Here is a 143,331-nt window from a genome sequence, read left to right as displayed (position 1 = left end):
TGGGTGATTAAATTAAATGAGACACATGCAGTGGGTCTAGGATAATGCCTGTAAGCACCCAATGCATGTTAAGTATTATAATTAGTGCTCTCGTGGGGAAGAGATGGTAAGGAAAGGCTTCAGAGTGAAGGTGGTATCTGAGCAGGGCTTTGAAGGATGAATAGGAGTTTGCTGTGTACCCTAGTAAACACAATTCACGTGGCGGGAACAACTTAGGCAAAGTGAAAGAAGGCTTGAGACAATGATATATTCAGGGAAACCATGAGTAATCTGGCGTTGCTGAGGCTCTGAGGGCAAGGAAGAGTGGCCGAGGATATGCTTGAGGGGCGGCAGGCTAACAGGAGCCAAAGCAGCATCTTGTGGGCCTGACTGACAAGTCCGGGTTTTGTCTTGAGGGTGTCAGGGAGCCATGGAAGGTTTCAAGCAGGGGAGTGACATAGCCGGGGTTGTCAGAAAGATTATTCTGGCACCATTGTAGGGGATGGGTTGGCAGGGTAAAAGCTGACGCTGGGGACCAGTGAGAAGGCCATTATAGAAAGAGATGAAGAGGGTCTGACCTAAGTGGGTAGCCGCGAGGATGAAGGGAACCAGAAGGATGCAGAGCCACTTAAGCCATAACATGAGCTGGATTAGGGGTAACTGGAGGTAGGAGGAGAGGGAGCGGCCCAGTGGGGGCGGGTCTGTGGCAGGAGGGTCAGGCTGGATGTGGGTGGGTAACATTGACCTTGCACCTGAGCAGGGCCAGGGGAACAAGGCCAACACGCAGTCTCCCCAGTCAGGCCTGATGTTGCTGCTGCCTCTCTGGAGGATGCCTTCAGCTCACCTCTGAATCCTTCCAGATTGACTCTGGCCATATGGCTTGGGGTCCAGCTGGTTGTGGAGGTGAGGGAGAAAGAGGAGTCGAGGATACCCCCTCTTGAGAGCAAGGGCAGTATCTTATCCCTCCTGTGTCCAAAGTTTGGGAAGCCTTTCCTGAGAACAAGGGGTCTCTCTTCTTAGAGCCTTGCCCCAGGCTGAGTTCCAGAGTGTCGGTGACCTTGGCTGGGTGTGGCTCAGGCTCAGAATGGCAAAATTCCAGAGTATTGGAAAGGGAGAGTCCTGGGAGGAAGCCCCAAGTCTGGCACTAGACAGGACTGGGCTTTAGTTGTGACTCTACTTCTTCTTGGCTGTGTGCGCAGGGCACTGTGTAGGATGGAGGCCATGCCCTCACCTTCCCCACAGGATTGATAAGGGGCCTAAATGGGACTGCAGATGGGAACAGTGAGGGGGGAAAAAATATATATATATTGCTGACCCTTGAACAACATGGGTTTGAACTGTGGGTCCACTTATATGAGGATTTTTTTCAATAAATGCAGTACAGTGCTGCAAATTTATTTTCTTTTTCTTGCAATTTTCTTAACATTTTCTTTTCTCTCATTTACTTTGTTGTAAGAATAGAGTATATAATACATACACAAAATATGTGTTAATTATTTGTTTATGTTCTCAGTAAGGCTTCCAGTCCACAGCAGGCTATTAGTAGTTAAATTTTGGGGAGTCCAAGGTTATGCATGGATTCTCAACTGCATGGGGAGAAGGGGTCAGTGTCCCTAACTCCTGAGTGATTCAAGGGTCAGCTGTAAATATGTATATATGTGTGTACATCTATATCTATATATCTATAGCTATTTATCTATTTTATTATAAGGACTTGGCTCACACTGTTACAGAGGCTGAGAAGTCCAAGATCTGCTGGTGGCAAACTGAAGATCTGGGAGTCAACAGTGTAAGCTCTAGACCAATGTTCAAGCTCAACAGTCAGGCAGAGAGAGTGAATTCTTCCTTACCCTGCCTTTGGTTCGATTCAAGCCTGCAACAGATTGGATGAGGCCCACACACACTAGGGAGGGCAAGCTGCTTTACTCACTCTGTTGATTCAATTTTTAATCTCGTCCAGAAATACCCATGCAGACAACACCCAGGATAATGTTTAACCAAATATCTGGGCACCCCGTGGCCCTATCAAGCTGACATACAAAATTAGCCCTCCCAGAAGAGATTGCTAAGGGTTATGCTACAAACTTGTGGCAGGCCTAGAGCAGGATCTGATCCAGGCAGAGATGGGGGTGGGGGGGCAGAAAGCAGAGATTTTTGCCAGTATCTCTACCCCATGGCAAGAGGACAGAAGTGGCCTTCTCCCCAGAGAGTGCTGCATCTGCAGCCAGTTGGCCTGGGTTCTAGTTCTGGCTCTGCTGCTTTCTAGCTGAGTGGCCCCGGACAGTCACGTCTTGGGCCCTGGTTTCCTCCTTTGTGTAGAGAAGGTGTGTTGTGAATCTATGACTCATTGGACGGCCATGTCACATGTGACAGCATGATGAGGGAATTTGGGGCAGGAGACTAACATTTAGCAGAGAGTGTAGAAGAGGGCTCAAGATGCTGCTGGAGCCCGCCTTCCAGAGCCACCAACTCTGTGTCCTTGCAGGAGATACTTACTCTCCCTGCACTTGAGTTTCCTTATCAGCAAATGGGGATCCAGTGAGATAATGCATTCTAAGTGCACAGTGTGGTGTGGAGCTCATGCAGACCTTCCAAGAATATTAGTCATTAGGATTTGTTGAGAGCCTTCCATGTGCCATGCATTTTATTTATTTTATTTACATAAAATCCTCAGCTCATCAGATCATCCCAGTAGCCCAAGAGGTGGTGTGGCGGAGGCAAGACTATGTGCTCCACCATTTCCTTTTCCTCCAAACAAGCAGTGGACTACACTTCCCAGCCTGCCCAGCAGTGGGGCCATGTGACCTCTAGCTGGCCAATGGAATGTGGGCAATGTAATGCGCTCCGCTGCTTCCTGGCTGGCTCCCTCAAACTGCGGGTGTGAGATGCCTTGTGTTCTCTCTTTCCTCCTCAGTTGGTTAGCTGTGGAGGGTCTAAAGCAGTGGTTCTCAAACAAGGCGATTTTGCTCCCTCTTCCGCTGGGGATGTCCATTTGGCAATATCTGGAGACATTTTTGGTTGTCAAAAGTTGGGGAAATGCTACTGGTATCTAGTGGGTAGAGGCCAGGGGTGTTGCTAAACATTTCAGGATGCATAGCACAGCCCCCACTACAAAGAATTATCCAGCCCGATGCCAGTAGCACTGAGATTGAGAAACCCTGGTCTGGAGGTCCCAAGGCCCTGGGGTAGTCTAAAAAGAAGAACCTGGTTCTTGAATGACTGTACAGAGCACAGCTCTCCTTCCCCCAAGGTGTAGACTGCAAGTAAGAAATAGGTCTTTAAACCACAGAGATCTGAGGGATTATTTGTTAGAACAGTTGGCCTACCTTGACTAATGCAGGTGGCTACTGCTATGCCCATTTCACTGATGAGCCAACTGAGACCGAAGGTCATAGAACTTGTAAGTGACAAAGTATGGGTTTGAACCCAGGTTTGCCCTGCTCTAAAACCCATGCTTGCCTCAGTGTTCATGTGGCCTCTTTTCAGCTCCTGGTTTTAGGGAGAAGCCTCATCATTTCTGTCCCCTCTGTCACCTCCTCCATGGGATTTAGGTGCAAGCAGCCATAGAACAAATCACTAAATTGCTGCCAGCACTCTTCTGCTCTGAGGCCTCCTGCTTTTGAGTGGAGCGCGCTCTCCAGGACAAGCTGGCTGTGCCCTCCTATCTCATCCCAGGCAGCCCATGTTGGTTATCTGTGACACTGGATACTCCCCTAAAAAGGGCTGGTGCCCACCCCCTGCATGTGTCCACTGTCCAGTGCATGGAGCCCCCTCCCATCACAGGCTTTGCCTTCTGAGCCAGCCCCCACCTGCTCCAGGTTTGAATTTCCGGGCAGGTGTCTGGAGGCGTCTTGGCTCCCTGTTAATTTCCTGACTTGGCTTCCTGAAAGGCAGAGGGCTCGGAGCGATGAGGAGATAGAAATGTCTGCTCTGGCTTCCTGCCTGTCTGTGGGGGCACCACTGCCCATCAGCCCACCTGAGGGCCCCTCCCCTCGCAGTCCGGCCACACAGAGGGAGTTGAGGGTGGGGGCTGGTGAGTCTAGCTGTGGGTGGGCTGCAGAGCCTCATCAGGGAGAAACACATGTGTTTAAGCCTCCAAGAAATGTGTGTGGGGTGTGTGTGTGTGTGTGGTGGCGTGTTTACCTACACCTATGCCCCTAAGGGTTTACCTACACCTGTATTTACCTACACCTTACATTCAGAGTTGTAGAAGCCGCCAATAGGTCATTTGGTGCAGAGGGCTTTTCTGTGTCCACACAAGTTTGCACCGTTCCAATGCTTTTTAGGAAAGGAGCCCCCTCCTTTACTTACATAACTCACAAGGGTGAACTCAAGCCTGTATCAGTTCTCTGATGGGTGGGAAGTCCTTCCTCCAGTCTGCTCCAACTTCCTCTTGTTGCAGTCTGCGTCCATTGTCTTTATTTTGTGGAAATAGATGACATCTTTTTGCCTCCCTGATGTTGGCCCTGCAAGTACCTGAAAGCAGAAATTGAGCTCCTCCTTCAAAATACTTCCCAGATTCTCTTTTGCAGACCTAGCAAACCCACCTCCCCTTGCCTTTTTCACAGATAAGGATGACTTTTGGGGACATGCACAGTAGGAAAAGTGTGTCTGCAAGTTTCCCTTCCTTTTTGAAATTCTTCTCTCCTTTAAAAGTCCCCCTGGCTGCCAAAAAAGCATAGACGTTGGGAGCCAGGCAGACATGCATAACAACTCCTGCATGCTCATTTACGGGCTGGGCAACCTCCGCAAAGTTTTCTAACCTTTCTGAGCAAGGCTCCATTCCTGCACTTTGCACTGAGCAAGTCCCAGAGCGTATGCTCGATAAATGTTTATTTCTTCCCCCTACCTTCCTCCTCACCTTCTCTCCCCACCAACCCTGGGAATCAGGTGCCCATGCTCTCCACCCCACCTCTCTCCTACTTTCTCTCTGGCCCTCAGCTGCTACTGCTGAAAAAGGATCAGATGTGCTCATGCCTCATGCCAAACGTGATCGGCTGGGTGCGGGTTTAGCATGGGCCAAGTGCGTTAGGGAAACTAAGCAGTCACGGTAGACATCCCAGGCACCAGCCATGGGGTGGGTGAAAGGAAAGAGAGCTTTCCACCCTCGAGTCACTCTCCTGGTACCTTCTCTGTGGGCTTTTGTTGGCCCTGACACCTCCTCTCTTAAAGCTGTGGCCACAGTCCCGCCTGTCATCAAGATGTGCTATGATCTGGGGTCACTTGATTCCCCTACAGCAGGATGCCCCGGGTTTTCTTAGAAACTTAGAGTATTGTAGCCGTTTTCCAGATAGGAAACAGACTCAGAACAGGACCAAGATCTGCTCAACGCTTCCTTGGGTGGGGTGAGACCCAGGTATCCCGACTCTGAATTCTGTGCTGTGTCCAGTGTGCTAGTTAGAGGTGGAGACCAACTGTGACTCTTACTCCCTGGGAACCAGGAGGAACAAAGGTCCCTGAACACAGCAGGGGCTTGAGGATGCCTGACTCTTGATTTTGGCTCAGGTCATGATCTCAGGGTCCGGGGATGGAGCTGCGTTGGGCTCCCCTCTCAGCGAGGAGTCTGCTTCTCCCTCTCCCTCTGCTGCTTCCCCTGCTTGTGCTCCCTCTCTCTCTCAAATTAATAAATAAATAAAAATCTAAAAAAAAAAAAAGTGTTGCCTCTCTCCTTTTCAGGAGGAGAGAGGAGAAGGTCCTGGCATCCCTGAGCAAAGGGGCTCTCAGGAGGACCACAGCTCATTTTCCTGAAGCCTAAGGTAGCATTAAGTTCTTATATCTGCGAGCAGCCTTTCAGATTGGCTACTGCTACTGCTGTCTGTGTTACATAAATCCTCACAGAGACAAGAAGCAACTAGGGAGCGGGCGGGAAGAGAGAGAGCAAGCACAGAGATTCAAGGAGGGGGGACAGAGAAAGTGAGAGCTAGAAAGGGGGAGATGGTAAGACACAGAGAGAAACACATTCAGATACAGAGACACAGAGGCAGGTCACAGGACAGATGGGGAAACAATAGACTGAGGAGAAGAGAGAGGAGAGACAAAGCAGGAGACACATGGAAAGCAAGTGTAAGACAGAGGGACACACAGACAGATGTACAGAGTGAGGCAGAGAAAGTAGGAAACAGGGAGCACACGGATGGACAGGCAGGCAGACAGCCAGCCACACACACAGAGACAACAATAGAAGCCAAAGGAGAGAGAAAAAGACATCGAATTAATTAGAGACACAAAGATATAAAGCAAGCAAAGGGATCCAGAGAGATGAGTTTTCTTTTCTTTTTAATAGATTCTTTATTTGACACAGAGAGAGAGAGAGAGTGAGAGAGCACAAGCAGGGGGAGCAGCAGAGGGAAAAGCAGGCTCCCTGCTGAGCAGGGAGCCCCATGCAAGACTCGATCCAAGGACCCTGGGACCATGACCTGAGCCGAAGGCAGACGCTTAACAACTGAGCCACCCAGGCACCCCAAGATGAGTTTTCTTTTTGCAAAATCTGGAGTTTTAAACTGGTTTGCACGTGAAGGGGAAGAGGAAGTGTTTGTTCTTAGAATCATGAAGAAACTGGTTTGGGTGGAGGAGAGTTCAGGGACCAGAGGAACACCTGCATGGAAGTTTCCATGTTCACTCACACTTGGGCTTTGCAGGAGCCCTGTGAGGTCGGCAGACAGGGATCGCTGTCTCCCACATTTGGAAGGTGGGAGGCCGCGGAAGGGCAGGGAGTTCCCAAGGCCCTGGCCAGTAAAAGCCAGTGGTGTTTGCACCTGCAAGGGCCACACTAAAAACTTGCCAGGCATCTCTGGGAGCGCTCCCAGGGAGGCTGATGGGTTACGGAGCTGTTCTGGATTCTGTGCCTCATGCATCTTCTCACAGGTGGGGGTGAAGGGCACTGCAGAATGAGGGCGAATTTGTGATCCATACCAGTCTTTTCCGTGGGGGTCGCCCGTGGTTGGAAATTTGCCTTCCCCCTCCTGGAGGTCAGAATTCTCTCCCTCTGGGTAGGGTAGTTTCGAGCATTAGGTGCGCCGAATGAACTGTGTGCTTCCTGTCCACCTAAAATCCCAGCCTTGATTTGACACCCGCCTTTGTCTGAGATGAGATGTCCAGTGCCTCTGATGGCAACCAGGGACTTTGAGAAGAAACTTTCCTTCTTCCTGCCTCCGCCCCCATTCATTTCCCAAATGTTCTGTATGTGCCAGGCAACTGTTGGTTGTAGGTACTGAAGGATTCAGAATGAACAAAACCAGTAAAAAATAATATAAAATAAAAAGATAAAAAAGACACTTTGCCTTGCCCCCAAGGAATTTACATTTTAGAGGGGGTGACAAAAACAAACAAAATCAATTTTTAAAATGGCATTATTAATGATGACTCATGTTATGCAGGAAAAAAGTAAAGCACAGAGTGGAGAGTGGGGGTGTTGGTGGTACAGTTCGTTGATGGCAGCTGGGAAGGCAGATGACATCCGAGTAAGGATCTGGAAGCGGGGACGGGCATGTGAATATCTGTGTACGTGCAAAGGCCCTGAGGCAGGTAAGGAGTAGCAAGGAAGCCAGTGTTTCTGGAGCTGAAAGGACGCAGGGGAGAGTGGTAGGTGATTAGAGCAGAAGATCGTGAGGACTAGGCCACGCGGGGCTCTGTAGGTCATGGTCGTGACTGGCTTTTACCCTGAGTGAGACGGAACCATTGGAAGGTTCTGAGCAGAGCAGTGCCCTGACCTGACTTCGATTTTAATGGGATTGCTCTGATGGCTGGGTTGGGCCTCGTGTGAGGAGGGCAAGAGCTAAAGCAGGGAGACAAATTTTTCCACATTAGCAAGGCTCCGTGAGGCCACAAGATGAAAAAGCACCATTTCCGCTCTCAGAGTGAGTTGTACTTGGTAGAAGGTGTGGGGTTCATGGGGACAGGTGACCTTCACCTCTATGCTGTATGCCTCAGAGGGAGGAAAGGGCTGGACGTGCACTGCAAGCTTCTGAGTTAGGTGTAGGAGGAGAAAGCAATTGTGTTAAGTAGACAGTAGGTATTGAGCACTGTTCCTACCAATACAATTTAATTTAAATCATCACACCAGCTTGTGAGGTATTTTCTCCTCTCTCTAGACAAGGCTCCTGAGGAGTAGTCAAGGAGCTTGCCTGGGCTTCAGCAGAAAGGTGGGAGCTTCACTATAGAGTCAGCCCACCTGGAAAGGCCCGATTTATGCCTCTGGGCCTGATGCCTCACCTGGGTACACTTGCCCTCGGCCCCACGGCACAGAAGCCCCAGGAACTGTTGGTTCCTCCCAGCTGCCTTGGCTCCCTGTCTCCCTTCAGGGGAGGCTCTGCGTTGTCCTTGAGTGAGTTGAGCTTTTCCCTCCTTGGGAGCCTCGCACAAGCTGTTTTCTCTGCCCGGAACACTTCTTTCCAACCCTCTTTTGCAGACAAACCCCACCCCCCCGTCAGGTCTCAGATACCAACTTACCTTCTGGGGGAGAGGGGCTTCTTCGGATCCCTGCGTGCATCAGCCTCCCCATCCTGTGCCTTACGTAGCACCTGGGATTTTTCCTTCAGTGTTCATCCCTGGGCAAAGGCAGGAATGGGGAGAAGGGGGAGGGGTGCTCTCAGGGGAGAAGTGGGATGTGAGGCATCGGGGGCCTGGCAGGGTCAGGAATGGTCTGCTACTAGTGATGGGGAAGGCTGGGTCCAAGGACATGCCGGCCTGGTGGGGTCACATGCGCAGCGTGCTTTGGGCAGATGTCTGATACCTCTTGGCGTACTCAAGCAGGGGGCGTGGGGGAGCTGGGGACGTGGGGCCTGAGAAAGTGAGAGGCTGAACTTGGGCAGAACCCACCCCATCTCCCAACTGGACCCCTCCCTGTGAGCCACAGCCCTTTCCCATAGGTAGGGCAGAGCATTAAGGACCCCTCTTTGCTTGCCTTGCTCACACTCTTCCCAGCAACTGGAGAAATGGAGGGACCCACTCAGCCTGGGCTCTGTCGGCTGCCATGCAAGGGAACTGGGCTTGTCTCTTCCCTTATTGCCCCCTGCACTCACTGTCCTTCCCACAGCGGCCCCACAGCTCCCAGCTCTTCCTACTGGACTCTGGTGGGGCTGTTGCTGGCAGAGGCGGAGGGTGATGGTGACAGTGAGTGACTTTGGAGCAGTCAGGGCTGCCCCACCTCTCCTCTGGGGAATCTCAGAAAACAGCATTGGAAATGGAATGTGACCTTGGTTGCAAGGCATAAGAGAAATAAGACCTCAGGCCAAATGAAATCAGGGAGCAAGCTCGAAAGAAGTCAAATTCCCTTTTCTTCCTTTTTAGTCTCCTACGTTTGGTGCCCATGGGACCCTGAGCTCTGAAAGCACCTGCCGGCTCTCACTTAATCCTAGCAAGTGGGAGTGTCCTGGGGGCCAGGGCAGGGAGACAATGCTTGTAGGTAGTGAGGAAGGTCAGTGTTGGTGAAAGACAGTTTTTCCTGGTCTGGTCTCAGGCACTTTGGTTTTGTTTTTGTTTTGTCGAGAGAAGAGCTGCTCTAACATTGTGCTTATTATTTCTGTTTCTTCTTTACTGGAGATAATTGCAGTTGGGACTGGTTTCTTGTAGCAAGACATCAGAGAAGGGTACAGTGGAAAGGCTGGGCCAGGCAGTAGGAGATTGCACTTTGCCCTAAACGCTGTGTGATCTCAGGTCATTTGTCCTCTCTGGTCCCTGTGTCCATGGGGCTAGGTTTGATCTGTGGACCTCAGGCCCCTGGACTGTGACAGGTCCGTACGGCAGAGGATGTGGCCAGACCTTCTGGAAAGTAACTCTGGATTCTTTGGGAGGCAAGGCCTCCTGTGGCCACCAGATCCTGCATGTCTGGTGTCCTCTCCTGCTGAGAAACTCCAGGCTGGTCTCCCCTTGCCAGGCTCATTCCCCTCGCCCGGGCATCCTCAGTGAGGCCCTGACCTCCATCTGTTCCTCACTGCCTGCTGGGAATTTCCTTCCAACAGTGGTGGCCTCCGTGAATCTCAGCTCCTCCAGGGCTGGGAACACTTCATTTGGCAGACTGGAGGCTCCTGATCCCTGCTTCTTTCTTCCTGACCCCCTGGCCAAGGATAAGTGTGGGAACAGATGGAAATGTCAGATTTGAAGAAGGATGCTTCTCTCTGAGGCCTGGATATCTCTGCTTCGTGGTGGTGGAGGGGGGATGGGCTCCCTTGGGAGAAACTGGTTCAGAGGGATGCTGTCTCTGGGGTTGGTAGTAGGAACGAGCACCAGGGGCTAGAAGACAGGGTGCCGGTCCTGGCTTAGGTTATAACTCATTCTGAGCATCTCTCCTCTTTCTGGGCCTCAGTCTCCCTATCTGTAAAATGAGGGGATTGGACGATGTCCGTATGCTTAAATGATCATTCCTGGGTGGCTTGTTAAAAATGCAGAGGACCGGTGCTTTCTGTAGACCTTCAGCATCAAAGCTTCTGGGTGAGCGCCTGGGAATCTGTGTTTTAATAAATCCCACCCGATGATTCTGACGCACGTGAAGTTTGACCCTGGCTGGAGCAGATGACTCCAAAGGGCCCTCTGACATTGCCGTTCTCCCAGCCCACCTGCCTCGTGCTCTGGCGTGTGATGGAGTGTTCAGTGCCATGTACAAATGTTGCGCCACATGATGTCCTGTAGGAGGATCTAGGGAGGCCTCTCTCTCTCTCTCTTTTTTAAAAAAAATAAGGGCACAGGGGTACCTGGGTGCCTCAGTCCTTAAGTGTCTGCCTTCGGCTCAGGTCATGATCCCAGGGTCCTGGGATTGAGCCCTGCGTCGGGCTCCGGGAAGCCTGCTTCTCCCTCTCCCAATCCCCCTGCTTGTGTTCCCTCTTCCACTGTGTCTCTCTCTGTCAAATAAATAAAAAATAAAAATCTTAAAAAAAAAAAGAAGATTTAAAAAATAAGGGCACAGCGCTTTTTATTTTCTTTCATCCGAAAAAGAAGCCCTGCATTTCTGGGAGGGAGATGCTAGGTGAGGACCAGATGCCTCACCTAGAGAAGAGATCACGGAGAAGGAAATAGTCACATCTCCAGGAGATGCTGTGGGGGACAAATTGGCCTTGTCCTGCGTGACCCTGGGGGCAGATGCAGGGCTGTATGGGCAAGTGGGGAAGGAGGGAAGTGCTCCCTAGCCATGAGAGCTGCAGGCCGCCTTCTGTGGTGGTGAGTGCCGGATCAGGGCCAAGGGTGGGTTGACGTGTGCTCTCTTGGGGGAAATATGGTGGAAGAGGCTCAAGCAGCAGATGGCTTTGAAGACATTTATGATTCCATAAAAGTCAAGCGAGCTTTGCCTGCCTAGGATTTAAAGCAATGCGCGCACACCCTTGCACACACGCGTTCAAAGAGACACTCATGTGTGCAAACCTCCAGACACACGTGTACGTGTACTGACAAGTGCACGTTTGCCTACGTGTGGCAGAGGCATGTTCCCACATGCAGTGAGTGCACACGAGAATGAATACATGTGCAACCACACATGGACAGGCGTGTGTTTCACACGCGGTACACATCCGTCTCAGCTTCTCTCCTCTGGCTGTTTGTTTCCCTCCCCACCAGAACCCAGGGCCTCCCTGTGCAGCTTCCAGGCTGGTCTCTGGAGTCAGAGCCTTGTTTAATCTCCATTAGCTCTCTTATTTCCGGCATCAAATTAAAAGTGTGACCAAAAGTTAATTATTCTAATTCAGTTTGGCCCTAATGCGGTGCATGCGTGTTGGGAGGCCCTGGGTGGAGGTGAGGCTGGGTGTGGGCAGAGGGAGGAGACCTCAGGATTTAATACGCCTTAATGATTCTTACAGGAAAATGCCCCAAAGCCTTTTTTCCCTCTGCATCTTTCCCTGCCACTCCCCCAGTCTAGATTTCTTAGAAATCTCAGGGTGCTCTTGGGAGCTTGGCTCTGGGAAATATTTGAGGAGATAGCAGTCCTTTCTCCGGAGGCCAGAGCAGAGGTGGAAAGGGGTGTGTGTGTGTGTGTGTGCGTGTGCACGCGCACACCCAACGTGTGTGTGCGTGTGCACGCGCACACCCAACGTGTGTGTGCTGGTGGAGAACACAGTCCAGACTCTCATGTCAAAAAGCCTCTGGAGAGCTGAGCCAGAGCTTCTCATGAGAATACACTATTGAAGCCCCTGCTGAGCCTTCCCCTTGGATAAAGCTGAGAGAAATGAAGATTACTGTCTTTGCTGGACACTTGGGAGCAGCCAGCCCTCTTTTCCTCCAGCTCAAATTGCTTTTCAGATCAGTTTCCGGCTCCTGCTTCCACTACCCAGTCAGACTTGCCTGTTCATTCCCCTCCTTCTCCCGCTCAGGAATAGAGATTTTGGGCTCAAATCCAGCTTTCCCTAGTAACCAGGTGTTCCCCAAACACTGAGTCTTCCCCCACATGTGAACATGGGGCCCTTGATGGGTGCTAGGGCTGGGAGGAGCTGGGGTGGAGTTGGAAGGAGACTTAGGATTCATGCCCCGGGGGCTTTCTGTCTCACTTGAGAATCAAGCTGGGGCCTTGGGGAGATCCTGGACTGATGGAGGAGGCAGCGTCTTCGTTGGGAAAGACAGATAATAAAATCACAGAATCTAAGTTCTTGAACATAGCTTCAAAATAGGAAGCTGGTGTCAAGCCGCTAGCTGATGCTCGAGTAGCTTCTACAGCTTTCCTACCTCTTTGCACACCCCCGGTGATGGGAGCTCACTATCTCCTCAGGTCTCCCTGTGTCCACATCTTCCTGCCCTGTGTCCAGCTGTGATCTGCATCCTTGTCATTTTTCCCCCTGTTGGTCCTACAACTGCTTTCTGGGGTCACACAGGACAACTCTGCGCCCTGACAGTGCATAAAGTATTTGAGGATAATGTATAATGTTCTCTGCTAAACGTCCTCTTCTCCAGGGCAGCAGTTCCTCAGCTGTCCCCCCATGATGGGGCTAAGAGTCCAACTGGGGTCGTCAGGTTAGGCTAACTGCTGTGACACACCATGTCCCAATCTCAGGGGCTTCACTGACATACAGGAGTCGACGTCCCATTCAAGTAACTACCGTTCAGTGCTGGTATTCAGCAGGCAGCCTTCCGTGTAGTAATTCCACCTCCCTGTTTCCTTCCTCCTTGGGTTCTGCCCTCCTGCCCTTCTTCATTTAGCCAGGGAGCGGGTCATGTCCGGAAATGATGCACATCACTCTTGCCCACCTTCCTGTTGGCTGGAACCCAGTCACATGGCTGACCCTAAGGGCCAAGCAGGCTGGGAAATATGGGCTGGTGGCACATCCACGAAGAAATGGAAAATGGTTTGGTGAGCTAGCCAGTCTCTTACATATCATCCTTAGGTCACCCTTCTCCAAACATGCTCCAGCACAGGCAGGGGAGAGGGTGGGAGCAGGGGCCAGGAATGCTGGGCCAAAGTGGGGTGCTGGCCCTCTAGACACTACGCACTGGCATCCCAGAGCTCCTGCACAGCAGGTGCTGGGGTGTAATCATTAGGAGCACTGATCTGTAGCATGCATTAAGAGGAAAAGAAGGGAAACTAAATTTTGTTTTTAATCCAATTAAGGAAAAATACCAGGGATGGCAGGTTTGTGTGTTTGTTACTCACCGGCTCATTCAGCCATTCACCTAAGCATTCTGGTTCAGCGGCACCACTATAGGGAAGCAAGTGGCGTAGGAATGAGTTGGTAGCCTGTGGGGGCTGATGGATGAATCTGGAAGGAGAGTGAGGGGTGCCTGGCAGGGGTGCATATCTGGGATGAATGAGAGGTGTCCTGAACTTCACTTTTCACTAGGGGACCCTAACACTGGCCTGTGGGCTAGACAGTAGGTTTCTAGATCCCAGCCAACAGGATGGAATTTGGCAGAGTTTTTCCCTGCCCTTGATGGTTGGGCTGGATTTATGATTTCTGGTCATCCTTTCTCCTGCTTCCTTTTCTCACTCTTCCTTCTTTTCCTTCTCTTCTTTATTCTCTGGAATTATGAAGATGGTGAGGAGTGGAGAGGAGTTCCCAGCAAGGGATTCAGCATGAGTAAAATCAGGGAGAGGCAGAAGGCAAGAGGATGGACCATCCTAGCTGGAGGAGGATTGGGTGGGAGAACACCAGGGGGTGGGACTGCACCAATTGTGAAGGACCCTGGGTGTCAGACTATGAAGTCCTTCAAGTGTCTTGTTCACTGTTGCATCTCTAGTACCTGGCACTGTGCCCAGCACATAGTAGGTATTCAGTAAATATTTTCTGAGTAAGTGAATGACATTGTTCTGTAGCCAATGTAAAGCCTGACCTTTAGCCAGCTGAAGCTGGCTGAGGGGTAGAGTGGCATAATCCAGACATGTATTAAGTGCCCACAAGTTTTACAGCAGAAAAGGAATGGGAGTTTGGGAGTTTGCCCTGGAGGAGCTCACTGTCCAGTTGGACAGCTAATCCACTCATGCATGAAGGATTCTAAGACAGCTTATATGAGAAATAGCACAGACATGCTGAGGGCCACCAAAGTAAGGAGCATATAGTTGTGAAATACATTAGGGGAGGATTCTTGGAGAAAGTCGGACGGTGATTTGGATTGGTGGAAGGGTGCTGGGAGAGCACTCCTGGTAAGGAACAGCCGGAGCAAAGGCAGGGGGCCGTAGATGTTTGTTGGGAGGGGACAGTGAAGAGACTGACCCATCATGTTTAAGATCCTAGAACCCAAAACCCTTCATTTTTTTCAGAGCAGCAAACTGAGGCTTAGAAAGGGTAAATAAGAAGCCCGGGGTCACACGGCAAATGCTAGGAGGACCAACCTTCGGGCCCTCAGTCCCATGCTCTTTCTTCTACACCATGCCACCAGCTACCCTTTCAGGCAGAACACGGAGTAGAAATTTAACAAACCTAGTCACAATGTGTCAAGGAAGGAGAAGAAAATCCCCAAACTTTGGTGCCCTTTCTGGGCATGTGTATCATGTAAGACATTTAGTCTTATATCTTCAAAATGTTTTCCTTTGGAGATACTAAAAAGATCTTGGGCATTAGGGGGTAAGGAGAGAGAGAGAGAGATGGAGAGATGGTGTAGTTGGGGGCAGAGCTCCGTCTCAGTTTGCCATATGGTAACCTGGGCACCTGTCTGCTTGACTTTGACCTTGACCGTGGAGGTAGGTAGTTATGCACAGTGCAGGCTCACTTGCTCCCACCCTGGGATTTAGGAACTTGGGTTAGAGCTCTTTATTTGAGCTGTTAATCCTTTATTCTTTTGTGGTCGAAGTCTTCCCCATTATGATGACTTTGGGGTAAGTTTTGCTTTTCCTTCAACTGACTCCCTACTGGCTCAGACTTTGCAGTATGCGCATCATATTTCTAGCTTTGTTTCTGGGACCTCTGCTGTTTTTTTTTTTGTTTTTTTTGTTTTTTAAAGAACAAAGCTGTTCTTTTACTTCCAGGGAGTGAGTACAATTTGCCAGTATCTCCAGAAAGATAGTGCTATGAGGAGTGGTAAGGAATAGGCTATGGGGGCACTTCTCATTTTCCTTGATACTTGTAAGAAAAATATCAGAGTCAGAGCCTGCCACCAATTGTCTGTGTGACCCCCTTCTCTGAGCCTCAATTTTATTCCTGGGAATATGAGAGAATTGGACCAGATTTTCTCTAAAGTGCATTTTAGTTTTAGCCATTTAGAATTCCATAATTATGCCTCAATTTCTCCCTTGGTCAGAGATATTTATTGAAAATTTCTTCTGTATAAAATACCCTGCCTATTTTCCCTCTCCACCTCCATACATGGAATGACTGAAAACACAGTTGCAAAGTAATGTATCTCATTACACATCTCATTACATAAGCAATGAGAGGGAATGTTAGCATTAGCATCTTGGTTAAGGGCATGGGCTCTGGAGGCAGACCTCTCTAGTTAGAATCCTGACTCTACTACTTATTAGTTTGTGACCTTGGGCTAGTTCTATAATCTGCGTAGATGTCAGTTTCCTCATCTTTAAAGATAAGGATATTAATAATACTCATCTTAGTGGGTGGAGAGTACCTGAGGTTATCTAGGTAAAATGCTTAGCACAAGTCTTGGCACATAGGAAGTAGTCAATAATTGTTAGTAATTCGTGTAATTATAATGACTGCTTTGCTATATATCACAGCACTCTCCTGCCTAAAATTCCTCATCCCCTCCCTCTCTGTCACCCATACCTACAGTCCAGACCACTTAGTGTGGCTCACAGTGTTCCCTCAGACATGAGCTCTGAGTATATTTTGAGTTCCCCATCCCTCTCGCCTCCAAAAAGCCATGAAAATTTTATGCTCTAATAATACTCAATGGCTAACAATTCTCTGAAATTATGACACCGATTCCTCATCAAATGTCTTTGTATAAGTGATTACCTTTGCCAGGAATGTCTGTCCTCACCTTTTTCAACACCTGGTCCAGATACCCCCTCATCTGTGATTTCTCTAACCCTTCAAGCAGGGACCACCACTTTCACTGGGGGAAATGATGGGCCCAGAACACACTTGTCATCAGATGGATTCCCCTGGAGCTGACAGTATTTACTAATTTACCTTCTTTTCTGTGAGCTACCTGAGAGTGGAGACAACTTCATTTTTATTTCTATCCCTGGTGGTAAATACAGTGCCTGATTTCACTCTACTCCCAACCAAGCCATCTTTCTATTGCACATAGAGCTTAGAGTTGGTGCTTAATGAAATTTTCTGAGCTTTGTATGAAACACTGAAAATGGATGTTGGATATGTGAAGAGCAAGGGACAAGTTGAATGGTGTTGGGGGTGGAGATGCAGGAATAATCCAAGAAGGTTTACTGAAAAGATGAGTCTTGAGCTGGTTTTGGAAGCTGGTTCAAGATCTCCTTCATGGGAGCAGGTGCCTTTGGGGGCTTGTACCAGGTATCTAGGTCCCTACTTAGAAACAAAGGAATAGATTATTTGCTCACCTAATCTTCATGCTCAGTCTAGGTCCCATCACTAATCCTTTCTTTGTTCATACCTAGAACCTGGGCATTACTTAGATTGCTCTTTCTCTCTCAACCCCTTTATTCTTCCCCACTCCAAATACCAAGCCATAGGTTTAACCTCCAAATACTTCTCCAACTCATTCACTTTTCTCTCTTTCCACTGCCACCACCCCAGTCCAACCTGCCATTATTACTCTTTGCCTGGATTCTTTCAATAATTTTACAGTGGATGTATGTGCATGCACTCTAGAGCCCTCTTTCAGTTAGAATTAGTTTAGAGTATGAGTAACAGAGACCCAAAAGTCTGCAGGTAAGCAGTTCAGGGCTACTGTGGTGGCTCTGCTCCACAGCATTGTCAGGCACTGAAGCTCCTTTTTATTTTAGTGCTCTGTCATTTTTACTTTGTGACCTCATGAACCAATATGGATGCTTTAGCTCCAGCTATTATATCTGCAGTCCAGCCAACAGGGAGGAGGACAGTCCCTTTAAAGATACTTCTTGGATAGTGCTTCCAGCACTTCCATTCACATCCCATTGGCCAAAACTGAGTCATATGGCCACACCTAGATGCAAGGGGGACTTGGGCTGGAGTCATGTGCCAATTGGCAGACAAGAAGCATTGAGGAAGGAGATGAGTGGTAGCACTGGGGGATAATTAGTGGCTTCTACCACAAAGCTCTACAACAAATTCATCATCATTTCACTTTCCTGCTTAAAACCCTCCAATGGCTTTCAGATTCTTTTAGGGTAAAATTTAAAATCTTAACACAGCGTACAAGATTATGATCAGATCCTACCTTTTTGGCCTCAAGTCCTTCCCCAAACCCTTTGTGTTCTAACCATCTTCTCTCTCACCTTTGGGGGCATCAATGGGGACCAGGAGTCAGTGAACAAATGTGCCCACCCTCTGTCCTTAGAGAAACAATTATAAAGTGCATCCCACATGGTTCTTCAGAGGATCCCAGCAGGGCTGAGCCTAGTTGCCCGCAGTGTAACCAACTCAACCATGTACCTTTATTGGTTTTTCTCCTTCCTTGTCTCACTGTCCCTACTCTGGTTTGCTGGGATCATCTTCTAAGTAAACCATCTCCCAAGACCTTGTCTCAGGTTCCACTTTTAGGGGAACCTCAAGTAAGACAGTTAATACTTGAAGTGGTCCTAGAAAGTACATCCTCCACATGGGATTCTGGAACACCCCTTACCAGTGAGCTGGCAATAAGGACTCCATTATAGGTAGCTAGTGGGGGGTGTGAAAAGCTCTGATGTACTGAAGTATCCTAATTACTGAAGCTTTCACTTAGTAGATTGTGTTGGGTACAGTTAGAGGTCAGACAGTGCAGAAGCCCAGGCCCAGGAGTTAATGATAAGAGAGGCAGAACAGCAAAGGAGACTGAATGTGCAATCTCCAGTCCTCCTAGGCTCAAGTCAGGTCTGTGATAGAGAAGGAATGAGACCCCAAGAATGGATAGGGACATTGGGTGATGCATCTGAGAACATTGAATTCCCAGATTCCCCTGAACCCTCTTGGCTGATAACAGTAGTCCCCTCCCCTTTGTTAGACTATGTCAGCATCTCTTTGTCTGAAGACCATGCAGAAACCTCTTCTGAGGTGGCTAAGTTGATGCTTGTCCAACCTCAAGATCTGTCCTTCATTTCCTACCCAGATCAGTAATTAGAGTCAGGTCTTAGCCTAGCTCAAGGGAAATATAATCTCTATTGTGGGAGGAAATGGCTTTTTCACTGAAAGAGTTGCAAAAGGACCTGGCTAATATAAGTATGAACTGGGAAATCTGTATGGGAGTGGAATTTGGGGGTCAGTCTTGGCATGGGGTGGAATATAGGCTGGAAACAGATTTACTGACATAGGGACACTCCCTCATGACTCAGGATTTAATGTTCTAGAGAGGACTCCTGGAACCAGTCCTAATCTGCTGCCGGGATGGCTCCTTGAAGATGTCAGAATAGCCTTGGCAGCGCACTGAGGAAGGGGTCAGAAGGTTCAGAGAAGTGGGTGTATTAGAATGGATTTATTACATGAAACCAGGAAACCACCACCTAATCTATGTGCCCTGGGAAGGCCAATAGAACACTCACCATTAAATTGATAAGGAATGCACTAGTGAGGGAGGCTCTAGCACCATTGGACTGCTCAGTGGTGGCTATCTTCTGGAGGCCAGGGCTGTAGTGGGAGATGTAGCCATAGAACTGGTTCCCTGTACAATGGGGATGAGAAGGTTCTGGACTAGCAGAGGTCTGGTGGTGGCATTCATCATCAGAGGCAAGGTGGACATAATGATCATAGTGGGAAGCAGGACCAGAATGGCCACCAGGGTGTCTTGACACATAGGGAGCTGTGGTAATGGCTAACACACTACAGTGTTCCTAGGGACTAGGTAGGTAGGTGGCCAGTTAGGGTATTCCACGACTTGTATAACCAGGAAAAATTAAAAAAAACTGGTTATCTGATGGTCAATATCAGCCACTGCAATAGAAAAATATGATTTCTCACCCATACTCCAAATATAAGCTAATTCTCAAACCTAGTGTTCATCAGACTGATGGAAAGACCAGGTCCTCTTGAGGAGGAACTCACAATGCCACCACAAGTATATACAATAAATATTCCCTTAATTCTTTCCCAAAGGAGCCCATGACCATTCACCAAAGAAAGAGGAATGCCCAGACCTTTTGAGGAGTATTGGATACAGGGTCTGAACTATCAGTGATGTGAGGGGACCTGGAATACCATCAAAGTTCCCCAGTTAGACTGGGGGTATGTGAAGGCCAGGTGATAATGGAGTCCTGCCTACGCTCACCTTACAGTATATCTCACAGGTCCATAGACTGTACTTGTGGTCATTTCTCTAACCCTTGGGTGCATTATCGGGATGGATATACTTATTCATTGTCAGAATCCTTACGTTGGTGCCTTCACCTGTGGAGTAAGAGTTTTTATGGTAAGAAGAGCCAAACAGAATGTCCTGTAACATCCCCCTATCTAGCCAAGACAGAAAGGGAAAAACTGTCCAAGTGGAATTGCAGAGATTAGTGCCACCCTCAAAGATCTGAAAGATGCAGGTTGGTGGTCTTCATTTAACCCTATTCAGTTCACCTGTTTGGCCTTTATCCTCATTAGATTTGATTTGTTGTTCCTGTTTACGGTGCTTCCATTAGTATTATTTTCTGAGGACTAAAGTGTGCCCGACTTATCCACATGGGATTCTGGAACACCCCCTACCAGTGAGCTGGCAATAAGGACTCCATTATAGGTAGCTAGTGGGGGGTGTGAAAAGCTCTGATGTACTGAAGTATCCTAATTACTGAAGCTTTAAAACATCATCTCAGACCAAGAGACTCATTTCATGGTGAAGGAGGTCAACATGATCATGAGACATGTTGGTGCTGTGCCTCCAATAGCTAGAATACACATGTCTGGGAAACAAGGGATGGAAGTAGGGTTGGGTCTAGCATTTCTAATAACCTTTGTGGAGAATGTGTGCTTTCTGTTGCCACAAGTCTAGGCTCTGGCTCCTGTGGGAGATCACTTCCACTAGGAGATAACGAAGGGGTCCACTGTGAGTGACACTATGAGTATGCCTGGGTCACTTCGGGCTCTTCATATAAGTGGAATAGCAGGGAAGGAAGAGGTTGGGGTAATTCACTACGATTTTCATAAAGCTGGGTCTGGTCTTATCTAATGAGGGGAAGGAGGACTGTCTGGAGCTCAGGGATTCACTGGGACATCTTTTGATGTTTTCATGCCTGATGATAATAGTGAATGGACTATTGTAGCAACCATAGCATGATTAGGGCAAGGCAACCAAGGGCTTATACCCCACAGGGAGCAAACAATCCAGAGCAGCTGAAGTCTGACTGAGGGTGAAGGAAATACAGGGTAAGTGGTAAAGGAATGAATATCGATGGTAACTTTAGGACCTGCTACAGCAGTTGGTACTGTACCTTGATCCACTAACCTTCCTGCTTAAAGACTTTTTTTTTTTTTTTTTTAAGATTAAGGCCAGCTATATCTTGAAAATTCAGTGACAAGGTACACTTATTTTGGGTCATGAGCAGATCTGAGCACAAGGGGTGGACTGTAGCAGACACTTCTTGTGCCCCATGCCACATTCCCTCAATTGACCTGATTTCAGTGCAACTCCAGTTCTGGGCATGCTGCCAGCATCTTATCTCAAGCCTGCAAAGTGGTGTCTCTGCTTTTTTGATTCAGGGCTTTCTCTGAAGCCAGAGAAGACTGTTCCACCTGCACATGTGCAGTGTGGAAATGCAGGAAAATGAATACGTCTGGGGGTCACTCTGAAACAACGGGGACAGGAGTCAGAGGTGAATGTCCCAGCCTCTTCTCTTCAAAAGGATAATTCTGAGATTCATTTTGCATGGTTATTCAGAGGGTCCTGAGTTTTCTCTATAAGTAACTAGTTCAGTAATCTGTGCTTTATTGCTTTTTTCCTTCTCTGTCTCACTCCCCTTACTCCCTTGCTCTGGTTTCCCAAGATCATCTCTCAAGTGAATTACCTGCCCCCGAGGACCTTGTTTCAGGCTCTGTTTTGAGAGGAACCCAAACTAAGAACCCAAACTCATTTTCTCCTTTGAGCTTATATAATTCCTATTCAGATTTTCACCTGTGTCACTTCTTCCCAAATTCTTCCCCAACCACCAGGTCTTGTTAAGATGCCCCTCTTATTATGACTACACTCCCAGCACCTAATAGAGCAACTGGTCTATAAAAGGCTCTCAGTAAATATTTGTTGAACAAATGGCTCCCCCAGTGGACTCCTCCCAGCAGGAGAAGAGTCCCTGAAGACAATTCTGAGTCTTGCCACCCTTTGATACAATGCTGCAGTCCCCAAAAACACCAGTGCTGGCTCCCTGTATGGGACAGAAGTCCATTATCTGCTCATATCAGGCTCTAATACTCCTCAGCAAGGGGCCTTGGTAACTAGGCTGGATAAGTGCTGCACAGAACACCGTCTCCCCCCCTCCTGTCCTCCGCCTCTGCTCCCTTCCTCTCAGCCAGCCACATTAAGTGAGTAAGTAATGAGAATGGCTAGAAATTGAATTTTATGAAAAAGTAATCTGCGGCTTAGAGAACAAGCAGGGAGGAAGGGGGAGAGATTTGATGAGATGGGGGAGATGATTTTAAGGGCCGTCAGAGGGAATGAAGGAACATGGGAGCCGACAAGGAGAGTCAGATAGGAGAGTCATTCAATTAGGGAGGCTGAGACAGTGGTGGAATTTTGTCCCCTTCTTCTGTTCTTTTCTTTTTTTCTCCATCCTTTTCATTGTATCTATGGGTATTTTGTTTCCGTGTTCTTGGGGTGGAGGACTAAGACAGAGACGGGCAGTAGGTGGAGGGCAGAAGATGCTCAGACTGTGGGATAAATTACCCTGCCTGCAACTCAGAGAATACTGGCATTTGGGGCATCAGGAATGAAAAAGGGGAGGAGGCAAGGAGCTGAGGACATACAGGGATGGATGAGGACATGGAATGCTAGCATGGCCGTGACTCACCCCATCCCAATTTGGCCTCCCTCCCAGATGGCCTCCCTGGTAGTCCTGGGCCAGTCATGATGGGTGAGCCACACTGTGGGACAAGTTGTGGTCAAAGTAGGGAGCAAGCAAGGCTACGTACTTACAAGGAGAAGAGCATATTTGTCATGCATCCTATGATGTGTGAACCCCTCACTGGGTGTGTCTATGAGTGATCACGTTATATCCTGACAACAACTTTACAAGGTTTCCACTTTCAAGATGAGTAAAGTGAGGCCTGCAGAGGTTAGCTGAATTCCCAGACACTCACAGTTGGTGAGATAATCAATCCACTCATGGAAGACTGAGAGCTGCCTGGATATACCACTGGAATTGTGCCAAAGCCCATGCTGACCAATGTCTATGCTTGTGATTAGAAGGTGGTCACTTTAGGGATGTGATTGTGATCATGGCAGACCTGAACCCTTGCTGTATTGTTCACAGTTAACCAACCTTCCTCACATGCCTACACACACCTCACCTGCCTTGCCAGCAGTCCCCCTACCTTTGTGTCTTCTTACAAGCCCCCCAGACCCCCTCTCTGGGCTTCAAGCCTCTCACTCACACACCCACGTGCCTCCCACTCCCCACTGCCATTTGCAAACAGCTAAGTGGAGCACAGCTTGAATTTGATGCTTGGTGATGATGAGTTTCCCAGCAGGGGAAGGGTTTGCTTTGCAGAGACAAAGACCAAAGCAGCAACATTAAATCTTCCTGCTCATCCACGCTCAGAGCTGCAAGGAGGCCCAGACAGCCTTCTTTGGGAAAGCAGCAATGGGGTAGAGCCAGAGCAAACAGAAACCCCAGGGGGTTAAATGCAGCAAAGCAGGGCTGATGGGATAATGGAGGTGGGTATATGCATAGCCATTAACTGGTGGATGAAAGGACAGAACCACAGAGGGAAAAGGCCACAGAGAGAGGAGAGACTGGGAAATAGGGGGCTGGCTTCTAGCTCTGGCTCTGCCACCTAATCATGGAATGATTTTATGCTTCAGAATTTTAATTCCACTCTTTTTTTTTTTTTTATGGGAGGGGAGGATTGGATTACTTTTAACTCCAAGGAAACTGGAGTTTAACTAGCCAAAAAAGCCATGAACTGTTCTAGGAAAGGGACTATATTTTAGCACAGTTACTATGGACAGAAGGGACCCAATGATTTATTCATTCATCTACTGTATAACCAGGCCTTATGCTAGGGCCTGGATGCACAGTGGTGAGCAACACTCGTTTGCACCTTGCCTCCTAGAAATCCTATTCTAGTGGGGAAGGAGACATTAGTTAATAATGACACAAACAGCTATCTCCTTATAACCACAATTTGTGCTCTGAAGGAGAGGGGTGAAGTGCTATGGGACAGCATTATTTGGAGATTTAATTTGGACTCCGAGTTTGGGGCAGCCCTCCCTCCGAAAGTGATGTTGAAGCTGAGCTCTGAAGAATGAGCAGGAATTGGCCCTGTAAAAAGTAGGAGCACATAACTTCCTGGGGATGGAGCCAGAAGCGAGCTTGTCTGGTTTGAGTAGTGGACACAAGGTGCATGTGGCTGGAGCACGGGGAATGAGGGGCCACTGCTGAGGAGGAGGCTGGGGTGGTAGGTGGCACCTGGAGTGGCTAGGCCCGGTTGGCTAGGGGTGGAACTGTCCGAGGTGCTGATTGAGAAAGGGTGCTAAGGCACCAGGGAGACCTTGGGGATAGTCAGAGGGAAACCTTGTGGCTTCAGAGTAGGTGGGCAGTGGGCCCCCTCCCTACAAATCCCCCAGATCACTCTTTTTCTGACCTTTGTGCAATGTGACATTTCAGCGTCCTTGATACTTGTCAGTATTTGGAATATTTTATAAACTCACCTCCTATCACCATCCTCTGAGGGAGCTGGGACAGGAAAGATATTCCCTGTTGTAGGAAGGCAGAAAAATGAAAAACTTAGTGATTTTTTCATAAAGAAAGTGAGGGGTTTGGGACACATTAGCCAACCATCTCCTCCAACTGTTTACACATTTATGTGCAGGATTCAGAATCATAGGACATAGGGAGACTGTGGCCAGTTTATGAGAGAGAAACCTAAAGGTGCACAGGAAGGTACCAGAAAAGAGTGAAGTGGGTCAGGCATAAGAAAACTGAGGGATACAGTAGGGAGTGGTGAGGTCTGGGCGAATTGGAGAGTGCACATCCTGTCTAAAGGAGCAGTGGTTATGCAGCACCACGTGGCAGTTGCCATGAAGGGATGTGGGCCCACTGTTGTCCCATCTTCTATTTTTATTTATTTTTTATTTTTTTAATTTAAAAAAATATTTTATTTATTCATCTGACAGAGAGATACAGCGAGAGAGGGAACACAAGCAAGGGGAGTGGGAGACGGAGAAGCAGGCTTCCCGCAGAGCAGGGAGCCCGATGCGGGGCTCGATCCCAAGACCCTGGGATCATGACCTGAGCTGAAGGCAGATGCTTCATGACTAAGACACCCAGATGCCCCCCCTACTTCTATTTTTAAAGAGGCACTAGAAATTTGGATTTTTAGATGAAATTTCCTATTGTCTAAATATCACCAAATAATTGAATTTAAAAAAATTTCCCTAGTCTTGTGAGTCACACAGAAAACGTCTGTGAGGCCAGTGGGCCTCCAGTTTGCAACCCCTGTTGTGGTCTACTCCCTCTCTTTGATAGATGAATATATGGCTCTAGAGAGAGGATGCAACTTGCCCAAGGTGTCAGGGAGTACATGTTATCAGGGACTAGAATGTACCTTCTCCAACTTGGAGTGTCTACTACATGCTAGGTCCAGTGGACACAAAGATGTGTTCAAAAGACATAGTCCCAGGCCTGGAAGGGCTCATGGTCTGGTGAGGAGCAGGCCCACCCCCTCCAGGACACAGTATAATAGTTGTTAGAGGTTGGCACTAAGGAGGCACAGAAAAGTCACATGCATACTGATAGGGTGGAGCTATTCCAAGAGATTTACAGTTTCCTGCAGCCCAAATAGGCCAAAGGTCCAGGTGCCCAGCTTCCAGGGTGTGTCTCTGTGCCGGCAGGCGAGTGCTGAGGGCGAGGATCACCACTCCTCGCGGTAGAGCCTGGGATGCAGGAGTGCAGGGGGGAGTGTCTCTGCTGTGCCTGGCAGAGGCATGGCTGTGCCCGCAATTTACAGCTGCTCTCTGCTGCCTAATTGCACCATCAGCGCTTGGTGTCGCAGGGCCATGATGAGGATGGATGGGCTGCAGTTATGGGCCTAATGGCCACAGTAAAGTGTGGTGTTTACAGTGTTAAATAGTCCAGCCCACCCATGCTTGAGGGCCACCCTCCAGCTCCATTTTGGGGCCAGGAGCTTGGTGCATCTGGGCTGGGTTTTGAGAGAGGCTTGAGAAGGGGCTCCCCACTCTGTCCCCTGCATCTTCTCCCTAATGTAGGCAGCAGAGCTCTGTGTTGGAAATACAGGCCTGGCACTGGTCTCTTCCCCTTCTCTCTCTGGGTCTCTGAGCCAACTGGCAGCTCTCCATGGGTAGGACTGTGCCTTTACCAAAAGGCTGGGGCTCCCCCGAGGCAAGGGCTATGTCTCCTTGACAAACTGGGGGACTCCCACCAGGTAAGACTTTATACCCATTATCCTATTGGGAGCTATATCTCTCTCATCAGACTTGGGGCTCCCTGAACTTGGGGCATATCCATCCTCCATCAGACTGACTTCTCTAAGAGGATGTGCTCTGTCTCCCACCAGAGTCCCTGGGGGTGAGGACTCTATGCTTTCGTTCTTTGTCCCTTTAAGCTTTCAGCTTGCTCATCTATGAAGTGGACTCCCAATGCTCTTTGGCAGGTTTTGTTTGTGTTTTGTTTTACTTTTAGAGTGGGCATTCAGCGCTGCTCCTCAAAGCATGGTTTGCATGGTCTGCTGACCAGCAGCCCGGGCCTCACCTGGGAGCTTGTTAGAAATGCAGTGTCAGGCCCTACCTCAGACCTGTAGAATCAGGGTCTGATCTGAACACCATCCCAGGTGACCGTCATGCACACTGAAGTCTGAGAGGTATTGATTTACAAAACTCGTAAGACAGTGCCTGACATATAGTGGGCTCAATACTATTTGTTTCTCCTTCACCCTTTCTGGTTTCCTGGCGTCTGTGTAGAGGCATTGTAGTGGCCACCAGGGGGTGGAGATGGGGAGCCAATCTCGGGGGCTGGGCCACAGTACATGCTCAATAAATACTTGTTGGAAGCAAGAAGAGACCATTGCATCTGAGCTCTCCAAATCATCCACCATGCTCACTAGACTTTGGCCCCTGCCTTGTTGCTCTTTCTCTCCTAGTACTTCCCCTCTTGCTGGCTAGAGGAAGGATTTAAAATCTAAGGGCCAGCAAAACTTCCTTGTCACACTGGATGGTGCCTGCTCAGGCCACATCCCTGGGGATCTGGCAGAGGAAGGGTAGTGGACAGGCATTGTGCTGCCCTCAGAGAAGGGACTCTAAGCCCCTGGACACGGCCTCAATCCACTCTGGGGAAAGGGAGACAAGCCCCTCTAAAATATGTGGGCTCAGAGACTGTGCCTCCTGACCTCACACTCAGTTCAAGAGTCTCCTTTGCAGGGCCCCTGATGAAGCAATGCCAGTCTCTGCTTGAGCATTCCCAGTGCTGGGGAGTTCCCTACTTACAGGGCAACCTCTCCACATGTGGAATGCCCTCATGGCTACCAGGTACCTGTACGACATCCCCCCTGTATTTCAGTTCAATGCGACTCAAACAAAATCAGGGCACGGGGCGAGGCTCTGGGAAGAGACATTGTCCCTGCTTTCAGGAAGGGTTTGATAGAGATATCAATGGGTTTGATAGAGATATCAATGGTCTGGGGACACGGAGCAAAGAAACCGTTATTGTTGTGGGTATGGAGGAAATCAGGGAAGCTGCATGGAGGAAAGGGTATTTGAATTGGACTTTGAAGATTGGGTAAGATTTCAGTGGATGTGTCTGTCCTTCTTGGATGTCTCTCAAATCCTCTCCTCGTCACCATGCTCACTGCCCCTGCCTTGGTTCTAGCCTCAGCCCCTCTCACCTGGACTAGTCCAGTGGCCTCTTAACAGTGGCCCACCACTCTGTCTCTTGTCCCACCCCCTGGAGCCATCCTTCACTCAGCCCCCAGGGCAAGTGTGTGCTCACAGCCGTCAGTGGCCCTGTGGCACGCCCCTGGCACCGTGAGGCCCTGCTGTTCCTTGTCTCACCACTACTCCCCTACTCTTCACCATCCAGCAACTACAAACTGCTCCAAGCTTCTCCAACGTGTGTGTTCTTTATGACTCTGAACCATTGCGCATGCTTTTCTCTTTGCTCGACACACCCTTCCCCCAGCCGTCTTACCCAGCTGCTAAATCTCTCTTTGCCCTTCAGGATCCAACCCTATACTGCAGGCGTCCTTGGTAGCTCTCTCTCTACCGTCACGGCCACCACACTATTTTTTAAATTACTTTTTGGGGAGATGGTCTTCTGCTATATCAGGCAGGGACTTGTTAATCTCATGTTATTCAGTGTTTTATTAGTAATGCCAACAGTAGGTGCTTACTGCATGTTGAAGGCACAGATGACTAAGTGAGTGGCATTCCAGGCAGAGAACACAATCTAGGCATAGGTGCGCGGAGGAGGGACAATGCGGTGAGCTGCTCGCTGTGGCTGGAATGGGAGGTGAGGGAGGACGTGGGCTTACAGGCAGAGGCTGCAGCCCTCTGGATCCTTATCCTGCCCTCTGGGAGGGCCCTTCAAGCCCTGGGTCCTCCCCTGGAATGGGTGGGATCCACCAGCCTCTTCAGCCTCTGCCTTCCTCACTGAGATCCCTCCCCAGAGACAAGGGGGAGGGAGATGACTCCGGGGTGGCAGTTCTCAGATGCATCCTTCCGCAGCACAGGGCGCACGCTGCTGCCCGTATATCAGGGGCTGTGTCGGCTTGTTGCTTGCTGGAAGGGGAAGTGGGGAAGATAATTGTGTCTCCTAGGGAAGAAATATGGGCTTAGGCAGCAGCATCTTTCTTCCAGCTTTGGGAGAAGAGATGTCTACTCAGCATCCTTCCCCAGAGTGGGCTGGGGTAGGGAGGAGTGTTTAACTCTTTCCCTTTAAATGCCCTTTGCAAAATCAATTCTCAAAGGTGCATTGTGCCTAAGGAATCTGGAATCATCCAAAGAGGTGGTTGGGGGAGAGTTCTTGCCTTGGGGAGGGCTGATGGCGGGCGGCGGGGGAATCACAGTTGTCCAAGGGGGCAGTGGGCAACGGGAGCAATATCAGTTGAGAGAGTGGTCATGGTGTTCATTTTAGTCTTCCACGTTTATCCCACTGTTATCCTTGTAGATTCTCCTGTTTCACCCAGCCCGGGGCACCTACTTCCTGTTTCACCCCTGAGGAATCTGAGCCCTGCTCCAAAGCCGGAGGCTGGCTCAGAAGGTACAGGAGGGGCTCTTGCTTCAGGCCAGGCAGCCCTCCTTCTCCATCACTCAATTAATTTGATTTCCAAATGAGTTTATTCATGCCATTCTCCTTCACGGCCCCAATCTGCAATTTCCATTAATTAATGATTGTAAATTGCTAAGTAACGAACCACTTGGTTGTGCTGCTATTATTAATGGCTGGGAGTGGACCTAGATCAGAATGGGGTGGGGGAGAAGGTTCATTAGCCTTGTGTGGAGGGAATGGGGAGGGCAGAGTGAGGGCATGACAACCCTCGGGTCCCATCTTCTCACCAGCTTGGGAGGTAGGAAGCCTTGGGACCATGGGATACCCCCTGGTGGTGGCCCCAAGATCCTGGGTGTCAGGGTTGGGGACTGAGGGAGGTGGGAGTCAAAGCTATCCCTGGAAATGGCAGGTTGGGAGATTGCATAGGGCCTGGGCAGCCAGAGCAGTGAAGTGATCCAGCAAGATTGCTGGTGAGGGCTGGGGGTCGGGGCAAGGCTGGGCCCCCAGCACCTGCTGAGAATGGACTCCAGGCACTCAGAGTTGACCCAGCCATTCATGAAACATCCATAGAGTAGCCGGGTTGCAAGGCAGCTCACATTACATGCTTAACAGGGACATGGCTCTAGGGCCACTGGAGGTTGAGGGAATAGTTTATTCTGCCTGGAAGAAGCTTGGAGGTCTCATGGAGAAAGCACTATTTGAACAGGAGCTCTGAGGGTGGGAAAGACCTAACTGATGGGGAGTGAGGGAAGGGCATTTCTGGAGGAGCTTCAGCAGAGCACATGCTAGCATATTCTCGCAGCAGCAAGGGATCCAACGTCGCCAGGGTGTATGTGCACATGTGTGCACATGTTTGCAGGCACGTGTGGGGCAAGTGAAGAGCAGTGAGGCGTGAGAAGGTAAGCTTGGTGAAGTGGGCAGTGGCCAGCTTGGAGCACAGCCTGGCATGGTGGTTAAGGGTGTAGGCTCCATATGGTTTTCAATCCCAGCCCTGCCACTCATGGGTTGTGCTCTGGGCCCGTGGCTTAACTTCCCTGAGCCTCATTTGTAAAATAGGGATAACAGCAGTAGCCACCTTACAATAAAAGTTGCTGTGCGGATCAAATGAATTAATACACATGAAGTGCTTAGGATGGTGCCTGTCATAGAGAAGGTGCTCTACGAGGTCAACTATTATTATTTATTTATTTATTTATTTATTTATTTATTTATTTATTTATTTATTTATATTATGTTATGTTAATCACCATACATTACATCATTAGTTTTTGATGTAGTGTTCCATGATTCATTGTTTGCGTATAACACCCAGTGCTCCATGCAGAACATGCCCTCTTTAATACCCATCACCAGGCTAACCCATCCTCCCACCCCCTCCCCTCTAGAACCCTCAGTTTGTTTCTCAGAGTCCATCGTCTCTCATGGTTCGTCTCCCCCTCCTATTACCCCCCCTTCTTCTTCCCCTCCCGCTATCTTCTTTTTTTTTTTTAACATATAATGTATTATTTGTTTCAGAGGTACAGATCTGTGATTCATCAGTCTTACACAATTCACAGTGCTCACCATAGCACATACCCTCCCCAATGTCTATCACCCAGCCACCCCATCCCTCCCACCCCCCACCACTCCAGCAACCCTCAGTTTGTTTCCTGAGATTAAGAATTCCTCATATCAGTGAGGTCATATGATACATGTCTTTCTCTGATTGACTTATTTCGCTCAGCATAATACCCTCCAGTTCCATCCACGTCGTTGCAAATGGCAAGATTTCATTCTTTTTGATGGCTGCATAATATTCCATTGTATATATATACCAAATCTTCTTTATCCATTCATCTGTCGATGGACATCTTAGCTCTTTCCACAGTTTGGCTATTGTGGACACTGCTGCTATAAACATCGGGGTGCACGTACCCTTTCGGGTCCCTACATTTGTATCTTTGGGGTAAATACCCAGTGGTGCAATTGAGGTCAGCTATTATTATTATAATTATTCTGTAAGAAACACAGTGCCACCGCAAGATTTTCCAAGGACGACAGACACGGTCAGAGGAACTGGGATCAGAGGGCCCAGAAGGGCATCCAGAAATGGGGTGTTTTGGGTTCTCACAATGACTGGGGGCCACTAATTAATGAGGATATTAATTAGGATGGGCCAGGGGTGCTAAATATCTTGTAATGTGCAGGACATCCCAATCAATGAAGAACCAGATCCCCCTATGTGTCAGTGGTGCTCCTGTGGGAAACTCAGCTTGGATGACTAGCTTTGGCTCTGGGTGCAGTGGGCTTGGAGAGGGTGGAGGTCAACTTCAGCCCTTGGTGCTTGTGACCACGTGCTGCGCTGGTGGTCTAGCAACACAAACTTGCAGATGTCACTCCTTCATCCTTCTTTTCTTTCTTTTCCTCTTTTTTTCCTCCTGCCACCCTCCCTCCTCCATTCCCTCCCTCCCCCACTCCTTCCTTCCTCCCTCCCTGCCTCCCTCTCTTCCTTCCTTCCTCTCCCTTTCTCTTTCTTTCTCTCTCTCTCCCTCCCTTCCTTCCTTCCTCCCTCCCTCCCACCCACCCTCCCTTTCTCTCTCTCCTTTTCCTTTCCTTTCCTTTCCTTTCCTTTCCTTTCCTTTCCTTTCCTTTCCTTTCCTTTCCTTCTCTTCCCTTCCCTTCCCTTCCCTTCCCTTCCCTTCCCTTCCCTTCCCTTCCCTTCCCTTCCCTTCCCTTCCCTTCCCTTCCCTTTCCTTTCCTTTCCTTTCCTTTCTTAAATACTGTCAAATTCCAGGGATACAATGGCAAACAGGTCAGCATCTCATGGAGCTTTGTTCTAGAGGGAGAGACAGACAAACAGGCTGTGATGGGGAAGTGCAGCATGGGAATATTTAAAAGTGAATCTAACCCAGTTCTGGGGTCTGTGCTCAGACCTTTGGACTTCAAGGAACAGAGACTTTCACTCAAGTTTTTCAACAAATGGAACTTATTATAAGACTACAGTCACAGTCTGATAGGAATCCTATGGGAAGTACCGGATTCAGGCATCCCAGTCATTGGATCCGGCGAAAAAAGTCCGGGTCCATGGCAACTATCGGATCTAGTTTTCTTGTTTCCCCAGCAGCATCGAGCATTGCTGGGGTGTCCCTCTGCCGAGACATCATCAATATGGCTCAGCTGTGCCCCACATGGGGGCTTCTGTCTGGCTCTAGCAGCTTCTCCTGCTTTCAATAGCTTTCTTTTCCTTTTCTCAACATCGGAATGCCTCACGGTTTCTACTGAACTCGTAACCTTAAGTCATTCCAGGCAGCCTCATGGCCTTAGCAACTTTGTGTATCTTCCAGTTCAAATTCTGTGAAGAGAATCTGACTAGCTGAGCCCAGCCCTTTTAGGGAAGGCCTTTCCCAAGTTGGCCACCTCTGAGGAGCCCATGTGCGGTCCAGGTGGCTGTGACCTGGCCACGCGCTATGTGCCCGGCTCAGCACGGCAGGCTTCACTGTCTTGTCCAAGATATTGGGCCGTGTGTTTCAGATCCACACAGCCTTCTTGTCAAACAGTCAGTCCCAAAGCAGCCTAACAGGATCCTACAACCACACGCATGGTGGCAAGGGCGTTGTCTTTCCTTCCGAGAATGGTGATGACCCAAGTTGTAACTGTAACCAGAGGTGAGATCAGACAGCCCCTCTAAGAGCTCCCCTCTGAAAGCTCTGTTCCCCCAAACTTGTCTAATTCCTGCTGCCCTGATGGTGAAACTCCAGATTTTTGTTCTGGCCATGTTTAGTCTTGAGTCCACTGGCACGAAGGCCTGAAGAAGTGGGACATAGCACAATTTTCCAGGGACTTATCCCTGGCAGGGCCCTTTCCTTTCCTGGAATGTGGTCTGGTAGAAAACACAAACTTTGGGATTAGGTGGTGGCTTCATCCCTTATCTGGCTTCCTTAGTCTCAGTTTCTTCCCTTGTAAAATGGAGATCCCAGTACTGACATCAGAGGTTCCTCTTGAGTGGCTGGCCCGTGATGCTGCTCGTATGCTCTGCTTAAGGCCCTGCGTCCTCATCGGTTCGACATGGAGGTGTGGGTGGGAGAGGGGGAGGGACAATATGATCCCACCAGGCTCACAGCCATGAACCTTGGACTGATGAAACTGGGAGGAAGGAGTGGAGGGAGCTGAAGGGGACGGGCCCTTCTCACCCACAGAGCTAATCACTGTCCTTTCCTGCAGTTCTGTTGTGCTCTCCACTCAGCTCGACCCAGTGCCTGTCGCCCACCCTTCTGATTCGGTGGCAAATGCGGTGCCTCTTCTCGGCTCTGCAGGCTGCCTATCTCAGCGTGCACCAGCTCCCTCTGCACGGGAGGATTTTCATCATTCCTCCTGGGCCTGGAACCAACAACTCTGCTTATTTTCCCCAGATGTGCTCCAAGGAAGCTTGATATTCACTGTCTCCTTCCCTGTGTCTGTCTCACTTTTTCTTCGTTTCTCTGTGTGGTTCCCTCTACTTCTGTCTTTGGCTATGTTTTTGTGAGGACTCACAGCTGAGATGCCGCCACAGACCCTGTTCTCACTTCTGCCAAAGTCTCAGGGAACTGGGTAGAGAAGTGGAAGAACTTCCTGACATCACATGTCGCCAGGGCAGTTTGTTGACCATCCTTCCAAGAAGGTGGTTTGCGGGAGACAGACGCTGAGCTGCACGCATGTCTCAGGGGAGCCGGTGGGGGGCAGGCATGGAAGGGCAGCTCAGCGGGATTTAGGACACTCTGCTCCAGGGATTTGAATGCAGCCTTGTTCTCCATTCATTCTCCTCCATTACCGTTGGATAACTTAAAAATCTCAAAATTTTGACATTAAACGACTCTTGGCGAAAAAAACCCCACCCCATCCCCATTGAACAATAAGGATATTTTCATCTCTCCTCATCTCCTGCAGCCTTTGTTAATGCACACATTTGTTTTGCTTGGTGGTAACCAACGTGTGAAGACACTGTCTGCCTTTTCTGCTTATCACTATTTTACCTGAATGTTCCTCTGTATCCGCTTAGTCTACAGAGCTGTCTTTTTAAATAACTACAGCACATCAATATGACCACTGTTTGCTTACCACTGTAGTTGAGCATTTGAGTGCCGACCAAATTTCCAGTCTTGCAAACAGTGTTGCCTCGAACATCTTTGTCAAACCGCTTCCCCCTACCCCCTTTCCTTTGGCTTATTTCCCAAGGGTTGATTCCCAGAAGGAGAATTACCAGGTCAAAGGGTACAAATAGTTTTGTAGCTTCTTTTCCATATTGCAGATTTTTCCCCCTGTGGATAGACTTGAGTGGTAACACTACCACCAGCATCCACGGGGATGGAACAGTGGGGACAAGGGCTTCCGTTTCTTGGGACTAGAGTCTGCTCCCAACTTGGTGTGTGATCTTGGGCAAGTCGGTTCCCCTCTCTGGACCTAGGTTTTCTTGTCTGTAAAATGAAGGAGCTGGGTGAGATGATCTGTAACGAGGGACACTGGACTGCAGGATGATTTGAATGGTAGACACTGGAGCATCAAGCTCCTTGGGATTTGCGTTCCTTTCCTCAGCAGTGAAGACAAAGCTGGGGTGATTTGTTGTTTGTGTTTCAGATGGATTGTGTCGTGCATGTGTGTGTGGGATTGGGGTTGTGCTGGGTGCTGGGGAGATGTAGCATGGCTATCTTGGGGCCCAGTCACCTAGCATCTCTTCCGGTTGGTCAACGCCCATGCCATGTTGCTGGTTAAGTATTTTGAATTTTATCCCTGGGCATTCAGGAAATGTTTGGGAGTCAGAACCAGGTTTGAATCGTACCTTGACACTTGTCGGCTTTGTGGGATTTGAGCAGATGACTTAGTACCTTAGTTCCTCATCTGTAAAGTGGGAATAGAAATACCCACCTCACAGATTGTTCCAGAGAGTAAAATTAGACAATTCATGTAAAACACTATGGCAGTGACTGTCCCGCTGGAGCCAGACCAGATTAGTAATATTTTCCAAGGACCTTGTGCCCTTCCCATTCTGGTGTCATACTTGTCAAGCAGGATGCCCATGACCCACATTATTGCTGCCTCCTCTCCTGAGGAGGACTGAATGGGCAAGGATCCGGCAAGGTGCCCGGGAAGGGTCTTTAACTTCCTTGGGGGGTAGCCCAACCCTGGCCTTTTCTGGATTTGGTTCATGAGGAGCCCTGAGCTGGGCTGGCTGTCTGGCTACTCTCCTTCCCTCTGCACTCACCAACTCCTTACAGAGCTTCTGGGCCGCCACGGCAATTGGAGGGGTCAGAGACTCACGGGGCCCAGCCAACATGGCGGCAGCCTGTGCTGGCTTTTCTCCATCTCCAACTCCCAGTCCCAGCCTTTGCCCTGTGTTCCATCCATACCTCTGCCTTGTCCTGGAGCCTTTCCCATAACTGTGGGCTTTCAGAATTGGGAACCCCTGGAACAGTGTCCAGCTTCCTGGAGAGCCCTGAGCCCATCCTCAGAGCCAAGCCCCTGCCACTTGTGACTTACTCCTTTTTCTGCCTTGGCTACAGGCCTGCAGTCAGGCTCTGCTGGGTCCAGCTGCTCGGGCTCTCCCCCTCATCCATCATGGTCTGTAGGTTTTCCCAGAACGCTTGCCTTGCCAGTGCCTCTCTCCCTCCCCACACCTGCCAAGGGATTGTCTGCTTGAGGAGAGAAGCTGGTGGAAGGGCCTCCAAGGGACGGCCCATCCACTGGGAGATGAAGCCAGAGCCCCAGGCCAAGAATCTTCCAGGCCAGCAGGTTTGACAAGGGTGGTAGCCTGACTCTGGACAGTAAGTCATGGAAGGTATTGAGGGAGGAGCAGAGGGACTTCTGGATTGGGGCCCAATGAGGACTTTCCTGATTGCACAGGTAGTCCCCCCTCCCCCCACCACCTGCTGTTCTAATGCCCGGACCATATCACAAGAACTGTGCTAAGTCCACGGACAGACACTGAGGACAAGATGAGAGGCCCCCATAGAGCTTATAGGCTAAGATTCAAGTCCTCACCCTCCTTCCCACACAGTCACTATCAAGCCCTTGTGTCCCGCTTGGCTCACAGAACCAGCCTCTGTAAGTGCCCACCTGTGCCAGGGACAGGAGGACTGAGAAGAGGCAGGGTCCTGCTGCTGCCCGTGGGGGATTTTCTCCATACCGGGGGTTGGAAACCTCTGGCCTGTGGGCAAATCTGGTTCACCATCTGCTTTTGTACATCCACTTCTCTTAGAACACAGCCACGCCCATTGCGTCCACACTGTCCATGGCTCTGTTCCCTCTGCGATGGCAGAGGTGAGTGAGTGGGTGTGACAGAAACTCAATGGCCAGTAAAGCTTGAAATATTTACTGCTGGCTCTTTAGTGTCTCCTGAATGTTCAGGGAGCAAGTCGAGCCCCCTGGAAATTCAGGGACTTGCTGTATACTGGCTGTGAGGGGACGGTCTGAGGGCTGCCTGGGCCCAGGAGGGCCAGGCTGGAGCTAGCAGCCCAAGTGCAGACGCCCAAACCCCTCTGCTCACCTGGGCCCCCTAGTGAGCTGGGCAGCCCCCCACAAAAGGGAGGTATTCCTCACACTCCACTGGAGCCTCGGGCCTCCCCTAACCTCTTTGCACACACTTCCTCCTTCATGAGTGGAGGGAACTTTGGGGAAGAATCTGCCCTGGTCCTGCCCTTGTCCCTGCCACCCTGCTCATTGGGTTTCTTGCAGACAGGAGCACTGTGGAAAGACGCCCATGCTGCTGAATCGTTGTGTCCTCTCTGGTCTCAGTTGGTCCAACTGTAACATGGAGACAAGAAGATTGCTGGGTTCTTGGCTCTCCCAGAGGAAAGTGCACCTCATTCTGTAGTCAGGATGGCTGTCAGTGGAGTTCTTTTATTGGGGAGGAGAGGGAGCAGGGTCTCTTCAACCAGAGACCCATGGTTTTTCCTATAGTGAGCCCAAGGCAGTAGGCTCCCATTCCTAAAAAGTGTCTTTCCAAGTAACGGAAACAATGTAATTAGCAGCCTCTTTGTTCAGGGTGTTAATTAACTTGTTTTTTCTGAATACACCTTTTTCCAGGTACAGCCCATCATCTCTAGGGTGCTGGCAGGGGGAAGGCAATTAGATCCTCGTTACCATGCAATTAATTATGGCTTGGAAACAGCTCAAGGAGGCTGGGGGGAATTCCTTGACAGCATCAACCCCAGGAAGGGGTCTGGCTTAGGAGTAGGTGCTGAGCTGAGCCTCGTTTGTGGGATTGGAGAAAAGGCTGTGGAGCTCAGTTCAGGGCATTGCCGAAAGGCAGATCTGAGCACCTCACTCCCCGGCTCAAGAACTTTCAATGGCTCCCTAGTCCCTATCAAGCTAGACTCAGCTTCCTTCCTGAACATTGAAGGCCATCTATTACCTGGCCTAAATCCATCTTTCCAGAGTTACCTGCCATCACAGCTTCCCATAGTCCATTTTCCAGGCAAACAAGGACTCAAATACTTGAATGCGCTTTCCATGTCTTTGCCCACACTCTTTCCCCACCTGGGGAAAGCTCTCTGTCTTTTAGATTGAACGGCATGATCATCCTTGAAAATACCTACTCCTTCCTGGAGGTTTTCCTAAAGGGCAGGAGGGGTCTTAGAAAGAGTAAGGGCTTTGGACTTAGAGAAACTTGGACTCAAGTAATTAACCTCCTAGAGCTTCAGTGCCTGACCCTCCAGTGCTCTTGGTGCAAAGAGGACCCTGGGACTGGCCTCACAGACTGCGTGGGACAAGTTCCTAGCTTGGATGAGTCTCCTTTGTGTGCCCCCCCCACCCCCCACACATGCTCACGTTGTGGCTGTTAGCATTGCCTCTGTGGGAATGTTCACACCTCACTGGATCACAGGCTCTGCTTTTTTCAAACCAGTTTCCATCTTTTGTCCCCCCTGTCCTTCACGTCAGTCTGCTGAGGTGGGCAGCTGCACTCGGGACACCCTGTCAGAGAGAGGGTCCAAGGTGGTTTTTCCCAGTGACAGCACTGCTGCCCCCTAGGGGTATTTGGGACCGCTACCATAGTCGGAGGGGGCGGGGCAACCCGCAAGGCTAGAGAGGCTCCCTGTCCTGCCAGATGTCATGCCCGTGAAACATGGAGTGTGTATTTGTCTGGGGCTAGAACTGAACTCTGTGTTACTTATGTTTCCACTATTTTGGGGCATGAGTTTATATATATATATATATATATATATGTATATATATATATATATAAAATTTCCCAGGAATGTAACAACCAAGTACAATCAAAGGAAGGTTGGACTTTGTTATGATGAGTATTTTACTAAGAATTGTTCATCAGTTGGAAAACCACATTGTGGATGGCAAGATTGCTCATGGAGTCTCAGTCCGCAAAAGAAGCTACAGAATCTGTCAGCATTTGTAGGTTTTGTGTTCATGAGGCATTCAGATGCAAGTGTTTGACTCCTTCCTGGGTCTCCATGGGGGCTAGTGCTCAAGCATGCGCATACTGAAATACGTATTGTTTTATTATAGTCCCTCCCCACTTATTTCTCCTTTATAATACAATTAGGGCATTTAAAAATTATGTATGGAAGCAGGTTGTATTCTCTATGAATTCCATTTCATTTCAAGAGGGCATTCCCAAATGTTTGTTATAAAAAGGGATGATGATAAGCCTGGAAAAATTCCTGGTTGGGCCCCATCCCTGTTTTGTGAGGACCAGGGACCAGGTGGCACATGGAGGGGGGTGGTGCAAGTGGCTTCAGACCCCTCCTGCACCTCCACTGCTCTGTGTGTGTGCACATGTGCGCGCGCGTGTGCGGACATGACTGCCACGTGTGGATGTTTTGCAGGGTGTGCCCGAAGCTGAGCCAGGCTGACCATACTCCGGAGTGGCAGGAGTGTGTGTGCATGGCAAGGCGGGCTCTGGGAAGACACACACGGTCCCTGGGGCACACCTGCTTCTGGGTGCCCCTGTGGGAGCCGGGAGCCAGGCTGGTCCCACTTGGAGCCTTTCTTTCTTTCTTTTCTTTTTTTTTAAAGATTTATTTATTTACAGAGAGAGACAGAGACAGAGAGAGACAGAGAGAGACAGTGAGAGAGGGAACACAAGCAGGGGGAGTGAGAGAGGGAGAAGCAGGCTTTCCGCCGAGCAGGGAGTCCGATGCGGGGCTCGATCCCAGGACCCTGGGATCATGACCTGAGAGGAAAGGCAGACGCTTAACCGCTTAACCTAACCTACTGAGGCACCCAGGTGCCCCGCATATCAGGTTTCAATCTCCAAACAGTGAGGTGTTTGTCTTGGCACTTGGGAGGGCAGGGAGCTGGGCAGTGCTGGGAAGTGCTGGGAATATTAGTACCTGTGTGCTGTGTGTGTGTGTGTGTGTGTGTGTCTGCGCTCGCACGCATGTGCACACATGCACCTGCTCATATGCATGTGTTTAGGGATGGGCTATGTATGGGATGGAAGGGATTTACACAATTGTCTGTGGATGATGATCTTGAACTCCTTCTCAGGCCTGGGCCTGAAGTAGGTCAAGGTCCTGCCTTGTGGCCCATCATTTCGGGTTGGACCAGCCAAGGCAGAAGCCCCTCAGGGTATTGCCAGTTACAGGTCCTTCCACTCTGTAACCTGGCAGCCTTGTCCTAATCATCTGATCTCATACCTACCTCTTTCTCCCTGAAGAGTGGGGAGTCCTGCTTTGCTGCTGAGGGCTGTGGGGCAGGGGCTGGTGGTTTGGGGGGCCGTGGAGTGGTCTGAGGTGATTGTCACTAGGGGCTGGTGCTAGAGACTGCTGGAAGCTGATGCCTTGATCCTCCTTCACAGATGATCCCCGTGTGTCTCCGTCGGAAATAGCCCTCCTGTTTCCCTCTCAGAGTCAGCAGGAGAAACTTTCAGGGGAAGGCCCCTCCTGCGTTCAGAAGCCCAGAGGCTGGAAGAGCCTTTCATCAAATTGTTGGGCCCATGTCAAATGACACATACTTCTACCAAAAAAATTATTTGTTGTTGAAATTCCAAATTAACTGGGTATCCTGTTTTATTTTTGAAATCTGACAAACATGGAAGGGCACCTGGTCCACCAAAAATGGGCAGTGTGATATGTTTTGCTCTTGAGTGTGGCCAACTGGGCTTCTGAGCCTTCTCATCTGTAAATGGTACCATGATGACCATGATGACCCCCAAGGTGGGAGGCTGAGGAAGACCGTGGGTTTTAATACTTGGGTCTGACAGCCTCCCAGGCTCCTCTTTTGCTCCTGGTGTATCCCAGAGGCTCTGGGAAGGCCAGGGCTGAAGAGGACTTTAGAGTTCACACAGCTTCCCAAGCTCGGCCGATCCCCATTCCTGGAAGGACTGATTTCCCGAGCCGGGGTTTAGGCACCTGCATGATTGACAAGCTATGAGGTGACTCCAAGGCTCACCTGGGACAGGGAAGGGCAGACCCAGGCCAGTGTCCCCACTGCACCAAGGAGGACACGGAGGCAAGACCACACCGTGAGCTCTGGCTGAGCCAGCTCTCCAGCTCAGCTCTCCTGCTTCCAAGCTGGAGTTATAAGTCCTTGTTCTTGCTGCCTCATCCCGAGCAGGAGCCACAGGGAGAGGCAAGGCATCGTGCAGAATAGAGCATGGAGGCGCTGGAGAGACAAGGCCTCTGTGAACCTAGGGCTATGCAAGGAGCTCAAACCCTTCATCTTGCCGGTGCCCCTGCCTCTCCCCAGCCTGGATTCTCTCACACCAGCCCCCTCCTCACTGCCTTGCATGCCTCGCTCCCACCACCAGATTCTGTTCCTCTCACTGCCCCCTGTCTTCCTTTCTGCCTCCTCATCTTGAAATCCTCCTGGACATACATGTCAGAACTCAGCCATGCATCCCCAATGCCCAGTGCACTGCATATAGTAGGTGCTCAATAAGTAGCTGCTGAACGGATAGATGGATGGACGAAAGGACCCTGGAGTTAGAGTCAGGAGACCTGGATTCTTACTTCAGCTTGACCCGTGATGGGCTGTGGGTCAAGGACAGCTCATTGAACCTCTCTGGGCCTCCACTGTCTACTCCCCAAAGCTGTTAACACAGAGTCAATGAGGAAACACAGGTGACTTGTTATTTCCTTATTAATGGGGTCTCCTTGACCCTAAATTGTCAGGACATTTTCTTCCTTGTGCTTAACTGCCTGTAACCACAGGACAACTTGCAGTCTCATCTTGTGTGTGCCTCATCTTCCAAAAAAGGCAGGCTCCAGAGACTCTGCCACCTGTCCCAAGTGAGCACCTGTCCCCTCAAGTCCCCAATCTGAACCTCCAGTTCTGCCTTCTCTCCTAAGCTGTCCTGAGGCCAGCCACCCATTACCTGAAACTCAACAGGACAGAATCTAAGCTCAGCATCCTCTTCTCCAGACCTGCTTTCTGCCCCTCGGTGCTCCTTCTCCTTGTGGAATGGCTCCATCATCTACCCAATTATCCCAGTGGAAACCCAGGAGGCAGATTTTCCTGTTGGTCTCCACCACACCCAGCCACCGAGTCCTGCTGACTCAACTTCGTACTCTGCTCCATCACACAGACCTCGGCCACAGCCTCCAGGATTCACGGCTAACCCCTTGAGGCCTACTTCTGAAATGCTTATCTGATCCCAGCACTTCCTCATCTCCAGTCCTTCAGTGTCTCCCTGTGTTCCTTATGGTCCAGTCCAAACCCTCTCAGGGTGCCTTACCTGTAGCCCGGCATGTTCTGGCCCCTTCCACCACTCCAGCCTCAGCTTTCAACACTCCCCTGCCCCCTGACTTCAGACTCCTGACTCCACTGTTCTGAACCAACTGCCTGCAGGCACCTGAATTTGCTGTCCACTCTCCCTCTTGCTGGACCTTTGCATGTGCTCTTCCCTGCCTCTTTACCTGGCTAACCTCAATTCAAACTTCAGGTCTCTGGTTCCTGGAAACTTGCCCTGACCGAAGCCCCCAACCCCAAGGCTCAGTTAGGTGCTCCTTCTATACAATTCTACAGCACCAGGCTCTTATCACATCTTAGCACATCTTACCTTACCGATGTGCACCCCAGTGTGTTGTCAGGTCCCGTGTATCTTCCCCAACAAACCATGGGCTCCTTGAAGGGACTGTGTCTGGTTCATCTTTGTGTCCTCAGTGTGTAGCTCTGTGCCAGACACCGGGTGGGTGGAGGCAGTAGTACACAGTGGTTAAGAATCCAGACTTTGGCCCAGCGCCATCCAACATGGCAGCTGCTTGCTGCATGTGGCCAAGGAGCACTTGGTGATGTCGAGAGTCCACACTGGGAATTGCGGTGACTATAAAATGCACTCTGGATTTTGATAGCTTAGAATGAAAACAAGAATGTAGAGTATCTCATTAATACTTTGTTTTATATTGATTATATGTTGAAAGGATAAAATTTTGGATATGATGGATCAAGTAAAATATCTTATCAAAATTAGTGGCACCAACTCATTTTTACTTTTTAGAATGGGATTCTTAGAAATTTTAAAGTTACACACACAGCTCATGTTATACTTGGATTGGACAGTGTTGCCCTGAGCTCCATCCCCCGCCAGGTTCAAATACCCACTCCATTACTCATGGGTCACATGCCTTGGGCAAGATGCTTAGACAGTCTGTACCTCAGTTTTCACATCTGTAAAATGAGGATAGTATTCGAATCCTCTGCATAGGATTGTTATTAATATTAAATGAGTTAACTTGTGCTCTGCAGATAGGAAACCCAATATAAATATTAACCGCCACCATGGTGATTACTCAATTAACATTTGTTGACTAAAGCATTGAATTCCTGAATCCTAACCTCCTTGCCTTCACCCTATCCCTGCAGCTACCACTTATCTGTCATTCAACATTTGTTCAGCAAATATTTATTGAGAAACTACAATGAGTCAGGCATTGTGATCGACACTGCAGGCAAAGAGGAACACTTAATCGATCGATTAATTAATTCAGTGAATCTTCGGGTAGCATATCTTTTGTGCCAGGTGCTGGCTGGGTTCTGGGATACACAGAGGCTGAATGATGCCCTCCGGGCACACGGAAGAGACAGATCTCAGCAAGGTCACGGCTGGTACTCTCGGCTGTGCATGGGGACAGTGTGTCGCATGGGGTGATGGAGACAGAAAGGATGGACCAAACCCAGTCCGAGAGAGGAGGGCGTCAGAAACGCTCCCTGGAGGGGGTGACTGCTGCGTGAGGAGGGTCCAGCCGGGCAGGGGGTCCGCGCCCTGGAGAGGAGAGACATTTCCTCCACCATCCATCAGATGCTGAGCAGAGAGAAGCAGGGTCACACAACTTAACCTGAGCCGCGCAGCACACATCAATATCAGTCGAGGCGGCTGTTTGTTCCTAAGTGGACAAGCCAGCTGGTTGATTGAATTTTTCACTCATCATTAGGATGTTGAATGGAATCTAGAAAACACAGCCCTGCGGCCAGAAGCCCGGGCGTCCCTGGGCTTAAGCTTGGGCCCCCAGACGGCAGTACCCCTCGAGCTCCCCCAAACCCTTAGAGCCAGGCTCCTCTGCCGTTTAGCACACATCTGGGAAGTTAAAAGCAGTTTAGCGATAATTCCACCTCCGCACGGAAGACTTCCAGTGACTGTTAATGAATTTAAATGCTGGGGATTTTCTCTGATGCCTCATTGCATATGCTCCTCACATTAAGATGCTAATGAGGGATCTGTTGGACAGAGGCTCTGGAGCCAGACCAGGGACGGTGGCGGGGGTCGGGCTGCCGGCTGGTCAGGCCTTTTCTCTTTTCTTATTGGTGCCTCATCAGTGAACTCAGGTGAACTGGCCGGGGCCTCCATGGGGACTGAAATTCCGTCAGCTGGGGCCGACTTGGGTTGGCTCACAGAGGGCTTCTCTTCAAACCAGAAGGCTGCCGGGCACAGGCCTTAGTAAGCGAACAGGGGAGTTGCTGTAAGACTCCAAGGCCTGGGACCCCATCAGAGAGGCTGTGCCTTCGTCAGGGACCGAGCTGGCCCGTGGGGAGGGCGTGGGCCACAAGTCCATGTTCTCAGCAGGCTCCCGTCTTGAAGGGCCGCACGGGTTCTCATCGGTTCCATCTCTTGGGATGGAAGTGGCCTGAGAGATGGTAGGGGTGGGAGGAGGACAGGAAGGTGTGCAAGAGGCGTTGACCCTGGCCCTGAGTGGCAGAGGTGCTTTGAGGCTGGGGGACAGCCAGACCACAGTAGGTGCTATTCCTGAAGACAGCATGGGAGGTAGTTGGCCCCCAGGCCCAGGGGGTGGGGGAAGGTGCCTGGGCTTCCCTGGTCTCTCTCCTTTCTGACAGAAGCCAAAAGGAAGAGAAAGAGAGAGGCAGGAGACAGAGGGGAGGTAGAAGAGGAGAGAGGTTAAGGGTGTTGACTTCTGGGGCCAGGGAGCCTGGCTCGGGTCCTGGCCTGTCTCTACCACATGTGACCTTGGGCCATAAGTGACTTAAGCTCTCTGTGCCTCAGTTTTCCCATTCATGAAATGGGGATAATAAGAGCACCTGACTCATTTATGAAGATGATATGATCAGTTTTATTTGTCAGTTATACCTGAATAAAGCTGAAAGAAATTTAAAAAAAGAGAGAGAGAAAATGAGTTAATGTATGTTCGGTGTCCAGCATGCTGGAAACACTCAGTTTCTTAAAATTATTTTTATTAGTGGCTGAAGTCATCCCTGACCAATGTTGGGGTTCTGTTCCCTAAAGAAGAGACTGGGGCAGTGCAGAGAAGCAGGGGCCCCGCCAGGAGGTGCTGGGAAGGGGCTGTGAGGCCCCAGCCTCCTCCCTCCCTGACCGCTCCCCCCACAGCGGCTGCCGGCTCCCCCAGAAGCCACTTCCCTTGGCTTCCTGCAAATCCACTGACAATTTTGTAAATTTGCTTAAGGATTAAATTAATAAGCTGCTTCTTCTTGGCTCCCACAACTGTACAGGCTGGTACTTCTGTGCTCCGGGAAATGCCTTCTGAGGCAGCGTCTGGAGGAAGTAAAGCCACTTTCAAGCTTACCTCCTCCTCAGGGGTGGCCCCAGGATTGACCTCGGTCCTTCCTTCTACATTTATGCTCCTGTTCTCAGCACCCACATCTGCCAGTGGGCTAGAGGGCAGGGGACCTTCTCGCTGTGTGAGCCTTTGGGAGTCCGTCTCTGGGTGTTTGTCTTCCTCCCTCAGACTGGGTTGTTGATCTCAGAACTCTGTCTCCCCCATCAGATTGGGAGCTTTTGCAGGGTAGCGTCTCTGTCTCCTCCATCAGACTGCTCTTCTCAGACCGGAGCCTCCCACACCTCCCAACAGGGAAGTTTAGGGCCCAGAACCCCTGCTACCCCCAAGTACTTCTGAAAGAAGGAGGCAGAGGGAGGGGGGCTGGCAGGGCTCCTAGACCACCCTGTTCTGGACATTCCCTTACATGGCACAATCCCAGTTAAATACCAAAGGTGGGAAGGATCTTGGGGGTTGAGTGTGGGGGTGTTCTATCCATGCCACCTTCCTCCACGTTTAGGGCTGGCGGCTCCCAGGGCAAACACAGGGTGATGTGGACAGGAGGCTCCCCACAATCTCAAGATGGCGCCCGTGTACCACCCCCAACTGCAGCATGAGGCTGTGCTTAGGGAGCAGTGATGCTATGGCCTCAATGGCCCTCTTCCCCACTAATACCAGGGCCAGGCCTCGCTCAGCCAGGCTGGGGGGCCTCCCAGGTGGCTGAAGCTCTGGTTCCCTAGGACCATTCCCTGTCCTCCGTCTTGGTCTCTGCTCCTTCTACCTCTTGCCACACATGAACTTGCTGTCGAGTAACTGGAGCTGGAGAAAGGGCTGCATTCATCCAGCCACTGTGCTCTGAGCCTTTGATTAAGGGTCAGGGGGTTAACTTGTTGCCATTCAACATGCGGGTGGGGCTGGGGGCCTCCTGACCTCTCCTCTCCCAGCCAGTAGCTCTGCTGGGGCCGGGCACAGGGCAGATGAGATGAGGACATCTTGTGGCTCTGGGAAGGTCAGGGAAGACAGAAAGTGGGGAGCAGGGCCCCTCCATTAGTTACCAAGCTTCCCGTACCCCAGCTCTGTCCCTGTACCTGAGGGGCACTCAGCCAGGGCAGCCCAGCCCTTCCCAGGGAACCTCAAGCTCCAAGAGACTGCGCAGGAACCAGGTCTGACCTTTCTACAGAAGTTCCGGTGGTGAGCGTCCAGCCTGTGCTTACATGCTTATAGGGATGGGGAACTTACTACCTCCTCGTACAGCCCATTCATTTCAGAGTGGGACAATTCTGTCCCTTAGAAAGTTCTTTCTTGTGGCGCCTGGGTGGCTCATCAGTTAAACGTCTGCCTTCGGCTCAGGTCATGATACCAGGGTCCTGGGATCAAGCCCCGCATCAGGCTCCCTGCTCAGTGGGGGGCCTACTTCTCCCTCTACCCTTCCTCCCCTGCCCATGCTCTCTGTTTCTCACTGTCTCTCTCAGATAAATAAATAAAATCTTAAAAAAAAAAAAAAAATTCTTCCTTATCTCAAACTGGAATCTGTCTCCTGATAACACTTATTCTCCGGCCTGGTGCTGGCCTTTGGAGACATGTAGAATAGGACATGTCCCTTCTGTGACTGGTCTTCAAGTGTTTCTTCCTTTCACGAAAGCATTCTCTCTTCTCTGCTGTCTAGACACTTCTGCCTCTCGCCCTCCTCCTAGACACCCCCCATGGACTTTGGAGTCCAAAGACTGTGGTCCCTGCTCCTCCACGAAGCAACTTTGTGCTTTTGGGTACAGCATTTCACGCCTTTGACGCTCAGCTTCCGGATCTATAAAATGGGGACAGATTGGATGAAAATGGGCAGGAAGTGTCTTGCACAGTGTCTGATGCAGAGTAGGTCTTCGAGACTCGATGGTCCCTTCCTCTGTCTTCTACAGAAAGCGACCCCCCCCCCCCAATTCGAAGCCTCACTCAGACACACACCATCGCTGGAGGGCCATTTCACCTTCATCCTGTCTCTGTCCCAGCCAGGCTTCCCCCCGTCTCTTCTCCGCCATCCACGGGCAAAGGAGACACTCTGGGCTGTGGTCTGACAGTGGCCCCTGGGGTTGAGAGGGGTTCTTGCTGACACTGAACTCCTCCAGCTGCTGCACTTGGGTGTTCTTTTGGTAATGCTGGCTTCCTCCTCCTCCTCCACCTTCTCCTCCGGCATGAGGAGCCCCGGCGGCCACCCTGGGTTCGGCAGGTGCAAGGGCATACGGTGTACTGTTTTCAGAGGATGTTTTAATTACCCCTGGAGGCAAGCCTGAGTTATAGAGCCCCACGGGCATGTGACACACGCTGTTTATGTTCTGCCTTAAGTCATTGTATCTTTGGTGAATTATGCAGTCTTGTGGAAAAATACAAGTTTGGTGGTGGTACTAGAGATGCTAAGGAGGTCTCGCCCGCCTCCTGGCCTGTGTGTCCACCAGCTACACCCCCGAGGTGGCACCGGCAGCTTGGGGCGTGCGCTGGTGTTTCCAGAGGGCTCCTCATCGTCATCCATCTGCCACTCTGTCACACCGGTAGATCTCCTCCGTGTGCCCATTTTATCACTTGATCCAGCTGATGCCTTCATTTGGGACTCTCCCCCTTCCCAGCAGACCCCAAGCGGAGGATTGTTTAATGCACACAAATCCCTCCCATCCCTGTACACGCACCCCTTTACCACAACTCCCACCCATAGAAGAGTCTGTTTTCCCAACCCCGGCGTGGCCTGTGACTTGCCTTGACCTACAGAATGCAGCAGAAAGGGTGTTGTTTGTGATCTGGGGCCCAGGCCTCAGGAAGCTTGCAGCTTTGTCTGGAGGGATCATGCAAGGGAGCCAGTCTAGCTACTGCAGAATGAGAAATCAGGAGGAGGAGAAGGAAGTCTCCCTGGCCGACAGCCAACACTGCCTGCTTGATATGTGGGTAGGGTCAGCTTTGACCTCCCAGCAGAATGGACCCTCCAGCTGAATGTAGCCACATGAGCAAGACTCTGGAAAACCTTAGAGGAACTGCCCCCAGCCTCATCCCCACCCAGCATCAGGGGAAATAAGAAATCACTGCTACTTCAAGCCATTTGGGTGTACCCAGCTTCTTCTAGGTTCTGGGAAGAACACATTCATCTGCCCTCTGGTGGCTCACAGTTGGGTGAAAGAGACAGACATTCTCCACGGGGACAGCACCAGCCTTTAGGGAGAGTTTTGGGAACAAGTAGGGGCATTTTCGATGGTCACCGTTACTGTAGGAGATGCTCCTGGCATTTACCGGGAAGGGCAAAGGCTGCTACAAGCCCCACAACAATGGGATAGCCCTGCACAATCAAGAATCGCCCGGCATCCTGCGTGACTTTCGAATACCCGGGTTGACATTCATGGAAGGGAAAAACCTGTTTATAATTATTGGAGCCTGGAACCTAACTTTGTCTTGTCTATAAACACAAAGCATTTGTGTCACGAATTTAATATACACTGAATTTCCCAGGAATACAACTACTGTGTAAATTGAAGGGAGATTGTACTTTGTTCTGTTGGAAGCATTACCAGGAGTTACTCATCATTTTTGGAAAATCACATTTCCGATGACAACGCTCGTTGTGATATTTGTGTTCCAGACACAACCCCTGAGTGTCAGGCTGTATTTGAGACTGAGGCCCTCCCGGTGATCCAGCATGTGGGGACAAGGCTCTGATTCTTCACTATGTCTCACAGTGTAGTCGAACCTGAGCATTTACATATTGAAATACATGTTATTATAAATGATCTTCATTTTACTTTTCTATTACAGTTAGGACATTATATTGATTTATTTTCAAATGATGTGTCTAGGTAGGTTATACTATCCATGAATTTCATTTCAGTATTGTGGATGAGCCATTACAAAGTATTTGATATAAAAGTTGGGGGGGCTGGATTTGATAGGGCCGAGAGCTAAAACAGCATTTCAAGCCAACGACACTACCATGAGGTGTGAACATGAGGCTTGGGGGACCTGAGAGAGGATAGACTTTTAGTCGGGGTGGGGAACGCTGGGGAGGTCAAGGATCAGGGAGGACTTCACAGGGGAGGTGACATGTCAGCCGGTCCCACAGGATGAATCCACGGAGCTCGTTATCCCCCAAACAGTTCTGAAGAGCGGACAGGCAGGGATCAGTGAGCTCTTGGTAACTGTTGGTGCACGAATGAACATTTATGCTGTTTCACAAATGAGCAAATTGCAGACTGAAGCTCAGACAGGTTAAATGACTCGCCAAGATCATACAGTTCTGAAGTCCCTGAGCTTATCACATATTTCCCCGGCGAACAGTTTTGGCCTGCCTACGACATGGTGAGGACATATGGGCACTGCCAGCCAACATACACTCCCTGCGCATCTACGTGGTGGCAGTACGGTGGGTCTAAGGGAGAACAAGACTGTCTTGTGTGAGGAGACGGAAAAGAAACATATCAACCAGGATTTGTCAGCCTTGGCACTGCTGACATTTTGGGCTAGACAATTCTCGGTCGTGGGGAGGCTGCCCGGTGCACTGTAGGAGGTTTAGCAGGGAAGAGGTAAGAGAGTTTCCTCCACTGTCCTTGTCCTTGTCATTGGTGTCACCGCTGTCATCATCGCTTCTGATTATATAACACTTCCACGTGCCAGGCACTGTTCTTTACGTAGACTGACTCACTGACTCCTCTCAAGCCCCTTCTGAGATAGGTGTGGCTGTTGTCTCCATTTTGCAAATGGGGAAACCGAGACACAGAAGCAGCAGCAAAGATCTTGAGTGTAGCACGCTTTAGGGGCCAAATGATGGTCGGTGTGGCTGGCGTAGAGTAAACATGAGAGGGAGTGGTGGGAGATGTGTTGGGGGCGAGGAGGCCAGATCACGCAGGTCTTGTGGGCTGTGTGGGGGGGATGCTGGGGTGGGCTGCCCTCCTCCTCCAGCAGCAAGAAGCTCTCAGCTAAGACCCTCTCTAGGAACTGTGGTCAGCTCAAGAGAGCTGCCTGGTCCATTCAGGAAGACACCTTGTGCCTCGGGGGAGATAGCCCACAGCCGTGACAGGTCGAGGTGGGAGTATAAGGCTTGACCACCTTGCCCAGGACAGCTCTGAAGGGCCTACCCCTGCTTCAGAGCTCCTGAGGGTTTGGCTACAACTGTATTGAGGTCCAGCCTTACCCCCCCATCAGTCCTGCTTCCTTCTCTTTCCCCACAGGCACATCCCGAGCATAATCCCTGGTAAATTTTCTGCATGCTGTTTTCCATCTCAGGGTCTTCCCGGGGGAGCCTGATCTGCCAATCATGGTCAGGTATTGGGGGTTTTACTCTGCTTGCAACAGGAAGCCACTGGAGTGTTTAAGCAGGGGGGGGCACAGTGGGACCCGTTTACATTGGGAATGTTTGCTCTGGCCGCTGTGTGAAGCGGTGGGGGGGAGGTTAGGTGTAGGGGGGAGAAATAATAGTGCAGGTGAGAGGGTAGCGGTAGAGGTGCGTGATAAATGGTCGGTTTGGGGATGTGTTTAGGAGCGGGAGCCAGCAGGATTCACTGTCCGGTGTGACAGAAAAAAGTATCCAAGGATGTCTCTTTGACTATTTGAGCCACTGGTCGATGGAGGTGTTACTGCCCGAGATACAAAATGTGTGTAGGGAGAAGGAGGAATGGATTCGAAGCGGAAATCGAAGGTTCTTTTTGGACAGGTTGAGTTTGAGATTCCTCAGAGATTCAAGGGCAGATGCTAAATGAGCAGGTGGATAAGTGAGTCTGCAGGTCAAAGGGATGGTCAGAGCTGGAGCTATGCATGTGAAGGTGGTCAGCACCCAGATGATGGATAAAGCCGTGTGAGTAGATGAGAGCCCCTGAGGAGAGTGGGTTCATACAAAGCATAAGGGGGCTGGGGCACCCCCAGATTTAGTGCCCATGCAGAGGGGAAGCCGGGCCCAGGAATGGGCAAGGAGTGGCCCTGAAGGAGAAAAGCAAGGAAAGCAACAGTTTCGAAGAGAGGGAGGAGTCGACCACGAGGAATACTCCCCAGAGGTTACACGAGGCAAGAACAGGGAAGGGACAATGGACCTTTGTTAAGTGTGGGTTATTGGTGGCCTGGATCACAGCTGTTTCAGTGGACAGGTGGCAACAAAAGCTGATTGGAGGTAATGAAAGAATAGGGGAGCTGGGGAAGTGAATGTGTGTGACTCTTTGCAGGAGGTTTTCTATGAAGGCAAGTGGGAGAGATGGGGCACCAGCAGGAAGGGATGGAGACATTTCTATTTATTGATTTTTAAAAGTTTGGGTTTTTTTGTTTGTTTATTTAAGTAGTCTCTACACTGAATGTGGGGCTCAAACTCACGACCCTGAGATCAAGAGTTGCACGTTCTGCCGACCGAGACAGCCAGACGGCCCCCTCCCCCCCCCGCCTCGGTGGCATTTTTCCGACACACTGAAGGCACGCTTGTGTGGTGATGGAATGTTCCAGCAGAGCAGGGAATGGGGACAATGGTAGAAGCGACGTCCTTGAGTTGGCAAGAGGGGGTACAGGGAGCCCAGTGAGGGAGGCTGGTGACAGATGGGAGCAGAGGCTTGCCCTGCATTATTATGGAAAGGAGGACTGAGGAGGTGGGCTGAGATGTGGTGAGAGGTGAGAACGAGGGAATCAGAGTGGGGAAGACAGGCAGGCTTTTTATTTCTGAGTCTATTTTTCTCCTGTGAAACACGAGACAAGGTCACGGGGTGAGAGAAGAGGGGTGAGAAGCGTGTTATAGATTTGAGGAGAGATGTGGGAAACAGTTGTCTCAGGCAGTGGCGAAGCGAATTTTCCGGGGGGCTGTCGTGGGAGAGCCTGGCGGTTTTGAGCACCCATCAGCATGAGGTAGGTCCAGCCATCATGCCTGCCTGATTTTCGTTCGCGGTTTTCAGCTGTCAGGGGCCGGCACAAAGCAGGGGGTTGTCGGGTTTGATCACAGGCAGGGTCGTGCCAGGTAATGTGGCAAAAGCAGAGAGGGACAAGGGTGTGGGGGGCTCTTGTCACGGGACAGCTGGGGCGCTGCCCCGGGGAGAAGGTGGAAGGGCGTCTCGCAGAGCTCCGTGCACTGCCAGGACGGGGTGTCGGAGTGGGCTAAGCTGAAGGAGAGGGGGTGATGGCCAGAGGGTTCTCAGAGACGTTGATGACCCAGATCTCAGGGAAGGCACAGATGGGGTGATGGGAGGTTCAGAGAAGGAGCGTATGAAGGGAGGGAGGAAAAGGTCACTGGCGGTGAGGAGATCAAAGCACTGACAGGTGTATTGACTGGACCCTCTTCCTGGACGCTGACTAATGTTGGGGGTCTGATGGAGGGGAAGAGGGCAAAGGCAGTTTTCAACTCACGAGCGCACGAGGTCTGTCCGAGACTGCGGGGGGAGGGGGCCAGGCGGCACATGTCTGTGGCTGCGCCCTTCCAAGAAGTTAGAGGAAGAAGCTAGGGACACTGCTGGGAGGTGACACTTAGAAGTAAGGGGGTGCATGTAGTGTCAGAGAAGGTAGGCATTATTTGAAAGGGCTGCAGGAGAATGATGTTCTCGGAGAACCAGTCGTCTCTGAGCAAGAAGGCCCGGAGAAGCGTCAGAGCAGAGGCGGAGGAGTGGTGCATTTGCTAATGACCATATGGGATCCAGAGGGCTTGGCGGAGGGCCTGGGGTCTGGGAAGGGGTGGGAGATGGGTCGGACTAGGCCATGGGCAGGACCACATTGGGATAAGCCCTGGGCCAGGCCAGACGCCAGAGTGCATCAGCAGGGGGCTGATGGGCAGGGAGCGGAGGGGGATGAGACCTACGCTAGGCTCTGTCCTGGAGGCCCCGTAGCTGTTCTGTCCTGTGGCAGGGCTTTGGGCGCCTGAGGGATGGCAGAGGTCCCCCGTACGGGCAGCTCTGTGAGGCTGAGGCCGGTGGCTTGTGGGAGGGGGTCCTTGGAGAGGGGTGGCAGCTGGGAGCCACATTCCCTTTATCTTCTTGCTCTGACCGAAACTGGGTTTTCTCCCAGAACACTGATGCCCCTGCAGCCCTTTCGAGGGACTTTATTTCACACTATACCTCTTGGCCAGGGGTGAGATCCATTTCCTCCTTGCTCGAGGGCTTCGGGCTTCCAGGTCCCCGCCCCCAGGGAGAAGGGGCTGACCTCTGAGGTACTCAGCAGCTAAAAGCAGGTTGTCCCCCCTGCAAGTGGCCTGCATGTCTCGCACGAGTCACCAAGAGAGGAAGTGGGCCCCTGCCTCGGACGCAGGGCTCCAGGGGCTAGGCTGAAAGTTTGTTCAGGGGCAGGGACCTGAATTTGACCTGAGCAGGCAGACAAGTTTTCTTGGGGAGCTGAGGGTGTGGAGTCTGGAGGGCAGAGTGCTGCACTCTCAGTGATAAGGAGGGGAGGAGCAAGGACCAGAACAGGTGACCCGACGCCAGCCACACGGTTCACTCACTGATGTGCAGACAGTGGGGAGGCACGAGAGCTGAAGCTGGGGGCCACATACATGTCAGATTCGTGTTCTAGAAGCTTCCCCTCAGCAGCGGCATGGGGATGAGGGAGCAAGTATTGGTGGAGAAGAAAGCTGCGTGAACCCAGAGAGACGGTACCACTTTGAAGATCGAACTGAGAGTTAGGAGTGAAGCTTTCAGCTCCCAGCCCAGTGGGCTCCTCACACTCCATGTGCCTGGGACTGGGGAAGGAGCCTCTTTCTCTGCTGAGCGCCTTCAGCTTCCTCTTGGTTCCTCTGGACTCCCTACCCACCTTCACCTAAGGATCCCCCCCAGCCTGGAGTCTCACTCCCCAGCTTCCCCCCACCCCCACCCAATGGGAGCTGGGGGTTGGGTGTTGCTGTCCTCTTCCACACTCTGAGAATCCTGGGGCTTGGTCTCTGGCTTTGCGACGGAAGGGAAATGGGGGGATTGCTTGGGAGCAGGTCTGAAGGTCCCTGTGTCCACAGTCAGGCTTGCTGGGAGGGACCTTCTGACCGGGCTCCGGCCCACTCCCCATGTCCCTTAATCCCCAGGGCTGGAGCTGACTTGGCTGACTGTTTCCCTGCTGCATAGACAGAGGCGTCTGAGTGCAGACGGCTTTACTCTGGGAACTGGCAGCAGCGGGGTGGGAGGTCCCAGGGTGACAGCTCTTGTGCTCAGTGCCTCCCTGACCTCAAGCTCTACCCCCATGTCATGGCTGGAGGGTGAAAGCCTGACTCACAGAGGTGGCATGACTTGTACCACGTGACACAGCTTCTCCCTGCCGGCTCCAGACTCAGGGGCTGCTGAGCCCCTCCCCCGCTCGTGCTCGGCTGCGGAGGGGGGGCCAGGCCAGGGGATGCTCAGCGTTGGCCTGGCTTTTCATCTCCGTTCTGCTGCTAGCGCCGCAGGTGCCGCCCTCACCTGAGCCCACCGGGAATCACGTCACTTGTGTCACTGCAGCTCCCCCAGGAGGGCTTCTTTGTGCCCGAGTCACAAACAAGGAAACTGAGGCTCAGAGGGGCGAACCGGCTTTTCCAAGGCCATGTAAGTAATAAGTGAGAGAGGTGTGTTTGAAAAATAGGCTCTCCTGACTCCAAATCCAGCGCCCTTTCTGCTGCATGGGGCCGTGGTCTCTCATCTGGTCAATGGTGTCGGGACTGTTAATCTAGAAATTTCCATCCTGGTCTGTATTTCATGGTATCTTGGGGCAGCAGGCATGTTCGTGAGCAGAGCTTGTCATGGAGGGAGTGGGGGGCAGGAAGGGGCAGGAGAGGCTTTCAGGCTGGGTCCCCCATTCTCTCATTCAGCTTCTGACATTATTTCCAAATGAGGTATTTCTCCTTGTCTCAGAGATACCCCGACAGGCTCAAAAGGAACTGCTCATCCTATAACTCAACACTTGGTCCTATCACCAGACCACACCATCTGCAGCATATTATGAATTAATTAAAAATAAACCTGTAATTACCGTGTTAATAGAACAATTATATTACATTGTAATTTTTGTGTGAAAGCATTAAATTGTTAAATGTTAAGCTGTAATATATGCCACGCTTTCTGTAAGCCCACTGTGGCAGAGTCTTCATTGTTTGCACACACCGGGAACCTCACACAATGGAGGAGCCTCCGAGGGGCCCCGTGGTTGCAGGATGTGTCCCCAAGCCTGGTCTGAACACTGCTGGGGAAGGAGGCAGGCTCTGTACTTCCTGCCCTGTGTTCTTTTCAATTATTTCTTCCTTGCAGAGAGCTGCCCTTCACCCCAGCCTGGAAGTCCAGGCTATCAAAGGAACTGCCATATCAAAGCAAAAGGAAATTGGAAAAGGGGACAGAAGCCCTGACTCCTGCATTTCTCTAGTGGGCCTTGGGCGGGGTCGGAGGTCAGCCTGGTGGGGACACGTGGTCCATCAGTGGAAGACGTGGGCTTGCGGGGCTGGGGGGCCAGTGTGTGAGTGCGAGGAGGGGGCACCCAGACAGGAATGGGCAGGAGATGGGGATGGCCACCATGCGTTCGGCTAGTCAGCGCCCAGAATAGTCACTGGAGCTTCCTGGAGGAAGTGGTATCCTGTCCCAAGCTGATCCAGAATCTAACCTGGAGATGGTAAAGCCCCTCCTTCATCCTCCTCTCAGCAGCCATGTGGCACCCGTCTCGTCTCCCTCTGGAGGGTGCTCTACCCCAGGAAGAACTGAGTTAGTACTGCTCCTGTCCTCTCCCAGCTTTTATCCTCAGGAAACACATAACCTCATGGAGAAAGAAGCTTCCCTTGAAGGCTGGAAACCTAGGCTCGCAGAGCTGGACTGTCCACCTCCTTGCCATAGTCCCCATGCCCCCATTTTACAGAAGAGTTAACTGAGGCTCAGAGTAGATCAATGACTCTCCATCTGGTATCTCCCCAGTGTTCCATTTTCTCAGATTTCTGGGGAGTTGGAAGGGTGAGTTTGGGGTGGGGGGGATGGAGGTCAGGAGGCTGAGGGCATTTACACTTACTTGGAGTTCTGGCTCTCCAGTAGTGAAGCTTGTGGAGACCCCTGTGTACCATACCCTCACCATAATATCTGTTTCCCGTGTTCTGCCGTGCCACAAGCCAGCTCTCGGGGACACCGAAACAGTACAGTGAGGCTGGAAGTGACCTCACGGAGCATCTCCATCCCACTCTCCATCACCCCACTTCTCTGCTGCACTTTATTTTCAGAGGAGGAAACTGGGACCAGAGAGGGGCAGTGACTTGCCCAAGATCACACAGCAGGCCCCCAGGAATCCTAGTCTGCACTCAGTGCAACTACTGTCTGTCTCCACCCCGCATTGTACCGGCACTTCCTCCCCAGCTGCCTCTCCTGTCCCTGCCTCCCTGTCCCATACACCTGCTTGGCCTCCCATCCGCCTTCCTCAACCCCTCTCTTGAATTTTCAACAATAAAAAGATGGCTCCCTAGATGCCACCCAAGCCCCAGGGATATTGGTCGGATCCACTATACAGGACTCGACAGTTTACGGTATGCCTGGCAGCCATATTATCAATTAGCTTTTTGTAGCATGCTGTGGGCCAAATGCTGTCATTGTCCCCACTTAACCCCAGAGAACTTAGGGGCAGTGTTAAGACTTGCCCTCAGAGTATTTTTGGAGCTGGAGGAGGTGCAGGGCACTGGCTCTGGAGCCGAACTGCTTGGGTGTGAGTCCAGGCTCTGCTTCGTCCTGGCCACATGTGACCTTGGGCCAGTCACTTGCCTGTAAAGGAGAGCTCATAATTGTTACCGTGCGGGTTATGTGAGTTGATTCATTTCTAGCACAGAGGAGGGCATGCCAAAGAGAAAACCTCCATAATGTTAACCCTCATCATTATGATGGTTTGGGGGGTCTTTCTGCCTGTCTACTGCCTGAATGGCATTTTCTATTCATGGTGGGGGACTCATTTGCGTTGGTTCTCCCCTCCAAGCCCCGTTTTGCACAAACGTGGGAGGGGCAGTGGGAGATGACCAGGCACCTCTATACTTCTTGCTGGACCAGCTTCTACCACTTACCGTGTGAGCTGAGGAAAGTCACTTTCTCTGAGTCTCAGTTTCTTCATCTGGGAGATGGGGAGAGAGCTCACGGTGCTGTTATGAAGACCAGATGAGATTGGCTGTACAATGTTAGTAAGCAGTCATAGTATTTACGGTGGGATTGCTGACTGGCAGGTGAGGAATTTGTCTGAAAGGAAAGGAGTGGTCCCAGTGGGAGGGCTTCCTGGAGGCAACAGATCCCAGCTCCCAGGCCCCACACTGGCTCAGATACCATCAGTGCCCTGGGCCAGGCCCACGTTGAGGAGGTGCCGGGCCCCCAGTGGTCCCCAGTTGGGCTGAGGTCGCAGCCCCTGGAGTGGCCCCCATCTCTGCCCCAAACTGGCAGGGCTAGTGGGAAGCCACATAGAGCAAAACCTAAAATCACAGCAGGGCTAACTGGGTTTTAAGTAACATTTGTTTCTCAGTACTTGTTTCTCAGAAGGAGGAGGGATTCTGGCGGTGCCAGGCAAGCAGTTCATCATGTTTAAACCTTTCCCGCCCTCCCTTTCCGCCTCCCTCCACCCCGGTGGAAAACCCAGCTCAGCCCAGGGCTGTGTTCAGGCTTGGGACTGAGTGTGGGGGAGAGGAAGGAGAAGGCTCAGGAAGCTGAGTGCTCCTGTGGGAGCACTGGAAGCTGCTTTGCCTCTCTCCCTCTCTCCCCTGCTTCTTTCATTCATTCACTGGATCATTCATCATTCATGCATTCCTTCACTTGTCCATCCTTCCTCTCATCAGTCCCTTGGCGTTCACTGAACACAAACTGATGTCAGAGCAAGTTCTAGCTCCCACGTCATGGAATGGACAAATGCACCTGCAGTTCATGCACTGCTGTCTGTTCAAGGTCCTGGCGACCTGCATCTCAGCCTCTGGAGGCCGGCAGACCAGGTTCAAGCCCAAGTCTGAGCTCTTTCCACCACTCCGTGCTCTTCCCTGACAATTCTGCCTCCTCAGGGTCATTGGCTTCAGCTTGCCATCCCCGGGCCCATGCCCTCCTCTGGCCTCCTTCAGGCTCACTGCCTTTACTGCTAGCCTCCTCCTAACTGGCCTCTCCCTCCTCTAATCTGCTTTAGGTGTGGCTGCCACCTTAACGTTGCAGTCCGATGTGCCACCGTCTTGCTCAAAAGTCCCCAGTGGCTCCCCACAGTCTGCCGAATGAAGTCCAGATTTTTAGTCCTGGCATCCAAAGCCCTCAACTTGTTGCTTCTAACTTACTTCTCTGGTCTTATCTCTGTCTTTCCCATTCATGCACACTACCTTTCAGAAAAGTGGGCCCATTTCCTCCCTCCCAACCACCCCACTGGATTTCCCACCATGAGGTATTTGCTGACACTTTTCCCTCTGCTCGTGGTGCTCACCATGTCCACCGGTACACATCTCACCTGTATTAAAGGCCCTATTATGTGCCACTTGCCCCATGACTCTTTCCCAGGTCCTGCCCCTCCCCTAGCTAGAATCATCTCTCCCTCCTCTGGGTCCCGGAGCACTTCACCTGAGCCTTGGTTAGGACCCACAGGCTTTGCGGCATGGAAGTTAGGGACACGTCTTGGGAGTTCCTGGAGGTATGCGGCATGGCTTGGCCTTCTGTGCTCCTGATAGGCCTTGCACAAGGTGTGCATGCAGCAGGTGCTTCGTTATCTCCCAGTGCCCTTAGTTTCCTCCTGCCCACATGCTCTTCTTCTGGAGAGGGCCCCGGCCTTGGAGGCAGTGTGCAGTGGGCTGGATAGTGGCATCAGCTCTGGGCAGACAGACCTGGGCCGGCTCCACTGACTAGCTGGTGACCTTGGGTAATTTACTTACTGCTCTCACCTCAGTCTCCCCATCTGTACAAGGGCAGATATTGACGGTAGTGATGTCACTGGAGTATGATGGTGCAAAATAACATGTGGGAGCCCCTAATCACAGCACCCACCACTCTAGATAAACTCGTCCCACCACTGCCGGCTGCGTGGTCTCGGGAAGTGAACTCACTCTCTCTGGACTTCACTTGTTCATCTGTAAAATGGGAACCGTAATCCCTGCTGGCTTGACTTGGGACATTACTGAGATCAGATGAGGTGGATGTTTTGTGAGTCAGTGGCTGTGAATGGCAGAATCCCAGCTTGGTTGTTTAGCGAAGAAACGAGGGATTTCATTGGCTCACATAACCCAATCAGAGGAAGGCCAGACCAATGGATCTGGGCATCTGCTTTTTCGGCTCATTTTTGTCTTTTTGTACACATGACTTCATCTTGGCCACTGAGAAAGGCTGCAGCTATGCCCACGGGCAACTCTACCCACTTTCTTCTGGCCTCGTGACTGAACAGGAGGGAGGGTTCTCCACCAGCCTCAGAAAAATACCTTTGGAGAGCTCTGATTGGACGAGCCTGGTCACATGATCGTCTGTGTAGCAGGAAGAGGCATGAACGCAAGGTGCAGTGGGAGATGCAGTTCCCCGAGGCAAGGAGAAGCTGTTCCTAATGGAGGGGAGAGAGTATTGTGCAGGTAAGTGGAATGGATGTCTCCTTCAGAGTCCAAAGCACTTCACACATCCATCTGAGACGTGATAAATGAGCACTTCCTGTGTGTCTAGCACTGGGCTGGGCCCTGAGAAAATGAAGATGAGACGCTATCGTTTCCCAGATCGCCCCCTAGTCTAGCGAGGGACTTCTGTAAATTAAAATCGCCTTTACAGGAGCTGTGAAGTGGCATTATTTCCATTCCTATTAATATACGACTTTGAAAGTTTGTAAGAATCTCTAGGAGTCGAGAGATGGGAGAGAAGGAAGATCAGGATAGGAAATCACAGACGCTAAGAAATAGATCATTTAACAGTTTGTAACAGGCTATTTTGCACATAACTGTCTCATGCCATCGTCACAATAACCTATCAAAGTGTCAAAAACTGACCTCTGTGCTTCGGAGCCAAAGTATAAGGAGAAGACAGTTTGGGATAAAGAGGAACTTTCTTGCTTCCGGGGCAAAGGAGGATGCACACAGGCCATGGCCTTCAAAAACTGCAAACCCTACGGGAGGAAGGGGCTGGGGTGGTTTATAGGGAAATACAGGATCTAGCCGGGTTTGACAGGAATTTTGCAGGTGCTACCAGCCTCGTTCATCACGTCTTTAGGGTGGTACTAGGTTCCTGAAACAAAAGGCTAAGAAGGGAGGAGGGGAGCTTTGCGGAAGAGAGGAAAAAGGTTACTTTAAAATTGAGCTTCGCTGAAGCATTAGTGTGGCCATTTTTATTTTTGTTCAACTTTATGCTTTTAGGCGGTCTCAAAAGTAGGAAATATAATGAGCATTTTAGAGGTGAAGGAAGAGAAGCTCGGAGAGGAAAAATGACTCCCAGAGGTCACCTGGCTAGAAAGTGGCAATGCTGGGATTCGAATCCTGGTTTGTCCCCAGAGGCACTGCATGCTTTTTGCTCAGTCCGGGGAGGTGGCAGGGGGTGGCTGGCCAGTCCCTGCCTTAGAAATGTCTTCCACTCCTCCTTACCATGAGAGACGATGGACTCTGAAAAACAAACTGAGGGTTCTAGAGGGGAGGGGGTTGGGAGGATGGGTTAGCCTGGTGATGGGTATTGAGGAGGGCACGTTCTGCATGGAGCACTGGGTGTTATGCACAAACAATGAATCATGGAACACTATATCTAAAACTAATGATGTAATGTATGGGGATTAACATAACAATAAAAAAATTTAAAAACAAACAAACAAACAAAAACCAAACAAACAAAAAAAAGAAATGTCTTCCACTCCTCCTTAGAACAGCCAGAGCATGCTTAGGAAGAGGTTGGGGCTGACAGCTGGGAAAAATCAAGAGTGGAATGAATAAATGGCCAATAGAGAAAATAATTCAGTAGGCAGGATTGAAAGGAAAGACCCTGGCAGGGGTGTGTGTGGGGGGGGATCCTGCGCCTGAGTCCCCTCCTCCGTCTCCTACTTCAACCTTTCTCATCTTCACCCACTCCAAATGGCAGATTTATTAGTTTTAATTAACATCCCAAATGCTGGGAAAATGTCCAAATTCCAGCTCCCGGCATCACTGGGTTTCCGCGGGAGGGGGAGCGAGGGGGCGGTGCCAGGAATAGCAATGGGGGTGGGGTGGGGGAGGGACTGCGGGAGGGGCGGTCCTCCCTGCCTGGACCTGGCCTGGGACTCCTCCACCCCTCTTCCTCTGGCTCCAACCTGACCCAATCTTGCTGGAGCTAGGACGAAGCTGGCTTTAGGGGAAGGGGAGGCCCAGCCCAGTGTGGGATTATGGGGGTTGGGAGTACTTGGCTCTGGTCTCAGCTCCCCTGCTTTGTGACCTTGGCCAAGCCCCTTGACTTCTCTGGGATGATTGTGAAATTCATCTGTGAAATGAACAGGATGATTCCAAGCCGCGTAAGAATCTTGGCAGCTCTAATTTGTGATTCAAAGTTTCTTCCAGATCTTCTAACAGCCCTGCTTTCCCAACTCCTCCCCTCCAGGGAAACTCCTTGGATTCCTCTGTTGGACTCTGCTCTTCTCTTAGGATGGTCTTCCAGTTTGGCACCTCCACTCCCAACCCAGATCCATTGCCTCCTCTTGGAGTCATGCGCACCCACCACCCACCCCTTTGATATCTGTCAATACTGGGTTTGGCCTTGGCTCCATCAGCCCTTACTGGGCAGGGGTCTCAGGCAAGTTTGCACTTCTGTTTCCTCATTGCATAGTGGGGATGACAATGCTTGCTTCCATGGGGTGTGTGTGTGTGGGGGGGGTGGGTAGAGGTGGTGGAAGTACAGCCAATACAGTGCTGGGTTCGTTGATCAACCTGGGACCCACCCGTGACCACACCAGGCTGGGAGCCACCCATGGGCTCTTTCCCTTTGGGTGCCGCTCAGAGCAACGCACAGAGGGAGAGGCTGCTGTAATTAGGGGACCAGCAACGACTGCCGTGAGAAATTCTAGTCCCTGGCAGAGACCTATTTGTAGGGAGCTCTTTAGATTCCAATTTGACCCTTCGCCCGCAGTACAAGCCCCTCATCCTTAGCTTGGCACTCTCATGCTGTGCTGAGATCATGCAAAATTATTCAACTAAAATCATCCAGCAGGAAAAGCAACCGAGCAATCACAGTTTACTGCTGAGAAGCCATGGCCTTAACCCAGGCTGGGCAACCGGAGCTCAGCGGGGCTGAGAGGCCAGCTTGTTTCAGTGTTTTCCAGAGATGGGAATGTAGGCCCCGCTGGGTTCCTCTCCTCCAGCAGGTGCTTAGCCGTGAGCCCCAGGACTGAGTGGCCAGACAGTCTGGATTCACCTCAAGCACCAGGCCTTGTGGGTGGCTTCAACCAAGGCCCCAGACCTTTCTGAGCCCCTGCTCTGCCAGTTGGAGTTGCTGGTATAAGTTAAGGAGTTTGTAGCTCACACCATTGTTCCTGGGCCCAGATAAGAATGTCCCCTCTTGGGGTCTTGAGGGCAATGGGGAAAAGAGATAGAGGAAGAAATGAGGGTTAAGGGTGAGAGAGCAGGAAGGGTGAGAAGGAGGACAAGTATAGGAGGATATCCAGGAATATTGTCCATGGGAGCACAGTTAGGCATCTCTGAGTGCTGTGCCTTGTTTATAGGGTCCTTACTCCAAATTTGTGTGTATCTCTCCATCCCCACCTGGAATGCAGTGGAGACCTAGAGGATCCTTGGTCATAAATGTGCTCACTTCTCCACCCCTTCCTTCTCTCAACTGATCACCCATCCAGCCATTCATCCATCTACCTACCCACCCATCTATCCACCCACCCATCCACTCATCTACTCACCCATCCATCCATCCACCCAACCATCCACCTATCCACCCACCCACACATCCATCCATCCATCCATGCATCCACCCACCTGTCCATGCACCCAACCATCCACCCACCTGTCCATCCACCCACCCACACATCCATCCATGCATCCACCCACCCATCCATCCACCCGTCCATCCACCCACCCATCCACCTATCCACCCACGCACCCATCCATCTATCCAAGCATCCACCCAACTGTCCATCCATCCATCCATCCATCCACCCGTCCTTCCACCCACCCAGTGATCCACCTAGTCACCCACCCAATCATCCATCCATCCACCTGTCCACCCACCCATCCATCCACCCACCCACCCACCATTCCATCCATGCATCCACCCACTTGTCCATCCAACCATCCATCCACCCCTCCATCCACCTATCCATCCATCCATCCATCCATCCATCCATTCACTCAACCATCCACCCACTCAACCATCCACCTATCCACTCACTCATCCATCCATCCATGCATCCACCCACCCACCCATCCACCTACCACCTACCCACGCATCCATGCATCCACCCACCTGTCCATCCACCCCACCATCCACCTATCCACCCACCCATCCATCCACCTACCCATCCACCATTTATAATGTTCACATTCCATAGCAGTCTTTTTGCAAAGGAAAAGGAGGTGAGAAATAAAATGTTAAAGTCTTCAAAACCAAGCTCCTCCCCCATCAAACCTCCTCTTTCCTATCTTGGATTTTGCCTCTGCCATCCACTGAATTGCCCCAGCTAGAAACCTCAGCTTGTTCTCTGCAACTTTGCCCACCCCCTCACCATCCCCCTACCCCCCCCCCCCCCAGCCCAGCTCTCATTTTTCCTTTCAATCCATTTCACCTTCCATCACCCTGACTTCCTTTGGTGATTTCTCCTCCCCTCCATTCATCAACACCACCACCTCCTGGCCAGGGCAGGAGGGAGCCAGACGCTGGGAAGAGACTGACTTCCTTTCTTGATTCCAGGCCAGGACTGGCCGTGGGGGGAGAATAAAGAGCTGTGGAGTCAGACAGGCCTGTTTCTAAGCCTCCTCCTGCCACTTGCCAACAGTATGACTTTGAACAAGTTACTTCAACTCTGAGCCTCAGCATCTTCCTTTGGAAAATGGCAGTGTAAATATTGCTTCCAGATGTGTGAGGAGGCTGATTCAACCAGACACTGAGTGCCGGGTGCCCCTGCAGTGCACAGCACACAGTAGAGGCTGCACCTTTCCACCTCCTCCTTTCTCCCTGTCCTCTCCACAGGGCTCCCTGTCCTCTCCCTGTGCTTCCCAACTGTCACAGTGCAGAGGGGTTGCTGGGTTAGCCATCCCAGGACTGGCACAGGCAGAGAACCAGAAGTCACGCAGACCTTGGGACAGAAGGAAAGAAGAAACCCTGCTTGGCTTCTGGGTTCTTACCTTTTTTTTTTTTTTTAAGGGAAATGCTTAGAACTGAACAAAATTTTTCCTGGCAGGGATAGGGTATAAGCCTGGAGAACCCCAGGGCTCCCCACAGATCTGTGGGCAGGAAACCCCAAAACTCCATCTCCAAGGCAGGCACAAAGAGGCTCCCCCTTGTCACAAGCGCCCAGGGCTTGGTGGAGGAAGGACACCACCACTTCCCTGGAATGAGGAAGAAGGAAACAGCACCCTGCAAAGGTGTGTCCAGGTGCTTCTGATCCCTACTCCTCACCCCTGCACACATAGAGTTCCCCAGCAGAATTTTTTTCCTACTGGTTTAAGATTCTGGACTGTTATGGCTTGATGGGTCCAATCCTCTACTTTACAGATGAGGAAACTGAGATCTGAGAGGGGAGTGGAACTGGAACCATGCCTCTTGCTTTCCAGTTCAGTGTTCTTCATTCCCTTGAATTTCCCGGTGAGTGGGCTCAGTACAGGATAGAAAAATGTCCTCCCCTAAAAGCCAGGATGTGATTTCCCTGAGCAGGGCGGGTTTGGGGGGGGAGCTGGCATGGGGATGGGTGGCTTCTGGCCACATCTTATTTCCTGGGGCCTGAGAGGTGGTTTCCTGGGTGTTCACTTTATATACTCATTAAGCTCTACAGTTATGGATTATTCGCTTTTTGGTATTTGTGTTATATTTCACAATAAAAAAGGGTTTAAAAACCTCAATAAATCTCACCGAAATCAATTACACATACAAAAAGAAAGCTAAAGAGGCCTCAGGTATGAAGAAGACCCCATCCAAGTTCCACTCCTGGCAGGTGGTCTGTGCCCAGTTACCCTCCCCGGGAAACAGGTGCAGCTGCCCTCACCCCTCACCCTTGCCATCCAGGGAAGTGAGCCCTGGCCTGGGGGGTGTGGGGTAGGGCAGGACATTTGTTAAGGGCCCCTGTTCTGCTTCAGGAGGGTGATGGTTATCGTGGTTCCTGGATTAGGGGTTGGGTGAGGGTGCCATGAGGACAGGTTTGTAAATGCCATCCCTGGCCTCACCCTCAAGGCCATGCCTACTCTAAGAACCCTCTGCACTTCTGATCTTTCAGAGCAGCAGTTGCTAAAAGTCTGGTAGCCAGGGTCCCCTCTGGGTTCTATTTTCCTTTTCTGTAAAATGGGAAGATTGAGGGGAGGTAAAACATATCTTTTGGGAGTGTTCCCGGAAACACCTCGATTCTGTTCACCAAGGGGAAGTATGTCATCCAAAGGCCCAGAGATGTCATTTGACTTTTCCAAGGTCACACAGCGTTCAGTGCAGCCCTGAATGGAGGACCCTATTCCCAGAACTTCTCAGGGAAGTGTACCTCCCCCCTTCCCTCCTCTCCTGTGCCCTCGGCCTGGACCCTGGTGGGGCACAGGGTAGGGCTCAGCAGCATTGCTTGCTTCTGTCCCTGGTGATGCAGGGCTGGCCCCGAGCACTTGGGACTTTTAGATTTCCTGAGATTTAAGGCCAGGCTGGCTGGTGGCTTCCACCTCCCCAGGCTGTGGGCGGGAGGAGGGGGTATATGATTCATCTCTCCTCTCCTGGTGCTTAATAAGAACATGGCTATAAATGTAACCGGGCCGTTTATGAGCTCTGCGGGCCTGCCTCTGGAAGTCAGCTTCACAGTTGGCTCCCGGCCTGGCTCAGTCAGTGCTGCCACTCCCTGCGGAAGAAAAAGGGGGTTCCCTCCTCTGGCCCCTCCGCCCCCACCCTGGGAACCAGGAAGCCTCATTGGGTCAGCGTGGGTTTGCTTGGATATTATTAATTCAGTTATTATTATTAATTTGTTCAGCGTTTGCTAAGCACCTACTAAATCTGTCAGGCACAGCACTAGGGCCTGGAGACACACTGATGGGTAATTTCCAGTTCTGGCCCACAGGGGCTTACTGTCTGGTGGAGACCCATGGTAGGGCTGATAATGACTCCTGTGACAAATGCTCTGACAGCTGTCAGCACGGGGGCCATGACCTGCTGCAGGGCGGGGTGGCCAGGAACGAGTCCCTGAGGGAGCTGACTGCAGAGACCAAGGTGTGTGTGTTGGGGGGGCTGTCCAGTTTAGGTGGGGGAGGGGGGTATTCCAGGCAGAGCGAGCGGGTTTAGAGAATAATGGTTTACAAGTGATAGGGAAGGAAGGGGTTGGGGAAGGTGTGACTGGGAGGCCACTGGGGCAGGGCAATACCTGGGGGCCTGGCCTTTATCCCGAGGACCAAGAGGGGCCTCTAAAGAGTTTTAGAAAAAGACAGGGGCAGGGGTTGGGAGATGTTCACAGGAGTACCTTAGAAAAGATCTCTCTGGCTGGTACACAGTCAGCTCCAGCTCACCATCAGATGGTATCCCCTTGCTCAGAACCTCCCAAGGCATGCCACTATGCTTGCAATAGTCCCCGCATCCTCATGTGGCTTGCAAGGCTGTGGGCGACGTGGTGCTGCTTGCTTGGCCTCCTCCATCACGCCGTCCTGCGGCTGCTTGGACCACGGAGCGGGTCGCCACTACAGAGCCCTGTCCTCGCCTTGCAGGTCCTCTGCCTCCCTCAGTTAGGTCTCTGCTCAGATATCATCTTGTCAAGCAGGCCTCCCTGACTGTCCTTGTGGAACCCCTGACTCTGCTTTCTTTTCCTCCAAAGCACTTATCTCTTCCACATGAGATATTATTATAGATGATGCATTTATTGAACCGTCCTCGGTTTCCCTAGCTCATAGGTAGGCCCCATGGAGGCAGAAATGCTCTCTGTCCTGTTTTGGATCCCAGCACCTAGAACATGTCTGGCCTGTGGTTCACCTCAGATATTTGTGGGTTGAATGAATGGATGGGTGGAATGGTGGTCAGGCCAAGGTCAAGGTCAGGAGGCATCTCAGGAGAACATGAAGGTTGTTGGAACCTCTTGAGGGCTCCCTGGGGGCTCAGGAGGCTGCTGAGCTCTGGTAGAGCTAAATTCTGCAACAACAGTCCTCCTCCTTCCACACACACATGCTACACACACAGTCCTCCCCCTCACACACACAGCTCTCCTCCTTACACACAAACACACACACTCCTCCCTCATACACACACACACAGTCCTCCCCCTCACACACACACAGCTGTCCTCCTAACACACCTCCTTACACACAAACACACACACTCCTCCCTCGTACACACACACACAGTCCTCCCCCTCACACACACACAGATGTCCTCCTTACACACCTCCTTACACACAAACACACACACTCCTCCCTCGTACACACACACACAGTCCTCCCCCTTCCACACACTCATGTGCACACACACACTATAAAAACTATTTTATTATCTTTACTGTGTTTGATCTTCACAACTCCCCTCTTTTGATGGATGCAAAGAGAGGATAATGCTCTTTCTAGGGCTAAATTTGAGGATGAAATGAGTTAATATATGGAAAATGTTTAGATCTGTGCCTGGAAAATGGTAAGCCCTCTAATATCAGCTTTTTTTTTTTTTTTTTAAAGATTTTATTTATTTATTTGACAGAGACACAGCGAGAGAGGGAACACAAGCAGGGGGAGTGGGGGAGGGAGAAGCAGGCTTCCCGTGGAGCAGGGAGCCCGATGCGGGGCTCGATCCCAGGACCCTGGGATCATGACCTGAGCCGAAGGCAGACGCTTAACAACTGAGCCACCCAGGCACCCTCTAATATCAGCTTTTTGTTATTTTAAAGGCATGGGAGGTGAAGTGACTCATCCAAGGTCACACAGCTAAGAGGTGTGGGAATGGGAGGGGGCTCATACTAGGTCTCCTGACTCCCAACTAGTAACCTTTCCACTTCACCTTGTTACTCCCAAGAATTCTCCCCTATCTCCCTCTCCCACCCTGGCAATTGGGTGTGGCTAAGCCAATCTTAAGCCCTATAGTTGCTGCAGAGGGTTCAACTGATCCACAGAGAATCCCATACATTCACCAGGAGCTGTCAGCAGGCTAAGTCCCAAGCCCCAGGTACCACAAAGGGCTTTTTCAGTCCATAGGAACCTTCTAGCTCTGAGTTCTTGAGGTCTGTCCTAAAGAGGGGTTTCTGTAATGCCCAGCCACTGGTTGACTGCATGAAAGAGGGAGATGGAAAAAACCAGTCAGACATCCTGTTTGCTGCTGTAAGACCAGGACTGACTGGCCTGGGCAACTGCCCAGCCAGCAAGCACACTTGTGTGCCAGACTACTCCACTCTCTCCCAACTGGTCTCCCTCCATCCCTCTTTGCTCCCCAACCCTGCCATGCTTCCTTTCCCTCTCACTGTTACCATTCCCTTTTCTTTTGACCTTTCTCTAATGAGTTCAGAGTTTCCCCATCTGGGGGAATAACTCACACCATATTGCTGGCCGCTGAGTGTCTTTGGGCTCTCTCTGTGTCACAGAGGGGCAGCATGAGGTCTAGAAAGGACCACTTGTTGAGGCCCACATGGTGAACTGACCAATGATAAAACACACATGTCTGGCAGGGGAAGTGGGGGAAGATCCCCACCTGGACCTGCTGACTTCTGGTTATGCAATTTTGAACAAGTTTTGGAACCTCTCTGAGCCCCAATTTCATCCACAAAATAAGAAGAATAATACCACATTGGCTTGTTTTGTTTTGATTTTTGAAGGTAGAATGAGACAACAGGCATAAATCATATGCACAGTGCCTGGCACTAATAAATGCTCTGTATATGTTAGTTCTCACCCTTCCACAAATATAGAAGAGGGAGTCGAGTTGGGGGAGGGGTGGTGGTGGTGAAAAGCTAAAAAAAACAGAAAACCCAGCAAAAGACCCAGACTCCAGGAGCAGTCCAATCAATGCAACTGCAGAAGCAGACCATGCTATCATTGCTTAACCAATTTTGCAGAGAAAAAAAAAAAAAAAATCAAAGGATAGCTACAAATGAAAAACAAACAGCGCAAAACCAATACTCATTTATCTAGAACTAGTTTGCTGTCAGAGGAGGGGCAAGTCCTTCTGCCCAAGGACCTGTCGATTCCAATTGTGCAGAAAGATGACAGGCAAGAGATGCACTCTCTTCCTCAGCCCTGGAGGATGAGGGAGAAGAAGGGAAGGAGGTAGTTTAGCCAAAGAAGCAAGGCCAGGGGGTGGGGTGGGGGGGGGCAGCCAGCCACGATGATAGAGATGTCAAGCCGCTCCTGTAGAATACCGTGTGAGCTTTCCTCATCTGGCTGGAGTGCATTGCTCAGTTTGCAAAGAATGGCCCAGAAGGTTCCAGAAAAGCAGAGCCATTTACTGGCTGAGGTGTGAACCCCTTGGCCCAGAAGGTTCCAGAAAAGCAAAGCCATTTACTGGCTGAAGTGTGAACCCCAGGGCAGGGCTGCCATGAACTGCTGGGCAAGTTGTACACAGCACAAAGACTCCCAGCCTAAAGGACATGTGGAAGCTGAGATCCAATGTGTTTTCCCTTAGGGTTCTGGTCTGATGGGGTGACCTGGGATATCCTTCCTATCTCTGGAGGTCAAGGCATTTTATAACCAGCTCTGGGCTCTTTGGAAGGTCCAGCCCATGGGACTTCTCTGCTGGGCCAGATTGGAACCAGGGGCATCAATGGGGAGTAGATATGCTCCTGGCTTTGACCCCAGGCTGCCTGGGGGATTGTGGTGCTGCCACTCACTTACTATGTGGCTTAGAGAAGTTAGATATATACAATATGTATCTAATATATAAGACAACTGTAACCTAAATGGATAAAGATAAAGGAACATAGATAGTGGTAAGGTTCCACATTCTGCTTGAAGTGATAAAATAATGATTCTAAGTAGACTGTGAAAAGTTAAGTATGTATAATTTAATTCCTAGAGCAATCACTAAAGAACATTTTAAAAAGTTATACAAAGAGATATAGTAAAAAGAACTATAAATTAAAATAGAATTAAAAAAATGTTTACTTAATCCAAAATAAGTCAGAAAAGGAGGAAACAGAGAAACAAATTAAAAAAAAGAATAGAAAGATTAAAAAGGAAACTGATCAAATGGTAGATCTAAATCCAAACATATCAGTAGTTACATTAAAAGTAAATGGTCTAAACACACCGATTTAAATGTAGAGATCATTAGAATGGATTGAAAAAACAACTCTGACCCAGATATATGCTATCTACAAGAGACTCACATCATATATATATTGATATAGATAGGTTACAAGTAAAAGGGTGGAAAAACATATACCATGCAAATACTAACCAAAAGAAAGCTTGGTGGCTTTATTAAGATCAAAGTAGACTTCAGACAAAAGAAATCATCAGAGATAAAATTGGTTTTTACATAATGATAAAAGGATCAAGTCATAAAGAAGACAAAAGTCTAAATGTGGATGCACTTAACAACAGGTTCAAAATACATGAAGCAAAAACTAACAGAACTGAAAGGAGAAATAGACAAATCTGTAATTGTAATTGGAAACATTAACACTCCTTTCTCAGTTATTGATAGAATTAGTAGACAAAAAATCAGTTGAACGGATTCAGTCAACTGGATCTAATAGGCATTTGCAGAACACTTAACTCAACAAAAGTAGAATATACATTCTTTTCAAGTGCATAGAACATTCACCAAGCTAGGGAATATTCTGAGTCATAAAACAAATATTAACAAATTTTATTTATTTTTTTTTTTTAAGATTTTATTTATTTATTTGAGAGAGAGAATGAGACAGAGAGAGAGCATGAGATGGGGGAGGGTCAGAGGGAGAAGCAGACTCCCTGCAACAAATTTTAATTGAAATCATACAAAGTATGTTCTCTGAGCATAATGGAACTAAACCAGATCGGTAATGGAAAGATAACAGAAAAAATCTCCAGACAACTTGAGTCGAAAAACGTACTTCTAAATAATCCATGAGTCAAATAAGAAGCCTCAAGGGAAATTAGAAAATATTTTGAACTGAATGAAAATGAAAACACAACATATCAAAATTTGTGGAATGTAGTAAGGCAGTTGTTAGAATTTGGGGGATGTAGTAAGGCAGTAGTTAGAATTTATAGCATTAAACACTTATATTAGAAAAGAAGAAAGGTTTCAAATCATTAATCTTAGATTCCATCTTAAGAAAGTAGAAAGGGAAGAGCGAAATAAACCCCAAGCAAACAGGTGGAAGGTAGAGCACAGAAATCAACACTATTGAAAACAGAAAAACAATTTTAAAAATCAATGAAACCAGAAGCTGGTTCTTTGAATATATAAATAAAATGGATAAATCTTTAGCAAGACTGATACAGAAAAAAGAGAAAGAGAGAAGACAAAATTATGAGAGAGAGAGAAGACAAATACTTCAATATACCCCCTGCTCTTTCAGGAATGAAAGAAGGGATATCACAATAGACATTAAAAGGATATTAAGGGAATAATATGAACAACTCCAGGCACATAAATTTGACAACTCGGATGAAATGTACAAAAACCACAAACTACCAAAACTCACCCAAGATAAAATAGATAACCTAAATAGTCCTATAATTCATAAAGAAATTGAATTTGTAGATAAAAAAAAAAAAAATCTTCAAAAAAGTAAATCTCTCAGTCAAGATGATTTCTCTGGCAAATTCTTCCAAACATTTTAAAAAGAAATAACACAAATTCTACACAACCTCTTCAAGAAAACAGAGGAGGAAGGAATACTGCCCAATTCATTTTATGAGACCAGCATTATCCTAACAACAAAACCAGACGTAGAAAGCACACAAAAAGAAAACTATAGATCAATTTCGCTCATGAATATAGATACAAAATTTCCTAACAAAGTATTAGCAAATTGATTCCACCAATACATAAAAAGAATAATACACCATGACTAAGTAGAGTTTATCACAGGAGTGCCAAGCCAGTTAAACATTTGGAAGTTAATCAATGTCAGCCACCATAATAACAGTCTGAAGAAGAAAAACCAGATAATCATATCAACTAATGCAGAAAACACATTTAACAAAATTCAGTAGTGATTTATGATACAAACTCTCAGGAAACTAGAAACCTAAGGGCATTTCCTCAACCTGATAAAGGATATCTATAAAAAACAACAACAACAACAACAACAAAAAACCCCTACAACTAACATCATACTTAATGGTGAAAAATATAATGTTTCCCCCTAAGATCGGCAACACGTCAAGGATGTCTACTGACCATTGGAAGTTCTCGCTGATGCGATCAAGAAACAAAAATAAATAAAGGCATACAGATTGAAAAGTAATAGAATAGAACTATCTCTATTCCCAGACCAAATGTTTGTCTATGTAGAAAATTCTAAGGAATCTACAAAAATAAAAACTCCTACAACTAAGTTGCAGTTTGGCAAGGTCACAGGATACAAAATCAACACAGAAAGATCAATCATATTTCTATATACCAGCAATGAATAATTGGACATCAAATTTAAAAACAGTATCATTTACAATAGCTCCAAAAATATGAAATACTTATATGTAAGGTTAACAAAACACATTAAGAGTTCTGTATCTGAAAACTACAAAATAAAGATGAAAAATATCAAAGAAGCCTTTTAGAAGAAAGCATGGGAGAAAACTAGTGATTTTAGGCTAGGCAAAGAATTCTTAGCTATGACATCAAAAAAATTATGTATAAAATGAAAATTTGGTAAGTTGGATTTCATCAAGATTAAAAACACTTACTAAATGAGATACTGCTAAGACAAAACAGAGGCTGGGAGCAAATATTTGCAAATTACATATCTGACAAAGGACTTGTATCCACAATATATAAAGAACTCTCAAAACTCAATATTAAGAAAATGACCCAATACAAAATGAGCAAGAAATATTTCATCAAAGAGAATATAGATGGCAAGCAAGCACATGAAAAAATGTTCAGCATTATTAACTACTAGGAAAATGCAAATTAAAACCAGAGTAAGATCTCATTACCCACCTTTAGGATGGCTAAAATAAAAAAATACTGACAATAACAAGTGGGGGGGAAGATTCGGAGAAAGTGAAACTCTCATACATTGCTGGTGGGAAGGCAAATGGTAGTCAATCCAGGAAACAGTTTGGCAGTTTCTTATTAAACATATATGTCATATAACCCAGCAGTCCTGCTCCCAGGTATTCACCAGAGAGGAAGGAAGACTGTAGGTGAGCATTTATAGCAGCTCTATTCATAATCACCCCAAAGTGGAAACAACCCAATTGTCCTTCGGCAAGTGAATGGATGTGTACGTCCACGCAACGAGATACTCCTCAGCAATAAAAAGGAATGAACTGTGGACACACGTACCACTCTAGATGCATCTCAAAGCCATTATGCTGAGTGAAAAAAGCCAATCTCACAAGGTCACATGTTGTTTGGTTCCATTCATATAACATTCTGGAAGAGGCAAAACTATAGTGATAGAGAACAGATTTGTGGTCCTAAGGGATGGGAGTGGGGGAAATGTGGAAGTCCAGGGGGGCAGCAGGAGGGACTCTTCCCTGGTGATGGAGCTGCTCTGTTGCCTTGGGCACATGAATCTATGTAGGCATTAAAATTCATGGGACTGTAATCAAACAGAAGCCAATTTTATTCTATGTTAACAAATACTTTAAAAAAAAAAAAAGTTGGGTTGGGGGAAGAATGAAAAGGGTATCTGTACCTTGGCAGGCCAGCATGTAGGAGGCCCCAGGGATGAAAGCAATCGAGTTGCAGAGGGACATGAAAGCAGGGGTCCAAACACCCCTCCCTGGTCCCATTCCAGAGCCAAGCTTGGGAGGTCCTAGGTTTTACTGTCATAAGAACACAGTTTCTGTTTTGATCATCACTTCCCATTGTCACCATCCCATCGGGTCCAGCTTGGGAGCATTGGGAAACCCTTGTTTATCTGACTTCACACATTAAAAATATCCTTCAACCCCACAGGGGCATTTATCTCCTCCCTCTCACCTTCCTCTCAGGGAGACTTCTCCTGCTGCTCCAGCCATAGTTGCATGCGTTAAAGGCAGGTGGCACTTTCGTGTTTCCTTTCTCACCTGACTCTGTAAGTCAATTAGAAGTTCCTTAATATATTTTGAATCTCTATGGCTATCTTGCGTAACCTAGGCGGCAGTCCCTACCTCCCCCACCCCAGCCTCTCATTGCTCTTCCCGCTGCAGTCCTGTTCCATCCCTCCAGGATGCTCTTTCTGGGGCACATACCTCACTTCCTTGCTTATAGCCACAGCGGCTCCTGGTGGGGAGGGTGGGGGGGCAGAGGGGTGGGAGAGATGGGAGGTGGGGGGCACAACTTCTTCCTTAGCCTGGCCATGTGGGGTCTGGCTCCTTCCAACCTCAGTTTCCTTGCAGCCTCTCTAGCCAATGCCTCTCTCTAGAGCCCCATCCATTCCTCCCCTCCAGAGTTCTGTCCCTACTGTTCCCTGTGCCTGGAATTACCTCTCATCCCCTTTGCTTGGCTAATTCTTGCTTTTCTTCCCATCTTGGACATATTCTCCTTCCGGAAGTTTTCCTTGACCTCATCCTACCAGGGATAGCTCACGTACCTGTAGTGTGAGTTTTAAGCTTTTCATTGTCAGGGCATCCGTTTCAAAAGATATCCATCTAGAACAAACATATTGCCAGCTGTATGACCCAACTTCTAGCAAACAACCAGATGAGGGACTCGGCTGCCCTCCCTCATGAAGGCACACCCCGTCCAGAGTTGGCCAGGCTCTGCCCTGTGACTGATGGCTCGGAGTCCATCTGGGCAGTGGGTGGGGGGTGGGGGGTGGGGTGGGGGTGGGTGGAGATACCCGTGCCCCTCTGCACTGCATGCAATCTGTGGCCGTTTATGTAGCTTTATGTAGCAGGAGAATTCCAGATTGAGCCAGAAGCCCAAGGTGCCAGTGCGGGCTTTCCTACTAGTTCCCACCGTGACCCGGGATAAAGCACCGCCTCTCGCCAGACCTCAGTTTCCCACCTCTGGGACGGGATGCGTCAGACCTGTGCAGCCTGTGCCTCAGAGGGCCTGGTTGACAGGTCCTGAAGCTGGGGGAGAAGCTGCAGCCTTGGATCAGTGGGATGACCCACAGGACGGGCTCCCAGGGGCTGCACATGCCCTCTCTGAACGCGCTCAGCCAAAGCCACGCAAGGCAAAGGCATGTTTGTGCGACGGCTGAGGACCCCGGCCCCCCCTTCTCTCGCACCCCCTCTTAATTGCAGGGTGGGCAGCTGCCATCTTCCCCCCTCTTCCCTCGCCTGCCTTTGTTCAAACCCCTAATTTGTCAGTCGAAGAAGCAACAGTGCATTAGCAATGGGTGGAACGTGCCAGGCAAAAATGTGGCGTTCATTCAGCCTGGGGCCCGAGTGGGGAGGGGCACCGAGTTATTTCCCTGCCTGGGGAGCTGGAGACCGGGGTGGTGCCTTTTCCCCTCACACCCTTGCATGTCTTCACCCAGAGAGCATGCTTCCGAATGGAGGCAGGCAGCAGGCACGCAGTGGGTGCTTTGCTTTCCTCTGACAGTTGCCTTTAATAAAACATGACATTAAATCGGAGCTCGGAGGGGATAATTGGAGCCATTTATCACGTCTGCAGCCAGAAAGAGGGCTGGCTCACCGGCACAGAGGCTGGTGACCAGGCACTGAGGGGTGAGCTGAGCACCTGAGGGCCGAGGCTGTATGGGGGGGGGGGCACCGGGCAGAGGCAGGGTCTAAGTTTGACACTCTGACCCACCCAACCCCAGGGTTTTCAGCAGTGTTAAGGACCATCCCTTTGGCCTAAGCAGAGGCCAGGAGGCCAGCTCTGCAGCCAGATGGGAGACATTGGAATCCTGACCCCACTCCTTACCACCTGGGTAAGTTCTCTAACTTTCCCGAGGCTCGGTTTTCTCATCTGTAAAATGGAGACGGTTAGTAATACCCACATCCAGGGCTTTTGTAGAGATGATGTGAGCGCATGCATTGGAAGTGTGTAGCAGTTACCTAGCACGCAGGAAGGGCTCAGGAAACATTAGGTGTTATTTTATTCCTTTAGCTGGCCGAGGGAAGCATGGAGCGTAGGAGGGGTGCCGCCCACTTCCGGGGTGAAAGTTCACCATTAGAAAGTGGGGAAAACATGAGCTTCATCCTCAGGCAGACCATCTGGGCACTTTCAACCCTGACCACTCAGCTCCTTTCTCACTGTGAGACTGTAGACAGGTCATACAACCCCTCTGAGCCTATTTCCTCTTTGCACAATGGGGACGTTCACAGCCACCTCACGGAGCTGTTTAAAGTTCCAGTATGAGTGGAGGTATAGCTTCTAGCTCAGAGCTTGTCACACGGTGGGATTCACTGGATTTGTGTTAAGGCTCTTTTCTCTCCTAGAAGAGAATTGCCTCCATTGTTAAACAAAACATGCTATCCCTTAAGGTATGTAGAGGGCGGGGTTGGGGAAGGCAGATCAGTCAGACTCAAGTGGTGAGTCTGGCTCAGGCTCAGCTGGCTCCAGCACTTAGATTGCCTTCCAGCCCCACATCTTTTTTTTTTTTAATTTTTTTTATTGTTATGTTAATCCCCATACATTACATTATTAGTTTTAGATATAGTGTTCCATGATTCATTGTTTGTGCATAACACCCAGTGCTCCATGCAGAACATGCCCTCCTCAATACCCATCACCAGGCTAACCCATCCTCCCAACCCCCTCCCCTCTAGAACCCTCAGTTTGTTTTTCAGAGTCCATCGTCTCTCATGGTTCGTCTACCCCTCCGATTTCCCCCCCTTCATTCTTCCCCTTCTGCTACATTCTTCTTTTTTTTTTCTTTCTTAACATATATTGCATTATTTGTTTCAGAGGTACAGATCTGAGATTCAACAGTCTTGCACAATTCACAGCGCTTACCAGAGCACATACCCTCCCCAGTGTCCATCACCCAGTCACCCCATCCCTCCCACTCCACCCCCCACTCCAGCAACCCTCAGTTTGTTTCCTGAGATTAAGAATTCCTCATATCAGTGAGGTCATATGATACATGTTTTTCTCTGTTTGACTTATTTCGCTCAGCATAATACCCTCCAGTTCCATCCACGTCGTGCAAATGGCAAGATCTCATTCCTTTTGATGGCTGCATAATATTCCATTGTATATATATACCACCTCTTCTTTATCCATTCATCTGTTGATGGACATCTTGGCTCTTTCCACAGTTTGGCTATTGTGGACATTGCTGCTATAAACATTGGGGTGCACGTACCCTTTCGGGTCCCTACTTTTGTATCTTTGGGGTAAATACCCAGTAGTGCAATTGCTGGATCATATGGTAGCTCTATTTTCAACTTTTTGAGGAACCTCCATACTGTTTTCCAGAGTGGCTGCACCAGCTTGCATTCCCACCAACAGTGTAGGAGGGTTCCCCTTTCTCCGCATCCCCGCCAACATCTGTCATTTCCTGACTTGTTAATTTTAGCCATTCTGACTGGTGTGAGGTGGTATCTCATTGAGGTTTTGATTTGGATTTCCCTGATGCCGAGCGATATTGAGCACTTTTTCATGTGTCTGTTGGCCATTTGGATGTCTTCTTTGGAAAAATGTCTGTTCATGTCTTCTGCCCATTTCTTGATTGGATTCTTTGTTCTTTGGGTGGTGAGTTTGATGAGTTCTTTATAGATTTTGGATACTAGCCCTTTATCTGATATGTCATTTGCAAATATCTTCTCCCATTCTGTCGGTTGTCTTTTGGTTTTGTTGACTGTTTCCTTTGCTTTGCAGAAGCTTTTTATCTTGATGAAGTCCCAATAATTCATTTTTGCCCTTGCTTCCCTTGCCTTTGGCGATGTTTCTAGGAAGAAGTTGCTGCGGCTGAGGTCGAAGAGGTTGCTGCCTCTGTTCTCCTTTAGGATTTTGATGGACTCCTGTCTCACATTGAGGTCTTTCAGCCATTTGGAGTCTATTTTTGTGTGTGGTGTAAGGAAATGGTCCAGTTTCATTCGTCTGCATGTGGCTGTCCAATTTTCCCAACACCATTTGTTGAAGAGACTGTCTTTTTTCCATTGGACATTCTTTCCTGCTTTGTCGAAAATTAGTTGACCATAGAGTTGAGGGTCCATTTCTGGGCTCTCTATTCTGTTCCATTGATCTATGTGCCTGTTTTTGTGCCAGTACCATACTGTCTTGATGATGACAGCTTTGTAGTAGAGCTGGAAGTCCGGAATTGTGATGCCGCCAGCTTTGCTTTTCTTTTTCAACATTCCTCTGGCTATGCAGGGTCTTTTCTGGTTCCATACAAATTTTAGGATTATTTGTTCCATTTCTTTGAAAAAAGTTGATGATATTTTGATGGGGATTGCATTGAATGTGTAGATTGCTCTAGGTAGCATTGACATCTTCACAATATTTGTTCTTCCGATCCATGAGCATGGAACGTTTTTCCATTTCTTTGTGTCTTCCTCAATTTCTTTCATGAGTATTTTATAGTTTTCTGAGTACAGATCCTTTGCCTCTTTGGTTAGATTTATTCCTAGGTATCTTATGGTTTTGGGTGCAATTGTAAATGGGATCGACTCCTTAATTTCTCTTTCTTCCATCTTGTTGTTGGTGTATAGGAATGCCACTGACTTCTGTGCATTGATTTTATATCCTGCCACTTTACTGAATTCCTGTATGAGTTCTAGCTCTAGTTCTTTGGGGTTTTCCACAGAAAGTATCATATCATCTACAAAGAGTGAGAGTTTGACTTCTTTGCCAATTTGGATGCCTTTTATTTCTTTTTGTTGTCTGATTGCTGTGGCTAGGACTTCCAATACTATGTTGAATAGCAGTGGTGATAGTGGACATCCCTGCCGTGTTCCTGACCTTAGGGGGAAAGCTCTCAGTTTTTCCCCATTGAGAATGATATTCTCTGTGGGTTTTTCATAGATGGCTTTTATGATATTGAGGTATGTACCCTCTATGCCTATACTCTGAAGAGTTTTGATCAAGAAAGGATGCTGTACTTTGTCAAATGCTTTTTCTGCATCTATTGAGAGGATCCTATGATTCTTGTTCTTTCTTTTGTTAATGTATTGTATCATGTTGATTGATTTGCGGATGTTGAACCAACCTTGCAGCCCAGGGATAAATCCCACTTGGTCGTGGTGAATAATCCTTTTAATGTACTGTTGGATCCTGTTGGCTAGTATTTTGGTGAGAATTTTTGCATCCATGTTCATCAGGGATATTGGTCTGTAATTCTCCTTTTTGATGGGGTCTTTGTCTGGTTTTGGAATCAAGGTAATGCTGGCCTCATAAAATGAGTTTGGAAGTTTTCCTTCCATTTCTATTTTTTGGAACAGTTTCAGAAGAATAGGTATTAATTCTTCTTTAAATGTTTGGTAGAATTCCCCTGGGAAGCCATCTGGCCTTGGGCTTTTGTGTTTTGGGGGATTTTTGATGACTGCTTCAATTTCCTTAGTAGTTATAGGTCTGTTCATGTTTTCTATTTCTTCCTGGTTCAGTTTTGGTAGTTGATACATCTCTAGGAATGCATCCATTTCTTCCAGGTTATCTAATTCGCTGGCATAAAGTTGCTCATAATATGTTCTTATAATTGTTTGTATTTCTTTGGTGTTGGTTGTGATCTCTCCTCTTTCATTCATGATTTTGTTGATTTGGGTCATTTCCAGCCCCACATCTTAACCTCTGTCCATACCATGCCCTTGGTAACAGGACTTTGCCGTTCCTTCGACTTAATGGGCAAAGTGGATTTCAGTTCCCCTTGACTCTGGGCCGTGTGACTAATTTTGGCCCATGGAAGGACTAGAGTGATAGTGTGACCGTTCTGAGTCCAGTCCTTACAAGACTTTGCATGGTTCTGCTTGCTTTCTTGCCCGTTTGCCATTCTGTGAGAAGGACTATCTAGCCTGCTGGCCCAAGGAGGATGAGAGCCATGTGTTACAAAGTCAGCCCAGCCGCTACTGTTCCTACAGCAGAGTGGCCCAGCCGAGCCTGCCCCAGCTCAGCCAAGCCCTAGCCGATCTGCACGTCCGCAGGAATCGAAGCTTAGTGGAGCGTGCTGCTGCAGTGTCGTGGTTGGCTATTGCACATAAAAGCTACCTGATACATCAGGAGCGCTCCCTCTCCATCTCTCAGTCTTCTTTCTCAAGAAGGTGCTGCCCCTACTGTGGCAAGTTGACCACCAACATATCCAGCTTACCTCCAACACCTAAGACACCCCAGAACAATCCCCAGTGGGTCCTATAAAAGTCTAGGACCTGACTCTAATTGACTTAGATTAGGTCAAATGTCTATCCTCAAACAATCATTGTTACCAGGGGTGTGGAATTCTTTGGCGGGCCTAGGTCACGTGCTTACCCATGCAGCTGGGGCCTGGGGTCAACCTAGAGCTCTCCACCAATCCACATGGACTGAGAGGTGGGAGAGGCCATTCCCCAAAGGAAATCAGGGTGACCTTATCAGAACAGGGAGGAATGGATGGTAGGCAGGCAAGAGCAACAGATGTTCACTACAGGAAGGCAGGGAGGACATAATTACATACTGAGGAAGGAGAATTTATGGGTATTGATGGCTGATTGAATAAGCAGAACATGACCCTAAGGTTTCTAACTGGTGGAGGACTGGTGAGGTCATCTGCAAGAAGAGACCTAGCTGTGAACAGAGGAGAGGGAAGACTTCGGGACAGAATCCCCATGGCTTATTTGGAGGAGAAAACAGTAATCCAGCCTGGATAGATTGGGGGAGTTCTTCCTTTGTGTTTAATTTTAGGTTCCAGAAAAGTCCCAAGAGAAATGGAGCATTTCACATTCAACAGGCCTCCCTGACTCTGTGTTTTTAGGACTAATGAAGGTTATTCCAAAAGGCTTGTCCCCAGTAGGCGGGATGGAGTAGGACACACTTCCATGGAGGAATCCGCACCTTGAGAAGGGGTGCATCAGAGTCTTTGGGGCTAGGCCAGGATATCCAAGATCAGTCCTGATGCCCGGCCCCAGGGGCCAGAATGGTTGGGCACTGAGACGGGGTCCTGGACACCCAGCTGGACTCCCTTCTCTCAGCAAAGCTCAGGCTGGATTCCAAAGCTGAGATGTGGTCTCTGAAATGTGAGCGGTAAGCATGTCTACCATGTTGCTTTCAAATGTAGATGGACCGGATTTGATCTTCTGGGATCTCCCAAGAGATCACACACTGAGAAGACAGCTGTCTGTAAGCCAGGAGGGGAGCTCTCAGAAACCAACCCTGCTGCCCCCTTGATCTTGGACTTCCAGCCTCCAGAACTGTGAGAAAAGAAATGTCTATTGTTTGAGTTACCTAGTCAGTGGCATTTTGTTATGGCAGCCCAAACCGAGGACTCTGGGAGAGAGAGTGGCCGTAATTGAGCTACCTGGGCCAGGTGTTTACCAAGTATCATTCCATGTGACCCTCAAGTGACCTCCCGGAGGAGGGGTTATCACTCGCACTTCCCAAGTGAGGAAACCGAGTCCTGGGGGCCGGGTCCGTCCAACTCTTTCCACATCGATGCACTCCAGACCCAAACTACCGATGGCCTGTGGTTCTGACAGAGGAGGACCTTGGGGACCTTGGTGGTCTCACAGAGATGCCACAGGACCTCCCTCACCCATTTAATTCCCTAAAGAATTGTGCAAGGTAGATACTGTTGTCCCATTTTATAGTTGGGGAAACTGACTTTTGGAAGAGTTCAATGTCGTGCCCATGGCTCCATGGCTGATAAGAATTTGAACCCATGCTTCTCTGACTACAGATCCTGCATTTTGGACCACAGACCCAGAAAACCCCTTGTAGAACATGCTCCCCAACAGATGGGAGCCTGCCTCCTCCAGACTGATTCTACTCTAATCAATGTCCCTTAAGGAAAATGGCAGCCGGCACTGCAACGCGTGGTGCCAGGCCCATCAGAAGCCATGGCGGAATGCAAGGAAGATCTCAGGGTGCGCCGGGTCAGAGAGGAAGTGGCCCTTCGCCCTGTCTTTTCTGGATCTCACTTTCCTCTTGGGAAGTCTCTGACTCTGACCCACCCTCGCCCTCTTGGTGGCCGAACTGCTGCTCACCGCCCCTGTTACACTTCTGTCGTCTACCAGCCCTAGCCACTCTGGTCTTCAGAAAGCCAAGCCTCTTTCCCTCTTCCTGGGCCTTTTCCACGCCATGCCCTCTGCCCGGATGGTCTACCCCGACTCCAGATCGTCACAGGATGGAGGTGTCAGCTCCTCTACCATCTTCTCTCGGGGCCCCTTCCTGACCACATCCCTTAAATCTGCCACCCGCTCCCATCTCTATCACTTTATTGTTTCCAGAACACTCTGATGGCCAGGCATCATCTTATTTATTTACTTGTTTGCTGCTCTTCTCACTGTCTCTGCCAGGGTCCAGAGCAGCTCAACATCTCAGTGCCCAATAAGTAATAGTTGAAAGCACAAATGAATGAAGGGCCCTTTAAGGTGACAGCAGTGGGGAGTGGGCTGGGGAGCCACAGATCCCTCTTCGGGAGAGCTGCACGGTTTGATGGTGCCCTGGAGATGGTGAAGTCTGCTCCCCTTCGGAGATGCTCAGCAAAGGAGCAAATGGGCTGGTATGGACACAGCCTATGAGGAACGTGGCCAGACCTGGGGAGCCTAGCCCAGCTCTCCCATGCCAGGGAGCCCCGGGAGAGGCTGTTCACTTTGCAGGAAGCTTCTCTACGAGGCTCCCCTCCCAGGGCCCCTCCTTGGCTCCTGGGCTGAGTGGGGCCGGGCCGGGATGGGCCGGCTGATTTTCGCTTTATTATGTTATGATGATTTCCCCCTCCCCGGAATGATTAGGCCTTAATAAATAACATTTCTCTCCGATATTGTGCCACCATTAATTCTGCTTAGCTCTCCTCGGAGAAAATTTTGTGGAAACATTCTCAGTGCTGCTATTTAAAGCTAAATTAATTCGGCTGATTATTTCTGTCCAAGTAGATTTGTGCCCAGGCGGCTGGGGCCAGCCCTGAGGAGAAGTGAGGTGGGTGCTTGTCTCTCTCCCTGAGGCCATGCCCAGGGTCTCTGCTTGCCCCTTGCTGCGCAGAGCTCAAGCTTGAGTCCTCCCTGGCAGGGGGAGGAAGGAGCGAAGGGGGCCGGGATCCTGGTTTGGGGGGCCCAGGTCCTCCCAGCCTCACCTAAGGTGAGGGCAGTACTGGGAGGATCCATCAGCCATTCTTCCTATCACTGGCCTCACAGAGGCTTGTACAGGGGCCCACGTCCTTACAGAAGCCTCTAGTGTGATGCCGGGCTTCATCGAAGAACGTGGGAATCTGTGAACCAGGATGGGGTCCTGCCAACCAAAGCTGAGCTCAGTGTAACTCACTAGGTTTCTATGTACCAATTCTGGGGCACTATGTCCAGATTGGGGTTCTGAACCTCCTGGGAGGACTCTGTGCAGCCAAAATGGGTTCTAAAGAACAATGAGATTGGCAAACAGTGCTCAGGCGGAGAGCAGGGTCCTGAACCCCAGAGCAGGTGTCCGAGTCAATGATACAGGCGCAAATCTGCTGACTTTTCTCTAATGGGGCAGAGCGGTTAGAGCTCAGCAGGTTTCTCGTAACAAAGCAGGATTCTGTGAATTCAGATTTCTATAAAATCACCAAGGGTTCGGCACGACCAGGCATGGTTCTGAAAAGAAAAGGCAGGATTCTGTGTAATGGGGTGAGTTTCTGTATAACCAATCAGGGTTTCTGTAGAATAAAGCTGGTCTCTGGATGTCAATATTGGAATCTGTTTTTTTTTTTTAAAGCCAAGAGCAGAATTCTGGGAAGCTGAGTGGAGTTCTGCAGAATCAAGTGGAATTCTGCATAAGAGAGCAGACTTCTGGGTCCCTGAAGAGGGCTCTGTGGCAAGTGCGGGATTTCTGGTAACAATGGTGCAGTTATGCGTTCGGGGGCCAGAAAGCAGATTTTTATGATGTATAAAGACTGAGATCCAGATAAAGCAGGGCTCTAGCAACAGAGCAGAGTTCTCTAAGGGCTCCAGCAGATTCTCACTTTCAATGACCAAGAGCCTTGCATGCGAGCTCTGTGCCGTGGTCAGTCTGGGGTGGCAGAGCAGGGCACAGCTTGCCTCGGATGGTCTGGCCCAGGTCCGGTGCCTGCATCCTGGCTGCAAGGGACACTGGGAATGTGACTATTTGACATTTTTAGTGACTATGGTGGGAAGCTGCTCTTGCCAGAGGAAGTAGGGGACTCTTCAACATAGCAAGGGGGTTCTAATATAGATGAGCCAAAAAAGAATGGCCAATTTCCATTGCATCCAGCTTCCATTGTGCCGAGTCTCCCCAGCCCCAAGGCCTTTGCTCGTGCTGTTTTCTCTGCTTGTCTCCCCTCTGCCCCATCGCCGTCCTACCATATACCTGCAAACCCTCCATGTACCCTACGTCTCTATTTAAACATCATGAACTCACGGAGCTTGCCCTGACCTTTCTCATGCAATCTGTTTACTCAGATACAGCACCTTATTCTTTTCCTTCCTTGTACTTACCACACTGAGTACATTCATATTGATCTGAGTGTTTGTCCAGCTCTTCTCCAAACACTTTGTCACCCCTGTTCCTGGGCTTCAGCTCCTTAGAGAGATGGTCCCTAAGTCTCCACTTCCGGCCCCCCAGGCTGCCCTGCATCCCAGACAGCACCCCCCTGGAGGGCATGCACACACTTCAGTTCCCTGTGTCCCAAACTGGGCTCGTCATCCTCTTAGATGGGCTCACCTCACAATCACGCCATGTAACCAGCTCTGTCATCATCCTTCCATCCTCCAAACAACACATGGATTCTCTGCCTCCATGTGTCACTAACCCAGTCTGTCCAGTCTTTATGACCCATCAGTCTGCTCTTCCGCTGCCCACCCTCAGGCAGACCCTTCCCCACGTTCTTTCCCACTCCTTGCAATTGAGCTGTAGTGGCAAGCTGTGGTGATCCAGGAAAGAGAGTGTTATCATTTCGATGGGGGGACACCTTCCATTGCAATACAAAGGCCTAGGGTAGCAGGAGCTTCAAGAGGATCAGAGCTGATTTCGTTCTCATGTTTATAGGCTGGTCATGAGCAGTCCAACTTAACATGGCAGCCCCTTGGCATTGGGGATCCCTTCTATCTGACTGTTCTCCCTTCCTTGGGGTGCTGCCCTCCTTAGCATGGGCAAGACGACTCATCAGTGTATCCATTGGGTCTGCTTTCCCGCCAGTTAGAAGGGAGGAGACAGAGCAGTGGAGAAGGAGGGCCAGCCAGCTGCCTTCCTCAACAGCATACCCAAGAGTTGCACATGCCACTTCTTCTCACTCACTGCTGGCCAAATCTAGCTGCAAGGTAGGCTGGGAAATGTGCTTGCTTCTGGAGGGCCAGGTGCACAGCTAAAATCCAGAGCTTTCCACCACGAAGGGAAGAGGGAAACATAATGGGCAGTCTCCGCCACACAGGTTTAAACACTAAAATAGCACAGACATGAAAAGCAAGCATCTACTGAGCCCCTGGCTGGCACGCACTTTCATTTGATCCTGAAGACCCCATTGCAGGGTGAGTGTCCTCTCCTTTTCACAGAGGAGAACACCAGGGGGAGGAGGGGGCATTAAGTGACTCACGCAGGATCGCAAACCTGAAAGTGGCAAGATGGGGTCCAAAGTGCTGGCATCTGAGGCCGGAGCCCAAGATTTACCCATCACACCACACAGGAGGGATGTTCCAGGGAAGGAGGGACATTGCGGGTTTCCCCCACAGCCCTATTCCCAGCACCTCAAACAGGAGGGGTGGCTCATGAATATTTTGGGACTGGCTGGATCTGCTTATTTCTGTTGGTGCCTTGACCGACCAGAGAGGAGGGACATCCACCCTTTCCGGCAGGAGGGCCTTCGCGTTCCTGTGGGAGGGGGCTGACAGGGTCTCCCGTCCCTTACTTACCCCTCCCAGCCCGGGCACCGGCCCTGCGTCTCCACTTTCCCCGCTGCGTGCGTGGCGTGCGTGGCGGGGGTGGCGGGGTGGGGGGATGCATTCCTCCGTGAGGTCTGGTTTTCAAGGGTGAGAACTCAGCTAGAAAGAACGCTTGCCACGGTCTCCTGGACCTTGAATGGTCTCTGCGCCTCCCTCTTCATAGAGTCCTGCTGGGAATGAGAGGCTGAGTAGCCCGAGGGGGGCTGTGCTTCTCTAGTTCCCTCCCGACGCGTCAGTAAGAGGCGACATCTCTCAGCCCCTTACCACGTGCTGGCTCTGTTGCAGGTACTGCATTTACTTCTCACCCGGTCCTATGAGTCGGGTGCTCTTTTTAGTCATGTTTTATAGACAAGGAAACCGAGGCACAGAGAGGTTAAGTAACTTGTGGAAGATCACACAGTAAGTGATGGAGCTGGGATGAGGCCCCTGTAACTCTGCACTATAACTGTGTAACGCACAGCTAGATGGCCAAACACTTTACAGCGTACAAGGCCCTGTTGTAGCTGTGGTGTATTGTCATTCACCCTGAAACTCATTTGCCTGATAAGGAGACTGAGGCTCAGAGGGGCTAGCTACGCTTCCTGGTGGACCAGCTTGCCACTAGGCCTCTCCGGGGCTCCATGTGGTTTCCAGTTGGTGGAAGCTTGCAGAAGAATCTGGTCCCGAAGGTCCCTTTGGCTCTGAAGGCAGCTGTCTGGCTCGTCTGCCTCCTTTCCCTCCAGGGGAGCTCCCTGGCTCTCCTTGGGGGCCACCCCCCGCCCCTGGCAGCCCTCTCCGCCTTCCAGCTGTTCCAGCTGGGCACGTGTAGAGCGGAGTGGTGGTGGATGGTGGGCGTTGAGTGGGGGAAGAAGGCTGTTTATTTACGATGTGACAATTTTGATGTATTTGCTAGGGGGAAAAACACCCCAGCACTGCACAATTAAATTAAAGACTGGCAGTTGTAGGCGAAACTCGTCTACAGCTGACTTAGAATCCAGTAGATTAGAGAAAAACAACAGAAATGGCTGTGGCTTCAGTCCCTCAGCCAGGCAAGTCCCCTGTAGCTCTTGGATGCTGCTCTGGACAGGTCCCAGTTTGCCCAGGTGTGTGCCCTGACTAGGACCCTGTTTATGGGGGGTGGTAGGGGCCTTGAGGGGGGCAGCTGTATGTGCTTATTGTCTTTCATGGTGCCATGGGCCTTCCCGGGGCATCAGGGAACAAAAGGCCTCCATATTCTCTATGGACTGCTCCATCTTTTCTCTGCTGTCCAAAAATGTGGCCATTATAGTCCTGTGTCTCATCTGAAGTATGGCAACCGCCTCCTACCTGGCCTCCCTGCCTCCAGTTTTGCCTGATTAGATCTACTCTACACTCAGCTTTTATTCTTCTATTTGCGTGGATCCTAAATGTGTTAGCATGTCATTCAAATTAGTATTAGTCAGGCTTCTGCTATGATAATGTGGTATAAGAAACACCCCCCCCAAATCCCAGTGGCTTCCAGTCACAAACACTTACCTCACTCCTGCGTCTGCAGGTGGGCTGGGCAGTTCTGTGTCAGGTCTGTGACACACAGCTCCCATGCTGGCTTCAGCAGGTGCCCAAAGCATGCTCTTCCCTGGCAGATCAGAGAAGTGCAAGGCGTCATGCTGAACCACATAAGCTAATTTAAAGTCTCTGCTCACATCAAGTCCACCAGCACTTTTTATTGGTCAAGCCCAATGGGGGCAGGGAATATACGCCACCTCCTTTAGTAGAAGGAGGCAAGTCACATGGCAGAAGGAGCAGATACGTCATTCTATTACAAGGAGGAACTGAAGAATTGGGAATAATAATCCAATCTGTCACATTCCTTTATCACTGTGGTTCTCAAAGGTGCAGTCTTGGGATGGGTATCATCAGCATCGGCTTGACCCCACCCCAGACCCACTGAGTCAGAAATCTGGGACTGGTAATTTGAGTTCTGATAAGCCCTCCAAGTGATGTAGGCCATAGTTTGAGAACCACTGCTGGACAACTAGGCTGTCCCCCCTCCTTTTTTTTTTTTTTTAATCCCCGAGTCCCCTAAGCTACGCCCCTCCCTGGAGCCTTTACCTTCTCTCTCTTTGGGAATGCTCATTCCTCCTCCATCTGGCAAATTCCTGCTCATGTTTTAAGGCCTGAGCCAAATGTCTCCTCCTCTGGGAAGCCCTTCTCCACCCTATCCCAGGCAGAATTAATCATTCCCTCCTCTGTGTTTCTATAGGATTCCTACAGATACACTCCATACGGTGGGCCTTGGATTGTATGACCACTTTGTGTTTGGGACAGGGTGTCCTCCGGGGCCAGGATTCTGCCTTATTGGCTATTTCATCCCCAGCACACTACATACATCGGGCACACAGTCAGCCCCCCGTTACTGTTCAGTGATTCTGCTGCTGATTTTCAGGTACACTTGCTGGGCTGAGGGGATGCAAAATTTCTGCCTCAGGGCTTCCCAGAAAGTTAGGTGGTGAGTGTGGATGGAAGGGGGAATCATGGGTGAGGATGGTCAGGACAACCCAGTCTGGGCTCTGCTCAGGCTCCAAGTGTTGAGTCGCAGGGAGGTCCTGGAAACCTGGGCATGGGCAGGAAGCAGATGAAGAGAGCATCTGGTGCCCAGATGTCCAGCAGCTGTCCTTGCTTATGGCAAATCTGGTAAAGGCTCACCCAGTGACGCTGCAGGGCTGGAAAAGCTCTGATTGTTTATCAGATGTTGGGAAAGCTGTCCAACCTTCAGACTGGGGGATTTCGGCAGAACTACCACCCCCATCAGACTAAGAACTTGTCTGAGGCAGGGCTGTGTCTCCTCTGTTAGGCTGGCAGCTCCTGGGCAGTATGAGTTTTCTCTGCCTGCCCCATTGGACAAGGAGAACCCTTCCTCTCCAGCTGGGCTGTATCTTTCCCATCACATGGAGGGCTCCTGGTTCAGCGACTGGGTCCCCCTCTCCAGACTTGGGCATCCCTGGGATGGGGAGGGGTGTGTCCTTTTTAGTTCTCTGCCCAAAGAAGGAGGCAAGGAACTCTCAATTCACTTTCAATAGCAGAGGTCCTTGTAAGGCTCTGCTCCCTCAACCCACCCATTGCTCTGCCTTCAAACCCAACGCATCTCCAGATGAGCTTTCTCCTCCCTTCCCCCAAACACTGAGAGAATGAACAGTCAACCCAAGGGGAAGAGATTTCAGTGGCCCTGTGGAGGGATGGGAGCGGGGGCACCGGGTGCTGGGAGGAGGGTTAGGTGCAGGCCAGGAAGAGCCCCCGGCTCTCTGATCTTTGCGTTCCGGGCTGACAGGTACATTTCAAGGGAAATTGAACCTGCACCTCTCAGCTTCATTTGCGTTTAACGTATCTGGTTGGCAGTGGGCAGGCGGCTTTTGATGTCTGCGTCTTGGTGCCCAAGACTTTTTAAGCCTCTCTTCTTTGAAGCCAAGGAGACTTGTATTTCTGCCAAGGAGTAAATAGACTTGCATATCCTCCAGTGCCTTAGTCTTTGGAGATCCAGCTCCCAAACGCCCTGAGGCCTGGAGGCCCTTCTCCATTCGCTCAGCCTGCCAATGGCTTGTGGGGGACTTAGCTCGGGAAAGCTTTCATAAAACTGTCTTTGCTAGCATGGGATCGGGAGTCACCGTGGGAGATTTCAGGATTGGGCTCACCAAGCTCATCCTTCTGAGAAGCAAGGGAAGGGGGCCTGCATTCCTGCCAAGGCTTTTCAGCGGGCGTTTAGCTTCCCCGTGATTTCCTCAGTGTCCCCATTTCCCCCCACCTCTAAAGTCATCCTTAAAATGGTGTTCTTGTTCGTAATATGATCAATTGATGATTTCTCAATCTCACGGAAAGTGTGAATAAAGCACCTTTAGAAAGCTTTGCTGTTTTTATTGATCGGAAAGCATCTTCACGGTAACAGCAGGTTTGCCGTGCAAGGTCGCTTCTGTGGCAGAGCTTCCTTTGGGAACAAATTGGTGCCCTGAGCCCCTCCTCATAGAAATTTTGCAAGAGACACAGGAAAACACCTAGGCCGCCCCTCTGTCCAGTCCCACTGCCTCTGCTTCCTGGCCCCCAGTCTGATCCCAGCCCCGTCTCTACTCCTCTTGAGACTCTAAAAGGAGGAGTCCCACTTTGGGCCTTGACCTTCGTGAAGGCAGCTGCAGTCATTGCTCTGGTCGGAGCAGTGAGGGGCTTCCCGGGAGGGAGAACTGCAGCCTCCTTCCCTGTTCACCCGGCAGGCCCATGGACACTGGGATTCGGGGTCTTCTGATGTCTGGTTGGTTTCCAGTGCTTTAGTGGGGTCTGGGACATCTCTGTGTCCCCCTGCCCACTCTCTGTGTACCCAGACATCTCCATGAGGGGTGGCATGCGGCTCTCAGGGTCTGGAAGGAGGTGGAACCTGAGCCTAGTGAACAGGGGTCGTGGGGCTTCTGAGAATAGAGGGGGAGCAGCACTGCTATGGAAAATGGGGCACTTGTGTTTGGTTGGGGGAGCCTGAGCCTGGGGGAGACTCCATCCTAAAGGCACAGTTCTTTATGGGGATGGAGGAGGCTTTTGTCAACTATACCATAGTGTCAGAAGCAGGGACAGCTGGAGACTTTGGCCCCAAGAGCAGAGAGTGGAGTAGATGGGATTAGCTCCCTTTTCATTGTTTTATGGTGACCAAAGTGGGCAAGGCAAGCAGGAGAAGGGGCTCCCTGGCTCCCTGGCTCCCTGAGGTCGGAGCCACAGAATGAGAGTGATCTACAGGACGTCTTAGATGTGAGCTGTGAATTGACAGAGCCTCAGCGGTCCCCAGCTAAAGTCCTGTGACCCAGCGGAGGGCACAGCACAGTGGTGGTGGTGGAATTGGGACCTGGACTTGGGTCCCTTGACCTTCAGCCTAGTGTCTGAGCTCTGACCATTACAGGTTGAACTTGAGAAAACATGTCCTGACTCTGACAGCTGACACAAACACAGGGGCATCTCAGAATTGGCTGACAGAGAGCTCCAGGTAGCTCAGCAACCAAGGGCAGCCAGAGAGAGCCTCACCTGTGAGTCAGGGAGGACGACCCTGACCCCCAGCTGCGTGCACCCACCTGGCCTGAGCAGAGGCTCCCTGTGACTTGGAAGGATGGCCTGTGGAAAGCAGGCCTCACTGTGGAGCTGAGGTCACTGGAGGAGGGCACCAGGCACCAGCCTCCTGCTTAGAATAGACATAGACTCATTATCCAGCAAGTACCTATCATAATCCTGAAGACGCGCGGTTCCCCTCCGGTGCCTTCAATCACCACCCTGAATGCGAGCGGAAACTTAAAGCAGGCATCAAACCCACGCAGATGGAAGCTGACAGCTGTCTCCAGCCTGCCCCTGCGCTCCCAGCTCAGCCCGTTTCCAGGGCTCAGAGACACCTGGCTTGTGAGGAGGCGGTGCTTTGTCCTCACCAATGCTGGCCTAGCTGGGGGAGGAGGAGGGGGCCCTGGTGGGTGGGGGTGTGAGTGTTGGGGTCCCTGATATGGGAACTCTGATCCTGGTCAGGCTACGACAGGTCAGGGATGCTCACACCCATCTCTCACTTAACACAGGGTTGCAGGAGATGACATGTGGGACGCCTGGCACCCAGTAAGCTCTTTATCAGGGCAGTAAACCTACTGTGTTCCTAGAGCTCCATCCTCCCAGATGCTGGGGCCTGTCACCCCCACACAGACCCTGAGGAATAAATGTTGCTGGCCCAAGGCAACGTTAATCCAGTCCTCCCCTCAAACCCCAACAGGGGCCCAGGCTTCTCAAATGGCCTATGGGGGGAGGAGCTCCCGCCAGGTGTGGGGGTGGGGCAGGGTGTGAGTGCTTTTGTCTCAGCTCCCTCGGCTGGTGGGCTTGGCTAAGCCCCTCCTCTTCCCTGCACCCCAATTTCTTCACCCACCAAATTCCAGGAGGGTTGGCTAGGAGGGTTCCTGATGGTCATGCAGATGCAGGCCTCCTGGGCTCTTTAAGCCTTTCCTGGAGTCCCCGGGGTCCCAGAGGTGACAGGGTAGAGGAACACGGATTCCCCATCCCTCAGACTTCCTCTCAGGAAGGAGGGATCCAGGAAGTGGCCCCTTCCATGGGTCCAATCTGCTGGGTAACTGCCAGGAAGCCACATGCCTCCTCCGCATCGGTTCCCACCCCCCTCCATGGGCACGGTCCATGTGGCTGCTGACACCTCCAACAAGGGACGTTTGACCCAGGGCTTCTGCTCATGCAGTGTGATGTCGTGGAAAGAATATAAATTTGGGGCCAGACAGACCTGGGTTCAAATCCTGATTCGGGTATTTCTAGGCTGTGTGGCTTTAGACCAGTCCCTCCTCCCATCTGCGGCCATAAAGTGGGGACAAGAGCGCCTTCCTCACGGGGCTGTTTGGGGATTCAATGCAGCCCTGGGCATGGACGGCACCCGGGCGCTTGGCACTACTTGTTTCCCAGTCGGGGTTAACCCCCCCTCCCCGGGCACCTGGCCTCAGGGTGGCAGGAGGGTGAAGCATCCACTTGGGGGTCACGCTGTGCCTGTTTCCCCAGGACCTGGGCCTTCCCTGCCTGCGTCTCTCCCGTGAAGCCCCAGCCGGCAGCAGAAACCCCAGACATGGTGCCTTTCAGAAGCAAGGCCCAAAGGCCAGATTTGGTGAAGAAGTCCTCTTTGAGGGATTTTTGTTTCCTTGTAAACATTTCTATTCAGGAACACGGAATGAGGCACTGACCCGGAGGCCGGTTCCGGGAGCCAGGCCGTTGTGAAAGCTGGTGCTCTAGTTTCAGAGCCGTGCGAGGAGAGGAATCCAGACCCGGGGCTGTTCCAGGAGGCCTGGCTGCCAGAGCCTGGTGCCTTCTCCCCTGCAGCGCACCCCACCCCCCGCCCGCATCAGGGGGAGGGTGGCCAGGTGAGGAGGGATAACCACAGCTCAGAGCCAGGCTGCCCTGGGCGTGACTCCCAACTCAGCCACTGGGGAGCTGTGCGGCCTGTGGAGATGAAGTTAACTTCTCTGAACTTTGGTGTCCTCACCTGCAAGATGGGGACAACCACAGTTCTCTGAGCACATTGGAGTACAGATTAAATGAGGCAAAAATCTGTGCATCTTTGCAGCTGAGAGCCCGATTCATAGTAGGTGCTTAATGCGTACTTGTTTCTTTCCTCTTATTGAGACTTTTTTGTTGAACTTTGATGTAAGGCAATTTATTGTGTTTGATACTGAGGACCCAACAAGGAGTAAGATCCAACTGCTACTCCTCCAGGTGCCACAGTCCAGTGGGAGGAGCCCTCGCCCCCTCCCCCCAACCCCTCCCCTCCCTTCCTGCTTCACTCTGGGGCTGCAGGTGGGGACACGGGAAGTCATGTTGGAAGCTCAGAAGGGCTCAAGCTGGCGCTGTTGAAAAGGGGCTGCTTGGGGAGCCTGGGTGGCTCAGTCGGTTAAGCACCTGCCTTCGGCTCAGGTCATGATCTCAGGGTCCTGGGATCGAGCCCTGGGTCAGGCTCCCCACTCAGTGGGGAGTCTGCTTCTCCCCCTGTCCCTCTCCCTCCCCTTCCCCCTGCTCATGCTCTCTCTCTCTCAAATAAATAAATAAAATCTTAAAAAAAAAAAAGAAAAGGAAAGGGGATGCTTACAGGCCCAAGGTATATAAGCTGGCAGTCCCTGTGTCCCTAATCCCCAGGCCTTGTCTTCTCTTAACCTCTCAGTTGAGTGAGGTCCCTTTCTAGGGCTGTGCTCCAAACCCCTTCTATTTTTTTTTTTTTTTTAAAGATTTTATTTATTTATTTGACAGAGAGAGACAGCGAGAGAGGGAACACAAGCAGGGGGAGTGGGAGAGGGAGAAGCAGGCTTCCCGCGGAGCAGGCAGCCCGATGCGGGGCTCGATCCCAGGACCCTGGGATCATGACCTGAGCCGAAGGCAGACGCTTAACGACTGAGCCACCCAGGCGCCCCCAAACCCCTTCTATTTTGAGCCCGGCTGAATATAGGTAAAATCCTGGGCCTGTGGGGCACCCGAAATGGCTGATCTTCGCTCCCAGCGCTGAGTTTCATCCCTTTCCTCTTGCCATTCAGGACTTTCACTTCATTTCCTTAACCAAGCAGAGCTCAAGGTCAGGTTAAAAGAAAAAAGGTTTTTAAAAAAGAACGGGAGCAGGTCTGGCTCTTCAGCCAGCCTCAGGGTCGGGCTGGCGCTGAGGTTTTGTGTTGGCAGGGACCATGTTGTCCCTTGGAAAGGCAGGGGAGGAGGCCCGCGGGCGAACCCCAGGGGCCTACTGCTGCTGCTTGCTTATTACACAGTCTCAACTAAGTCACTCCATGGCCCTCGGTTTCCTCATCTGCAAAGTTCATCTGCAAAATTCAGGGAGGATGAGGTTATGGGCTCCCACCTGCAGAAACCCTTGCCACCCCGTTTTCCTGCTCGCTGTAGCTGCAGCTCTCCCGAAGAGCTCAGGGCGCCCTGGGCCTCCGAAGAAGGGGGGCTGGGGAAACCAGGGTGACTCCTACCTAGAGGGGGGCTGCAGGGTCTCCAAGGCCCCTTCACATCCTGGCTCCTGACGGGGACTCAGAGGTGTGACTGTGGCATGACGTGCCTGGAGGTTTTGGAACAAAGAGACAGGAGGGCATACGTCACAATGAGTGCCGCTCAGGAGCTGGTGTTCTCTCATATTCTCTCGGGAGACACAGCCACACTGTGTTTGCTTAGACTGTCTGGGAGGTCCCCTTTGGGAATGGCCATCAGAGCCCTGGGAGACTTGGGGTGGGGGACCCACAAAAGCATCAATCCAGGCACCAGACTTGGCTGGTTCTTCAAATCACACCCTGCTCCCTGTGGGGGCGAGGGGCTGCAGAGCCTGCCAGCCACACCATGAGTCACGGATCGTGTGGTGGGAAGAGGATGGGGGTGCTTCCCCGACGCTCCCATTCTCCCTGGCCTCCATCCCATCCATGGCCTTTCTGCTGCTCTCCTTGCTTCCGTCCTCGCCCTCTCCAGGTGTCCCCCTGTCCTCCCCGGCTCCAGGCCCTCAGAAACTGCCCAGTGTGCATGTGATCCCTTCAGCCTGTGCCTTCCACATCACCTGCCTCAGACCCCCACTCCAACCCAACACCCCACTTGCTGCTTTATAAAGTCACGTTTCATTTTCATGCTCACCTGGGTGCCTTTGTGGATGCGGTTCCCTGCCTGGAATGGCTTTCTGTCCCCAGCTTCTGAATAAGAAGGCCCGCTTCTTATTCAAACCTGAGCTCAGGCATTACTGACTCAGGACTGCCACCCCCCCCGCCTTGCTTCCATCCAGCACAGGTCACAGCATGGCATCTTCCTTCTGTGGGCTTCCATGGCCCACCTCCTCTGTGAAACCCACAAGTAAAGAATTAATATGATTTTTTTTTTTTATTAAATCTTTGTATCCCCAGGGCCTCAAACAAAGCGTGGCAGAGTGTAAGCGCTTGACAGATAACTGTGGATGCATCCGTAGAGAGAGGGTGCAGCCTGTCTGGAACCTACCAGTATAGGGAGAAATGAATAATAAACATGCTTATTGAGTGTGTACTATGTGCCAGGCATTTTAATGACAACAGGTGACATACATTGCGAGTGTATACTGTGCAAGCAGAATGATATTTATTCCTCACAATAACCAACAGAGGTAGATAGTTCCAAGATCCCTCTTTTATATAGATATGGAAACTGAGGCACTGGGAAATGCCAGCACTTGTGACAGCTTATTCGCCAACTGAGGCTGTCTGCTTCAGAGCCCAAACTCTCTGCCTGGCTCTGGGTCTACCCGTCTCCAGCGAGGGCACTAGTTGTGAGGCCTGGAAACGTCCCGCGGACCACCTGCCATGGTCTCTTCACATAGCGGGGAAACTGAGGCCAGGGCCAGGAGAGTCTTGCTGGGCCTCCCCACCCTCGCTGCCGGCCATGTCTCTTGCCTGGCTTCCCCCCCGCCCCTTTTGGCTTCCTCTTCAGAAAGAGGAGATGGGGGTCCCTGTGGTAGGACCCTGCGCATCCCCAGCCCTGTTGCCAGGAACTTGTTTTCTGGGCAGTGGTCCTGGTGCGGTGATGTTGCCATGGTGACCACAGTGGGAACAGGTGCATCTTCACGACGGTGAAGGATGCAGCTCCAGTTCCTTCCCTCTGAGAGACTCGGGTGCACAGATAGGTCCTCTGGCATGCAAGCTCACCAGGCACATGCCAAGGGAGGACAGGGTTGGGCTTCTGGTGGGGGCGGGGCCGGGGGCGGGACTGAGACTGGATGGGGTGGGAAGGGAGGGTACAGGACTCAGAGCCTGGTTCATGTGAGTGCAAAGAATTCTCCTCGAAATTCCTGCTTCAGAGTCCGGGGCATCAGGGCATCAGCATCTGACCCCTGGCCTCATCTTCCCAGATCAAGGAAGAGAAAGGGATTTCATATTCTTTGGAGAAGGAGTCACCTTTTTTTTCCTTTTTTAACTTGAAAAATATATGAAAAAAACAAATCCCAAGGAAAAAGTCACCCCCCAGTGCCACAACATAAAAATACACAAAAATAAATTAAAATTGACACTCCCCTCCAAAGTAAGACTTATCACTCAGAGGTTAAAAACTAACAGTTTGTGAAAACTACTTACTGATTATTTCTATGCTTAGACAGATATATCCACCTCTCTCTAAATACATTCATATCTGTAAAAATATATTGTATTAAATTAGAATCATACTCTACAAATTGGCTTACACCTTGCTTTTTTAACTTCACAATGTATCCTGGAGATTTTCTGTATCAGTTAAGTATTGATGTATTTTATATTGCTGAGGAGGGGATTAAGAGTAGAGAAAGAGGAGGCCTGAAACAGGGCAATCCCGGGGGGGCTCCCTGGAGGAGGTGGGGGGGGGTGACTGATGACCTGAGCAGAGCAAGGAGATGGTTAGAGCGACAGAAAAATAGTGCTTATTATAATTACAGTGTGCCAGGTATGGTAATCCCATCATCCCATTTACTTCCCTCACAATCCACAAAGGAGATCTGATCCTCCTATGTTTACAGGCACAGAAATGAGGCCCAAGCTCAGAACGCTGGGATGTGGGGAGAAACCAGGACCCGATGCCCGGCTGGCATCCGCCAAGCCTGTGGGTTTCCCCCACCTCGGGTAAGGCCAGCTGTGCAGCCCCTGGGGTGTGGAAGCTGGGGGAACCCCTTCCCCTTTCCCCAGCCCCCTCTGTCCTTTCTCTTACGGCGGTCAGAGCCAGGTGGAGCTCTGCGCTCCACAGAGCACTTTGGAATTCATAAAATGGTAATTTATTGAACAAGCCTTTGGAGAAGGGAAGTAATGAAAACCACTATATAAATTACGAGGCCATTGGTGTTACATGGCTAACAGCTAATGCTGTTAGTCCCCGGAAGGGTGCTGGGAACCTCCCCCGACTCCACCCTTCTTGGCCAAGATGTCAGCCCCTGGGGAAGAGCCTCCAAGAACAATGGGCCGGTGGGTCCACGAGACTGACAGGCCTACGCCTGGGCTCAGCTGGGGAGGCACCTCCTCACCGCGGTGGAGAGAACCATGACGGGGCCATAGTGCTTGTGGATGGACAGGGGCCGCCCGCGTTGGGCGCGCATCTGTTGGGGTTCTTACCACTGCTGCCCCTCCTCAGTCTGAAGGTCCCCGTTATCTTTCCTTCCAACATTTTAATTCCGGAGTCATGATGCATCTTATATGTAATGTAATGTAGCTCCCCTTTTGGCCCTGAAAAGCTGTTAACTTGACTTTCCCTTAAAATCAATGGCCTCTTAGAATTGAAGAAACATTACATTCTTGTTGCTCTTGTTGTTCATGGCCATTAGAATTTTGCAGACCTGGATGCTACTACCTGGTCCTTCCCTCACAGGAAACCGGTTCCTGGGGCGGGGGGGCGGGGGAGGGCCTGTGCCGTGGGACCCTGAGCACGGGGCCCGCAGGCTGAGGGTTTTCCCCGGATGTGGGAGCTTTAGGGCTACAAAGGGGCAAGTCCCGCTGCTATCTCTGGGCCCTGACTTACTTCCCCCATCCGCTGGGGACGACTGCTATAGGAAGGCGTGATGGATTTGTCGGAGACAAGCAGCCCCCCTGCCACGCAGGGTCCCCCTGACGCGTGTCCTTCTGGTGGGGCCATGAGATCCTAACCTGAATGACGCAGATGGCGGTGTCTGTGAGCAGGAACCCGAGGCTTTGGGGGTGGATCGTCCTCCTGTCTGGTGACCCATTTCCACGTGGCCCAGGGAGTTGGCCAGAGTCGCCACTTGCGTTTGTGGGAATTTCGTTCTCACTGGATTCTCGACTCCCCTCCAGGAAACAGAAAGGTCACCTCGCAGAGATTCAAGTGACAGATAGAAGAAATGAGGCCCAGAGAAGGTAAAGACCTTTCCACACAGCACATCCTTGCCAGGCCCAGAAGGGAGGGGATGTGTGGTCAGGCCACTTCTCGGCAAATGCCCTGCTCTAGCTTTCCTGGTTTGGTTACTTGGGAAGAAGTGGGGGTGGAGGTGAGGAGGGGGTAGTGCTTGAGAAGGCCTGGGGCCTGGCTGCTCTCTGCAATGGCCCTCCAGGTTGAAAGGCAGCTGGGACTTAGGCCTTACTCCAGGCTTTCGCTGTGTGACCTTGGGCTGATTGCATATCCTCTTTGGGCCTCAGTTTTCCCATAGAGAATTTTGGTAAATAAACTGGTTTCTAAACCTATTTGCAAATCGGAGCCACTAAGGCAGGTTGTTAAAATACAATTCCCCGGGCCCCACCCCCGGCCAAGCACCTCTGGGAGAGGGCTCAGGAACCTCTGAATTTAACCAGCTTCCCAGGCAATTGGAAGCAGTTAGTGTCTGAGTTGATATTTGGGTACCCTGGGCTGGGTGGCCAGGAGGTGGGTGGGAGAAGCCAGACTGTGTGAGCCAGGTGGGAGTGGGGTATGAGGAGGTATTACAGACAGGGGGAGCACGGGAGGCGCAGGGCTGGGCTCCAGAACAGCTGATGTTTTTGTCTTTTGGCTGGGCGACCTTGAGCAAGTCACTTAACCTCTCTGAGCTTTCGTTTCCTCATCTCTAAAAAGTAGGATAATAATTCCCTGGAAGGGCCGTTGAGAGGATTAAATTCTATGATTGATGCCAGGAAGATTCCTATTTCCCCCTCGGACCACACATCTCCCACTTCAGCCCGGCCCAGCTTGGCCTGCTCCGTCCTGTGGCCCTGACTGAGTCTGGCTCCCATCTCTGTCCGCTGGAATCTGGGGGACCAGAGGGTGAACGGCAGGGCCAAGGAGGGCGGTGGTTGGGGGTACTTGGCAGAGGAGGAGAAGGAAAGGAACAGCAGAGAGAGAAGGGAGGGAGTGGAGAAAGGCGGAGGGTCCTCTGGGGACTGAAATATGGTTCCTTCATTCCAGAATGTGCTTCTTAATCAACTTAATGGGCCTCTGACTGAGCAGGGGCCTTGGAAGCTAGGAAAGATGGGGATGGCAGCCGAGGCCGCCCACTCCGGGGCTCCCAAGGAGGGTTCCGGAGCGGGGGGAAGCCTGGAAGCTGGGCTGGCTGTTGAGACCTTCACCATTCTCACTCCTGACCTTCGCCCCAGCCCGGGCCTGGCTCCTCCTGGATTTGGTGGGAACTGGGAGCCCCTGACCCTGGGCTTTTGATTTCTGACCTCTGACTTAGCTTAGCAGCCTCATGAATCCAGGGTGTGCTGGAGCGAAGGTGGAGAAGCCCACTGTGAGGTAGGTCAGGGGTCGTGGTCCTGGCCGGGGCACCCAGGGGTGACTCTTTCAAATGCCATCAATCAGAGGAGCTCCAGAAATGTCCTGTAGGCGGCGGCATTGACTCCCGGCCTGAGTCACCGGTGATGCCAGCTTCCCGAGCAGGGAGCCTTGTGCCTCAGGGGTGCAAAGGTGGGAAGTGGGGCCGCCATGGTTCTCTCCTCCTCCTCTCCTTTCTCCGCCCCACCCCGGAACTACCGCCCATGGGAAGGAATCGGCATAACGGGTCTCCTGCTCAGGGTTAACCATTCTAGCAGGGTGACTTCTCTCAGGTGGCTCCATTCTGAGCCTTGATCTTCCCGACCTTAAAGTGGGGATCCTGATACCACCCTCCCAGCAGCGAGGGAGAAAGTCGGTGAGTGAGTGAAGCGCTCAGCGCAGAGTGGGTGCCCTGGACACCTTGGTGAGATTTGATCCGCCAGTCGGGGTCTTCTGCAGACGTGGTGAGGCGTCTCAGACCTGGCCAGGCTGAGGATGGGGCGCCAGGGTGGCAGGGTGGGGGCGGTGTGGGAAGGGGAGGGGTGGAAGCGGGAAGACGGAGCTCTCCCCAGGTGACCAGGCAGTGTCCTTCCCGCGTGTAGGAGCGCAGGAATGCGTGTGTTCCATGCGCGGTGCACCTGACGGGCTAGAAGCCGGGGGACAGGCTGGGATCTTGCGCTGCCTGACTGCGTCACAGCTTGAAGGGCACCTGGGCCATCCCTTTGGGGGTACAAAGGCCAAGAGGGCCAGAGGTTGAGGTGGGCAGGGTCAGAGCAAAACCCTAAATCTCAGGTTCCTGGTCCTGGGTGCATCTTCTACCCCATAAGGATGATGGCAATGATGGTGATGATGATGGTGATGATGATGATGATAAAAACAGTAGAAGCAGCGAACGCTTACCGAGCATTTTACTAAGTATTGCACCCACGTTCACTCATTCAATCTTCACACCAGCCCTATGGGATCGGTGTTACGCATTATCCCCATTTGACTCCTGAGGGCACCGCGGAACAGACAGGCTAGGTGATTTCCCAAGGCCACAGAGCTGGATGTGGCAGAGCTGGGATCCACACCTGGGCCGTGTGGCCCATCACAGCCTGCACTGCAAGTTCACGGTGAGGCGTGCCCACGGTCCCTCCTTGCCCTGGCCCCCCAGCTCCTGGCCTCTGGCTGCCCCGGCACAGACCTGGGGACGGGGTAGGGGTGGAGGGGTGGGAGAGGCAGGGTCCCTCTGTCTGTGGCTCCTGCCCCGAGATGATGAAGTTGATTGCCTTGAGAACATTTTTTATCTCCCCGGTGTCGAGCCCAGAACAGCCAGGGAGACAATGGCTGCAGGAATCACATTTGTTAATCTTGCATTCGTTAATTTATTTTATTTTCCATCCTTAGAATTAGGATGAGCCTCTTGAACTCAGTATGCAAATGTATGCAAAGCAAGATGAACAGGCATCTTTAAAACCTTGGCACTTTGTTTCCCCCCCTTGCGTTAGTGGAATTGCCGCTCTCCCCAGCCAGCGGGTGGAAGGGTGGGGGCAGTGGGCAGGCCTTGGCGAGGGGGTCCTTTGTCACAGTCCACAGCAAGTTTCTGTCCATGAACTCATCTGACCCTTCCTGGGATGCTCTGCAGGGGGTCCACATTTTACTTAGGAGCCAATGAGGCTCAAAGCAGTGAAGTTACATATGCTCAAGATCACATAGGAAGGAAGGGGTGGAGCTCAGGCCCGGGGTTTTGGACTCCAAACCCCATTCTCTTTGCTCTGCATGCACACCCTCTCCTTCTGCCCACGGCCTCAGCACTAATTTCTTTCCTAGCCCTCCTGCAGCGGGGGTCCTGCGGCTCGGTGGCCTGGCTGGGGCCGAGCTGGGCCTGGGGCCCTTGAAAGGTGGCGTGCAGGGAAGGACTTTTGAGGCCTGCAACCCCCCCGCAGTCCCCAATACCTTCTCCTCCCCCATAGCCCTTCCTGCAGGTGGCCTTGGCCCCATGGCCGGCGGGTGGAAAGAGGCCCTGACTGCTGCCCTGCCCTCCTCCCGCCCTCCCCACAGAGCCCAGTGGAGCGGGTTATTGCTCGCCAGGTGTTTAGCAATCTCTCGGATCAGAGGCCTTGGCCCAATTGCTAGAAAAGCCTCCCTCGGCTCCCCAGGAAGCAAAAGCTGACAGATTTCCCAGCAGCAGTCATGTTGCTGGAGGGGAGATGGAGAGAGAAGGAGGAAGACAAAGAGAATCAGAGAGGGGCACAGAGAGAGAGAAGTGAGTATCAGGACTTGCAGTTCTCCCGAAAGGGGGACCCTTCCTCCCTCCTCACCTCTCCCCCTCTCTATCTGCTCCTCTACCCTCTCTCCTTTAATCTACCCGGAACCCAGTTGCAAAACTAACATCCTGAAGGATGAGGACAGGGCCATAGAAGGGCCTGGGGACTGGCGTGGGGCAGTGAGCTGGGGTGGGATGGACAGGGGGGATGGGAGCAGGCCCCTGGGAAGAGGCAGAGAACATCAGGGAGTCTGGAGGAGGCTATGCGGGCAGGGAAATGGTTCTGCATTCTTTAGAACAATCCCCACAGTGGGTTTGTGCAAACTCTAAACCCTGACCTGGGAATATTATCTAGCCCATGCCCTGCTTCCCTGCTCGGACGGCCCCACCCTTGCCCAAAGCCCTCCCCGTCCTTAGACCCAGGAATGAGGAGTTTGGAGGCCCAGGAGAGGGGTCATGCAGACAGGCCAGGGCCGCCTCCCTGGGCGTCTTGCACCTGGTTCCTGCACCACAGAGCCTGTTGCTTGGGGAACTGTGCCCAGGCCCAAAGTGAGACTGCAGTCTGGTGTCAAGGGAGAGGGGCCCACCATCTGTTCTGTAAAGAAACAAATACCATCGGCTCAGCCAAGTCAAACAGCCTGGATGAAAACAGGTTCTCCCGGAATCCCAGCACCAAGAGCCAGCTTCTCAGTAAGCGATAGGGGGTCCTGGGCAGAGGGAACCCCAAGAGCCCTGCCCCGGGGCATTAGCGAGCCTGCCCTCTCCAGGGCAGGTGTGCACCAGCAGGCCACCCACCCCCATGACGCTTCCCCCCAGCGATCCCCTTCCCTTCATTGAATTGTTCTCCAATGTCAGGTTTTACTGGGAAAGAATGAGAGGGGGCTTGAAAAATAAATGAACATTAAAAAAAAAAAAATCAATAAATAAGAGAGCAGGCCACTCTTTTCCCCTTTAATTTTTTAAAGGAAAAATTAATTTTCCCTTCGCCTAAGTACCTGTCACCTTAAATTAATGTCTGTGAGAGCAAAAATGACGAAGAAGTTGGGTCATTAGGCAAATTTTAATTAGAGGCTCAGATGTCCTTTACTAATAAGATGCTACATATATTTCCTTCTGTTCTTGCCTCCTGACTGCCAGGACATCTTTGCAATGTAACCGAGGAGCCCGGCCAAGGAGCTGGGGCCTTGGGGAGATGGGTGTGGGGCAAGGGAGGGGAATGGTGGGGGCTTTTTCCATGCAGGGGAGGGGATTGTGCGGAGAGGGGTCCACTCTAGGGCCCAGATCAGCTTCCCTCTTCCTAGTGTGTGTTGTGTGCATGCATGTGTGTGCAAAGAGACTGTGTATCAGAGATAGCAGAGAGGGTTCAGAAGCCAGACTAGTCCAGACGCACATTTAAGCTCTAATTATGTATCCTTGAGTGGTTACTTAACTTCTCTATGCCTCAGTTTCTTTGCCTGAAAAATGAGGCTAATGAGTACCTACCTCCTATAGGGGTTGAAATGGTTCAACTTGACTTAATAAACCCTTCGAACGGGGCCTGTTGGTGGTAAGCCCTTGATGTTGGCCACACCCATGTGCTGGGGAGAAGGTGCGAGGGCACACATGTGTATCTTTGTGTGTGTGTTACACTTCAACGGAGACAGCACTGAGTTTGGACTCAAGAGATATGACTTTGAGTTGGACATCTGCAACTTTCAGTTTGGGTGACTTTGGTAGGTCACCTTCCTTCTCTGAGCCTTTTTAGGTTTGCCGTCTGCCAAGAGGCTCAAAGATGAGACCTGGGACTCTGACCGTCTGTCCCTGGGTAGGACAAGACTCCGATGAGACACGAGGCAGATGCTGGGAAGCAGTGGCCATGGGTCAGGAGGCGTGTCTGCTCACACCTGCCCTGCAGCAGTGCCGATCAGCACGCAGGACAGGATGCATGACCTGCCTCCAAGCAGGCGTGTCTGTCTGTGAATGTGGTCGGGGACAGGCTCTTTAAAAGGCTCCCTCTGCATCCCTCAGGGGACTCCTCTGTGCTCTTCCTGATCAAGTCCTTCTCTGACTCTGCAAATGGGCATCATTTCACCCAGGCCCACACTGGCCATGGTGCGGGCACAGAGCTCAGTGGCCCCTCCACGGCCTGGTGGTGGTCATGGACAGTGGCGGATGCAGAGATTTAGCACATCCTACCCTTCTCTGTCCGGATCTAATATGCTCAGGCTCAGGGCTGGGACATGATTCAGCAGGAGCTTCTCTTATCTTGTTGTGGGAACTGAGGGCCTGAGGGACCCTCTAGACTCCTCTGGGGACACGATTTTCCATTTCTGGGCTTCAGTTCCCTCTGGAAGCCATTCAGCACAGGGCAGGAGGACACACTGGCTGTGAGCGTCACCCTGGATATTCTTCGATATTCTCGTTCCCCCCAGCCATGTTTGGGGAGGAAACAGAGAGTGGAGAAGTGCACAGGCTCTGTGCATATTAAGCACCTACCTACATGTTCCAGGCTGACCCGTTTAATTCTTTAACCACCCCAGAGAGACTATCATTACCGCCTTTCCCAGAGGGAAACACTGAGGCTGGGTAATTTTCCTAGGTCCCTCTGGTTTTAGTTCTTTCCTTTGTAGGCTAGTGGCAGAGCCCTGGGAGGGTCAGAATGTCCCACAGCCTCTGTGGTTGGCAGGTGGTAGGGTTCTGAGCAGCTATGTGCCTTCAGATGAGCCCCTTCCCCTCTTTGGGCCTCCATCTCCCTCTGGTGCTGAGAATCAAATGAGTTCTGGCAGCTTCTCCTGAGACCAGGTCTGGAGGACTCCCTGGAGAAGAACAATAATGCAGTGTTGAGGGGCTGGTGCAAGGGGTGGTATGGCTGAGTTGAGGCTGTCACTCCCCCTGGCTCATTGGCCCTAAGTTCATCTTTGGGGCACAAGGTACAAGCGAAGGGCAGAGCCATTGCTGGGCCATTACTCACCAAGGCAACACCTTGCCGCTGCTGGCTCACTGGACCCAGCTTCCTGCAGAAAGGAAGGGAAATTGCACTCATTTTCCAGGAACAAAGAGGCCAGCTCACTGACCCTGCCAGTTTCCTCCCACCTTTGCTCTGTTCCTCCACTTGGTTGTATAAGGACTTCTGCTACCTCTCAGAGATGGGTGGAAAGACAACCCCCCCCCAAAAAAACAAAAACAAGCAGTGGGGCAGAGAGCTCAGAAGTGGGGCAGAGACCTCGAAGTCCTGCTCATCAATCCCTCCTTCCCCAGCTTACTCTGGTGGGGCGGGAAGTAGGGGCACTTAGGTAGTGGCAGGAAAAGTAAGGGTGGAGGCCCTCCAGGGAGAGCAAATTTGCTGATGGGGTTGAGAAGGAGCCGGGGGTGGACTGCAGGTGAAGAGGAAGTCCAGACTGGGGAGAGAGAATTCACTTTTTTGATCATCTGTTGCATATGAAGCTCTTCTACACATGCTATCTCATTAAATTCCCACAATACCCATCATCAGCCCCTTTTAAATACTGAAACAGACTCAGAGAGGTTAAGCGATTTGCCCAAGAACACAGAGCTTCTCAGGTGGCAGGGTAAGGATTCGAACACCAGCCCTATATGACTCCAGAGCCTTTTCCACTCTCCCATGATGCCTCTCCCCTGCTCAGGAGGTGGGAGTTCTGAGTTTCAGACATGGAAGGAATGTTACATTACTATACAAATCTCTCTGAGCCCATATTCACCAATCTGTAAAATGAGAAGATAGACTAAATGATTTCTAAAGTCTCTTTTAGCACTTTCTGTGCTTAAGAGGTGAGTTTTGGGGCTCCCCAACCCAGAGTTGATAACCACGAATGGCTTGGAGGGGCATCAGGGCATCAGGGCTGACCTTTGTGATGAGTGAATTAGAACGAAGTCTTTTTGGCTTTCAGGACTTCATCATTACCACCTTCAGATACAGAGTACTTTGTCTACTGGTTCTGGCTCTGCAAACATATCCCTGCCCCCAGGAAGGGAGTAAAGAGATAGCCCCATCTCAGGGAGCCAGTAGGCAAGGACACATGAACACTTTCTCTGTGACACAAGAACCCTTGTCTCCAAGCCACAGACCCCAATTAGCAGCTTAGCACCAAAGTTCCCAAGATGCTTTCCTGCCTTTGGATACACCGAATAATGGAGATGTTTCTGGGGCTGGGATGAGGGGGATGGGAGTTAAAGATGTGAACCTGTAAAAATGTAGAAAGAGAGATTTCAGACTCCTGGGTGTTGCACTTCCTTCACACTTTTAGGAAGGTGTCTGGCTCCTGAAGGGACTCCTGGCCCAAGTATAATTTTCTTGTAATTACCCCCCTTCCTCTGAGCTCACACTATCATCGTAAGTATTGAGGAGTGAGAGAAAGAGACAGGGCTCTGCCTCCTGGGGGAGACCAGTCCTTGTCCTGTGGGAATGTGAATCCAGTGAGGGAGAGAGAGCTCCCAATGGGGAGGAGTGCCTAACCCAACAAGGTATCATGGCTGCCTCCCTTAGGACATTCTTGGGCTGGTGAGGAAGATAGTATCCTTGTCTAGTGGGGGGCTGGTCTGAAGGAGTTAAGGGGACTGGAGGCGGACAATATAAAGTTCAAATGCAAAAAGATGAAATAACTGAAGAAGAGCATTCAACTTGATGCTGGAGGGAAGAGGGAGAGAGGTAAGTCACCCTCAGGGAGCCCAAGGATAAAGTTGAAGGGTGTGTGTGTGTGTGTGTGCGCGCGCGTGTGCATGCACACATGCAATCACATGCCCAGGACAGGAACTCCTCCTTTCTAATTTTGTTTGACAGAGACTGTAACAAGGAAACCTCAAGAAAAGGATTCTCTTGTCCTGTTCCTCATCATCTGGGGCAGAAAATCTCAAATCGGAAGCACACATATAAATATCATGCCTCCTTCTACCAAGTTGAAGTTGTTAGACTTTGTACTCTTTGTTGAGTTATGAAAAAAAGGTCTGGAAGTCAAAAGAGCACACTTGGTCACTGTATGACTTCAGAAGGCTCCTTTCCCCATTCTGAGCCTCACTCTGGTTGACTGAATTTAGAAAATCCCTCAGATTTTTCCTAGTTCCTGACATTCTTGTTTTTGTTTTGCTTTTCCTCTTGTGAGTCTTCTCAACCAGCTTCCTGGAGGAGGCAGGATCTGTTTGTGGTTCTGAAGACCATGGGGCCAATGAGAATCACCCATCTGGCCCAATTACAGTCATAACTGAGATAATCTGAAGTTCAAGGGGCCTTTGCCTTCTTGGATTTCTGAGGTGGTGTTCAAAGGCTTGTATATCTGAGATGAGTGAGGCACAGAAGGGAGGACAGAAGAGAACCTGTCATTCACTCAGTCCTCAGGAGAATCCTGTGAGGAGGGATTGTTATTATCAGACTAGTTTCACCAATGTGAAAGCAGAAGTCCAGAGAAATGAAATATTTGGTCCAAACTGACCAGTTAGCAAGTAGTAGATCTTAGTTTCCAATACAGAATCCATACTTCTTCCACTCCAAAATGAATGGCAGGACAGGGGTAAGAACAGAACGGGCCTACAAGAATCTCTTAGTGAGTCCTTTCAGATTTCCCATCTCTTTCCACCTGCACCTCTGTCTTGGTTGCGGCAGGCAAAATACCAGATTTCTTCTCAGAGTGAGTCCATCCTTCTCCTTTTTCTGGAGAGTGAAGCTGGGTGGGGCTTCTCCCTCTTTATCCTTGCCCTCCAGATCTCAAATATGCCTCTTGAGAGAGTTTTTGTCACACTAAGTGGCTTTGCAAGATTGGAAATGTTCAAACAGCCCGCTCTGCTCCACAAGGGTCGTTTGGCGGCTCCCTAGAATAGTAAATCTGCAGGTGGGGAGGCGTCCTGCTGGGACCAACTCCACTCACCCAATAACTCCTGCTGAAGCCATTCTTTCCCCACTTCTCACCTCTACATTGTGTGTAGGGAATATGTGAGTAGCAACAGTGTGTTAAGGGGGAAGAACCCCCTCAAATGCCCAAAGGAAAACACTTTCTTGTAAATGTTGGAAGTGTGATGGACTTGTCAACATTATTCGAAACCAATTGCATCAGTTGTGAAACACAAGTCATGATTCTGTGTATTCTGCATCAGTGTAAAAAATTGCTAAAATGTCATCAAGAAAAGGAAATAAAAGCAAAAGAAGCTGGATGAGAATCTCCAGCATCCTGGGTTTAGGAGGCACCAATCAGGAACAAGTTTATAAGCATGAGTCAGCACCACGGACAGAGACAGAAGCTTGTTACCGGCCCTCCTCCTTTCTCTCTTTTTAATGATGCTGTGCCTGTGGCTAAGGTCAGGTCCTCCAACTGGCTGGCCTCCTTCCCCTGACCCCTGCCTTCCCTCTTCCCTAGCTTGGGCATCTCCTGGGGGCTGCGAAAAGCTGGCACTGTCCTGGCACACTTACAGGAGGAACTTGCTACTTTTCAAAGCTCAGGCCTCCGACACGGAGGGCATCTGGGCTGCTCAGGCCTCCTACCCGCAGGGTAGGTGACCTTCTTCTTTGATGAAGGAGCAGGTGGGTTGGTTTGGCTCTAGTGAGGAGTTTTGCTGTGACAGGTGGCCTAGAGCGATTGGACAGGAACCCTCTCCCTTCCCCCCACATCCAGGAGACTCTGGCTACAGGGAAGAAGGAGAAAAATTAAAACTACAGTTTATTATAAAATTAGGGCCATAAAACCACAGGCTATAGCAATGCAACAGCTACAACCATAAATATAGAGCCCATTCGATAATCAAATAGGTGATTTTACATATTAAGTAGGAACACTTATGTACAGGTAACAGAGAACAACTCCTGTGCTTCTGTTTGTGGCAGTAACTGGCCCTTTATGGAGTTCTTGTGGCTGCTTACTGGTGAATGGACAGAGGTCTGGGATGGGGTAGGTCAGTGTATATAAAACTGTGGCCATCCTCCAAGAAGCACGAACCCAGTGTTCAGGTCAGATTGGTAATGCTCACTTTGGGACATAGGAAGCAGGATGTTGTTTGCTTGTTGTTGTTGTTTTTCTAATCAGCATTTTTATTAAGTTTTGCTCTGTGGTATGCAATGTAACAAGGGTTGAGGTGAGAAGTGGGGAAAGAATGGCTTCAGCAGGAGCTATTGGGTGAGTAGAGTTGGTCCCAGCAGGACGCCTCCCCACTTGCAGATTTACTATTCTAGGGAGCCGCCAAACGACCCTTGTGGAGCAGAGCGGGCTGTTTGAACATCTTCTGATGAAATCTTCAGCAAAACTGGCTTCACTTGCTAAGACTTTATGATGTACTTGGAACAGCTGTTGGGGTCTTGGCTAAAGTTCTAGGTCCTCCTTAAGGGTGGGTGCAAGTTGCCAACAGAGGCTATACGTGGAGCTCTCAAACTGGTTTCCATATCTAGGTAATTTAGAAGTGGTTCAGCATAGAGCAGAAGCAGAAAGATCTTTTGTCTTGAAACACAATGAATAATGAAAGTCCTGTTGTGTTTTGTGAGCTATCATCAAATGTGATACTGCTTTTCCATAAGACTGGAGTTTTTTAGTGGCAGGTTATTTTTCCTCCTAGTCCTTCTGTTTTTCCTGGCTCCTGCCTCATCAGTAGAGTACCTCTCTCTGCTAACTCCAAGGACAATGCCAGCCTAGGCTCTTCCAATTGCCCAGGTTCCAGCTTGCCACATGGAAACAGAATGTTTTGAAGTATTCCTTGGGTTTTTCTCCCCCCACCAACCCAATTTTTATTCAGTGAGTCATGGCCACTCTCAGCATTCAGAACGCACTCTAGGGCTGATTTTTTTTTTAATTTTTTTATTGTTATGTTAATCCCCATGCATTACATCATTAGTTTTAGATATAGTGTTCCATGATTCATTGTTTGTGCATAACACCCAGTGCTCCATGCAGAACGTGCCCTCCTCAATACCCATCACCAGGCTAACCCATCCTCCCACCCCCCCCCAGAACCCTCAGTTTGTTTTTCAGAGTCCATCGTCTCTCATGGTTCTTCTCCCCCTCCGATTTCCCCCCCTTCATTCTTCCCCTCCTGCTACATTCTTCTTCTTTTTTTCTTTCTTAACATATATTGCATTATTTGTTTCAGAGGTACAGATCTGAGATTCAACAGTCTTGCACAATTCACAGCGCTTACCAGAACACATACCCTCCCCAGTGTCCATCACCCAGTCACCCCATCCCTCCCACCCCACCCCCCACTCCAGCAACCCTCAGTTTGTTTCCTGAGATTAAGAATTCCTCATATCAGTGAGGTCATATGATACATGTCTTTCTCTGTTTGACTTATTTCGCTCAGCATAATACCCTCCAGTTCCATCCATGTCGTTGCAAATGGCAAGATCTCATTCCTTTTGATGGCTGCATAATATTCCATTGTATATATATACCACATGTTCTTTATTCTAGGGCTGATTTTTGAGGTTAGGCTCCTCTCTTCCCATCTGCTAAGAGTTTCTATGGCCTCCCCTGATCTGTCAGGGTGGGCCACAAGGCAAAGGTGGATTTGTAGAGTAGGTTTTTTTTTTCTCCCTAAGTTCTAGAAAAGGCTAAGAGGTACAGTTTACAGTTACCCAGAAATGTCTCTGACAACTAGTGACACATTCTAATCTCTAAATTCAACAAACATTCATTTAACAAAATTCAGTGAACACCTATGGTATGCCAGCCTCTGGACACAGGGGTGTAAAGCGAGTTAGACACAATCCCTTCCCTCAAAGCATTCCCAATCTGATGGGTGGGGGAGTTGTAAAGGTAACAAATGACAATGTAATAGGGGATGTATAACAATAAGACCATTGCCATGTCATTATCTGGAGGCTAACTAATGCATTACCTGTGGCTAAAATACTTTAGAAACTTAACTCCCACAAAGGGACCTAGAAGAGGTGATTAGTGCATTAGACCTCTTTTGTGAAGGGAGAATGTCTGTGATTCCATGTTAGAGGGTCATATCTAAGCCCCTAGCTATGCCCCAACTGGAACAGCCCACCTCATCTTCTCCATCCCTACTCCAAGCTTTCTGATCCCAAGGTTAACTCCTTTCTGTAGTTACATTCATTACCCCCTGCCCAATTTCCAACTCCCTTCTGAGAAGTGAGCACCTCTGGGTCCAGTGTCCACCTACCCACATGATAACATGTGATGGAGGATTGACTACAGTTTTGCTTTATTTGTGACTCAGCTCTATTTGTGGCTTCCTTCCATGCCCCTGTGTTCCATTACTCTAGTTAATTGAGATTTAGACGTTTATGTAAGCAGCAGAACTATCCTGGGGGAAGAGGTGAGGATCTCTTGCTGGAGGACTCCAGGCAGTCTTTCTGAAGGAGGGGAGGTGTGTGATATGGGACTTTGAAAGATGTAGAGATATATAATTAGCTTGGTTTCATATGTATGACTGTTGTAGGATGTGGAGGCTGGTGTGGAGTAGGTAGCTGACTTACCCTGTTCTACCTCCCTTGTGTCTACTCTGGGGAGGACCCTGACCAGGCTTATGCTACAGAAGACCCTGAATACCCTTCCACTGTCAGAAAGGATGGCAACCCAATATTCTGTGAGCTGGCTCTTGTTTGCATTTTTCAGAGGCAGGAAAAGTCATACCCTTCCCTCCTCTCTCCTGCAAAAATTATTTCAGCGATCTATACTGCCAGGAATAATCTAATAAGTCCACAGAACTTTATAGTTTATGAGACTTTCCACTTGGGTGTAAGCAAAGCCCTATAGTATGGACAAGGTGGGAAAGAATTGTCAGTTTCATTTTATAGACAAGATGCTTGGGCCTCAGAGAGATTGCCTTAGGCGGCAAGCTGGGACAAGAACTCAGGTCTCCTGACTCCAAGGAAGGACCTTTTGCTTCTACTAGACTTGAAGCTCTACCTCAGCCTAACCTGAATACCCATTGCTGAACATGACTCTCACTTCTTCATTCTTGGTATTTGAAAGGTTCCACAAGGGAGATCCCCACATGATTTGAAATCTCCTGGGTTTAGCCTAGATTTCCTGAATGATAGTGATAGCTGGCACTTACTAAAAGCCATTTGCAGGCATTGTTCTAAATTCTTCACATATATTAACTCATATAGTCACACAACTCACTCTATGAGGTCAGTACTATTATTATCCCCACTTGACAAATGGAAAAATTGAAGCACAGGAATGTTAACTAATTTACTCAAAGTGGCAAATGGCAGACCAGGCAGCCTGCTCCAAAGTCTATACTGTTAACCACTACACCACCCTGTCTCTGGAGGGTGACGTATGTTCAAGCCCTTGTTCTGCATTTACTTGCAATGTGACTTTGGATGAGTCACTTAACCCCTCTGGTACTGAGTTTCCTTCCTTGATAAATAACAACAATACCTCACATTCATATGGTACTTTGCAGTTTACAAAGTGCTTTGTCAGGCACCATCTCATTTGATCCTCACAGATATCAGTGAAGATGACAATCTTGACTTTACACATGAGAAGGCCCAAGGTTAACTAGTATGCCCTGAAGTAAGCCCTGGAACCCAAGCCTCGGTGATCTCCTTGATGTGGATTATGTGCGTCTTGGACTAAATGCTATCCAAGAGTCCTTCCAGCCCTTATCTTCTCTATGCTGGGAAAATAAGAATCTGGGGTGGTCTCAGTCAATTTGGGGTGCTATAATAAATTACCATAGATCAGGATGACTTATAAACAACAGAAACTTATTTCTCACAATTTTGGAGGCTGGATGTCTGAGATCAGAGTTCCAGCATGGTTGGGTTCTGGTAAGAGCCCCATTCTGGGTTGCAGACTACCTACTTCTTATGTCCTCACATAGTGGAAAGAGGGTAAAAGAGATCTCTAGCATCTCCTTTATAAGAACACTAATCTCCTTCATGAGGGTTCTACCCTCATGACTTAATCACATCCCAAAGGCCTCCACCTAATACCATTACACTGTAGGTTAGGATTTCAACATATGAATTTAGAGGGGGACACAGATATTCAGTCTATAATAGGGACAATAGCGAGCCCTTAGCTTGGGGCAGCTCCTCTGTACAGAGCACTCAGACATCTGAAGCTCTCCTTTGTAATCCCTCACCAACCACAAGGCTTAATGGGAGCCACCCACAGACCGTCCTCCCAGTAGAAGCTGACTTTAGAGAACAGCCATGAAACCACCTCTCGACCTTCTCTTCCTCAGTCTGAGAAGCCTCCTCTCCCGTGCCCTTTCATTTTTTTTTTTCAGATATCAACCCTGGGGATGGCCAGGAAGCATCTCTGAGCTGAGGCTTTGTCCCCAGAGAGGCAAAGGGAAAAAGGGCAAAAATATAAAATAAAGATTATACAGAAGAATTACCCTGCATGTTTCTCCCATCTCCCTCATCTCCCCGTGTAAATTACCCTATTATTCTGCTCCCTTAGGACTCCTGATCGTCCTTATTTCTTCTTTTGAGCTAAAGTCATTCATGCAGTAAATTAGTTCTTTGCTTTGAAACAGCTCTGATTGTAGCAGTTGCCCCCACGAGCAGCAGCACCACATCCCCCGGACAGTTTCCCAAAAAAAAGGAGAGAAGAAAGGAATAAAGAAAAAACCCTCAACAACTCTCCCTTCCTCCCACTCTATTCACATGTATGGAAAGACATGGGGTGCCCATTTCCTGGGAAATGTTTTCTTCGAAAGGCAGGTAGGTGTTGAGAGGGAGTCCAGATGGAGTCCTAACTAAGAAACAACTCAAGTTGGACGTGGCCTGAAAACTTCCACTCAGCTGTCTACCCTCAAAAACCAAACCTTGGTCTAACCTTGGGTTACCGGGGAAGCAGTATAATAACATAGAGGTTAAGGACCCAGTTTTGGTGCCAGACCCTCCTGGACTGAGTGCTGGATTCTGCCACTTTTTAGCTGTGTGACCTTCAGCAAGTGTCTTAAAAGACCTTAATATGCAAGTTTCCTTTAAACATTTATACATATTCATTTTATTTTTATATCTGACTATCCATCAAGTATTTATTTAGTGTCTACTATGTGCCAGTTTCTGTTGTAGAAGTTGGGCATTCAACAGTAAACAAAACATACCTGCTTTCATGCAGCTTACACCCTAGTGGGATAATTCCAATATCTGAGGTCAAATGATTTGCAAGTAATTTCTCTCATTCTGTGGGTTGTCTTTTCAATGTTTCGATAATGCCTTCTGATGCCAGTACCATACTCTTGTTTACTATGGCTTTGTAGTAAGTTTTGATACTGGGGAAATGTGAGTCCACTGACTTTGTTATTATCTATCAAGATTGTTTTGGCTGTTCAGGGTCCCCTTACAACTCCACATGAATTTGACGATTGGCTTCTCCATTTCAGAAAAAAAAGGCTGTTGGAATTTTGATAAGGATTGCCTTGAATCTGTGGATCACTTCGGTTAGTATAGACATCTTAATAATATGGTCTTCCTACCTATGAACATGGGATGTGTTTTGTTAGGGAGGGAGAATTTTCCTCTACCCTTTGAAGGTCTTTTGGCTGGTCTAAGAATTAAATTGACATGAATACATTACAGGAGAAAATCAAGTTTTGTCATGCACCTACAGGAGCTCCGTAAGAATATGAGGCCTCCAGGCAGTCAGGCAATTGGGGCTTATATGCCATCTAGAGCTAAGGAGAAGGGGGTATGGGTCTGGGACTTCAAAGAGAAGGAAGACAATTCACAGGAGGATGAAAAGGAGTAAATATTTGGTAAACAAGTATTTGCTGGGTTGTACAGAAACAATGAGACACAGAGCAATTTTAACATGACTTTGTAGGGTTCCTTCCTGTCTACCACACGTAGTTCATATTATACTGTAGTAATCTATGCTGATAGCTCTCTTCCTGGAACAGGTCCTCTATCTAAATTTCTTTTAGGCAGTTAGAGGGGAGGCAATAACGAAAAACTTCTTGAGTCTTCTATTTCTTAAAAGTAATCAGCGTAAAATAATTCACAGGCCAAAGAGATACATTTTGGGGTGGTAAATTTTGCTCCCTTAAGTTTCCATTTAGTTAGGCCTTCTTTAATTTCTTTCGGCCATTTTTGTGGTTTTCAACGTATGAGTCTTTCATCTCCTTGGTTAAGTTTATTCCTAAATATTTTATTCTCTTAGATGCAATTATGAATTATTTGGTTCTCTTAACTTCCTTTTCTATATTGCAGGTATATAGAAACACAACAGATCTTATACCCTACAACTTTGCTGAATTGCTAGCTTTCTTGTGAGTTATTTGGGATTTTATACATAGGGGATCATGTTATCTATAAACAGAGGTAGTTTTACTTCCTTCTTTCCAACATGGATGCTTTTTATTTATTTTTCTTGTCTAATTGCTCTAGTAGTTAAATAGCAGTGGTGGAAGTAAGTATCCTTGTCTTGTTCCAACACCTGTCTTTTGAGTTGCCTTGCTGCTTATTACTCCTTGCCCCAGTTCCAGTAAATTTGGGGGGAGAGATGGGACTATCACATATTTCTCTTACTTATGTTGACCCTGGAAATGCACTTAAGTCTGTTTTTGCAGGAGCTAGTTGTTTTGTAGTGAAAGACCTCTTAGGTTATTTAGTTTCCTATCACTGGAAGCAACACAGGATGATGCTTTCAAAAACTCTGACAGAAAATGGGAGGTTAGTTCTCATGGCCTAGCTTAATGGCCCTCTCTCCATCTCACCCAGAATAATAAAAACAAGCTGTATTATCACATTAGAAAGTGAGTCCCAGAGAAAACCTGGAAGTTAATCAAACTTATAGGGGTCAGAGGTTGGGGGAGGCTCTGGGAGAAACTGGCTTGAAGGATGGGAGATGAATAGATCTTGTATCCCATACAATAACCAAGTTTGTTCCATTTCTCAGCCAGGTGTCTAGTGTCCAATCGTGCAACCCCTTGAAAATGTGTCATCAGTTGCTAAGGAACTTACCCTTGAGAACATGAATCCTACTTTAAGCTGTGCATCTGTATATTCATGAGACAGCAGGGGTGGGGGAGAGAGAGAGGGGCGGGGAGAGAGAATGAGATATGGGGGAGATATACCAGTTGTCTCATGGAGTCCTCTAAAGAAGAGAAGCTCTTCCCTCTCTCTCTTTTGCTGTCTGTTCTTCTTCCGGGGGCCTTAGCACCATCCCCCTTTCTCTGGATATCTGGGCACACCCCACCCTCAGTTCCTATGAGCCCAGGTGTGTGAAGGCGGATGTGCTCCCACCTGCCCAATAAGCTGTTGAGCGCTGTGACCTGCTGCCAATGCCTGGGGGTGACGTTGCCCAGCTACAGTTGCTGGGGGAACCTCAAGTTAGAATTTCTTCACTTTAGGGCGTGTAAAGTCTCAATCACTACACTGAATTAATGTTGCTTTTCCCTGGCTAAATGTAAGTGAGTGTCGGCTTCTGGGATGATTGAAGTTAGAGCATTCCTGCTTGGATACTGTCAATCACTCCTCCCTCACTTTCGGCTGAGTGCACTCAGCCTACACAGTCCAAGTGGAAATCATGGAGGAAACACAGGAAACCATTGGCAGGCCTCTGAAAAGCCCCTATCAAATGGCATTTACATCCAGGGAGGCCTTCTGATGGTGGAGTTAGTCCCCGTCCTGAGAGTTCCCAAGCAGATGGAAAAGACAACTTCTAGCCTAAGGAAGCTCCTGGTGTGATGGGGAAGACCTAGGTCCTATTTAAAGTAAGCACTTAGTCTGATAGGGGATACCTAGTCCCTGCCCTGGGAACCTCCGGTTTTATGGGGAGGACACTCTCATTGGGAGATGGAAAATGTGATGGCACCATGCTGTCCTTCAGATGTCCTATCGGATAGGTGTGATCAGGCTGGCTAGGCAGGACTGTTGACAGAGAACTGCTGGGACTCATGCTGACTGGCTTTCTGACACACAAGGGCTGTAGAACCCTAGCTGAACCCTATTTTACCCAGGAAATCCTGACCACTCCTTCCTGCTCTCACCCCAAGGCAATTCTTAGTTTTTTCCATTCTTGACCAGCTTCGCATTCCCTCTTTGGACTCCCCTTCCCCCAAAGGTTTATTATAAAATTTTAAACCTGAAAAGAAGTGTGAGTACTCACAATTGAGTACTCAGCATGTAGATTCTACAAATGTGAACATTTTGCTATATCGCCTTCAAATATCTATCCATATAGCTACCCTTCAATACATCTTATTTTTGGTATATTTTAAAGATGCAGACCATCAGTATATGTCACTCCAAAACACTTCATCATGTGTATCATTAAGCAGAATTCAGTATTTGCTAGTGGTTCTTTGTGTGTGTGAATGTGTCAGGGGGTGTTAAATTTATATCAGTGATATGGTAAAATACACAGATTATAAGTATATTCTTCCAGAAGATTTGACAAATGCTTACACATGTGTAACCCAAATCCCTATCAAGATATGGAACATTTCTATCACACAGGAAGTCTGTTCATGCCCCTTTCCAGTCAATCACTGTTCTCATCTTGCAGAAGCAATCAGTTTTCATTTTTAAAAAAATCTTTCTAGAATTTCATGTAAATGGAACCAAATAGTATGTACACATCATGTTTTGGGGATTCATCCATTTTGCTGCAAGTGTTGATACTCTGTTCCTTTGTATCATTGAGTAGTGGTTATAATTTGTTTATCCATTTTTCCTGTTATGTGGTGTTGTTTCCAGTTAGGGGCTACTGTGAACGAAGCTTCCATGGATATTCTTGTAAAAGTATTTTTGTGGATTATGTTTTCTTTTCTTTTGGGTAAATACCTAGAAGTGGAAATGCTGGGTCATAGAGTAGGCATACATTTAGTGCATCCATCTTATTTTGAAATGTCTGTTCAAATATTTTGCCCTTCTCTTTATCGGGTTGTTTGTGTTTTTATTCCTTATTTATACTTGATATAATTCCTTTAATGGACATGTTTTGCAAATATTTCCTCCCAGTCTGTGACTTGTTATGCATTTTCTTTCTTGGATAGGAAGTAGGGATTTATTGGTGGGTGTGAGTAAGGAGGGGGCGACGCAGAAGCTCTCAGGAGTGCAGGGCTCACCATTTGTCCAAGGGGGTCACAATTGGGGATGTATTTGACCCTACAGCCATCCAGGATAAACTGCTTTTCAGCTGCCCTGTCTTCAAATTCATCCGTATTAAACTTGGTAAAACCCCCACTTCTTGGAGATGTGGGTCACCTGGCCACCTGGGAACTTGAACTTGGCTCTGTGAAGGGCTTCAATCACATGCTCCTTGTTCTGCAACTTGGTGTGGATGGGTGAACCATGGTCACTATGCCCTGGAGCTTCCCAAAGGCACCTAGTCTGGAGCCTAGACTGGGGACAGCATGAGGTCGGACATGCATGTTCACTGGAAAGTGTGGTCTCCAAGGTCCCTTAGGACAACCCCTAGGAGCAACAGGCTGCATTCACTACTGAGGAGGCCACTGTGTGCCGCCACTGCACACCATCATTTTCTTAACTAGGTTTTTGATGAGCAGAAATTTTTAATTTTTATAAAATCTAAATTACGATTTTTTCCTTGGTAATTATTATTTTTTGCCTCCTGCCGAAGAAAATTCTGCCCATCTGCAGGTCATGAAGATACTGTCCTATGTTTTATTCTAGAAGTTATATAGTTTTAGCTTTTACATTGAAATCTATCATTCATCTCAAATTAAGTTTTGTGTATTTTGTGAGATAGGGATCAGTGTTCATGTTTCTCCATATTAATAGAGAGTTGTGCCAGCCACACCTGTTGAAAAGACTGCTTTATCCATAGGATCGTTTTGGTTCCTCATTGAAAATCAAATGACCATATACATGTGGGTCTATTTCTGGACTCTCTATTGTGTTCCATTGAACTATACATATCTCTTTACACTACCATCCTGTCTTGAAGATTGTTTACTAGCTTTATAGCAAGCCTTGAAGTTAGGTAGTGTTAAGTCCTCTAACTTTGTTTCTCTTTATCAAGATTGCCTTCAATATTCTAGGTCCTTCACATTTCCATATAAATTTTAGAATAAGTCTATCAAGTTTTACAAATAAAGCCTGCTAGAAAATGGGATTGGGATTGTGTTGCACTTGTAGATCAAATTGGAGAGAATTGATGTTTAAACAGTATTGAGTCTTCCCAGAAGAAACATTTATTTAAGGCTTCCTTAACTTATCTCAGTATTTTTTAAGCAGTTTTCAGTGTGTAGTTCTTGTACATCTTTTGTTAAATCTATTCCTAAGTATTTTTTAATGTTTTTTTTGCCTTACTGTAAATGAAAATTTTTAAAAATGTCTTTATCCAATGATTTGCTGCTAGTATATGGGAATATAATTGATCTGTAAGTATTGCTCTTTTACCTTGTGGTTTTTTTTTTTTTAGATTTTATTTATTTATTTGAGAGAGAGAGTTAGAGAGAGAGCACAAGCAGGGGGAGGGGCAGAGGGAGCGGGAGAAGCAGGCTCCCCATTAAGCATGGAGCCCAATGTGGGGCTTGAATCCAGGACCCTGGGATCATGACCTGAGCCGAAAGTAGCCACTTAACCTACTGAGCCACCCAGGTGCCCTTTATCTTGTGACTTTGCTAAATTCATGTATTTGTTCTAGTTGCTATTTGTAGGGATTTTCTACATAAAAAAATCACATCACCTGTGCATAAAATTTTAGTTCTTCCTTTCTGATCTCTGTGCCTTTTACTTCTTTATCTTGCCTTATTGCCTTGGCCAAAGCCTCCAACGAAATATTAAGTAAATGTAGTGAGAGTGGACACACTTGCTTTGTCATAGATGTACTTTATCAGGTTGAAGAAATTCCTTCTCTTCCTAATTTGCTCAGATTTAAAAAAAATGATGAACAGGTGTTGGGTTTTATAAAAACAGTCACGGTTTTTCTTCTTTATGCTGTTAATGTAGTGAATCACATTAATGAGTTGGAGTGTTCAAACAATCTTGCATTCCTAGGATAAACCTACTTGGTCATGATGTATATTTTTGTGTATTACTGGTTTTATTTGCTAATAATCTGTTAAGGATCTATGTTCATGAAGGATATTGGTTTGTCTTTTTTTTTTTTCTTTTTGTAATGCTTTTGTCAGGTTTTAGTATCAGGGTTAATCTAGCACCATGAAACAAGTTGGGAATGTTCACGTTCCTCTATTTTCTGAGTTTGTATAGGATTAATATTATTTCTTTCTAAAATGTTGGATCAAATTCATAGTGAAACCATCCAGTTATGGAGTTTTGCTTGTGGGGAGGTTTTTGATAACAAATTAACTTTAATAGATAAAAAGCTATTTAGATTTTTCCATCTAATCTTGTGTCAGTTTTATTAACTTACATTTTTCAAGGAATATGTCCAGTTTGTCTAAAGTTGTTTATAATGTTATTACCCTTCTAACGTCTGTGGGAAATGTAGTAACAGTCCCTCTTTCAGTAGTCCCTCTTAAGTCCCTGATATTAGTAATTGTGTTCTTTTTTTCCTTCATCAACCTATGGACCCTCCCCTACTCCCTACTTTTTTGTTTTAACTGATGCTCTTGTCTCTGACTTTTCTGGAAAAGTCAAGGGTGGACCTCCTGGGCCACTCAGTTCTCCACTCTCTACTTCAACACGCCTTTATCTTCTTTCTTCCTTCCCTCCGACCTTAAAAGAAGAATTGTCATTGATTCTTCCTGTTTGAATGCTCCTCTGACAGGAAACACATGTCCTGAACTCCCATTAGGGTTCCAATATTCCCAACACAACATTTTTCTTGATCCTTCCCTCTTTCCATATTATGGCCCACACTGCTATCTAGGCCATGCTGTCTTTAGGCATCTCCAGCCTCAGCTCTGGATCTGATAGTCCCAAGTATCAGAGTGACTTATAAGTCTAGAACATGTTATGTTTCACTCCCTGGTATTTTCCTCAGGCTTTCCCTCCATATGGAGTATGTTTTCCCCCACAGTCTTCCTGGAGAACATTTACACAGTTCTTGAGTAACTTCCTCCTTGAAGTCTGGTGAAATCAATCATTTCCTTGTTCTGCGGTCTACTTGGACTGCTACTGTGGATAAAAGCATCTGTTATACTTCATTGCATGCACTTGTTGATGTCTTTGCTTCCTCCACTGATACCGTAAAGTCCCTGGGGCAGGAACCATGTCTATTTATATTTATATTCTTAGGGCCTGACACACTGTAGGCTCAACATATGTTTGTTGACTGAATATAGAACATTCGCATTTTGTGAAGATCAGGGTTTCCAATGTGGAACCACACACCCTTTCCCCATCAGTCCTTTCTTCTCCTATTCTCTTACTCCCCCTCCCTTTCTTAAAAGTGTGATGTCACTGGTGAGTCCTTGCTCTTCATTATTTGCCAACTTCTGCTCTGCTGAGTCCTTTTCTTTTGCTTCCTATCAGTCTCTGTTGTCTCCACTAAATTTTGAAGCAGCATTACATTACTCATGAACCATTACCTCAAAATCTAGCTCTTGGACTTTCCCTTTGCCCCACTCTAATCCATCCTTCCTACCATGCAATGATTAATTTCCTTAAAACATATCGTGAAAAATGGGACTACATCAAAATAAAAAGCTTCTGCACAGCCAAGGGAACAGTCAACAAAACAAAAACAACCTACTAAATGGGTGAAGATATTTGCAAATGACATATCTGATAAAGTGTTAGTATCCAAATATATCAATACAACTCAAATTGTAAAAACCCCCAAATAATCCAATTAAAAATGGGCAGAAGATATGAACAGACATTTCTCCAAAGAAGACAGATGGTCAACAAACACATGAAAAGATGCTCAACATCACTCATCATCATGGAAACTCAACTCAAAGCCAAAATGAGATATCACCTCACATCTGTCAGAATGGCTAAAATAAAAAACACAAGAAACAACAAATGTTGGCAAGGATGTGGAGAAAAAGGAACCCTCATGCACTGTTGGTGGGAATGCAAACTGGTGTAACCACTGTGGAAAACAATATGGAGATTCCTCAAAAAATTAAAAATAGTATTACCATATGATCCAGTAATTCCACTACTGGGTATTTACCCATGGAATATGAAAACACTACTTTGAAAAGATATATGCACCCCTAGGTTTATTGCATCATTATTTACAATAGCCAAGATATGGAAGCAGCACAAATGTCCACTGATAGATGAATGGATAAGGACACACACACACACAATGTAAAAAAGAATGAAATCTTATGATTTGCAACATGAATGGATCTAGAGGATATAATGTTAAGTAAAATAAGTCAGTCAGAGAAAGACAAATACCATATGATTTCACTCTTATGTGGAATTTAAGAAACAAAATAAACGAACAAAGGAAAAAGGAGACAAACCAAGAAACAGACTCTCAACTACAGAGAACAAACTGATGGTCACTAGAGGGGAGGTGTGTGGGGGGATGGGTGAAATACATGAAGGGGATTAAGAGTGCACTTATTGTGATGAGCGCTGAGTAATGTATGGAAGTACTGAATCACTATACTGTACACCTGAAACTAATATAACACTGTATGTTAACTATATTGGAATTAAAAAAATGTATATCAGGGAAAAGCTTCCCTTACTCTTCATCACTCACAGGACAAACCATAGCTCCCTTGAGTACCGTTGCTTTCCAGGTGCTGCATAAATGTTAGCTTAGTGTTACTTTTTAGGGGCATGTATTAGCGTCCTGGTAAGGATAAGAAAACTGAGGCTTAGAACCATAACTTACTCAAGGTCACTCAAGTACTAGGAGGAAGTGGACCCAGATCTCTGCCTTCCCTGGCAAGCTTGAACTTGTTGCTTGAACCTTGTTTCCTAATTCTCTTCTCTCCCCACCTCCAGGCAAAGATGCCTATAGTGGAAGCCCGGACAATTTTTTCTTTTTACTTTTTTGTAATGCAAGGGCTGGCTTATGCTTTGATTACCAAGGCATCCACATCAAAGACCGCGATCTCACCATCTGGAATAAACACTTAGCTGGCCACAGGCTGGATAAAGAGCCAGGCCGCCTCCTCCAACTGAGGCTTCTTTGTTTTAGAGATCATGGCTGATTTTGATAAGTGACCATTGGGGCCACTAGTCTTTTCTCTTCTCTGTGCTTTCAATTCCCACCTATATATTTTAAATTCACCAATAAAGAGTGAGCCTGAGAAACCCTCAGCCTCCAACCCTGACCCCAATAAAAACAGAACCCCGGTCCAGATGGGCTCTCTCTCCACCTGTGACCTCACTGTTTGGCCCCAGGTGTGCTGTGTAATTTCGAGGCCTTATAAGTAATAATCCTCTCTCTCTCTTTTTTAAGTTTCCTGATGGTTGTTGCTGAAGCGTGTCTTGCAATCATAACGAGAACCACAAGGGCTGATCTAGTCATGACGTTGGTTTGGAAAGGGGAAATGTCTGTGGGAAACTCACCCAGGCCCAGGTGAGTGCCCCCAGGCATTTCTAGCCCATAGCATTACCGCTGTTGGTTGAGACTTCACAAAAAAAATGCCCTGTAGAGAAACCCTGGGGCCTATCCTTGTGTGTTCTTCACTATCTTCCAGAAAGGCCATGTGCTGCTACCCTGGGTCTTGGCTCTCACTGATCCCCTTTCCAGAATGCTTCCTCCCCAGCCCCCACCCCCATTTCTGGACACTTGCCAAATTTCCACCCCTCCTTCATGCCTCATGCAACTCTCTCCTCTTCCAGGAAGCCTGACTGGTTATACAATCGGGATATCATGACCCTTTGATCGTTTCTTCCTGAAGGTGCTGGTTGCCTAAACTCCGCATGAGCCCTGCAAGGGCAGGTGCTCTGCCTTCTATCAGCCAGCATAGGGCAGGTTCTCACAAATGCTTCTTGTCGTTGAGGGTTTCCTGTTCACCTCAGAGCTGGCTCATTTGCTCACTTGATCTTTATTCCCACCCCCCGCCAGCTTTACTGAGATTTAATTGACATATAATATTGTGCAAGTTTAAGGTGTATAACGTGATGGTCTGATACATTTATATATTGCAAAGTGATCACTATGGGAGGGTTAGTAAAGACCTCCATCACCTCACATAATTACCATTTTCTTTTTATGGCGAGAACATTTAAGATCTACTCTTTCTGCAACTTTCAAGTCTATGAGATAGTCGTCACCATGCTGTACATTAGGTCTCAAGCTTATTCTCCTTGTTACTGGAAGTTTGTGCCCATTGACTGACATCTCCCCATTTCCCCACCTCCCAGCCGCTGGTATCAACATGACATACTCACTATGTCAAACATCAAGCTACAATCTGTTTCTACAGGATTGGCTTTTTAAAATTTCACATGTAAGTGATAGCATACAGTATTTGTCTTTCTCTGTCTGACTTATTTAACTTAGGATAATGTCCTCAAATTCTATCCATGTTGCCACAAATGACAGGATCTCATTCTTTTTTAAGGCCGAGTAATATTCCGTGGTATATATATACCACATCTTCCTTATGCACTCACCCATAGGTAGACACTTAGGTTGTTTCCATGTCTTGGCTTACTGTGAATAATGCTGCAGTGACCACGGGAGTACAGATATTTCTTCAAAATTCTGATTTCATTTCCTTTGGCTATGTACCCAGAAGTGGGATTGCTAGATCATCGGGTAGTCTTAATTTTGTGAGGACCCTCCACCCTGTTTTCCGTAGTGGCTGCACCTATTTGCATTCCCACCAAGAGTGTACAGAGGTTCCATTTCCTCTGCATCCTAGCCTGCGTTTATTATGTCTTGTCTTTCCCCACCCCCCAGCTTTATGGATGTATAATTGACAAATAAAATTATAAGATATTTAAAGTGTATGTGTGATGATTTGATATGCATATACGTTGTGAAGGGATCCCCCCATCAAGTTAAGTAACACATCCATCACCTCACATAGGGCATTATGCTAAGTGAAATAAACCAAACAGAGAAAGACAAATACTCTTTACTATCACTCATATGTGGAATCTAAAAAAAAGAGTCGAGCCCATAGAAATAGAGTAAAAAGGTGGTTGGCAGGGACTGAGGAGTGGGGGAAATAGGAAGAGGTTGGTAAAAGGGTCAAACTTTCAGGTATAAGATCAATAAGGTCTGAGGATCTAATGTATAACATATGACTATAATTGATAACACTGTGGTGTATAACTGAAATTTGTTAATAGTAGAATTTAGATGTTCTCACCCTCCCAACAAAAAAACACACAAAATCCCAAACAAAAAACCCCACTTTGATCTTTAAATAGGCCCTAACAAGAATCAGTCATTGAGAAGGTGACCTAAAGCTGAAGCTCTAGGGATCCCGGGATGATGACGTGAGCACACAGGTCCTGGACACTTTTTCTGTGCTAGGTTCTATTCTAAACCTTTTACACAGATTATAAATTCAATCTTCACAATAATCCCTTGAGGTAAGAACTATTATTAGCCTCATTTTACAGATGAGGAAACAGAGGCACAGAGAGATTTTTTTTTTCTTTTAAGAAATTTGTCAGATGGTAACTACACGTGTGGTGGGCAGAGCATAATGTATAGAGATGTTGAATCACTATGTCATATACTTGAAACTAATGTAACATTGTGTGTCAATTATACTCAAAAAAAAAAAAAAAAAAGAGAGAGAGAGAGAGAGAGAAATCTGCCCACGATCACACAGTGAATGGCAGATCAGGAGCCAGGCATCTTGGCTGAGTCCAATCCAAACAGCTGGGGAGCTCCTGTTCCTGGGTAGGTTTACTCATTACAGACTAATAATGATAACCGCCACTTATTGGGTACTTAGTATGTGCAACATATTATTCTAAGCACTTTAGATGCCTTGTTTCACTTTAATCCTTTCCCAAAAAAAATCCTATGAAGCCGGTATTATGACTCACATTTCACAGGTGAGGAAATAGATACTCAGAGAAAGTTAACTTGCTCAAGGTCACACCGTAAATAAGTTGCAGAGCTGGGACCTGAGCCCAGGTCTGTCTGTCTGAACTCCAAAGTGCTTGCTCGTAACTGTCCCATCCCACTGCCTCTGCTATCACAAGATCTCAGAATTAGAAGAGCCGCCTTTAGAATCTCCTACTTGAGGTGGAAGTTGTTCTGTTAATCTCTGACAGAGGATCTTCCCGGCCCGGTTTGAATGTTTCCAGGGGTGGGGAGTTCACTCCCTCCTGGGGCAGCCCAGCCGTCGTTGCACAGGGCTGATTGCCAGAGGACTCTTTTTTCCAATGAGCCCAAGAAGTCAGTCTCCCTAAGTCCCCAGAGAGTCCCTTCCAGAACTGCCTCTATCCCCATCCTTCAGGACAGACTGTGTGTTCCTCCAGCTTTGCCTGTGGGAAGATGGAGTCAAATTTCCTGGGCCAGAGAGGGGCTGACTGGCCTAAAGTTGTGCAGTGGGGGTGGGGAACCAGGATGTAGCAGGCATCCCTGGGAAGAGATGTTCCTGGGTCTTTCATCTTAAGTGGTTTCTGATCTGTCTGCCTGAGCGATTGCCTGGAGCCACTCCTGTTTAACATTCGCGTAGACTCCAGGCTGGGCTGTTACAGGAGTAAATCACCCTGGCCTGACTTAGCCCCCACCCAATCCTAGCCCCCCAGGACACGTAGCTCCCTGGTCTCCATGGCAACAGGACCATCTGTTTCACACAGCATCCCAGGCCAGGAGAAGTTCATTCTGTCCCAACTCTGCTAAGTTATGGGTCATGCAGGAAGAAGTGGGAGAAAGGAGCCTCAGGGGAGGAGGGTGGGCTTTCGTAGTTCCTTGTGATTCCATTTAGAACAAGAGAGCCTGTCAGAACTGGAAGAGCCCTTAGAGGTCCACTGGCCCAACACCCTCACTTTATGTATAGACACTGGCTTGAGAGACGAAAGTGGTAGTCACACAGCATGTTAGGGACAAAGCTGGGGCTAGTGGGTAACCAATAAACATTTGCTAAATGAATGAATCATAGAATCATAAAGAGTTGGAGGCAGCCAACAAATTATGCCAAAATTCTCATCCAGTGCATGCAAGTGTCCAGAAATTATACTCTACAACAGACGGTCATCCAAACTGCTTGAATGCTTGAATTTAGCTTGATCACTATCTTAACTGCCTCCATTACTGGCCACTGTGAATAGAGAAAGCTTCTTCCACATACTGAGTGGAAGCCCGAATGCCTGTCTGTTTACCCATGGGTTGTGATTCTGTCCTTTGGAGCCACAAAGATTCTTCCAGCCCTTCGCCAGTGATGTCTTGTTTGACTAGCTCTAGGGGGACGTCTGAGAAGAGGTGATTCTTCATCTTCTAGGAGTCTCGGGGGTGAAGTAACTGACCAGAGGTTGAGTGAGAGCTAGTTAAGAGTGCCCTGGCCCTGGGGTGGGGGCAGTTGTCTTCTATCTCCTCTGGGTGCTTCCCATTTTCCTCCCATCTGGTGGGCTGGCCCAGCCCATTTCTTGTCTGTACCATCGGCGGAGTAAGTTTCCCAGCTGCCTCTTTTGCCTGCCCTGCTGCCTGCCCCGGCCTCCCAGGGACCTCCGGTCTCTGTAAGGCAAGAAAGCAGCCCCCTGCCTGACCTCAGGCCCAGGCCTTGTGAATGGGTGCAGATGGTGTCAGGTCCTGAGTCCCCAACCCAGCCCGTCCCTCCCAGCTCCTCCACAGCTGCTTCAGCAGCCTCCGTGATCCCCGGTGTGGAGGCTGGAGAAATGCAGAAGGGACACGGCATCTCTCACCTTCCTGCTGTAGAGACTCTGTTCTGTAATTTGGGGGGAGCTATGAAGCTCCTCCAAACATTCCTGTTTCCCTTCTCAATGCCCCCAGTGCCTTGTATTTCTTGCAAGAAGCTACACGTGGGGAAGGGCTTGAGGGGGGTGGGCTGCGGGCCATAGTTCCCCAAGGGGGCAGACAGGGACAAAGGAATGAGTGTTTGGGGCAGGAGGCAGAGTTAGGGCTGAGAAAGGCGCAGCAGAAGGTGATTTTGGGAGACTCTCCTCTTTCCTTCCTTCCCACGCATCTTAAATTCTGCCCCTTACTCCTATTCTTCCAATGAGGCTAAGAAGCTCAGAACGGTAACAGACCATCCTTCCTGGACCTCAAAATAAGCCAAATGCTTTTGGGTGGATTCATATCTGGATTCCCTCTGCCTTAACTGGGAGCTTGCCCTCCACCACAGGGGGCAGTGGTTTAGCCAATCAGTGCAGGCATGCAAATGAGAGAATCCTGAGTAGCCTTTCCCCTGGCCATTCATCAGCAGAGTTACACCCTCAGCTCTATGATTGGTCCATCACAAGACTGAGCTTGGGAGTTCAGGCTGTTATTTTCTTTAATAACTGGGCCAGTGGGCAGGGGAGGGAACACAAGAGTAGATAACTAGAACACACGCACACACTTTCAGTTTACTTTGGAATGCATTATATCACAATTTTTACATCCTGTTTGACTTCAAATAATGCAACAATTAGTTGACTTTTGTTAGGTGGTGTGGGGGATTGGGAGGGGTTGAGAAGGGCAGCCAGGGACAAACATGGGATGGATATGGTAGCTACCACCGCCACCCCTACCCAGTCACACTTGCCCACATTATGTCCTGTCTCCTTTCTGGTTGGTGTCAGACCCCTCTCTGTTGCCCCCTCCCTCAGATGTGTTCACTGAGACCGCTCCAACATTTAGCACCAAGACCTCGGGTGTGCCCTGAGTGGGGCTCTGTGTGCACAGACCAGACATGAAGATGGATTGTTCCCTGCAATAAATATCGACTGATTCATAAATCTGGTTGCCAGATTGAATCAAAGTCGCTGCCTGCATAATCCAGGAGCATAAGACCCCAGCTAAGTGTGTGCTGGGCCGGCTGATTCCCAGCGGAAGATGTTGTATAAACGTCAATGTCTCTTAGCTCCGTGCAACCTGGAGGCTGTGTGCGGGGGCTGGGAGAACAAATTTTCCCAGCCGAGAGGGCAGGTAGTGAAGACAGAATGAGCCAAGGGGCAGAAGGTTCCACAGGGCAGGACTGCCACTGCTTCTCCCTCACCGTCCCCTGGCCTCCTCAACTCCAACCTGTCTCTACAGCAAACCACTGTCAGCCTGAACCTAGGGAATGCTGAACATCTGGACGAAAAGCATAACCAGCCAGTCCATCACTCAGATGTTTCTAAATACCTAGAGCTTTGTATGGGGGGGCGGGGAGGGGGGAATAAACCACCTTGACAATGATGATTTTTCACTTTACATCCAGATGTTGGATGTCAGGTAAATACAGCCTTGGGGGCCTTAATTGCTCTTTCTTAGAACCCCGTCTTATTGGCTTGGGATCCCACAGCCCCTGTGAGGAATTTAATAAAAGGGAGAAGGCAGTTGCTCTTGCTGGCACATTCCTTTTGGGTGCTTTGGGGAGGTTTCTACTTATACTGTGGCTGGCTGTGTGGCTGGTGCCGCTGGGGTTATTTGAGGGGGAGATAGAGGGGACCCGCCCCATCTGCCCTCCTTCACCCCTCCAGCACTTGGACCCAGCCCCCACTCACCTTCACTCTCACTCATTCCCTCGTGAGGCATCCTTTCATTTTCTTGCTTTGTGCAGCCCTTCTGCTCTCGTTCTGTTCTAGGCTCAGAGTCAATAATCCAAACTGCTCTCTCATCCCCTGCCTATTACAGGAGTGACTCCAAGAAACCAGCCCTGCCCTGCCCAACCCTGGACAAGACTGGGTTCCCTGTGCTCCTGATGGAGGAGGGGCAGGGCTGGGAGGGTACAGGAGACAGGGGTGGTCAGGCCAGGGGCTTGGGGAGGGCCCGCAGTAGGTACAGCTGCTAAGAATGTGGGCTAGGCTGCCGGACCCTCCGGGCTCTCATCCCAGCTTTGCCACCAGCTCTGTGGCCTCAGGCGGTCCCCTGAGCCTCAGTGTTCTCATCTGGAAGACAGGGGTGGTAACAGCGCCTGCCTCACAGGATCATCGTGGGGTGAAGTCGGTCAGTGTGCGAATGAGCCGGAGCAGTGACTGGAACAGGACATGCACTCGGGCGTTGATGGGGACTTCATTCTACCAAGTGTGTGGAGCACCCAGAGGGCGCAGGTCCCTGGCTGATGCACGGAGCCTGCAAAAGTCAGTCAGAAATAGTCCCCGTCATGCTCCTCTGTGATGTCCATAACGACTGCAGGCAATGGGCAGAGGGCAGGCCTGGGTCAAATGTTCCAACCGTTTGGAGAGTCAGGGAAGGTCTAATGGAGAGAGGGAGGATGGCCTTTGGCGGAGTCCCTGGAGGATGAGTGAATCGTTATGACTGGCATGGGCGGGCACTCAAGGAGGGGGCCCTAGCGTGAGCAAAGGCACGGAGATGGGAAAGCACAGGGTCTGGAGAACAGAGGACGAGATGGGGAGCCGAACTGGGAAAGGGAAGGTGGTGCTAAATCGTGGGGGGCCTTGACTGCTCTGGGAGGGTCTGTGCCCGATCCCGTAGGCAGCGGGGAGCCATCGAAGGATCTGCAGGGGGGTGGCAATCAGAGCCACGCGGTGATATGGTCTCTCTGGCGGAGGTGTGACAGCGGAGAGAAGGGGGCGAGACTGCAGAGGTGGTGGGGTGCCCTGGGCCTGAGCGAGGCCCCGTGGAATGGAGTGGACAGCGACCCCACTAAAGCGAAGGGTGGGATTCCAAGAGCTGGCATATGCCACCAGGAGAAAGAGGGCGTGGGCAGCAGGGCGGGACACACGCGTCTCTTTTGGTGCTTACTCAGTTTCCCTCCAGGGAAGGGGAGCAGCCGCCTCCCTCCGGGCATAGGTCATGGAATTTGGAACAAAACCCTCTTAAAGCCACGAAACATTAGAGCTGTTGACACCCAGAGAGACCACGTGCTGCAGCCCTTTATTTCCTGGGCGCCCGAACGAGGTCTCCAGAGGGTGGTGAGCCGTCGCTAAGGGGCAGAACAGGAGGAACCCACCGCTGCCCCCGCCCCGGCCCAACCGAGTCAGTTCCTCAGAGGTGGGCCGGGCAGCGCTGCCCGTGGGGCACCAGTGAGGCGAGCGGGAGGGCAAAGCGAGAGCGGCACTCGCCCCCCTTGCAAGAGGCCGCGCCGTGGCGGGAGAGGGACCCGTGCGGGCCCAGCCACACGTGTGGTCGTGCAGCCAGAATTCCAACAGCATGAGGGGCCGCCGCCTTCCAGCAACTGCGAGATATTCTAGGCAACTCGAGCTCTCCCGTTCTCCCCCTCTGCTTTCCCGGCAGTCTCTGGCTGCCTGTTGACTCTGAATATCTTTTTCTAAATTTTCCCCTCTCCTTTCCCTCCCTCCCTTCCTCCCTCCCACTCACACCTTCCGTGGCTGGTCTGGACCCTCCTGATCGAATAGAAGCATATGCTGCAGTGGGGAGAAATGGGCAGCCGTAATGACCACGATAATTGGGACCACCCAGCGGAAATTTCCTGCCTGGCCCGGCCTGACTCCCGCTACCCTCACTCACACACTTGTTCGCAGTTGGGTGGTTTTACAGGTGCCCGGATGTGATATCTTCTCGTCGCTTCCGAACACCAACCCAGACTGTGGCCCAGGTGGGCCTGGCTCCCACCTTCAGAAGGTGAAAGACCCAGGGATGATGCACACATGTGCCAGGCACAGTGAGATGCTCCGGGGACAAAATCCCTGCCCTCCCAGAGTGTGTGTGGGACAGACAAACACATACATACATTAGGACAAAATGTATTATACTAGATGGCCGGAGGTATTAAGGAGAAAAGGCAAAGAAAGGAGTTAGGCCATGGTGGGGTTGACTTGCAATTCTAGCTGGTGTCGCTGGGGGTGGGGGGATATTTGAGTCAAGACCAGAAGAAAGTGAGCCAACCATGTGATGTCTGAAGGACGTGCGGGCAGAGGGAACCACAATTGCGAAGGCCCAGAGGCAGGACTGAGCCTGTGGTGTCTGAGGAATGGGGAGGTGGCCCATGCAACCGGGGAGGGGTGAGCAGCGAAGACGGAAGTAGGACGTGAGGTCAGTGAGGTCACAGGGCCCGGGTCATACAGGTCTCTGGTGGCCAGCACAGGACTGTGGGCTTTTCCTCTGGCTGAGCTCCAACCCCTGGGAGAATTCTCCTAAGACCCAAGCCCCGAAGGAGAGCAGCTTCGATGTTCTCCACCAAGAGCCTCCTCCTCCTCCTCCCCTTCTTCCTCCTCCTCCTCCCCTTCCTCCACCAACCATCCAGAACTTTCTGGGATGGGGGTGAGTCCTTCCGTGTTCCTGGTGCAGTGTGTGAGTTTCCATCTAGTCTACACACCTGTTCTGGGGGTGTCCAGGTGCCCGGGCCTTGGGGCGGCTCGGCTGTCCACACAGGCAGGGCGAGCCTCTGAAGGGAGAGAAGAAAGGCCAGATCCCAGGCGACCATCTGATCTGTGGGTGCTGCGGGCTGGGGTCCACCCTGGCTGGAAGCAAGGTCAGCTGTCTGTTGCTTTGCTCAGACCTAGCACTCCTGACAGACAGCATTGTTTTTGTTTTTTGTTTTTTAATTTTTTTATTGTTATGTTAATCCCCATACATTACCAGACAGCATTGTTTTTTAGTGGATGAGATGATTCCCAGCCCTACTCTGACCCTCTCCACCTGGCTTCTTCCCAGCTTGTGGGATTTCCAAAAATTGAATCCGAGGGTAGTCTTGGGAAGAGCGTGGGCTCTGAGGCCAGACAGCTTGCAGTTCTAGATCTACCATATGCCTGCTGTGTGATCTTGAACAAGTTGCTCAGCTCCTCTGAGCCTCAGCTTCCTTATCAGTAGAGTGGGCAGAGTGGAATGGTGCCGCTGTGGGAGGGCTGGATATGACGATCGTGCCTGGCACGTAGCAAGCCCTCAGTGAACCTCGGCAGCAGCCAGAACAAGGGTAGATCCTGGGGACCCAGCCTCACTTGGGGGGGTCAGGGAGGCAGAGGCATGAGAGCCACTATTTCTCAGTGCCCAAGGCCCTGCTTGGGGCCCAGAGGGCTCTGGAGGTGGCTATGGTTCTAGCATTACGGGTCACCCAGGGACTGTCCTCATTATCGTGCTACTCTCTGTGCGGCTACTGCCTTCTCTCAGGTGCCGCTTGCTGGTTCAGTGACCTCCTGCTTTTCTCTTTAAGTGCATGGTTTCTGCAAGTTATAAAAAATGACCATGTGTAGCAGAGGGAGGAGAGAGAAATCCACACAAGGGGCCTCAGGAAACGTGGGTTCTCACCCTACCTGTGCTGTGTGGCCTTGGTCGGGTCACCTCTCCTCCCTGGTTCCACGCAATCATTTCTATAAATGCTCCAGCTTGGCCCAGAGGATCAGGGGGTCCCTCAGGCTGGGAAAAAAAAAATCTATTCTGAGGATCAAAAAATAAATCAAACCCAAGTTCTAGTGCCAAAGTTGAAAGCCTCTCATCTGTGAAAAGAGGGTTTAAATTACCCTGTGTTTAAAAAAGAAGAGAGAGGGAAAAAATTAATGGGGCTTAGAATGGAAAGTCCAAGTGTGACCCGCTCTGTGGGCAAAAGGGGTGGGGGGGGCAGGGTTATTATCTTCAGCATCTGAGCTTTTGGAATCTGTAATCTCTGATTTAAAAAGTTTGGCAGGTGTGGGGAGAGGGTGGGGGAGTTCCAGATTAGGTATTAGAAGGGGAGGAGGTAGGCCCCAGAGTGGGAAACTGGGGAAGATTGGGGGCGGGGGGGACAGCTGGAGGAATCTGGCCAAATATGGCTGGTCTGAGGGTGGGGGTAGCTCAGAGGCTGGGCCAGGCTGGTGAGAAATTTTCTCAATCTAGAGAAGGAGTCAATTTTGCTGAGGAAATCCTGGCAAATGGTTTTTGCCAGTGAGGTAGGCTCACAGGCCTGATTGGGTCATCAGAATTTGCATTTGCTTCCCCCTATAGAATTTGCTCGAACATCAATGCTGGCCGCTGGGGTCAAGGTGAGGGCACGAAGGATGTGCCCAGTGCAATTTGGGGCCAGGCAGGACCGAATCAGGCTGTGTGGGGAGAGCCGGGACAGGCCAGGAGTGCGTCTTTGGCCATGGTGTAAGAGGTGGGGTATGGGGCCATCTCAAGTGTTTGGGGGACAAGTGTTGTTAACCAACTGGAGGACTGGAACAATCAGATAACCTGGTGTGGACCATGAAGGACAAAGATTTGTGGGTAGGGTGTTCCAGGTGGAGGGATGGCATGAGTCAAGGCTTGGAGGCGGACAAGTATAGGTCTGTTGGAGGAACAGGAAGTGGCCCAATGTCAACCATTGCTTCTAGGCCTATTGCTCATTTTAGAGACCCATGACCCTCTGACAGGACACTCATGTCTAGGGAACTCTGGCTCTTGTTGGCACAGCTGATTGGATCACGGTATGCTGAGCCAGTCAGAGAGCCCCACTCCTGGGAATTGGGAATTTGGACTCAGAACTAGTCAGATGGATGGTGAGGAGGTGAGCTGACAGGAAGCTCATCATGGGAGCAGGGATTGGGGGCAGACCAGGTAAAGCCGCCTGCCGGCCCAGGTTATGGGGCCCTGAGTAAGCAGAGAAAGCTGGTGTGCAATAAGGAGCAGGAGAGGATAGCAGAGAGCAGAGGGAAGCGGATACGGACCCTGGAGACCCACACGAGGTGTCCTGTTCTGCTTCCATTAAACTCCCTTGAGTTAGTACCAGTGGGTTTATGTTCCTGGCCACCAGCGACCCCTGGGCTGGGACCCCTGGCTTGCTACAGGATGGAGCACATGTGCTGGGGAGGTGGCAGGTGTTAGAGAGGAGTCTGAGGTGTTGGGGGCCAGGCCGGGCAGGGCTTTGAACGGCAGGTTTCCAGATCCCATGTAACTCTGTAGGTCATATGCGGACGGAGGGTCACTGAAGTTTTTGAGTGCCTCGGAAGCCCAGATGTAGTGGAAGGGAAGGGGACAGACGGAACCTGAAATGAAAGTCCTGAGTGTTCCCAGACAGAGAGCCTCAAGGGCAGGAGGCCGCTCAGAGAGTTGCCGGGTGCTCCTTGCAAGGCATGGGCCCAGATCCCCAGTGGATGAAGGAGGCACCTTCCATCAGATTCCATAGCCTGCTCCCTCCTCCCAGGACTGGCAGTCTTGAGGAGCCTGCTCCCAAACCCAGTAACCCCCAGCCATCCATAGGTTCATGCCTGCCCAGCCCAGCCCATGAAAACAAGAGCCCTCCAGCTCCCAGCACGGTGGTATCAAAAGAGCTGGGCATTTGGATTCTGACAGATCTGGGTTCCGATTCTGGCTCATACTTAAGAGCTGTGTGACTTTGAGCAAACCCCTTAACTTCTCTGAGCCTCAGGGACCTCATCTATAAATCTCGGTTGATAATCCTCCCGCCTAGAATTGTCCTGAGGATTAAATGAGGCACGAATGTGAGAGGCCCAGCACTTGCTTGGCACGCTGTGAGTACCCAGAATTCCCTCCCCTCCCTCCGCTTTCCTCCCGCAGGGGGTAGGGCTGGTCACGTCTACACTGCTATAATCACTGTGCTGTAGGGTCCAAGAAGGTCTCCCCTCTCCAATGACGAGGGCGTACCTGGCACTACCTAAGTGTTTAGTATGCGCTCATTGAATAAATGAATGCGAGTAGAAATGATTCCTGGAGATCCCGTTCCTGGAATCCAGAGGCTACCACCTCTTCACTTAATTCTTCCTTCTCTCCACCATGAGCATCCAGTGTATGGAGCTGGCCTTCTGCTCGGTCCGGGGAAACCAGTTCCTTGTCTGCTCTCAGCTGGCAGAATCCCCGGGGGCTAGACCCAGCTTCCAGCTACTTCTCATCTCCTTGTCCAGTGGCCTCTCCCACTGGTGTCTGGGTACCATGTCCCCCTGCCCCCTGCCCTGTCCCCACCCCAGACTTTTGGCTGAAGCTTCCTGCCTCCCTGGTGCTGGGTCCCTCTGAGGCTGTGAGTGGCCCCAAGTTTGCCTCCCACCCTATAACTTGATATCAGTCTTGCTGTCTCTGATACCCTACCCTTTCCTCTTTTACCCCCTCAACCCTCTCTCCTCAGGGATAACCACTGTTCAGAGCATGACAAGTGTTCCTCCAGACCTTTTTCTATACATAGCTTAAAATCCTTCCCTTAATATAAAATCCAAACTCCAGACCTTAGCTGACAAAACATTTTCTGAACTGGCCTCTGCCTTCCTCTCTGACCTCACCCTCCCTTCCTCCCTTCCTCCCCTCCTCCCCTCCTCCCCTCCTCCCCTGCCCCCACCACGCACATACCAGGCTTCTGTCTGGCTTCCAAACACAATAAGCTCCTTCCTACCTCAGGGCCTTTGCACGGGCTGTTCTTTCTGCCAAGAACCATCTTGGCCTCATGGTCACATGACCAGCTCCTCATACTTAAGTTTCCACAAAATGCTACCTTCTTTTTCTTTTTTTTAAAGTTTTATTTATTTATTTGACAGAGTGAGAGAGCACAAGCAGGGGGAGCAGAAGGAGAGGGAGAAGCAGGCTCCCCACTGAGAGCAGGGAGCCCGACGCGGGGCTCGATCCCAGGACCCTGGGATCATGACCTGAGCTGAAGGCAGACGCTTAACGACTGAGCGACCCAGGAGCCCAAAATGCTACCTCTTGGAGAAATCTTCTCTAGCGATGTTCCCTATTTTTTTTCACAGTATGTATTACTGTTTAAAATTACTAACTGCTGATTTACTCATCAGTGGACCATCTCTTTCTCTGGAATATAAGTTCCACGAGGGTGGGGCCTTACTTTTTTTTTTGCTACCCTGTATTCCCTAGTAACTAGATGAGAAACAGCGCACAAAGCTCTGGTGAATATCTGTTGAAGGAATGAATCTTTCTGTGTGTGTGTGTGTGTGTGTGTGTGTGTGTGTGTGTGTGTGTGTGGTGTTCATTTAGGTGAAGTGGGAACACACTGTAGGTTTTTTTTTTTAACTTGCTTCTTTCGCTCAGCTGTGGGGCAGGGCCATCTTCTACCTCCAGGGTTCACTGTTGGTTTGTCTGCCTGTTACCGCTAGTCTGAGCGCTCCCAAGGCAGGGCTCCCCCAGGGAGGAGGGGAAGGGAGAGGCAGGGGTCTGCCTATAGCATCTCACAGATCTGGCTTTGGTCCTGCCACAGGCTGGCTCCGTGGCCCCAGGCAAGTTCCCTGGACGCTTCTGTTGTCTCAGCTGGGGTACTGATGGCTCTCGCTTTTCGTTCCAGCTGCTGAGGGTGAGTGACAGCGTGACAGGTGAGTGACAGGCCCGGGCAAGCTGGCTCAGGATACACGGCCCGCAAACCAAACGAGGGCTTTAGCTGGATTTGTGGCACCAGGTGCTGGGCTGTAAACACAGAGGGTGGCCCTGCCCCTCTGCCCCACAGCCCTGGCCTCTGGCCTCCCACCTCTGTCCCCTGGGCAGGGAACCTGAGGCCCCAGGTGGAAGCGGAAAGGCTGTCCCCAAGGAGACTGGACAGCCCTGAGCAGTCAGCCTGGCCGACTCAGCAGCATCTGCCTCTCTGCTAGGAAAGCAAAGAACGAAGATAAACCTTGCTGTCATCATGCAATTAGTAGAAATCAAATAATCCCAAGAACAGACAAGCCAATTAATAAAGGAGCAATGGAAACTAACAGAACCACGGGGGCTGTGAGGAAATGTTGCGCAAACACAAACAGAGCCGGATGCTGGAGGTTGTCGGGAGATGGCTGGGCTCTGGGCTGTGGTCTGGAGGGGGGCCTGTCTGAAGGTGCCCTGCCATGGGGGATCCTCTTGGGCACAGCCCAGCCCAAGCGGGCTGCCAGACTCACTGAGGAGACATGGTCTCTGCCCTGGAGATTAGGGATTCGAGTTTATTAAGCTGCTGTTATATGTCAGACCCGGTGCAAGGTATTTTTACACAACATTAATTCCCCAAAAGTTATTACCTTCAACTTGACCATCTCGTTTGGCATAAAACCCAAAGTGCTCCCTCCCATGGCTCACCAGGCCCTTCTCACTGCGGCCCCCATTGCCTCTCCAAAGTCCTCACCTACAACTTGCTTCCTTCTACCATCCTGGTGCCCTCATGCTCCTTAAGCACTGCAGGCACACTCCTGCCTCAGGGCCTTTGCACTTACTGTTTCTGCCTGCCCGGAACATGCTTCCCCTAGACATTCACAGGCCTTGATCCACTCACTTCATTTTGCTCAAATGTCACCTCATCCTCGAGGCTTTTCTTAACCACTTTTCCTAAAATAGCACCCTACCCCACCCTTCAGTCCTCATTCCCTTTCCCTGCTAACTTTCCTCCATAACAATTATTCCCACCTCCTGACCTTTTGTATGTTGATTTGGTTCTTTCCCATCTCCTTCCTACTAGAACATAATGTCCATGAGAGGAAGAGTCCTTACTTTATCCCCCACACTCAGACCAGCATATAGTAGGTATTCCACGCATAGGTGTTAAATGAATGACACAAGTGAAGCACAGGGAGGTGAAGTTACTTGCCTAGGATCACCCAGCATTAAGTGGCAGACCTCCTCACCTGCTAGCCCAGACCCTTTTGCCCTCACTACACGGCGTTCCAGGCTCCATGGCTCCTGGCAGGATGTAAGCAGCCAGGGGCCTCCCAAATGTGCCCGCATCCTACCCCCGGCACGGTGAATGTGTTTGGTGAACAGCAAAGGGGAAATAAGGTTGCAGAGGGAATCATTTGTTAACTGGCTAAGCTTACGAAGAGGCAGAACATGACCCGTTATGCACGTGGGCCCAGAGTAATCACAAGGGTCTTTTGATATGGAAGGGGAGGGCAGAAGAGTCAGGGCGGGTGTGATGGCAAAGGCAGGAGTGAAATGATTCAATGGGAGGGTTCCGCAGGCCCTCACCGCCCAAGCTGGGGATCTCCGGGGGCCTCTAGAAGCTGGGAAAGGCAAGGAAGCAGGTTCTTTCTCAGAGCCTCCAGAAGGAACCCAGACCTGCTGACACCTCGATTTCCACCCAGTGAGACCCGTTTCAGACTTCTGACCCCCAGAACTGTAGAATATTAAATCTGTATTGGTTAAGACACATCATGTCCAAAAGCTGCCTGGTCTCAGGGGGGCAGGAGCCTGAGCAGAGGAGGTGGCTGGGCCTGGGGACAGCACAGGGCACAGGCCTTCAGTAAACCCGAGCCCCCCAGGGCAAGGGGCGGCCCTGTGGGCTGGGGGGAGGCAGGCAGGAGGAGGTCTCAAACCTGTACCCTTGGCCTGGTGGCTGTGGTGGGGCTGGGGTGGAGAGGTTTCTCCGGAGCACCGTGAAGCCATGCCCCGGACCCACAGTCCCTCAGTCATTGCAGGGCGCTCTGTCCTGATCCCTCCCACTCCATGTTTGCCTTTGGCTCACCATTAAGCACACACATACCCCAGTGGGTACCAAGAGCGGTGGACCTCTGCCCCTGGCCTGAGTGAGGCTGGGGGAAGGGTTGGAAAGAGAGGCCAGCTAGGCAGGGAGGTGGGGAGCAGCAAGGACAAACCGCGTCACTCCCTGGTCTGGGGCAGACGTTAAAGCTGCCAGGCTGTTCCTCAGAGGCTGACAGGATAGAAGGGAAATCCTGACCTGAAGGCACCGGGTAGGAGGCACAAGGCCAAATCACATACTGACACCTCCCAGTGTGCAGGGGCCAGGGAAGGGCTCAGGCCCCAGATGTGGCCATGCCGGAACCCCATGTGTGGCCCTGCTCACACTCACCCGGTGTCCCTGGGCACGTTTGTTGCCGGAGCCCTCTTGGCTTCTGGCTTCAGTTGCCACATCCATAAAATGGGGGACAGTGACTCAGGTCCACATTCCTTACCTGGAATTCAGGAAGCCAACAATCCCTGAAAACTAAGCTGGTTTTCAAAACTCATTTGGTGACAGACTTGATTTGAATTGACATGAGGCTGTAAACACGGAGTTTACTTACTTTGCTTGATGTGAAGAGTCACATGTCTCACTGCAGATACGTTAATGTATTTGATGATGGGATGCACTCCTGGAGGCTTTATCAAATAAACATTTTATGCACTGAATTACTTTTAAAACATCTGGTTCCCAGGGTTTTTGAAAACGATTTGGACCCATTGCATCCACGCTATGGGGCTGAAAGGAAGCAGTCTTCTTGGGGCTCCTGGGATGCTGTGGGCACTCAGCAGATGCTCAGATGACCCCTGTAAGGAGGAGGTAGTGTTCTCATTCTACACATCAGAAAACAGAGGTTCAGAGAGGTTAAGTAACTTTCCCGGGGGCATCTAGCAGCTAAGAAGCAGAGCTGCACACAAACACAAAATTCCCGGGCTTAGTCACTCTACAAGTCCCTGAATTAGAATGTCCACCGTCAGGTGACTCGTTCTTCCGAGAGTCAATCCAGGATGAATTCTATCCCATGACTTCTGCCCTGTGCACCCCCACCTTGGTCCTGCTAGACGCAGGACTTAGAGAAAGGCTGGCTGGAGTTCTCGGCTCTTCCTTTCTGACCAGGTAGAGGTTGGGAACCCATAACTTCCACATTCCCGGATGACCTATGTGCAGAGAGCTCTTGAATGCCAGTCCTGGGAAACTGCTCTGTCATCCAATACCCTTCCCTCCCTGGCCACTTTTACCAAGGTCTCTGGGCATTGGAGGTGCAGGTTCTTGCTTACTCATAGCTCTAGCTGGGAGTGGGGGTGGGGTGGGGGGTGGCATTGAGGCCCCTCTTTGCTATCTGAAGCCTGTGTGATTTCTAAGTTCATGGAGTCAGGGAACTGTGGGGTGCTCGGGGGTTAGGGAGGGCTGGCTGGAGGTGCCTTGGCACCACTGGACCACCTGGAGCCACGCGGGGGCATGTCTCGTGAAACCAGGGTCCCCAGTGAGGCTCTCCGGCGTGTCTAGGCAACAACATGCAGTATGAATGGAAGGCCTGATGGCAGTGGGCAGTTCAGGGAGCCCACGCATGGATCACCCTCCGAAGAGTCAGGGGAGATGCGGGTACCTTGTGCCCGACGACACCCAGAGTGCCCCCAGCGATGCTCAGGAGCCCAGCCACCAGAGGTGGAATAGAGGCCAGAAAGGACTAGAGAATAAACTGGATGATAGAATCAGAGACCACGAGGATCTCGGTTGATTGGAGCAAACACCAGAACTGGACAAGATGAAGCTTAACAGGGACCAAGGGGACATCCTGCTGTGGGTGTCCCAAGAGCCAAGGCAGGGCCCAGCAGCAGGAGGGACGATGACCTGGGGGCTTTAGCAAATAGTCAGACAGCAGACACCAGGCAGCAATGATTCTTTTGGGGGGAGGTATGGATGCGCAGGCAGGAGATGTTCTGCTGGGCTCTGTTCACACAAGAGCTGCAGCCAAAATAAGGGGCGAGATGGTTCTTCTGGGGCCAAGTCCAGTTCCTAGTGTAAGATTCAGGAAGGGTATTGACAAAGCGGGACATCCACATCCAGGGGTGGCCCCGGGGGTCTGGAGCCTGACTCTATACATCAGGGTTTAGAGTTAGGGATAAAAAAATTCCTAAGGGGCGCCTGGGTGGCTCAGTAGGTTGAGCGTCTGCCTTCGGGCTCAGTTCATGATCCCAGGACCCTGGGATCGAGTCCTGCATTGGGGGGGTCCCTGCTCAGCGGTGAGCCTGCTTCTCTCTCTGCCTCCCCCCACCCCCACATCCCCCGGCTTGTGCTCTCTCTCTAGCTTACTCTCTATCTCTCAAATATATAAATAAAATCTTACAAAAAAGAAAAGAAACTCCCTATCTGAGAGGCCCTGTCCCCCGTCCGGTTTTAGACAGCTGTGACCAAGAAAGCCTCAGGTCTAAAGGCTGTAGGGCATGGAAAAATAGGAGGGACGGGGCCAGAGACAAAGCACTTTGTGAACCGTTAGGAATGCCAGGCTCAGTCAGGCGTCTGTTGGGACTAAGATGCCCTCCGTGGTGGGTGGGCTGACTCAGGGCAGGGCAATGGCCCAGGTGCCCACGGGGTGTCCCTCCCAGCCCCCCAGCATGGCTGTGACCCACCCCGGAGCCAGGAAGAGAGGAGCACAGTGGGGAGTGGGGTGAGGAGCCCGGGGACCGCTCTGTCTGAGACAGACTGGCAGCCTCAGCTGGTTCCAAGGCCCTGGGAGGGAAGGAGGCGGGCAGGGGCCTAGCGGAGCGCACTCTCCCTTTTAATTACCCCCTCGGCCTAATTGGGCTCCCAGCCTCCCCTCCTGCTGTGAGGAAGAGGCCTTTGTTTGCTGCCTGCATGTTTACCAAGCAAATGGTTTTTAAAAGCTTTCATAGACACAGAGAACCCATTTAGGAGGCTTGGCGGATAAAATTATTTATAGAGATGAATGGTTATCGTTCCCATGCCTTTAGAAAATCAGGAGCCATATGCCCAGGCCGGGGTGGGGGTGGGGTGGGGGGGTGCTCTTCTGCTCGGCTCCCCGCCTCCCCTGCACTCCTGGACGGTCCCTGGTCCCGGTCCTTTCCGTGTCCTCTGCATCTTGTCTGTTTCCCCTTCGGAGTTCCCTGCAGCTTTCTGCGCCTCTGCTCTCCCCCAGCCCACCTTCCTGCTCTTCCCCAGTCCTCTAGCCCCTGCTTCCCTTGGCAGGCTTCCTCAGCTCTCCGTTTGCTTTTGTCCAGGTGTCTCTGCCCTTCTCTGTGTTCTCCGTCTCCCTGAATCTCTGGCCCTCCTTTCTCTGCTTCTGTCTTTGTAAGCCTGCAGCTCTGTCTCTCTATCTCTCTCTCTGTCCTCCATCTTTGTGTCTCTCTCTCTTCCATCTCTGTCTCTATCTCTCCTCTATCTCTGTCTCTATCTCTCCAACCTTTCTGTCTCTATGTCTCCTCCATCTCTCTGTCTCTATCTCTCCAACATCTCTGTCTTTCTCCTCTATCTGTCTCTATCTCTCTGTCCCCCCTCCATCTCTCTGTCCATTTTGCTCTGTCTCTCTGTCATTTCTCTCTCCCCCATGTCTTTGTCTTGGCCCCTCTTTCCCTTTCCCCCCTCTCTCTCCCTCTTTCGGGCTGTACCCTGTGTGTTTTGTCTGGCCCACCACACTGGGCTACAGGCAGTGAGGGTGAGTCCCTCTCTCCAAGGGTCTCCTAGGCCATTGTGAAGCCCTGTGAGTGGCTGGTGGGGTGGGTTCCTGAATGATCTGGGCCTGGCTGCCTTGGCTGGGGTGAGTACATCATGGCTCCGTGTGTGCAGGGTCTTGAGGGTGGGCCCTCTGCTTCCCCCGCGGAAGCAAGGCCAAGGAGGGGAGCAGAGAGAGATGAAGCTGGGAGCTAGAGCACCCCTCAAGCCCTTGCTTGTCCTCAGGCTCAGACTCCCTGGGATAGGGGGAAGTCCTAAGAGGGTATGCGAGGCTCCAGGGGTCAAGGATTCCAGGAGAGCTCTTGAGAACTGGGCAGACTTTGTGAAATTTCTCTGAGATCAGGTCCACAGAGGCCTGCCCCAAACAGTGCCTGCTGTCTACCCACTAAGCCTACCAAATGCACCCCAGTCCTTCCCTCCAGTCTGATGGGGACCCTCAGGGATGGGAAACCCTACAGTAAGCCCACTAGTCTGCCTTCAGGCAGCCGTGCCTGAGGAAGCATCAGCTCTACACTGAGACACTCCCAGGTGGGGACTCTGCGTCTGGAAATAGAGGGTCAAGCAAGCCCCTGACTTTGGGAGGGCCTGGTCCAATGGGGAAGACGTAGCCTCCACCTACGTGAGGTAGTACTGTGGTATCCCAGAAAACAGTGGTGCTTGGAGAGTGGGGACAGCCTGGGCTCCAGTGCTGACTAATGCGTCACTAGCCCTGTGCCCTGGACTAGTCACTTGGCCCTTGAAAGCCTGGTTTCTTCCTCTAGAAAATGATTTGGTGATAATACATCTCAGGGTCGATGACAATATGACATGGTAA

At 50.0% G+C, this 143,331-nt stretch overlaps 1 long non-coding RNA gene and 1 pseudogene across 1 annotated transcript; one reads left to right on the top strand and one right to left on the bottom strand.

Moving 5' to 3' along the window:
• Window positions 1-59,145: 59,145 nt before the first annotated feature.
• Window positions 59,146-136,723, top strand: LOC144381009 (uncharacterized). Its single transcript, XR_013445405.1, has 3 exons — window positions 59,146-59,215; window positions 135,937-136,145; window positions 136,611-136,723. It is a non-coding gene; the product is annotated as an uncharacterized LOC144381009 (long non-coding RNA).
• LOC118532280 (small nucleolar RNA SNORA70) lies at window positions 117,997-118,118 on the bottom strand (annotated as a pseudogene).
• Window positions 136,724-143,331: the final 6,608 nt, after the last annotated feature.

The sequence above is a fragment of the Halichoerus grypus genome, chromosome 2 (assembly GCF_964656455.1).
Source record: "Halichoerus grypus chromosome 2, mHalGry1.hap1.1, whole genome shotgun sequence".
Lineage (NCBI taxonomy): Eukaryota > Metazoa > Chordata > Mammalia > Carnivora > Phocidae > Halichoerus > Halichoerus grypus.
The sequence above is the reverse complement of the archived record's forward strand: the minus strand, read 5'-3'. Positions and strand labels throughout refer to the sequence as shown.